Source organism: Ostrinia furnacalis, unplaced genomic scaffold, assembly GCF_004193835.3.
Source record: "Ostrinia furnacalis isolate ACB-3 unplaced genomic scaffold, ASM419383v2 OfSCF5087, whole genome shotgun sequence".
Lineage (NCBI taxonomy): Eukaryota > Metazoa > Arthropoda > Insecta > Lepidoptera > Crambidae > Ostrinia > Ostrinia furnacalis.
Genome location: NW_021135326.1, coordinates 1 through 144,179, shown reverse-complemented (window position 1 = coordinate 144,179; position 144,179 = coordinate 1). Strand labels below are relative to the sequence as shown.

The following is a 144,179-nucleotide window of genomic DNA, read 5'->3' as shown; positions in this document are numbered from 1 at the left end:
ACCTAGAGACGCTAGTTGACCGCCGGCGACCTTTGACCTCGTAGCGAACCCTTGACGGTGTAAAACTATTTCGTAAGGGATGAATGGATCCTTGGGGAAACGATTTAATACATGTTTATTAGGTTTGTATCCTTGAGGGCAAAGAGAAGAATCAAAATAAGTGTTAATGTAAATAATTTTTGGGTACATTTATAGGATGTAAAGAAGAAAGAAAGAAATATTATTATATTTTATTGAACACAGTAAGCACAAATATAAAAAGTAAAGAAATTATATTTATTACCGATAGTATGAACGAAAAGAACTTAAACAAAGCCAAGTGTAGGGCAATACCCACGTAGCGAGCGATCGAATTTATCTAATACCTAAATTCAAATTCAAATTCAATAATTTATTTGCCAGAATACATAATCACATCACATGCTCTTTTTACAAAGCAGATCTTACACAGAAAGAATATTTTGTCTAAATAGCTATTTTTTATTTCTCAATATCTATAAATCTCTACCTAGTCTAATAATGATATCTGCATTTACAAAACGGCTATATTTTCTCTAAGATATTGTTGCTATCTAAAAAATACTTTTAAAGCACAAGTTAAGAATCCAGTCAATATAAAATATCTCCTAATATCATTACAGAAGAAATGTAGAGACTCTGAAATTATAACTATGTTTATATGCCTCCTTTCAAACCAATGTATTTGTCTTAAATATTCTTATGAATAAAATAGCAATAAGGACATTATTAATACCTGCTTTTACCAGTGATGTTTTTGCAACACCCAACTTGCAAGTCATGAAATGGTAACAGTAACACCCGGATCACCCGGATGTCTTCTTAAATAGCGATCAAATATGAACCGGTTCGTCCCTTGTGACCCGGGGTGAGTAGACCCCGCGACCTTCACCCTAGACACGTCTAGACATGGTCCACCCTTATCAAGAAAGAAACTAAGAAAAGAAAAGTGGGTAAGGAAGGAATGTAGGTAGAGCAAGTTTTTTATGTGAGAAATTATTTTAAGAAAATAACTATTGGGGGATAGTTATTCAATTGTTTATTTAAATTTAATGTATCTAAACTCGTAACACAAGCATATTTAGCTTACCACGAGGGGTTTACGGTACTACTTTAGTAGTTTTTATTAACTTGATTGCTAATATTCATGTAATTGAAAAAAAAATTACCTTATTAGTTAATTATTGGGTCTTATTACAAAAAAGTTTTACCCGGAACGAATACTAGTTTAAAATGACATTTCCATACTAAATGTCAATTTAAATCAGAGTTCACCCAGTCTAACTTTTTGTAATAGGGGGGCTAGTAATTAAGTAGAAAAAATTGGGATATGGATGGAAATTTTATGTAGGGATAGGTTAACATAATTACATAAAAGTTTGTTCATTATCTTCTTACTAAAAATATACTAATTTCATTACTAACTAATTTACACACGTGTTTCATTTTATTTCCATATAAAACGTACTTGAAACATATAAAGTTTTATTACTACGGCTATTTTATTATTTAAAGCCCTAAAATAACACGTTAACATAAAGTTTCCAATGCAAACAATATCCCTCTACCGAGACAAACTAGGAAAACCTACTAAAACAACAATATACATTATCGGCCGCACTATCCCTAAGGGCCGCACCGCAATATGTTGCGAGGGGAGACTAGGGTTGGCACACGAGAAACAAGCAATATTTTATAGACAGATATTTTCAAAGTCAAAGATTAAGTCAACTTTAAGGCTGGGTTGCATCATCTTACTTTGACTGTAACAAACGTCAAAATTTGTGAAACTCCATACAAAAATCACCGGTTTTCGTTATAGTTACGATCAAAGTTTGGTGGTGCAACTCAGTAATTGTATTAGTCTATTAAATCATCAAATATTCAGAGAAAAAAAAAGAATGAAAGTTTTTTTTATAAAAAAATAAAATTTTACCCTTGGGAGCCTTTACATGTCTCGAAATCTTTTTGCCCTCCCAGTGCTTCGAGACCTACTATGGCAAGGACTAATAAGAAGAAGCTTTTTATTTCTTGAGCAAAAGATATTAAGTTTCTTGGGTCTCTTTGCCAAAGTGGTGTTAAAAAATCTATATTTAGAATGTGTACCTAAACCTAAGTGATTTGAAAAGGAAAGATACTGATAAAAGAATTATAATGAAAACTTGTTAGCTTTTACAATCATGAGTGCCTTAGGTGGGAAAAGAAGAACAATAGAGTCGTAGACCTTTAGGAATAACCCAAATCTTGGTCGTTCGTTCGTTTCAGCCAAATGACGTCCACTGTTGGACAAAGGCCTCTCCCAAGGTTTTCCACAGTGAACGGTCCTGCGCTGCCCGCATCCAGGCTCTTCCCGCGATCTTTACTAGATTGTAGGAGGCCTGCCCAGGCTACGTCTGCCAGCCCTTTAAGTAATTTCATAGTTAAATAAGTATAATTAATAATAATGCAATTTGTGACTGCCATGTTGACTTCAGCCATAGAATTGTAAAAGAAAATTTGCTGATTGTGCTCATTTTCTACTTAACTTAACTTGCACAGCCCTATGGTGTCAGATTTCAAGTGGTACGTTCCTTATATTGCGTCTGACATAGCTCAATCAAATGAACTGTTTGACGTGCTCTCTGAATAGAAAAACAATAGAACTATTAAGTAAGTAATACTTTACATAAAATAAAGGTTCAGTTACACTTTCTCATAAAATAATATGCTTATTAGCATGTAAACAATAAGCGTGCTCGAACAACTCAAAATGAGCATGCGTATTGACTAGCAATTCTTCGACACACATGCTGTTAAGTAGAAATGCTCAATAGTGGCAAGCTTTCATACTAGTAATGAGCATGTAATAATAATAGATTCAGTATGTAGGTAAAAAAAAATGTGTTTTGAAACTAAAAAGTGGGAGTAAACTAGTAAGTAAGTTGGTTTAGGAAATTCCTTAAACTATCCGTATGTCGTAAACTGGAATTTAAGCTAAGATGTAAAGCAAACCATATAAGTTTTTGATAATAGATAAGTAAGTTTGATCTTACACCCATGTGTATCCGTCTACCCCAAACATGTTCCCTTGATTTGCCGACCCCAAACATGTTGCAACACCCCATCCCCTTCAACCCTGTCCGTGCGGTGACCTGTCCGACACGTCGCAGCCTTGAACGACGTCTTAACTATGAATAGGCACGCACGAAGGAGAGGCACGCGTGCGAGCGAGACGCAGCGACAACATAAGAAACGCAAGGTCGTCCGACACTGGGTCAGTGCGTCTAGTCGGCGTCTAGTACTCACACTAGTAAGTTTGGTAGCGGCAGCAGAAAAAGGTGGTATACTTATTTTTTATGCGATAGTTTAGTCGTTGCATATTGATAAAACTTACTGATACTTACTTTGAATATGAATTTTATACACAGCAGAACGAACATAAGTTTCTTTGCTTTAATACACAAAATCCTCGATTAAATTAGACTTCGCAACATGGATAATCATAATCATAATCATAATATCTTTATTGCTGTTAATAGTGGTTACTATGATGGTCATCCAAACTGCACTTGGTAAGAAGACAAGGGTATCTTTAAAATACATTGTCTCATACCCATATACGCACCATTATAAGAAAAATACTGAGGAAACTATACGAAAGTAATCATCAATCAAGACAGTTACTTTACTTACTCCGAACTGCAAAAGATTTAAATCAAGTTAACCTTATTTACTCTACAGGGTGGAAACGATAAGTGATCTCACGCGATTATTTCTAAACTATACAAGATATCGAAAAACTGGTTACTGATCCTGAAAGTGCTTCACGAGCTCTTTCCAATGGTATAAGTAATAGGTTACAGAATTAACTAGATCTATCCGAAAATTCAATGTTTTTAGCCTCCATACTAAATGTATGCCAGCCACACAATATTAGAACTGTAATTTTTTTTTATTAAATAATAAACACTTAAATTGAACTTGTAAATTGTATTCTAATTTAAAATTGTTCATGGAAAATATTGGTTTTAGGCTTTACTTGCTAAAATATTATCAAGCCATGAGTGCCATGACGGTGGCAGTACTAAATGTATGGAAGCTGGAAACATTGAATTTTCGGATAGATCTAGTTTATTTTGTAACTTATTATTGGTACCGTTGGATAGAGCTCGTGAAGCACTTTCAGGATCAGTAACCAGTTTTTGGATATCTTTTATAGTCTTTAATATTATGTGGTTTTACTATATGTATGGAAGCTGGAAACATTGAATTTTCGGATATATCCAGTTTAGTTTGTAACCTATTATTGATACTTATTTATTTATTTTTATTTTATTTTATTCGGAAAACCAACAGCAATACAATACAAATAATAGGACCTTAAATTATGTATCTGCTTAGCCATTTATAGGTAATCGCAAATGGAAGTTAAGATGCAAATAGACCATAATATGCCATAGNCAATACAATACAAATAATGGGACCTTAAATTATGTATCTGCTTAGCCATTTATAGGTAATCGCAAATGGAAGTTAAGATGCAAATAGACCATATGCCGTAGCAGACATTAAAAGAATTTACAAGTGAAAACTTAACAGTAAACAATGCTTTTTAAGCGCCGCTGGAGTGGGAGTCGAAAAAGTTTGAATTGAATAATTTATTTATGGTAGTGGGTTTCGTTCGAAATAATTCTAGATCACTATAATTTTTTGATATATCGTTAAAACATTTACTCGCACGAATAAAAAAAGAGTTGAGGCGATAATTTGTGTTAACTTTGGGAATTGCTAGCGGCTGAGTACGTCTTACTGGTAGTTTTCTTGGAACCCAGATATCTATTTTTTGTAATAGATCTGGACAGTCGACATCGCCACTAACAATTTTCAGCAGATAAGAAATATCGGATACTTGCCGTCTTTTTTCTAAAGGTAGGAAATGATATCTTCTACATCTCGTTTCATAGCCATGATCAATAACTTTGCACTTAAATTGTAGATACCGCAAAAATCTTTTTTGTATGGATTCTATGCGGGAGATATAAACATTGTATTGATGCTGCGCACGAAGGCACAATAAATAACTTTTATTGGCTTGATGGATTTAAATTTATTTGTAGAGCGAATAACGAACCCAAGAGACCTTGACGCTTTTTTAATCGCATAATCGATATGTTTATCAAATATAAGCTTAGAGTCCTGGATTAGTCCAAGATTTTTATAAACGTGAANTGTCTAATAAAAAAAAAATATCGTTGGATAGAGCTCGTGAAGCGCTTTCAGGATCAGTAACCAGTTTTTCGATATCTTGTATAGTTTAGAAATAATCGCGTGAGATCACTTATCGTTTCCACCCTGTATACTGAAGGAGGTAACTTATTATCTTTTATCACTTTAATTACCCAAAGAGTCTCACTAAATCCGAAATCTATTTTAATTCAAAACAATCCTTTTCATCTGAAATTCAATTAATGTGCCAACTTTGAAGAGTGTAAAGAATACCAACGTAATAATAAAATTCTATAATCCCCTACATACGGGAAGAGTTCCATTTCATAAAATGATTGCTTTTCACGATATAATCGACGCGATTCAATTGAAATACGACAAATAATATTTTAAAGTGATGAAAACGCATTCCGACTATTAATTTTAGTAATAGCAGCAAATTGTTTTCGTAACATAATGTTTATTATTACAATACAACTGAAAATTAGCTAAAAATAATAACAGTTCCTATTTCGTACATTCCCCTGTTTTTTACTGTCTTCAAGTGTCAAAGCTCAGCACATCGTTAGGTGATTTAAGAGTTAAATACGTGCATGAAATAAACTAACTTGGCTAAAAAAAAATACTAAATACTTAGCGGATGCGACCAAGATAAATTAGAAGGTATACAAACATTAAAAATCCCTTCCTTCTTTTAATACTCCAGATTTTTATTTATAACATCTTTATGAACTTCTTATAACTACCGATCAGATTTTTTAATATCATTTTGTCATCCAAACTGACAAAAGACGGACCAAAATATAAAAACGTGTTAAAGACTCAATTTGAACATTAAACCTCTTTTCATTAAAAGTACACGCAGATGAACTCTATTTTAAAACATTTCCATACCATTTATATTTTCACCATAACTTTTTTCACTAAAGGGTTAAAAGTTAAATAAAATCTTAACTAATTCCTTCGCCTTTTCTGCAGTTAGTACACACAACTACAATGGCCACTAGTCGCGCGTGTGTGCATGTGTGCAGCGCGAGCGGGAAATTGATTTTTTCTTAGCCACTTTCCCCAGGCGAAGGCATACGTTCCATACGTCTTTGCTTGGTTGGACGGGCAGGATTTATGGGGTAGACGATGAATAGTTTGCAGTTTGTTTTTCTTGAATATTTTTTTTTATGAAATAAGGTCTTCTAGCTAGAAAGTAGTTACATTTTGAGCTTTTGTTCAGATATGTGCACACGTGTAAAAAAGTTCCAAACTAAGTAAAATCTAATGATATGACCTAAATAAGACAAGTATTTCTATTAGATATAATTTTATTTGCTCATGATATTATTTTCTTAAGTAATCTTATTATTGATTTGCACTTGAGTCTCCTAAGTTTGCTAAACAGCACAATTTAACATTTAACACTGAAAAGAAAACTCACATTCTGCTTATAAATAAAATGTAAAACCTATAGGTACAGTCACGGAATGAAAAGGTTCGTCAGTTTTCAAATTGATTCCTTCAATGAATCGCGAGCACATATTACCTTTTGAAACTATGTTACAGAATAATCTCGAGTTAGAGAAAATAATATTAACTGTTCGTCAGTAAAGTTCAAAATTATGCAGATCAAAGTTGTTTGACGATTTAACTTGTCAAGAAGATTATTAAGATTGATAAACTAAAACCTTGTTGTTGGTTCAACCTGCCATTATCTATTAAATAAATAAAAAACTACATTTTGTAAAATTGCACTGATGGGATAGGAAAATAAACAAGCAAAACCTTATTCGTTAGCAAACGTCATATTTATTTAAATGTTAGCAGCACTGTTTCTTGCACTGTTATGGCAGGTTTGACTCTTACAGTACCTAGTGCAAGCGAAAACCGACACTAAGGTGACGAACCTTTTCATTCCGCGACTGTACATCGTTAAGTTACAAAAAAATCTGTGTAAATCTTTCTATAAAATATAAACCTATTATATCACAAAGTATTCAATTTTGACAATTTCTTAATTAAGTAAATTAACAACACTGTTATTTTACTCATTATTTATTAACAAAAAATAATTTTCATTTGCATTTTAAATTACAACTTTACTTACCTACATAAACTTAGTAATCATCTTAAAACCACATTTAGCAGTATAAGCAAGATTACCTTTGCTATACTACTCTCATTAAAACTAATGCAGGGTAGATTCGATTTTTAAAAACGTTGTTTGACAGCGCCGTTGCTATCTTCAGTGTCATGGCGTCGCGCGTCGGGGACCGCTTTTCAACAGCGAAAGAATAAAATAACCTTTTTGACATCTATAGCAATTTAATAAATCCATAAGTGTAAAACTGTAGTTCTATGGGAAAAGTAACATTCTGTGTTGCCTAATTGTTACAAATGTGAAAAACTTTGTCTAAATTATGTGCGAGTAGGATCCAGGAAACTAGAAGGAGATGCTTGCAGGTACCTATTTAATACACTGACCTTCACTAATAATATTTTTTTTCGAGACCATTTAATCTCAATAATTTGAATATTACGGTAATGCCAACCCATTACAAAAAAATGATACTAACGTTGTAGATATAATTGTTTTGTTTTTTAGATAATAAGGCTGAGTTGCACCACCTAAGTTTAACGGTAACTATGACGATAACCGGTGCTTTTTGTATGGAGTTTGACAGATTTGTCAAAGCTAAAATAAGATGGTGCAACCCAGCCTTAGTGGTACTGAGGTGAGTCAATTTGTAACTCACGTCTACTTACCTAGTATTTGAGTTTCACGCTAATCTAAGCCATTTTCTGAGCTCAATGTGAAATTGATGAAACGTAAGAACAAATGTTGTATTTGAGTGTTATGTGCTAAGTATACATATCTATCATTTACCATGAAACTTTCCATGAAGTTTTAAGTTGAGCTGAATGAATGAATGCACTATGTTCCCGTTTTTGAAGTATAATCTAATGCTGCTCTGAATGGCAAACGAGGTGCGCCGACGCAGGCTAGCGATGAATGACCGCGACAAGGTCACGGCGTTTAGGGTTAGACGCGCACTCCTGGAAAAGAAATTACACCTGTAAATAAATAAAATAACAATTGGCAATTAAAAGCTAAATAAAACGCTGACAATGGTGGCTGAGTTTCTTCCGCCACTTCTCTAGGGTAATAAAGGCCTACATTTTTACTGATCAATTTAAGAGACCCCTATGGTCACACATGACAGGAATTTTGTTTTCATAGGGGTCACTTTTAAATTAGGGATTGATGGTGAAAACGGGCATAAGACTTTTATTGACATTAAACACGTCCCCAATTTTTTTTACCATCACTTCAAGACATATAAGCTGATTCTGAGAAGTGGCAGAAGAATCTCAATAATTAATTTACTTTACACTGGCTAATAATGTGCACATCGTACGAGGCCATAAAACAACGAAAAATAGCAACCCTTTCGTAATGGTCCTCTCGCCTCTCCCCCTGTTTCCCTCTTCCACAAGGCATTTGAAATTTGAAATCGTATGATAGAACTAGTTTTTGCCCGCGGCTTCACCGGCGTGAAATTTAGTGTCACAAATCGGCATAACTTATAGCCTAACTGTACCTATGTTAATCTGGGTTATAAACACTAATACAGTAAAGTTTCAACAAAATCCGTTCAGTAGCTTTTGCGTGAAAGAGTATCCAGACATCCATACAAACTTTCACCTTAATATTAGTAGGATTTGTTGGACCTAAACAAGTAATATTCAGTGGTTCCGACTTCTTTTACACTTTGCTACAAGCATAATAATATGCAGAAGTTAAATATAACATGAAAAATGTTACAAAGACTCTTCAAAACATTTTGAGTCAAATTAATAACCGAATTTATTCAAACTTCCCATTTTACTTAAATCATCAAAATTGTCATTGACGTAACACAAATAGAATTATGATATTTTGCTATTACCATATAATTCTGACTGACGTGGCTCTCCAGCAGGAATTAAAATCAAATAATGACCTTTCTGTGTAAATTATTTTCAATGTTACTAAAAATATGCGCTGTCCAGTAAATTTCAAGTGAAATGACATGGCAATATATTAATGATTTCACGTACTCATTACTGTGTCTGCTGTACTTACTTACCTACTTTGTACTTTGATCATCATCTCAGCTATAGGACGTCCACTGACCACTCCAGAACCTTGCTGCCCCATCGGCCGTCAGTTCTGCGTACCTACTATGTGCCCAGCCCATTGCCACTTCAGCTTGCTAATCCGTAGGGCTATGTCAGCGACTTTAGCTCGTTTACGGATCTCTTCATTTCTGATTTTGTACTATAGAACAATAATAATCGCGAAAATTACCTACCCCTAAACTAGCTAGCACGATAATTAATTAGACACATTTATGTAGCAAATAGAAACTATATTATGACCTTTGGATGGGTTTTAAGAACTAGATCCTAGCTACACAAGAATAGCAGCATAAAAGTAATATGGAGGATATTACTTTCGAGATACGAGATATTGCTTCCGTTGAGTTACTTTAAAAAGTGTCAGTTTACTAAGATTCACTCTTTCTCGTATTTTTCGAGAGGATTTGAAGTAATGTTGCACTAATTTGTTCCAATACCACTCATGCACTTTCAAAAACACTAAATGATTAATTATCAACCACATTATACAAAAATATTTGGCTAAACACAAACTTTACAAAATAAAACAAAACTGCGCCTCCATATCACAGCAAGAAGGCAAAAAGGTAGGATTTATTCTATTTACTAGAGACAAAAACTTTGGTGTAAAGTCCACGCGGATGTATACAGAAAACCGTGTTTTACAAAAAAACTAATACTCAGAACCGGTTTCTAAATTGAGATTTTAGGTTTGAGCGTGCTTCTAATCAAGTATGATTTTTTCATACAAAATTGAACCTTGAGTAGAAGATGAGCACGTTCAAGTTAGAGTAATGATTGCTATAGTAATTAGCCTATACATAGTTATTGGTATATTGGATTGTTAATAAGTGTTAGATTCGTAAGGACCTACATACATAACAATAAGTAAGAGACAAAAATATTTACTACATTGGACTGCGTACGTATTGCTCAGAAAAAATATTTGTCTCTTTTCCTCTCTTAATAACTTCCATTAAGCTTGTTTTTTTTTATTATAGGTATGTTGGTCAATAACTATGTATTGGCTAATTACTATAGCGAACACCCTAGTTAGAGTAGACCGTCGCGATAAACTTGTAATCGAATCACTAGACTAGCTGTGCCCGCGAATTCGTACGCGTGAAAATAGTTTGAATAATACTCCCCGTTTTTGCAACATTTTTCTTTACTGTTTCGTCCCTATTGGCTGTAGGGTGAGGTTAAATAGCTTTAAGACTTAAATGGGCTATCCAACACAAAAATATTTTTTTTTAAATCGGACCAGTAAGTTCCTGAGGATAGCGCGTTCAAGCAAACAAACACTTAAGCTTTATAATAATAGTCAAAATTATATCGATTTTTCGCGATAAGCCCATACATTTGTCGCCTTATCGATAAGATTTTATCACGGCACGCATCCTAACCCAGCAGGCGAATAAAATCTGTCTGCTCCGGTGTTCTGGAACGCTATTAACATTCAAATCACATCAATCACAAGGAGTGTGTGAGATGAGCGGTGGCCGACGTATGCGCATCGATTACGTTCTAGACTACTGACCTACGCGATGGACGGACGATTTCACTTATAAAAACAGTTTGTTCNTTACCATATAATTCTGACTGACGTGGCTCTCCAGCAGGAATCAAAATCAAATAATGACCTTTCTGTGTAAATTATTTTCAATGTTACTAAAAATATGCGCTGTCCAGTACACGTCAGGTGAAATGACATGGCAATGTATGATTTCACGTACTCATTACTGTGTCTGCTGTACTTACTTACCTACTTTGTACTTTCATCATCATCTCAGCTTTAGGTCCACTGACCAGTCCAGAACCTTGCTGCCCCATCGGCCGTCAGTTTTGCGTACTATGTGCCCAGCCCATTGCCACTTCAGCTTGCTAGTCCGTAGGGCTATGTCAGCGACTTTAGCTCGTTTACGGATCTCTTCATTTCTGATTTTGTACTATAGAACAATAATAATCGCGAAAATTACTTACCTCTAAACTAGCTAGCACGATAGTCAATAAGACACATTTATGTTGCAAATAGAAACTATATTAAGTATGACCTTTGGATGGGTTTTAAGAACTAGATCCTAGCTACACAAGAATAGCAGCAAAAAAGTAATATCCCCTGCTTCTGTTGAGTTAAGGTTCAGTTAAACGTTTATTTTAAAATAAGTATCAGTTTACTAAGTAGTAAGGCTGAGTTGCAGCACCTTATTTTAACCATGACTATAACGGTAACCGGTGCTTTTTGTATGGAGTTTAACACATTTTTGACGTTTGTCAAAGCTAATTTAAGATGATGCAACCCAGCCTAAGATATCACTCTCTCTCTCGTATTCTATATCTATATATATAAAAGAAAGTCGTGTCAGTTACTTCGCTTATAACTCAAGAACGGCTGAACCGATTTAGCTGAAAATTGTCAGGGAGGTAGTTTAGAGCCAGGAGAAGGACATAGGATACTTTTTATCCCGTTCGAAATTAAAAAAAAGTCTGCTTATTTATTGCTATTAAGGCGGAACAAAGTTCGCCGTGTCAGCTAGTTTTTAATGAAATTGAAGTGATGTTGCACTGTTTTGTTTCAATACCACTCATGCACGTTTACGAATACATAATGGTTAATTATTCACTATCATTATAAGTACAAAAATATTCGGCTAAACACAAACTTTACAAAATAAAACAAAACTGCGCTTCCATATCACAGCAAGAAGGCAAAAAGGTAGGATTTATTATATTTACTAGAGACAAAAACTTTGGTGTAAAGTCCACGCGGATGTATACAGATAACCGTGTTTTACAAAAAAACTAATTCTTAAAACCGGTTTATAAATTGAGACTTTTTAGCTTGAGCGTACTTCTAATCAAGTATGATTTTTTCATACAAAATTCAACCTTGAGTAGAGAAGAGCACGCTCAAGTTGGAAATGACAATTTAGAAACTAGCAAACTGTCGCGATAAACTGTATCGAATCACTAGCTGTGCCCGCGACTTCGTACGCGTGAAAATAATTTGAATAATACTCCCCGTTTTTGCAACATTATTCTTTACTAGCTTTCCGCCCGCGGCTTCGCCCACGTGGAATTTTGTCTGTCACAGAAAAACTTTATCGCGCGCGTCCCTGTTTCAAAAACCGGGATAAAAACTATCCTTTGTTCTTTCCCGGGACTCAAACTATCTCTATGCCAAATTTCATCAAAATCGGTTGCGAGGTTTAAGCGGGAAAGCGTAACACACAGACAGACAGACAGACAGACAGACAGAGTTACTTTCGCATTTATAATATTAGTTGGGATTGTTCCACCCCTATTGGCTGTAGGGTGATTTTAAATAGCTTTAAGCCTTCCTAGATAAATGAGCTATTAAACACAAAAATCTATTTTTTAAATCGGACCAGTAGTTCCTGAGATTAGCGCATTTAAGCAAACAAACACTTAAGCTTTATAATAATAGTCAAAATTATATCGATTTTTCGCGATAAGCCCATACATTTGTCGCCTCATCGATAAATCTGTCTGCTCCGGTGTTCTGGAACGCTATTAACATTCAAATCATATTAAAGGAGTGTGTGAGATGAGCGCTGGCGACGTATGTACGATTACGTTCTAGACTACTGACCTACGCGATGGACGGACGATTTCACTTATAAAAACAGTTTGTTCGAGATAATAGTAGCCTTTTAAAGGGTAATACAATATTGCAGATTTATGTAAAATGTGAAGCCAATTATGATAATACTAGTAGTTCCTGAGATTAGCGCGTTCAAGTAAACAAACAAACTCTTCAGCTTTATAATATTAGTATAGATTTATTTTAAAACTACCAAATTAACTTTTGTCTCCTCTATGTAGTTTACCTATGTAAGTTATGAAGGATAATAATCCATACCAAGATTTAGTTGTTGTAAAGTCTTGATTATGTTAATGAAAAGAGTGAGAGAGAGTAGGTATAAGTCTAATTACAATCTCAAGATCGATATCAAAACCTGCTAACCATTCGGTGAATACGTCACACAAAGCAATTTTGATAAATCCACCGAATATTTCAATTCTAACCTCGACCCTAACAACGATACAAACGATACAATCTATGTTTACGACTAATTTCGTTAGAGTAGGCCGGCCGATGCGTCCGATAGCGCCGTCCCAATCAGCAAACAATGGGAATTAAAAACCGAATAAATAAAAAAGAAAAACAACCGACGTTCGTAATTTAAAACGTAATGACGTTCCATTTCGCGCAGGACAGAGAGCTCGAAAATTAAACACGCTTTGCAGTGTGCCAGTTAAAATTATTTTTTCACTGCTTACCCGGCCCACTGTGTGTTCGCGGCGCAAAAAAACGAAAAAGGCACTAATACAAACACGCGAATCCATCATGTGAACAACAAAATTGCGCACACAGCGACGCGAGAGACGAGACACATTTAAAAAGTGGACGGAATACATGCGCAGAAAGAATGCAATGATGCACTTACACACTGGCCGGAACGCACACCAGAGAAAAAATTCGGTGTTTCTACAATCAAAAATTTTTCCTTGTGTTGGTAGCGTCATCCTCACGCATGTATGTTAACATGCTAGTTCTACAAGCAGGCCTCTCGCGCTCCATATTCAACTGTAACCGCGCACTTTTAGAGCAGGTTTTCGTGAAACGGCAGTTAATGATTGGGTTGCATTAACTGTGCATGTGTGCGTTTGCGATTCGTTCGTTTTGTTCCTTTTTTAAATTTCACCGTTTAGTTCAATCTATTTATTGGCGGTGGCCATGTGTGCGTGCGGTTACGTCAGGACACGGCGCGCGTGTGTGCCAGTATGAAAGTGCGTAGAAAAATGGCGGACAATAATTATGTATTATATTAACTATCAGCTATCTGTTTATGGATGTGTTGGTGTTAATTTTCCAGGCCGCCCCGGGGGGAGTTTTTCGGCTGGGCTCAGCTTTCTACCGCTTAAATTATTTTGGTCAAACGGACGCTCGCGTGATGCGCCATCGTAAAATCTGCAGCCGCCTTGAGTTTCACCTGCTAATATCTTGTCCTAATAATTTGACAACTGCGTTATGCGTTTTAAGTGCACTTTCATATTCGAGATAATAAATGCGTTTCGCCGCTTTTAGAATGCATAAATTTGGTTTTGTAACTCGTATACTTACATTGCTTTTTATTCAAAGTCTGATTACGATGATACTATAAAAGAGAATTCGTTTCTGAAAACTTTGTAGTGGGAACATAACGTAAAGATTACGGTAAAACTAAAAACTAAAACTTTAGTTTGAATGATTGAACTACGGGGATGGTCTCGTAGTCGTAGCTACGATTTCCTAGGCTAGACTACGGCGTAGCCTCTACGTTTTCTACGCCGTAGCCTTGGCTAGGAATATTGTAGTCGTAGACGGCAACGAAGTACCAACAAACTTGGCGATTTGAGGGCTTTTTTAAAGATAAATAGAGAGAGTATGTAATACTAATAGATAATTATGTATTAGAAATAAATAATTTGTATTTTTTATTTGCTGTCCATTTTTATGCCATTTTGACCTAATTAAAGTCTTCGCAGCACTTGCCATTATGTTTGTCTTACTGATAAAACCAAGATAAAGAAACATATTCTGGAATTCGCTGTCTGCTGCTGTCTTTCCTGAACACTAATAATCCGGGCCTTTTCAAGGCGAAAGTGAATAGGCACTTACAGAGCAGATATTTACTATCCTAGACTACATCCCACTTAACACCAGGTGCGATTGCGTTCAAATACCTGCCTTGTCATGCATAAAATACCTATAAAAACTTCCTTTATTGTTACTTATTTATTATGAATTTAACAACCAATTTTCACTTACTTTCATCTATATCCTTAGCTGTCTTTTGTTGCAAAAACACTTAAAAACAACTAAATAGGAGGTCTTCATTCAATTTCTACCAAGATTAGCCATTTATAAAGCGTAGGTACCTACTTACCCATAGAAATAAACCTGCATTTCGTAGTTAAAACAAAACTCAATCCAACAAACAGTTCAGCATTATTATTATAGTTATTTCAACACCGCATTACGCCTGTCTAATGTTGTAAACATGTCCGCGGCGAATTTAAAGCTCTAATGATATCTGGCGCATGTTGCGAAACACAGTTCTGCACTCGCCGTTATGAGCCTCTATTAGTCAACTAACTACATGAAAGTTCATTACAGGGTTTTAGCTGGCGGTAAAAAAAACCGGCTAAGTGCGAGTCGGACCCGCACACGAAGGGTTCTGTACGACAATTTTGTTTTTGTATGGGAGCCCCCGTTTAATATTGTTAATTGTGAAAAAGAAATTAAAACATCGGTATCGTTATAGCCAATAAGTTGCTGTCAGACTAACATTGACGTAAGTAATGTCAATGACTGTCTAGAAACGTCAGAATAGAGGGACGCGCGTGGACGTCTCCGCGCTATGCTACTACGTGGTGAATTGCATTTAAAATGAGCCAATATAATGTTAAAGTTAAGTATCCAGTGTTTTATTTTTTATTATTACAGAATAGATCAACCAGCCTTAACGATATTTACTTTATTCTATTTTTTTTTATTTATTTGTGGTTTTATTGGTAACAGAAATACATTATCCTTGAAAATTTCAACCGTCTAACTATCACAGTTCATGAGATACAGCTCAGTGACAGATAGACAGCAAGTTTTAGAGTTAATAGGGTTTTTACCATTTGGGTACGGAACCCTAAAAATTGTTCTCTAACTTGTGAATGCCTGACATTAGTTTGGTGTGACGGAATGGTGTTTTTTCGGGTGTCATTGAGTGGCATTTGAGCAGACGAGAATAATTTTGTAAAAGCTTTTTTAAAGCCTAATTGCAAAAATAAATGACGTAGGTATGACGTTTTTAGTTTGGTAAAACATGTGTGACATAAAGATACATAAGTAAGGTTTTTTCTATGGTGTTGCAACCTTGTCGACATTGTAATAGTTCAATAACTGCTTAAACAATAGTGTCAGTTAAAAAAAAAACTACTTAAAAATAAAAATACTAATTAGGAAATCTTAATAATAGGTACCTAAGGTTTTTATTTAGGTAACTCTAAAATAAATACAATAATAATATGTATTTTATTAATGTCCAAAACTGCAGATCTTTCATCTAAGCAGGTACACCCTGCAGGATTTGAATCTCCAGTTTGCTTTGCCATCTTGTAACTTAAGTAGATAAGTAGGTAACTAAATTTTAAGTTAACAAACTTTTTTAGCAAGTGCAAGTTAAAATTTAGCTGTCAAAAATTTAGTAGGTAACCTACTTAACTACTTAATACGTGCAAATCAGCCTGTATCCCAAGTGACCGCTATACAGAAACTAATTATGTCTAACTAAATTTCTATCAACATTAAACTAAAAACAAGAATTTCAATCAAAACTTGTCTTAATTTGATTATACTGTTTATGAATTTAATAAAAATTCAATTGACGACATTATCGTAGGTATCTCACGCTTATCATTCAGTTTTCTTGTTTTGCCTGACAGGTCAATTTCGTATTAAAAAGGAGTAGGTATTTAAATACAACATTATCTTCGCCGACTAAAGTGAAGCCACAAAAATGGCATTTAACCGGTTGTTCCAATACTTTTTCACGTAAAAATACTGATTATTACCACGTTTTATTCATTTCCATATATTTTATGCATATTATTTTGATAGCTCTATGTTTCGGAGCTTAAAAAACTTGTAATGTAAAGCAACCTAAAAATGTGCATCTCTTAATTTGGCGTACGAAATAAGCGATCAAGGAATCTCATTAAAATTCCATCTAAAACTACCTAAGAAAGCCCTCCTCAAAGTCTTGCAACGATAAGAGCGCCGCGTCCCGAAAGCGAGCCCTATCAACCCTACGCGGGGTCATCGGCCTAGGTCCCCGAAATTCGAAAGCACTAAAAAACTTTTTCAAAATGGCCGCCGAGAGACCAGTTACCATGTAACATTACTCTATGCCAGGGGTACAGAACATTGCCTTTTTATTTCGCAAGTTTGCCCCCGTTTTTTTGGCAAATGATGTTAGCAGGCTTCCTTCAGAGAGTGCGGCTTACGGTTTTAGACTCCGTAATTAGGGAAAAAACCGAAGTTTGTGGAAAATTCCAAATATTTCGATATGCCGAATATCTGAATGAATTTAATACCGATATTTAAGCAGTAATTAATTCTGTTTCTTAGAAAGGTTTCATATCTTAATTTATTTTTGGAGTAATAACGTCAGTAATATCTGTAATTAAACTCCAAATGATTGAAATATAAATCCGATTACATTAAAAGCAATCAAAACATGATTTGATACTTAATGACTATCCCAGTGTAATAGGCTCTATTTCCAAGAGGAGAACAATAAAACTATCTTTATTCCCATTAGAATATTAAACCATTTCAATTCACCGAAAATAATTATTTTTTTATCCACAAAGAGGAAGCTCTTGACGCATATCATTCCGCGTTTCAGAGGATACTCTATTCATAGGTCATTTTGAGCCATGTTAGTCTTCTACGGTAACTTATAATCTGACGCTTCATTGTTTTAACTGATTTCCGTTGGAAAAAAGAATTTAAAATTGTAAATATTTTTTTTTCCAATTTTAAATATTGAACCAGAGCAGCTGTCTAGCACTCCATTCCAAGGGCGCAGCACCCCTGGCAGTCTACTCCTTAGAACGCGGCGCGCACGCACACTAGCGCGTGCGCACGCTGCGTGTGTGCGCGCACATCGCTAGGCCGGTTTGCGCCGCGCGGCCGGATGCGTTTGAAACTAATTACAATTCGGTAGTTTTGGGGGTCTGGTGTTGGTACATCTTGCGATGTAACACTATAGTTCGTTTTTATGTGGATGATAATTTAACGCCCGTATTTACAAACATTACTATGAGGTCTCACAGTGCGCGTGGACGCACATGGTCTTCTTCTTCTTTCTTCTTTTCAGNTAAAATGATTATTAAGATAAGTAAGCTATTTTATTAAATCAATTCTCACAAGAACATTTTGTTTTAATCCCATTAGTATCAGTTTGCCCGCAAGCGTTGATGGTATATTTTGTAAGGTTTAGGTGGGATTGGTTTGGGTAAGGTTAGGTGTGATTGATAAGGGGTGCGATGGTGAGGGACCTCCCCGTGGTGCATCCCGGGCAACGTCCGCGTGTTTTGTCACGCGGGCGGCTGACTCCTCACCGGCGCGGCAGGTTGCGTCAACTCGGCGGGCCTGTCGGGCGTACCGCTCTCGTTGACTTCTCTGTTAAGCAGAGTAGCACCGAGATGCGGCCACAAACAGACCGTAACCCGCAGCTGCGGGCCGGGGGCCTTGTTCTGCCAGGGCCGCGAGGAGACAACCTCTCTAAAAACACACCGCGCGGCTGGATTTCGTCAACTCGGCGGGCCAGTCGGGCAACCGGTAACCCCAGTCGGGGCCGGGGGCTCCGGCCACTGAGGTTGGAGTCACGAGGTAGTNGTGGTCGCCACTCGAGAACTTTCCTGCCCCAACGGCCATCGTCTATACGAGCTATGTGCCCCGCCCACTGCCACTTGATTTTAGCAATTCTGCGAGCTATGTCGGTTACTTTGGTTCTCCTGCGGATCTCCTCATTTCTGATTCGATCACGCAGGGAAACTCCGAGCATAGCCCGCTCCATCGCCCTTTGGGTGACCTTGAGCCTTCTTATGAGGCCCATAGCAAGCACATGGTCACACACGAACTAATCACAGAGCTCTATTTAACGTTGTGCGTTCGATTTGCGAGTGTAAGAATCTATATTCAGAACTAGGTTGGAACTTACAAGTATGATGACTTCATGACTTCAACCCCTTCTCAGCAGCAGCTATGTTGTCCCGAAGTGGTGGTACGAGTATAGTAAGCTTTATTTGCGTGCCGTGAAAAGGTCTACTTAAGTATTACATAAGTATTAATAAAGAATTAGAATTTGACTTTGATAGGTATTCTATTGTCTTTTTCAATTTATACATTTATTGAGGTATTTTTAACCGACTTCAAAAAAGGAGGAGGTTCTCAATTCGACCCGTATGTTTTTTTTTTTTTTCTATGTTTGTTACGCGATAACTCCGCCAATTATGAACCGATTTGAACAAATTTTTTTTCGGCGTATAGGTATTACCTCAAGGGTGGTCTCATTTAAATTTAATAATAAAAAAAACAGCCCCCAAGGGTGGAAAATTGGGTATGAACTTTTTTATACGCAATATCTCCGCCGATTATAAACCAATTTGAACGATTATTTTTTTGTTGAATANCTACGAGCTATGTGACCCGCCCACTGCCACTTGATTTTAGCAATTCTGCGAGCTATGTCGGTTACTTTGGTTCTCCTGCGGATCTCCTCATTTCTGATTCGATCACGCAGGGAAACTCCGAGCATAGCCCGCTCCATCGCCCTTTGGGTGACCTTGAGCCTTCTTATGAGGCCCATAGCAAGCACATGGTCACACATGAACTAATCACAGAGCTCTATTCAACGTTGTGCGTTCGATTTGCTGCTTCACTTAAGCCAGCATCGTTTGTGAATAGGAGTGTAAGAATCTATATTCAGAACTAGATTGGCACTTACAAGTATGATGACTTCATGACTTCAACCACTTCTCAGCAGCAGCTATGTTGTCCCGAAGTGGTGGTACGAGTATCATCATCATCATCATCATCATCATCAACAGCCATTTACAGTCCACTGCTGGACTATGAGCCTCCTCCACTATAGTGGAGGGTTTTGCCATAATCTCCACGCTTGGCAGGCGGGTTGGAGATCGCAGTTTAAAAGATTGGTGTTTGCAAAGAGCGCTGCTGCCCATTCTCTGTTTGATGTGTAGTCCCTAAGTCGCCTCTTACGACACGCGGGAAGAGTAGGGGTTGGTGACAAATGTATTCTACTCTGCCGTCACCACACGGCAAGGTACGAGTATATCAAGCTTTATTTCAGTGCCGTGAAAAGGTCTACTAAAGTACTTATTAATAAAGAATTAGAATTTGACTTTGATAGGTATACTACTTATTGACTTTTTCAATTCCTACATTTATTGAGTCTTTTTCAAAATACTGCTTGTGACTTGAAGAAGACATCATATTGTTTTATATTTGATGAGTCACATGCGAATGATATTTGACACCCAGCTAAACTTTTCCACTTCATTATTTCTAGTAGAAATCCGATGTTTCTCCGTAATGACGATCTTCATTAAACTCATTAAAACTAATTTATTTCACTCCGAGCCGCCCACGACTGAGACCTGTAAAAACACATAATAAGTGCCTATACGAAACTGAAAGGATAATCTCTTCGTACAAATCCGTTTCAGTAAAGCTTTTACACTAAGGCTGAGTTACACCATCTTACTTTAACTTTGACAAATGTAAAAATCTGTCAAACTCCATACAAAAAACGCCGGTTATCGTTACAGTTACGGTCAAAGTTAGATGGCGCAACTTAGCCTAAATAACTAATACCAACAGCGAATGGTAATCTTTGTTTATTAACAGAAGGATTTCAGATAATTCTAGCGTAAACAGTATTTAGTAAAAAAAGCTAACTTTTACTTCCTGTAATAGTAGCGGTAGTAGGTAGTACAATTAGGAAAATTTATTTATACTTTTTTACTACGAATAGCGTGTTTATAACTAAGTTTCACGACACTGACGCCCGTATTCATAATAATTACTATGAGGTTACACAGTGCGCGTGAACGCACAGGGTGACATACGAGCCAATCATAGAGTTCTTTCTTCAACGCTGTGTGTTCGATTTTGTGCTTCACTTAACCAAGCATCGTTTGTGAATACTGGCGTGAGGCTCGGTTGGATCATCTTAACTTTAACAATCGTCAAAAGTCTGTCAAATACCATGTAAAAACACCGGTTATGGTTATAGTCACGGTAAAAATAAAATGGTGCAAGTCAACCTGAGATTGTTAAAATTGTAGGTAGGTATTATAAAAATAAATAATAAAAGCCTTTTAGTGCATGAATAGAAAGTGACAACATATGAATTAACTAAACGGTGCCGCGGTGTTTCAACTTTTAACACTGTTTTAAAATTTATAAAAACTATCAATAAACGGTGGCACGGCGTGAAGGTTCATAAAAACAAACTAGCTCTAACACAAGCGATTAAAACGGTGACAAATGGCGGTCTTGCACTGAGATTAATGTACGCATAAATAATCTCGCAAAAACCTAGTTAATTTGGACGTGAGTTACACGAGGACGTGTCGCTGACACGGTTATTATTTGATGAGATTTTTGTTACTGAAATATGTTTTGTTTTCATACAAAAAACAAACAAAGGATATGATCACAAAATAGTGAACTCGGTAAAGATCAAATTTCTTCCTTCTACTTACCATGTTATTAAAACATCGTATCTCACAATCACTTATTTTTAGTCCAATTAAAATTCATTTATTTTGCAAATAGGCTTATAAAAAGCGTTTTTACTATTATTAGCAAAACCACTGTGACATAGATTGTTAAAACTGCAAAAAGAATTGAAACACTTAAACTTACAGTCTAAATAAATATTTTTATAAGAAATATAAATGTGTATCAAGTGATACTTTATATTTAATTTATGATCTTTCTGTGACCTTGTTTCCATACACATTAAAGAACTTACTTACTACAATATTTTTAACTTGTTATACCATAGGTTGAAGTTTGTATGGTAAAATTATTTACAATTTCGCGTCGCGAAAGTACCACAAACACCCTATATCTTTTAATACAATTATAAAAACTGAAACATAAAGTAAATGCGAATAACATCCTCCCAAAAAGCAAAGAGTTTCCGCTCATATCCTGCAAAACAACCTGAATACATACAAATTACCCCACAGCATTAACATAGCTATGACATAGCTAATATAGATGTATAGGAATCGAATTAGCGACCCGGGGTACTTTCACGTATTTGTTCAGGCGGCCACTGACCCACCCCGGGGGGCCCCTTTCCCCCTTCCATCGAAAAAACCCTTTAGAGTGAAAAGTTAGAAAACCGCGCGAACCCTCTTTATGCGAGTATATCGCGCTCTATTTATCCACAGCATGGGCTATTGTTTTTAACCGGGATTAATTAAATTGAAATTCGAATTAAGTGTTCACATGCGTTATAAAATGTATATGACACTGTTGGGTATCCGATTTATCATGAGAATAGACAGTTACACTAGAGGCTGAGTTGCAACACCTTCTTCACTTTAACCGGAACTTTAACTTGACTGGTGTTTTTGTATGGATTTTGACAGACTTTCGACGTTTGTTTTATTAGTTAAAGTAAAAAGTAAAATGGATCAACTCAGGGTAAGTATTCATTGATTTTAAAAATAAATATTCATAAAATGTTTTAAAATAGCTTCCCGTGGGTGGTTTTCAACCTTAAGCGCTTTTAATTAGATAAACATTTCTTGAAAGCGTAATAATAATTTTAAACCCTCCGTTGAGCATGAATTGGCTCCCATACAAATTTTCATCCTTCATTTTATCCCCTGTAAGAATATTTTTGGGATAATAGTTTGCCCTTGCCCTTTGACGAGTTTCCAACTATCTCTACATTTATTAACCAAAGTTTAGTAGAGGACTGCTTTGGCTTGAAAATGTTCTGCATTCTTCTAATTCGACTTCATAAAAAGCTATGAGAGTCATTGAGACTTGACCTGGTCAAAATACAGTCTGATTCCCATCTTTTCAAGTTTTATTAATCAGGGGCAGAGTTTTAACTTCATGCACAATTACTTAGTGGTTAAAATGGCTTTCCAGTATTTTCTCAGTTGAACAAAGCAAAATACATAATAATATGTAATAGAAATTATGACCATGACCAATTCAAAGTCACAAGGTGCGCCAGAGTATTTCACTGAAACTATTTAGATGCTACGTATTACATAAGTAGCGCATTAAGTAGAATTACATAATCACAAAAAAAAACTCACAAATACCAATCGACATTGAAACCCTAGCACCAAACCCTCAGACAAAGCTTTTAAGAAACCTCAACCCACTCCCTTCAGCCATCATTCATCTCCGGCGACTTATAATTCACTTCCAGGCACTCGTATATAAAGGAATCCGGTACAAAAAACATTATTGGCGGCCCAACGACGCCTCGGGGTGACATCGATCGACCCACACTCGGGCAGCGTGTGATACAAGACGTTAGGATACAGCGAATCGAGTATCGATATACAGGGTGGAATTTTGTAATGCCACCTGGAGGTAAAGTACTACTCTTATTACTGTAGATAGAAAATTGTACTCAAAGAAAACATTCCATTATTTTTTAAATGAAAGAGAACTGCATTCAAAGATTATAGAATTTTTTTCGAAAATTCACCGCCTTACCATACAATTTTCTGTAAATAATTATAATAATTTAAGATTTCGTGGTTTTCTTTTGATTTGATTTATCAAGTTTGTCAGAGAGATTTCATCCTTATACTTTGGGAAATCTTTGAATGCAGTTCTCTTTCTTTCCAAAAATAAAGGAATGTTTTGTTTGAGTAAAATTTTCTATCTACAGTATTAAGAGTACTTTCCCTCCAGGTGGCATTACAAAATTCCACCCTGTATAATGGTTTGGGTTAGGCGTGTGCAATGTGTGCATGTCATAAGATCAGCTCCATTCAGGTGAAAAGTGCTCATTGATAACATTAGATTGTTGAAAGCTAGATGCAGTCCGCTACGCAACTGGCGATCTGATGATGAAGTCGAAGAAGATTTACCAAGGATCTTTGTTAGAGCCTGATCGTCATCATCATTTCAGCGCATTAAACATAAGCCTATTATTAAACTAAGTGGACCGACGATCTGGTGAAGGTCATGGGAGCCTGGATGCGGGCAGCGCAGGTCGGTCGTTATGAAAATCATTGGGGGAGGCCTATGTTTCGTTCGTTTCCGCCAAATGACGTCCACTGCTGGATAAAGGCCTCCCCCAAGGATTTTTTATCGACTGGTCCTGCGCTGCCCGCATCCAGACTCTTCCCAATTTCTTTCTATCTTTCTTTCTTTAATGCATTAAAATGATGATGACGATGATTCTCTAACAAGATCCTTGGTAAATCTTCTTCGACTTCATCACCAGATCACCACTAGATTACAATTTACACATAAGGGTGTCTATGGGCGACGGTAATCACTTACCATCAGGTGATCCGTCTGCTCGTTTGCCTCCTGTCACATAAAAAAGCGACCTAGCGCCTGAAATAAACGCCTTTTATTGAAATGGATATAGTAAGCTATTCTTCCCACCATAGACTGTTTTTCTATTCTTGAACGTTATGACATACTTAATAGAAGCGTTATACGTAATACCTATTCAACAAAATCGTCCAATCAACCACCCTATCATATTATACATCCAAACGGTCTTTTTAACCACTCTATTGATAAAAATTTAGCCTTTTTCGTTGCGTAGTTTATATGTTAGAGTACAGACAAACATAACATAAGATCGCTCAAGTTGATCCATAATTTCTAATAAATAAACCCTTAATAATTACATAGGACACAATTTAAGCTCCAGATTTGAACTCCTCGTGCTTAAGCTTTAAGAAATACGAGCTTTTCCTCATTTTCGTTTATGACGTATTTCCGCGTTTTAATCTGAGAGATTATGTAAAATTTTATAAATAAATAATACCCTAAACAAATTATACCGGAAGAACAAACGCCCACTTTAATCATTGTTTACATGCCATATCTTTACAAAAAAATAATAATATTCTGACAAATTACACTTAAGCCCGTATTCACAAACATTACTATGGGGTCTCACAGTGCGCGTGGACGCACAGGGTGACACACGAACCAATCACAGAACTCTATTCAATGCTGTGCGTTCGATTTTCTGATTCACTTAAGCAAGCATCGTTTGTGAATACGGGTGTCGGGTTGAGTTGCACCACCTAACTTTAACCGTAACTATAACGACAACCGGTGTTTTTTGTATGGAGTTTGACAGATAGTTGACGTTTGTTAAAGTTAAAGTAAGATGGTGCAACTCAGCCTTGTGTTAGACTTAAATTGGCGACGAAGACAATTAAAAAAGTTGTAAAAAAATTTAATATTCGTATAAGCAGTTTGTATTATTATGTCCGTAATAAACACTTTTAAATGATTATTATTTTTAGAAGAAGTACGACTCATATTGACAGCCAGAAGCAGCGGGTCACTGACCGATTATCACAAAGATTTAATTCACCTAACTCAAAACGGCAGTTCTTTAACACCACAAACCAATTGACATACTTTTGATGGGCTAACTAACCATGTATTTTGTATGCATAAGACGTCACTATTTCGACTCCAATTGACTATTTATTAATTACAAAGCCACCTAAAAATCCACATTTTCTGTGGATGCAAATCTAATAATCTTTTAGCCCTAGGATAAAGAGTTCTTTTACGAAGTTTTGCCTTTAAATTGAACTAGTATATGCCGTCAAATGTCCAATAACCAAAAAAACAATCCCATATGAAATCCCTCCAACCCCGCTCTCTCCCGCGCCCTGGAACAGCCCGTTATCTGGCTCGACCCTATCTAAAATCGTTTTGAAAATAAAACACGCATAGAAAGCTCCTGTAGGAATTAGCGGCCGATCCCAACTAATAAATTGGGGAATAATATTCGGCCTCCGGCCCTTTTTTCGGCCCTACGAATGGTTACGGCCGGCCAGTAGTGCCTGAACGCGTTTCTGATAATATAAATGGGTTAGAATTTGTTATGGTATTATCGGACTCGAAAATTTGGTTATCGTGTGTGTAAAAGTCATGTTACGGCTTTAATTAGGTTTTTAAATCATAATCGAGTGTATACGGACTAAGTTTCTTTTCCTCTGGTTAATTAGAGAAAGTCATAGTCGTAGTAAGGAAATAGTCTTAAAAAACCAAACCAAACAGTCTAAGCGCTAAGCTAACATTTCTTAGTCCGTGCCAATACACTTCGACTATTTTGTCGTTAAGAGAGATCATTAAATATACTAGAAAGAATAATTAAAGTGACTCCCAGATCTAAAAAAATCAATCGCTTTGGCAATAAAAGATAGATGATTCGTAACACGATGGACATCTGTCATTTCAGTCAGCTTTATTGGTTTGAAAATGTCCATGCTGTTATTTGAAATCCCTACGAGTATTTGCGTGAACTAACGCCTCTGGCTAAGATTCATTGCCAGTGTTAGAAAATGATGAAGACTTCATGGTCTGGAAAATACCTGTTGCCTCATGCACAGATGATATTATAGCTCTGCCAGATTATCGTTTAACCAGTGTTCAACGAAATGAACAGCTAAATGCATGGTTAATTCATAATTAAATTTATCATATCGCAAAATAGGCCTGTAATAATTTTAGTTATTAGCTATATTCTATCAACTGCTAATTAAATTAAATAATAAGGATTCCAGTACGAAGGTCATTGTAATTCCTGTTTATTTGGTCACCAAACTATCTACGCCTGGATTATCCGGCGCTGGTAATTAACACCAACAAGGATTAATTACAGCTTTCAGCGAGATGAGCTCAAATTAGCAGGCGAAAGTTGATATTACATTAACACGCATCGTTGAAGCACACAAACATGTCGGACAACAAAGCAATTGATTTTTCTTGAAGCATCAAGTCTTTAAGATAAGAGACGATAGATTTAACTGTAACGTCCAGAAAATTATTCTTCAAAAACAATCTTCTGCAATCTGCAACTGTTCGTGACTCGCACCGCACAACCATCAATTAAAAAAAATACTGTAAAATACATAAAGCTAACACGATTTAATAAAAAATGTTAGCAACAGATCGCGGAGTTCTACATGCACGTTTAACGTACTAACTCTGGTAAAAATCATCTTGTAGTAAAAACCTTTTCATGCTTGAATTACACTTTAGAGTCATAGCTAAACATTTTAATTATATTTGAAACCATTAAGCAATCAAAGGGACAACTTTGCTAAGACATAGTCGTGAAAAACTGAAAACTCAATTAGTTTCCAAGTAACTGTAAAATTAGACATAGTTTCTTTGACTTCGAAAATAGTTAATAAGCTGAGTTGTAAATGAATGACAATATTGGTTCTCTATTAAAATCTAAGAAAAAACATGTTTTTAATGCGAATAAATCTTTGATCTGTCTATTTGCGTTAAAAATCAACTTTGTTTAAACATCACTTTTTGACAGGTTTGTGGTATTGAATTGAGTCAAGTGAAAAAGGCTTCATATGAGGATCTGGGCAAGTAAGTAATATCAACACTTTTTTGTTAAGATTGTTAGAGCTGTCCCATACAATTCAAACAATACAAAGTACAATAAACTTTTGTATCAAAACCGCCATGACACACGAATAAAAGGGTCCTTTTCACACCACAAGTCAAGTGTTACAAACTTGAGTGTTTTAGTATTGTAGTATTAAGAAACAAAGCAAAGCAGTGTTAAAAGAAAGTGTTACAGAAGCCACACTTGTAACTTTCCTGGTTGCTGCCATCTTAGAAAAGTTGCTGTACATTCTAAAGATTTTGTAAGGGAAAATTTTGACAATGGGTGGAACTGTTATATGACGCGTTGCGTAATCTGTGTGCTAAGCGTTATGGTGGAGTACGATTTGAAGGGCTAGGAAAGAAACGATAATACGCCCACATTTTAGAGTTTTCCTTAAAGTTTGACCTAGATGACACAATGAAGTGAAATGAGAACAAAAACAGCTTTTGTTAGACATGCAGCTACTAATGCAACTTAATATTTAAGTTTTGTCTTCAAAAAGTCACACCCAACCTTAACGGTAAGCTGTTTTGTAGTAATTAGGCACTCTACAACATGTCCGCTGAGGTATCCTACAAAATTGGGAGGTTCATATTCTTGTAAGTGGATACCTGGCCATAAAGTNGGTTTTTTCAAAATACTGCCTGGGATTTGAGGAATAGAATCATTTTGCTTCATATTTGATGATTCACATGCAAATGATATTTGACACCCAGCTAAACTTTTCCACTTCATTATTTCTAGTAGAAATCCGATGTTTCTCCGTAATGACGATCTTCATTAAACTCATTAAAACTAATTTATTTCACTCCGAGCCGCCCACGACTGAAACCTGTAAAAACACATAATAAGTGCCTATACGAAGCTGAAAGGATAATCTCTTCGTACAAACCCGTTTCAGTAAAGCTTTACGCACAAGGCTGAGTTACACCATCTTACTTTAACTTTGACAAACGTCAAAAATCTGTCAAACTCCATACAAAAAACACCGGTTATCGTTACAGTTACGGTCAAAGTTAGGTGGCGCAACTCAACCTAAATAACTAATACCAACAGCGAACGGTAATCTTTGTTTAATAACAGAAGGATTTTAGATAATTATAGCGTAAACAGTATTATTTGTAGTGAAAAAAGCTAACTTTTTCTTCCTGCAATAGTAGCGGTAGTAGGTAGTACAATTAGGAATTTATTTATACTTATTTTACTACGAATAGCGTGATTGTAACTAAGTTTCACAACACTGACGCCCGTTTCACAAACATTACTATAAGATTACACAGTGCGCGTGAACGCACAGGGTGACATACGAACCAATCATAGAGTTTTATTCAACGCAGTGCGTTCGATTTTCTACTTCACATAAGCAAGCATCGTTTGTGAAGACGGGCGTCAGGCTTGGTTGGATCATCTTACTTTAACAAATGTCAAAAGTCTGTCAAATACCATATGAAGTTATGGTTATAGTCACGTTAAAATAAGGTGGTGCAACTCAACCTGAGATTGTTAGAATTGTATTAAATACACAGATAATAAAAGCCTTTTAGTGCAATGAAAAGAAAGAAACAAAACATGAATGATACTCGTAGCTAAACGGTGCCGCGGTGTCTTTCTTAACACTCTGTTTTAAAATAAAACCTGTCAATAAACGGTGGCATGGCGTGAAGGTTCATAAAAACAAACTAGCTCTAACACAAGCAATTAAAACGGACAAATGGCGGTCTTGCACTGAGATTAATGTACGCATAAATAATCTCGCAAAAACCTAGTTAATTTGGACGTGAGTTACACGAGGACGTGTCGCTGACACGGATTATTTGATGGGATTTTTGTTACTGAATTATGTTTTGTTTTTTACAAAAAACGGAAAAGGAAATGCTCACAAAACAGTGAACTCGGTAAAGATCAAATGTCTTTATTCTACCATGTAATTAAAACGTATCTCACAAACACTTATTTTAAGTCAAATTCATCAAGTAGGCTTTTAAAAAGCTCTTTTACTATTATTGGCAAAACCACTGTGCCCTAGATTATGATGACTGCAAAAATATATTTAAACAATATTGTTAACCTGTGATAACATTGGTTGAAGTTTTTAAATAAAAGTATTTATAAATTCGCGTTCTGAAAGTTACCGCAAACACCCTATATCTTCTAATACAATTATAAAAATCGTTGAAAGAGTTAATTAGCATGCATCACCTCTATTTTTTTTAGAATTTTATACCCCGTAGTTATAAAAATAGAGGGGGGGGGACATACTTTTTACGACTTTGAGAGCTGATATCTCAAAAACCGTTCACTTTAAGAAAAATGTTTTTTAGAAAACTTTATATCATTTTAAAAGACCTTTCCATTGATACCCCACACGGGTATGTACATCGAAAAAAAATTTTCATCCCTCAGTTACATGTATGGGGGGCCCCACCCCCAATTCTTTTTTTTACTATTTAGTGTCATAATTTTGTAGCGGTTCATACAACACATATTCCCATCAAATTTCATCACTGTAGTACTTATAGTTTCCGAGTAAATCGGCTGTGACAGACGGACAGACGGACAGACGGACAGACGGACAGACGGACAGACGGACAGACGGACATGACGAAACTATAAGGGTTCCGTTTTTGCCATTTTGGCTACGGAACCCTAAAAAACTGAAACATAAAGTAAATGCGAACAACATCCTCCCAAAAAGCAAAGAGTTTCCGCTCATATCCTGCAAAACAACCTGAATACATACAAATTACCCCACAGCATTAACATAGCTATGACATAGCTAATATAGATGTATAGGAATCGAATTAGCGACCCGGGGTACTTTCACGTATTTGTTCAGGCGACCACTGACCCACCCCGGGGGGCCCCTGTCCCCCTTCCATCGAAAAAACCCTTTAGAGTGAAAAGTTAGAAAACCGCGCGAACCCTCTTTATGCGAGTATATCGCGCTCTATTTATCCACAGAATGGGCTATTGTTTTTAACCGGGATTAATTAAATTGAAATTCGAATTACGTGTTCACATGCTGCGTTATTAGAAAGAAAGAAACATTTATTACGATGAACATCACTTAGTTAAGGACATAGAACGTATACAGAAAAAAAGACAGAAATAGCACATAAATATTAGAAGGAAATAAAAAGTGAACTGAGCAGTGCTATCCTGTCGCAACAGCGATGCCCATCGCAATGGGACTCCACTCAGCATATGCCGTGGCCCACGGTGTATTACATGACACTGTTGGGCATCCGATTTATGTAGGGAATCATGAGAATAGACAGTTACACTACTAAGACTGAGTTGCAACAACTTAACTTTAACCGTAACTATAACTTTGACCGGTGCTTTTGTATGTAGTTTGACGTTTGTTATAGTTAAAGTAAAAAGTAAGATGGTGTAACCCAAGGTAAATATTTATTGATTTTAAAAATTAATATTAACAAAATGTTTTAAAATAGCTTCCCGTGGGTGGTTTTCAACCTTAAGCGCTTTTAATTAGATAAACATTTCTTGAAAGCGTAATAATAATTTTAAACCCTCCGTTGAGCATGAATTGGCTCCCATACAGATTTTCATCCTTCATTTCATCCCCTGTAAGAATATTTTTGGGATAATAGTTTGCTCTTGCCCTTTGACGAGTTTCCAACTATCTCTACATTTATTCACCAAAGTTTAGTAGAGGACTGCTTTGGCTTGAAAATGTTTTGCATTCTTCTAATTCGACTTCTTAAAAAGCTATGAGAGTCATTGAGACTTGACCTGGTCAAAATACAGTCTGATTCCCATCTTTTCAAGTTTTATTAATCAGGGGCAGAGTTTTAACTTCATGCACAAAAAAGTACAATTAGTACCTAACTTAAATTTCAATAGCACAATTGGAAAAGTAGTTGTGGAAAACCTTGGGGGAGGCCTTTGTCCAGCAGTGGACGTCATTTGGCTGAAACGAACAATTACTTAGTGGTTAAAATGGCTTTCCAGCATTGGCTTGAAAATGTTTTGCATTCTTTCTAATTCGATCTCATAAAAAGCTGTGGGAGTCATCTAGTCTTAACCTGGTCAAAATACAGTCTCATTCCCATCTTTTCAAGTTTTATTAATAAGGGGCAGAGTTTTAACTTCACGCACAAAAAAGTACAATTAGTAGGTACCTAACTTAAATTTCAATAGCACAATTACTTAGTGGTTAAAATGGCTTTCCAGTATTTTCATAGTTGAACAAACCAAATATGTAATTTAAATTATGACCATGACCAATTCAAAGTCACAAGGTGCGCCAGAGTATTTCACTGAAACTATTTAGGTGCGACCTATTACTTACGTAGCGCATTAGAATTATATAATCATAAAAAACTCACAAATACCAATCGACATTGAAACCCTAGCACCAAACCCTCAGACAAAGCTTTTAAGAAACCTCAACCCACTCCCTTCAGCCATCATTCATCTCCGGCGACTTATAATTCACTTCCAGGCACTCGTATATAAAAGAATCCGGTACAAAAAACATTATTGGCGGCCCAACGACGCCTCGGGGTGACATCGATCGACCCACACTCGGGCAGCGTGTGATACAAGACGTTAGGATACAGCGAATCGAGTATCGATGTACAATCGATATACAGGGTGGAATTTTGTAATGCCACCAAAATCAAAATCAAAAGTATTTATTCAGTTTAGACCACAAGTGGCACTTATGAACGTCAAAATTATTATAGAAAATAATAAAAAAGAAAAGTTAGCCCTTATGGGGCACTTTACATGTCTCCTTATCTTTCATCATCACCTGGAGGTAAAGTACTCTTAATACTGTAGATAGAAAATTTTACTCAAAGAAAACATTCCATTATTTTTTAAATGAAAGAGAACTGCATTCAAATATTTTAGATTTTTTTTTCGAAAATTCACCGCCTTACCATACAATTTTCTGTAAATAATTATAATAATTTAAGATTTCGTGGTTTTCCTTTGATTTGATTTATCAAGTTTGTTAAAGAGATTTTTATCTTTATACTCAACCCTAACGATGCAATAAAAATACAGGATGTAATTTTTAACAGATTTTAGTTAGTTCGATTACCGGGTGTGGCAAGCAAAATTTGGGAAATCTTTGAATGCATTTCTCTTTCTTTTCAAAAATAAAGGATTGTTTTGTCTGAGTAAAATTTTCTATCTACAGTATTAAGAGTACTTTCCCTCCAGGTGGCATTACAAAATTCCATCCTGTATGATGGTTTGGGTTAGGCGTGTGCAATGTGTGCATGTCATAAGATCAGTTCCATTCAGGTCAAAACTGCTCATTGATAACATAATAGATTGTTGAAAGCTAGATGCAGACCGCTACGGAACTGGCGATCTGATGATGAAGTCAAAGAAGATTTACCAAGGATCTTGTTAGAGCCTGATCGTCAATCATCATTTCAGCGCATTAAACATAAGCCTATTATTAAACTAAGTGGACCGACGATCTGGTGAAGGTCATGGGAGCCTGGATGCGGGCAGCGCAGGTCGGTCGTTATGAAAATCATTGGGGGAGGCCTATGTTTCGTTCGTTTCAGCCAAATGACGTCCACTGCTGGATAAAGGCCTCCCCCAAGGATTTCCATAACGACCGGTCCTGTGCTGCCCGCATTTAGGCTCTTCCCGTGACCTTCACCAGATCGTCAGTCCACCTAGTTTAATAATAGGCCTATATTTATGCGCTGAAATGATGGATGACGATGAGGCTCTAACACAGTGGTTCTTAACCGGTGGTCCGCGGACCACTGGTGGTCCCTGGAGGCATTCCTAGTGGTCCACGAAGACATCGTAATAAACAAGTGACGTAACGTGATGAGTCGAGTCAACACAACGCAAACGGCGCACAGTGGGCGAGAAATCGACCTCCCCTTTCATAGGATTTTGAAAAAAAAAGTGGTCCCTGGCAAAACAGAAATTTGGCAAAATGGTCCCTCGGGACTTAAAGGTTAAGAACCACTGCTCTAAAAAGATCCTTGGTAAATCTTCTTCGACTTAATCATCAGATCACAAGCGACCTAGCGCCTGAAATAAACGTCTTTTTAAACATTGAATGGAAACAGTAAGCTATTCTTCCCACAATAGACTGTTTTGATTCTTACTAGCAGCGTTTTCGATGATAGCTTGGTTTTTTTAAACTTTCTCAACAATATCGTCTAATCAACAACGTTGTTGTAATATCGCAAACCTTCTTCTTATATCGCTATCTAATTACGTAATTTAAATATGTTAGTTTAAATTAGTTACATTAAAACATAGCTACTGCGTAGCTTAGTTAAGATCGCTTAAGTTGATTCACAATTTCTAATAAATAAACCCTTAATAATTACATAGGAAACAATTTAAGCTCCAGATTTGAACTCCTCGTGCTTAAGCTTTAAGAAATACGAGCTTTTCCTCATTTTCGTTTATGACGTATTTCCGCGTTTTAATCTGGCAGATTATGTAAAATTTTATAAATAAATAATACCCTAAACAAATTATACCGGAAGAACAAACGCCCACTTTAATCATTGTTTACATGCCATATCTTTACAAAAAACATTAATATTCTGACAAATTACACTTAAGCCCGTATTCACAAACATTACTATGGGGTCTCACAGTGCGCGTGGACGCACAAGGTGACACACGAACCAATCACAGAGCTCTATTCAACGCTGTGCATTCAATGTGCTGCTTCACTTAAGCAAGCATTGTTTGTGAATACGGGTGTCAGGCTGAGTTGCACCACCTAACTTTAACCGTAACTATAACGACAACCGGTGTTTTTTGTATGGAGTTTGACAGATATTTGAGGTTTGTTAAAGTTAAAGTAAGATGGTGCAACTCAGCCTTATGTTCGACTTAAATTGGCGACGAAGACAATTAAAAAAGTTGTAAAATTTTTAATATTCGTATAAGCAGTTTGTATTATTATGTCCGTAGTAAACACTTTTAAATGATTATTATTTTTAGAAGAAGTACGACTCAGGATCAACAGCTGTACTTATTCTTATATTGACAGCCAGAAGCAGCGGGTCACTGACCGATTATCACAAAGATTTAATTCACCTCTCTCAAAACGACAGTTCTTTGACACCATAAACCAATTGACATACTTTTGATGGGTTAAATAACCATGTATTTTGTATGCATGTGACGTCACTATTTCTCCAGTCCAATTGACTGTCTATCAATTTTATTTCAAAGCCACTGTAAACCTACATTTTCTGTGGATTCAATCTGATAACTTTTTGGCACTAAAAAAAGTGTTCTTTTAGAGAAATTATGCCTTTGAATTGAACTAGTATATGCCGTCAACTGTCCAATAACCAAAAAAACAATCCCATATGAAATCCCTCCAACCCCGCTCTCTCCCGCACCCTGGAACAGCCCGTTATCTGGCTCGACCCTATCTAAAATCGTTTTGAAAATAAAACACGCATAGAAAGCTCCTGTAGGAATTAGCGGCCGATCCCAACTAATAAATTGGGGAATAATATTCGGCCTCCGGCCCTTTTTTCGGCCCTACGAATGGTTACGGCCGGCCAGTAGTGCCTGAACGCGTTTCTGATAATATAAATGGGTTAGAATTTGTTATGGTATTATCGGAGTCGAAATTTTGGTAATCGTGTGTGTAAAAGTAATGTTACGGCTTTAATTAGGTTTTTAAATCATAATTGAGTGTATACGGACTAAGTTTCTTTGCCTCTGGAAAATTAGAGACGGCTGTCGTCATAGTGGAAACTTAATGATGATGATAACAAAGCCTGCGATATACGTTACAAAAACATTTATAAGTCCATATTAATACACTTCATTAATTGAATTATGTAGATAAAAAACAATTCAATTTGCACTAGAAGTAGGGATTGAAGGGTCTCACTGATCTCAAAATTCTATCAAAAGCAAAGTTCATTCGAATATTATCACTATGGACATTTAATAAGTCAATTTCGATCGGCTTTATTTGTTTGAAAATAACAATGTTCTTATTTGAAATCCCTATCTGCTTGAACTAAAGTGACTGGCTACGACCACATAGCCAGTCTTAGAATTGATTAATGACTTCATGGTGAGAGGAATATACCTGTTGCCCCATATACAGATGATGTTATGGCTCTGCCAGATTATCGTTTAACCAGTGTTCAACGATATGAACAGCTAAATGCATGGTTAATTCATAATTTAATTTATCATATTATTATTGCAAAATAGACCTGTAATAATTTTAGTTATTAGCTATATTCTATCAACTGCTAATTAAATTAAATAATAAGGATTCCAGTACGAAGGTCATTGTAATTCCTGTTTATTTGGTCACCAAACTATCTGCGCCTGGATTATCCGGCGCTGGTAATTAACACCAACAAGGATTAATTACAGCTTTCAGCGAGATGAGCTCAAATTAGCAGGCGAAAGTTGATATTACATTAGCACGTATCGTTGAAGCACACAAACATGTCGGACAACACAGCAATTGTAATTTTCTTGAAGTAATCTTTGAGGTAAGAGATGATAGATTTGATTGTTAACGTCCATAAAATTATTCTTAAAACAAACTTCTGCAATCTGCAACTGTTCGTGACTCGTACAACTTTCAATAAAAAAATGACTGTACCTAAAATACAAAAAGATAACACAATTTAATAAAAAATGTTAGCAACAGATCGCGAAGTTCGACATACACGTTTAACGTACTAAATCTGATAAATATAATCTTGCAGTGTAAACCTTTTCATGCTTGAATTACATTCTAGAGTCATAGCTAAAGCCAGGGTCTGGACCAAGTGTTGCCCAGAATCAACCCATAGTGCATTTTGTTCCTCAGGCCTATACTAATGTGTAAACCGAAACGCGAAATCTATCGCTGGAGTTAAGAGAAAAAAAGAGTTTTGTTTTGAATTATTTACATACAAAATATCATCGATGTATACGTACTACGCATCAGATTTCGCGATTGTGGCATTAAATAACACTCGCTATGTTGAACTTAACCATATTGCATCCGTACACGTTACTTTAGTGCGATTTAGACATTCTTTATAAACGATCTAGCGCTGTTTTATAATTGTTTGGTAAGTTGACAGAAATTCATTATTTCCAAAATGAAGCTAGAAGTTTTAGTTCTCTTTCCTTGCAAAAAGTCAATTTGTTTGTGTATTACAATCGATTATTAAAGTTATTGTAAGCTAAAACTTCTTGCTCCATTTTGGAAATAATTAATTTCTGTCAACTAACCAAACTATTGCAACAGCGCTGGATCGCTTATAAAGAATGTCGAAGTCGTACTAAAGTAAGGTGTACGGATGCAGTATGGTTAAGTTCAACATAGCGAGTGTGATTTAATGCCAAAATCGCGAAATCTTATGCGTAGTATGTATACATCGATGATATTTTGTATGTAAGTAATTCAAAACAAAACTCTTTTTTTCTCTTAACTCCAGGGATAAATTCCAGTGCGCTCCGGTTTACAAATTAGTATTGGCCTGAGTAACAAAATGCACTATGGTTTGATTCTGGGCAGCACTTGGTCCAACTTCCATACATGGATTGGCACTGTCCTTTGAAACCATTAAGCAATCAAAGGAAGACATAGTCCTAAACTCAATTAGTTTCCAAGTAACTGTAAATTAGACGTTTAGTTTCTTTGACTTCGAATTAAAGATGAAGAATGAATTGAGACCTTGAATTGATTCAAGTTTGTGGTCAAGTGAAAAAGGCTTCATGCGAGGATCTGGGCAAGTATGTACTATCAACACCTTTTTGTTAAGATTGTTAGAGCTGTCCCATACAATTCAAACAATACAAAGTACAAGAAACTTTGTATTAAAAACCGCCATGACACACGAATAAAAGGGTTCTTTTCACACCACAAGTCAAGTGTTACAAACTTGAGTGTTTTAGTATTGTAGTATTAAGAAACAAAGCAAAGCAGTGTTAAAAGAAAGTGTTACAGAAGCCACACTTGTAACTTTCCTGGTTGCTGCCATCTTAGAAAAGTTGCTGTACATTCTAAAGATTTTGTAAGGGAAAATTTTGACAATGGGCGGAACTGTTATATGACGCGTTGCGTAATCTGTGTGCTAAGCGTTATGGTGGAGTACGATTTGAAGGGCTAGATTTAAAGGACTAGGAAAGAAACGATAATACGCCCACATTTTAGAGTTTTCCTTAAAGTTTGACCTAGATGACACAATGAAGTAAAATGAGAATAAAAACAGCTTTTGTTAGACATGCAGCTACTAATGCAACTTAATATTTGAGTTTGTCTTCAAAAAGTCACACCTAACCTTAACGGAAAGCTGTTTTTGTAGTAATTAGGCACTCTACAACATGTCCGCTGAGGTATCCTACAAAATTGGGAGGTTCATATTCTTGTAAGTGGATACCTGGCCATAAAGTCCTGCCCTATGACACGGCGTGTTCCCTCATTAACGACACCGAGCGCCATAAAAATCATAACAGTTCCATCCGAAACAACGCCACGCATCCGCCAGCCTGCGCAAAAGGGTATCCTAATGATTCGGATTTCGCAAACCGTTTTAATGCGTACCTTTGGACATATTTAAAATACAAACTTTGCCCCCACCCCACCCACATTTCGGTAGTTAGAGGAGGCAAAAAGGAGAAAAAAGACCCTCCGCGGAGGGGGGTGAAAAATGCGTAGTTTTAGCTAATCTGCATGGGGGCCTGTTTAAACAGGCCTTTTTAACACTGTACAAAAATGAGGCGGGGTGGGGTGTGTGTGCTATGAGTATTTATGTGAGGGAGTTAATATGGGTTGCCATGGCGACGGACCGATTACTGCACCGCGTCTGCCCGATTTTTCGTTGCTTTTCGTTGTAATCAAATGAGGTGCGTATGTGGGGGCCTTCTGCCCCCCCGGGGGGACACGCGTGTACTCAATTATCCGCAGTGAATCAATAGCAGGATGAGGGTAGTTGTGATGTTTGTGACGTGATGCCGTCTTTTTGTAGGTTTTAATTTTTCTCTCTCTCGCTCTCTGTCTCGCTTCCGTTTGCAATATTGCGCGGTGACCTACTTCCGGATGAGTTTTCCGGATAAAGACGATTATGAATGTTAATATTCGGTTGTACAATGATTGGTGTACGTATAAATTCCAAATGAATAATTCCGTTTCTTGATGAACCTTATTTAAGTTTAATCAAACCTATTCATTCATTTCGTGTCATAATTTGTGAGACTAATTACCAAATTAATCCTGTAGAATTTGTGTACTCATATCAGGTAATTTACAATTAAATGATTAGTTACAATACGACAAAGTTACATTTACACTACCTAATCAAAGTATGGAAATAAACATTTAAGTTAAAAGTGATGATTTGTGTGTTGACTGTACCTATTATGTCTGAATTTCAACCCACGGTTAGTTAACATGCGTTAAAGATAACTTACCACAGTTAATCTAAACCACATCTACATTTAAACTGAATACCTAACCTACCCATATTTTTATACAGGGTGGAATTTTGTAATGCCACCTGGAGGGAAAGTACTCTTAATACTGTAGATAGAAAATTTTACTGAAAGAAAACATTCCTTTATTTTTGAAAAGAAAGAGAACTGCATTCGAAGATTTCCGAAAAAAATTTAAAAATTCACTACCATACCATACAATTTTCTGTAACATAATTAAAATAATTTAAGATTTCATGGTTTTTCCTTTCATTTGATTTATCAAGTTTGTTAGAGAGATTTCATCCCTATGCTTAACCCTAACGATCGATGTAATAAAAATACAGGGTGTAATTTTTAACAGATTATAGTTGGTTCGATTCCCGGGTGTGGCAAGCATATTTTTGGAAATCTTTAAATGCAGTTCTATTTCATTTAAAAAATAAAGGAATGTTTTCTTTGAGAATTTTTTTCTATCTACAATATTATACAAAATTCCACCCTGTATTTCCCAAATCCTGCCATCTGTCTCTATATCACGAAACTTAATCTATTAGGAATATTCCCATGGAAAACTGATTTCCGTACTAGAGCGGTTCGTCCTGGTTGGGGTACAACCAGGACGAACCGCCCTAGTACGGAAATCAGTTTGCAGCACCACCCTACAGATGGCGTTGTTACAAATGCTGCCCTCTAGCGGAATTTTCTTGCAATACATTTTAGATGGTTCGTTTGTGACGTAGAAACACAATGTTCACAGGGCTGAGTGCGAGCTTTTTTCTAACTCGCTTAGTGAGCGCGTCAAAAAATGACATTAAATGTATGACGGATTGTACAGCGCCCCTAGCGGGAAACTTTCAAAAACTAAAATTTTCATACATTTTCTAAATGCGCTCACTGATGTAAACTCACACTCAGCCCACTGGTACATGGACAAAATATTATGTCAGCAAAAAAAAATATTAGAAGAAAAAATTTTTTTCTCTCCTTTTGTTTATCTTTGTATGAAATGACTAGTTTTCACGCGTTCAAGGGGTTTTGTTGAAAAAATAACCAATTTCGCAATGAATTTAAACGGGAATTGTATTGTTTTTTTTATTGTATTGTATTGTTTGTTTAACATTGTATTGTATTGTTTAACACAAATATTCATGATTTTTATGATATCTCCTGCACTTGTGTAAAATCATGCATTTTGATTCATAATGTTGTAATTAGATTTTACGACTTTGATGAGAAATGAAACTTATTCATACTGGAATAATAATATGTCAAGGGTTCATAATTAAAGAAAAAACACAGATAAATTTTGCAAATTACTTAAAATTTATTTATAAAAGTAACCGTATTAATAAAATATTAAATCATTAATGCGAAACATAAAATCGATAAACAATTACTACTAACTATTCATTATTATTTTATAATAGTAACTATTTATGTTCTTCCTCCCTTCTCGACCCACCTTAAATAATAAAAAAGACGTAAATACAATTTTCAATATTTTTACAAAAGACAACTTTGAAAATAAGTTAACCTAAAACGTCTTACTTATGCTAGTTAATGCTGTAATAGATTTCATCAGAACTATCAAAAAATCATAAAAGATCCAAAAATTTCAAAAAAAGACTCAAGTAAAAATAAGGTAGCTTAATTATAAAAATACTGACGGTTCAATAATTTTTTTAGAGATAAAATACATCAACTTTAAATAATACGAAGTCTATCGCCAAACAATAAAGTTCCGATTCGCTTGGCACGCAAATTTTTCGTTTGTTACACACGGACGGCACTAATGCTAAAGCACAACAAATTGTGTTTTTATTATATATTTTTTAAATAGAATCTTTTTTTTTCATAACTTTAATTAAAATAAAGTCGCGAAAACGTATAAAAAAACGCAATAATGTTTTTAACAGAGTAAGATTTCATTGACCCAGTTAAAAAGAAATTTATCTTAAAACCACAAATACTTTTAATTTGAAAAAAAAAAAAAAGAGTTGTTACCTTCTTAATTATTCTAGTCAACGCTTTGTGGTCTTGACTTGAAAGCCATAGCAACATTGTATTTTGTATAGACTCCTTAACTTTCAAGCAAATAATATAAAGCATTCTTTAAACGTGGAAAACCAGTAAAATCAGGCAATGCCTTTACTTTTTTTATTGAAACGGACATAAATTGAAAACATGTTTTACAAAACGCTTGTTAACAAAAATTCTTGCAGTATTTTTAAATTTTTCAGTTACAAAATAATTTTATTTTGACGATACATGACTGAAAACCCCGTGACCACCATCATTCCACCGAGCAACGCCGCGGGCAGTTACTATCTCTAAATATGATATCAATTCCGTTTTCTATGTTAATAACTTGACTCTGAATCAACTATCTTATGCTATAAGCGAAAATTGGTGTGTTTGTTGCTTCACTACACACTTGACAATTATACTGGAAAATGTACCATATGTATAATTTGGTCTGCAAGAGCACCACTAATTTAACAGAGGATAATGGAGAATTTAACCTAGGTTCCTTACAGTCCCTTAGCATTATCTATAATAATAATAATAAATAATCAATAAATAATCTTTATTCACAAATATCATTTCCTGTGATGTAATAAACCACAGCTTCTGCACTAGGCTCGCAGGCCTGTGTCGCAGTAGTTCTGATACCTATATTTTTTTAGGTTTTGTGGGTGCATCTTATGTTTCGTTGCTTCATTTTATTTCATGATATCAAAGCATGCCAAATACCCTGTCTTTTGCATAAAAATTACGTGATAATCCAAATAAAATATTAGTGGCTGATATTTACAGACTCTGGCCTACCGTGTCATAGCTGTCATGACCGTAGCTTTCTCGGAATGGCTACTAGATCTTGAGATTTTGATATAATAAGTCACCAAATATATCTTCTTTCTCTGTAGGTATAATTGTCAAGCTGTGTTTAGGCGATTATCACACTGCACCGCGCTCCGCCGCGGTCCGCGTGGCCACATATGTATAACGAATCCCGCGCGCAAACGCGTTGTCAGTGTGTTGTGCTGCGCGTGTTTTCTATACAAACTGAGGTACTTGCATATAATTATTAAATCTGTCGTCTCGCGTACCGCGGCGGAGCGCGGTGCAGTGTGATAATCGCCTTAGTGATTGTNACAATCTTGTACACCCTGTACTTAGTAAGTGTTACTTAACTATACAGGGTGTAAATATTTAGAATAAATAATAATAAACACTGGTACAGTACTGAAATAATAAACGATTTACTATCTAAATTACACAATAATTACTCTTTAATAATTGTAGCATCCTTTTACTAAAATTAATAAGATATTTTATAGATAGCTAGCTAAAGTAACAAAATATAATTCCGTATATTTTTGATTAAATAAATTATTTCATAAGACCATAAAGTTTTCGTTCGTAATATCATAACCGTCAGTTTGAAGACCCTAATCTATAAGTACGTTAAAGATACCACTACTGAGCGACAAACAATGATGACACGATCAACGATGAACTTGGACCACACAGCCTGTAATTTTTGAAAGATTTGGGATTCGAAGTTTTTGTACTTTAAAGCCTAATAACGTCCACTGCTAGACTAAAGCTACCTCCAAGGATTTCCATAACGACCAGTCCTGCGCTGCTTATACAGGGTGGAATTTTGTAATGCCACCTAGAGGGAAAGTACTCTTAATATTGTAGATAGAAAATTTTACTCAAAGAAAACATTCCTTTATTTTTGAAAACAAAGAGAACTCCATTCAAAGATTGTTGAAAATTTTTCGAAAATTCACTACCATACCATACAATTTTTTGTAAATAATTAAAATAATTTAAGATTTCATGGTTTCATTTCCGGGTGTGGCATGCACATTTTTGGAAATCTTTGAATGCAATTCTATTTCTTTTCAAAAATAAAGGAATGTTTTCTTTGAGTAAAATTTTCTATCTACATTATTAAGAGTACTTTACCTCCAGGTGGCATTACAAAATTCCACCCTGTATACTACGTACTTCAAGCGACCACCATCAGTAAATCAAGGGGCAGTGGGTCGGGNGGGCGGGGCACATAGCTCTTAGAGCTGATAGCCGCTGGGACAGAAAAGTTCTCGAGTGGTGACCACGGGCTGGAAGACGTAGTGTGGGCAGACCCCCACTAGGAGGACCGACTTGTAGTTTAATTATCAAAAATGTACACTTTGATCTGAGGCTGTGTGGTCCACGTCTATAGACTACTAGAAACCTGAACAACAGCAACGTGAAACTTCAACGCAATGGAGACAACGGAACAGCCCTGATAGAAGCTTACATTTAATTAACTAGCTCTAGGAAACTTTACAAAATTACCTCTAGCACTGAACCTAGCTAGGTATCCAATGTGAGACAGCTAAACAATTTCCACAACCTTCACGAAAAACATGGTTTAATAAATTCATTCAAGATATAACAAATACACCATCAATACAAAAGTTTGCACAACTATGAACAAGTCTGATTAATGTGATATTTTTTCACTCACATTGGAACCTGATCTCACCATTCCATCAAAAATACCCATGTCCACATCACATTTCATCTTATCTATGTACATTTGATACTCGATAACATCGACCTGTCTAAAAATTAACTAGTCGAGTCTGATTTCCCAGACTCGTTCTCTTCGGTGATCGTAATCATTGGGGGTGCTTCGAAAGAACTTTCTCTAGGAGACGTTTCGTTCATCAGCTTCTCAAACTTAGGGGAACCAGAAGGTAGAATAGCATCTTTCACCGTTTCATATACATCTGTCCTGATTAATGGGAGCGATGCTCTTTTTCCTTTACTCATCTCTCTGGGAAAATCATCTTCTTTTATCGTCTCCATACCACTATTTTTCTCAATGACAGGGTCAGGAATGTTATCTTCTTCTAACCGTACTGGTAAACTATCAGCTCGATTCAAAACCTTTTTGGGGCTGTCAATCTTTCCTGATATTAAAACAGCCACCCCATTTTCCAGTTTCTTCTCTTTCTGATCGTGTAAATGTTGGAGGCTGTATTCCCTGGCTTGTACGTCTGACAGCAGAGGACCGTCTGTGGAGCCTTCGAGGCAGTAGCCAGGACCTTGCAGCGCATCGTTGCCAATGATAGAATCTTGCTTGAATATCGCAGCAGTCACAACTGGTTTGTCAGGGTCAGTTGGGGTTTTGCTAATCAACGGTTCCTGGGAGTTGTCGCAAACTATCCCACCATCGACAGCGTCTTCCTTGGTATCGTAGCCAGCGTACACAGGATACCCGAAAGGTCCTTGTTCATATCCCATTTGGCTGCCATAAGAGTAACTTACGTTATGGGACCCAATGGAGGACATGCTGAGGTCTGATATGGAGAGACCTGTGCTGGACAGCGCTAATGCTTTGGGGTTTTCAAATTTCCCGCTGCTTCTTTCGCTGTCTTCTTCTAAGTTTTTCTTATCTAGTTCCTCGGGAACTCTGTGGATGAGTGCTTGGTTGGTTGAGATTTGAGGATCATGAGGCGGCGAATTCTGAAGATTCTTGTTGGTGGGGCGGTAGGCTGTGGACTGCTGGACCTCCACGACGAAAATGCCGTCGTTGTCCGGCGAATACTTCATCTTCGTTTCACGTCCATTTTTCGCTATGTCCTGAAATTACGAGAAAATTGAAGTTAAAATCAACACATATTTGAAAATTCGAAGTGGCAACAAAAACAAGCGTTAAATGAGCAGTTTGAAAGGTTATAATAGGTCCACCTAGAAAATGGCTGAATTTAATTTAGTTTGCGACTGTTAATTTTTGCTAACTTGCATTTGTTTACAACTAAGTCTAACATTAGTATAAAATTGCAAAGCAAAAACATGACAACATTTAGCAAAATATTGAGTAACTCTTTTAAGTGAAAAGGGAGACAAACTCAAATAAATACTAAATAACAATATCCATCAATACCCAACGTCTTTTGTTACATTAAACGTTTCCAATTCGGGCAATAAAACACCCTTCGAAGTTTATTGGTTCAAATTTAATTCTGAATCAAAGAAACTCCGCGAAAAACGGATCAATCATGGAGGGATGGAGGCTGGAGCCTCTCAATTAGGTAAATATTTGTAGGAGGCCGACAATTAGGCTTTGATGTGTATTTGAATGGAATATTTTTAAAATATTTTACCGAAAGAGAGGCGGGGTAAAGATAGCAGTCAGCTGACATCATTATATTTTTATACGTTTTCTTCACTGTTAAGTGTTATTTTACACATTTTCGCGGATTTCAGTCAATCACTGAGAGTTATTACAATCAAAAACTATTTCTTACTAAAAGCATTTTGAATTTTCATACCTCTCGTGAAAAATAATGTATTCCCAATGCAAACTTTGATCTTTGCCTAGATCTTCAAGTTTTTTTCAATTTAGCTTATATCTTTTTCTTTGTAACAAAGTAAACTAATAAATTAGTTAAAAAACCGTTTCAGGCATGAACAAACAAACATACAGAGTTACTATAATAGTAATTTAAGAATTTTAATATTTCTCGTTCAATCTACATAGTTTTACCATTTTATCTGTCAGTAACATTTATCAATATTAGAGCCAAAAAAGTACACTTAAGCTGAGTTGCACCAACTTACTTTAACCATAATTATAACAATAATCGGAGTTTTTTGTATAGAATTTGACAGATTTTTGATGTTTGTTAAAGTTAAAATAAGATGGTGCACCCAGCCTAAGTTTATCAAAAAAACCGATACCCACATTCCTCTCCTCGGTTTCGACGATGAGGTGGTTGTTCTTGAGGGTCATGGTGAAGATGGAGCCGTTGGCCGGTGGAGCCTCCCCGTCGCCCTGGCTCTCCTCGGTAGGGGATTTCAGCTGGAAAGAGAGAAAATGCTATTAATATTGATAATTATGTAATGCAGGAAAACTTTTCACAAGATGTAGTCCCATTTGGGATATTATATCATCACATGGCTTTGGGGGAGACCGAACAGAGTTGTCACAAAGCCGATTTCTCGGCGCCTAAGCACTTAGCGAGTTGACAATTTCACAACAACTGTGGAATTTTAAAGGATCAACGAGATCACGAGGTTCCTAGCTCGATAAACAGTCTTAGGCTGGGTTGCACCATCTTACTTTAACTTTGACAAACGTCAAAATTCTGTCAAACTCCATACTAAAAACGCCGGTTATCGTCATAGTTACGGTCAAAGTTATGTGGTCAAACTCGGCCTTAGGTGCAGAGAAATTGACTTTGTTACAACCCACCTCTGTTACAACTCTCCTCGGTCTCCCCTACTGTATTCGAAGTAGAGAATAGCAGTTCAATGAGTCAAAAGTCAATGATTAGACAATAATCTGGCCAGCGTAGGGAGTAATCTTGAACAGTGGAGAGACTAAATGACAATTACATCAATAAACTATTTAATTAAGTATGTAGTTAAGATCCAATCCACCCATTACCGACTTAAGACCCGGTCTCCTGCCAAACGTGCAGGTGCTCTTACCAAAATTTAATAATCTATACGTTACTTAGTAAACGCATCAGCGCGCTTAGCGACTGGGGTTAAAGCCCTAACATTGCCAAACTACTTATGGCTTTTTAAACCAATTAATATTTATCTTGCCTTTAGCAAGACACATGAAAAAGATACTCATTTTCAACTATAAAAATTGCTAAGAATTGTTATTCTTGTAAAGTTACTCTCTCACACCTCCATTACCCACGACAAATAAAAAAAACAAATCAGAAAAAAAGTCCCCACAAAAATGTACTACAATCCACGTTTTCATCCAAAACTATAAAACTTTAGTCACCCGGTCATATCTCTATTTACTTCGCGCTCAAATTCAAGGATAAGTGACTGACTACATAGTGGCACATGGCTCTACATGGCCGTGACAAAGGCTCTATTTACCGAGTTTGGGCTAATGACTGGCGCATTGACGAATCGTTCACCCTCGCCCACGTGAGAAGGCGCACGTGAGAGGAGGTAGCGACAAGGACATTGAATACCCTACTACCCTAGATCAAAGTGTTTCTTAAAAAACCTGACCATACCACAGTCATATTATATGGTGGCCATACACGTTAGGGTTTGCATGATGGTTTTGACCGTCTTAACCGACATGCAAACCCTAGCGTGTATGTTATAAAACTGTACAGTTATTGGTGCGTGTACATGCAACCTAACGAATATCAAAAAAGATATTTTTGCCGCTCGGTTATGTTTGCGCACATGCATAACCGAGCGTGTGTGTGCCCGCTCATGCTTGCATGCACAGTTTTATCTCAGTCTCCTATAGTCTGTGGCAGTGAATGGTGGTGAATATTGAAGACACTCATGTGTTCTCCCTATTGCAAGAAATCTTAATGTTACTGCTAAATAAATAAATTTAGATTGTAGGTACATGCAAACCCTAACGTGTATGTGCTAACGATAACTCGGTTATACCTGTCGGTTAAGCATGTACGGTCGTAACCATCATGCAAACCCTAACGTGTATGGCCACCATTATGCCACCAAAAGTCTCTTAATCGAATTGCTGCTTTTTTATTAAGCGAGTATGTAAAGCCTTTTTTATATTAAGCCTTAAAATTGTGCTTGAATTCCTAAGAGGTTCGTGGACAAAAAAGGATAAGGAACGCTGCCCTAGATGCAATTATACGTATAAAAATCTCGGTTAAAAAGTGTCCCAAAAGTAGCACGCCCATACACGATAATGATAATGGACAACGATAGGTTTTCTGGGGCCGGCACATCCATCTTTTCCTCATCGTCTGGCACTTTTATCCAGGAACATACTTCATCCAATGGATAGAATTTTCGTGGATGATAAGGAATGTGGAAAGGTAGAAGTACAAAAGAAGAATCAATGGTTAGAAATGAACTATGGTATCATCTTCTGCGCGGAGACCACGCAAAATATGATAAGATCATAGGTACTTCAACTATTTTACTATGAGTAGGTCGGTCTTTAAGGTAAAAAGGCTACAACTTCAGTACCTTATACTCTCCATTTCTCATTGGACTATCACTTATTTTAACTTACTATCTGATGTGATGACTATACTTTTGACTTTGCAATGCCCTAGCAAGGCTCATGTTTATCTCTAAGTTAATGTACTACATGATGCAATGAAATTAATTAGGTATGATGCCCTCATTTTTACACGCTTGGTGCACAGACAAATACTTACGGCTTAATAAAATAAACTTATTTTCTTTATCTCAGTCGCACCAAACATTTCATAACCTAAAAAACCGTAATTTTATTCTAGCACCTCCAACTTTACTTACCCGCTCTTCGCTCTCTCTTTAAAATACCCGCGAAAATCCTAACCACATAACCGAGATCCCTAAACTTTCATCTAAACCCGTCCCCGTAACCGATATGTGGACCAACCGCGAGAGTCGGGGGTCAACTTACGCTGGTCACAGCATGCGTATGACCATAGGAATTCTTTCTTAATATACCTTTTTGATTATGACAGCAACTGTGTAACTTTTTGGGAGTTTCAACTGTATTTTTAGGGTGGTAGAGCTGGATTTTGGTTGTCGAAGATTAGTTTTTGTGTAGGTTGGAAAAACGATCAAAAAACGTTAGGTATTTCGACTTTTTGACAGCTAATGAAGCGTGTCCAGGTGTGAACAACCAGCCTTCTTGGGAATAATAATTAAGGTTGTTGCGGTTTATTTTTGGTAACGATTGATGATACAGTTTTAAGGTTTCTATTGATACCTCCCTTTGTGTGACAAGAAAACCAGGTTAAATTTTCTATAGGGACATATTTAGTTTAAAAAATACTCCGTTTTTTAATACCACGCAAAATAAGCAATCACAGAAACTATTACGATTTGAAAGAGTACAATTCAGAGGGTTCATTGCTAGGAAGCAATTTTTTTTCTTTCAGAACTTTGAAATAACTTTTCAGCTATAAAGAATCATCTACGATAATAAAGTAAATATTGATAACTGAACTTACCATATCAAATCATTGAATTTACTTAAAATACACCATAAAAAGTAATAAAGTTTATTGTAAATTAATTACCTACTCATCTTCTTACGTACAACGTCAAACTACTCTTTCGTTCTTTCTGTCATGAAAAACTTAAGCGGCGTTTTTGTCTGTCATAAATGTGCTATAGAAAATCCGGTCTCTAAATCTAGCCTACGTAAAGACTAACAACATTTTAAACCCCTAATGCCTAACAGAAAATAAGTGTCGGACCTCATTCTAAAATCGAAAACCTAGATTCAAAAATTTTACTAAATTCACCCTATGTACTGGCATTTTCAAACCAAAAAAAGAACAAAAGTTATTTTCGGCCAACTGCTAACTCCCAAACTCACCCTAGGTACTGGCACTTCAAACCAAAAAAAGAACAAAAAATATTTTCGGCCAAGTGCTAACACCCAAAATTCACCCTAGGTACTGGCACTTCAAACCAAAAAAAGAATAAAAATTATTTTCGGCCAAATGCTAACTCCCAAAGCCAGGCTAGGCGGCGGGGTCGTCGGCCGGTCGTCGCCCGCTTTCGGCGCGAGCGCAGCCTCCTGCACTGCTGCACTTTTTAGATGCACCTACTCTTGTTATATGACTATCTAACAGTGGCACAGGGAGTGGTGTGGAGTGGCGCGTGGTGTTTTTTTAGGACAATAATGACGCTTTTCATAAAATATTTCTTGAAGGGGACTAAATTGTGTACTATTTTGTACTTAGTACTTATGATTTCTGTCTTTTATGTTACAAAACGTAGCAATTTTTATACATTTTAACTGTTATTACAATGTCACCCAGGCGCATGTGACCACCCGAAATTGTCTAAAAAAATTTTCATGAATACATATATTTAGGTCACTTGCGCCTGGATGACATTATGTGGACAAGAATATATTGTAGAGCAAACATTTTAAATGTTTCTTTTGTTTGTTTTAGGTACGAATAAACATAGTTATCTTAATAGATCCGGGCCCATTGAAACTAAAAAGTAAGATAGTTTTTTTTCTCGAATACATTTACCACGTAATTTATTTACCTGTTTATCGTACGTTACTCTGCTGTTACCGGTACATAAAGTGGGCTGCTCACAGTAAACTCAAGTACCTAAAGTAGTAGTTAAATATAAACACAACAAAAAACGATTCACAGTGCCATAATTATTTCAGCCTGATAATTTTCATTCCAATAATCCTCTTTAGAAAGAAGACTAATGACTAAATTCCAAAAATTAAAAATTGCAATGCTACTCCACCCCTTTTCTGTGCGCACACGCATTCATCGGCGCAGTGCGTTGCACTATAGCGAGCCAGTTTGACTAGATTTTTGGCAACCCGCCCCTCCGCGCCCCTCGCCCCTCGCGAGGCTTTGATGACTTAGCGGGCGGGCGACGCCATGATCTTGCTATGTCATTGATGATGACACTGAATTTTGGCAGGGGATTTAACCCTTTGGACAATATTCCTTGATTTACTCATAGAAATACGTTTTAAATGTTTTTTAGCTCATCAATAATCCCTAAAATAACTCATGAAGAATGAATTTTTTAAAGCTATTTCATTTTCATTTCTTTGCTTAGATTTGAATTTGATTTGAACTCAATAATAAATCGTTCATTTGACTTTGAAATTATAGAACCTACAAAACGAAACGCAAGAAAATTAAGATTAGGAAATAACTGTGAGAAAATGCTGAAAAGAAGAAAATTGTCATCTCTTATAAAATACCTAAACCTTACTCTTTTGGCTGTTTACGAAAAATATTACAGTAAGGAATGTTTGATAATATCTAAGTCGTTTATGTGACGCTACCAACTGCTCCTGTTTGTGAATCTCAGGGCCAAAAAAATGAGAAACGTAACATAAAAATTCCTACGAATTTTACCGTTTTTTTTTTTTTTCAAAATATGTTACTAAATCGCCATAACTCATCCGGATATTTCTTAAAATGGCACTTTTTTAGTCTTGATATCATCAGATAATGTCATTGAAAAATATCAGAATAAAAAAGAATATGTCAACATGCGACTAAATATCGCAAAATTTCAATAAATCGTAAAATATAGGTATACGGTCTGAATCTTCCCAGCTGAATTTTAACGACTGAAGCGACAGTAGATATTATGTGAAGGCTAGTCAACTTCATATCAGCTGTATATTTTTGTAACAAATTCACGCATATTACAACTTTTAGTTCTTTGTGAGCTATCAACAAGTATAGTTCTAAACTGACGTAAAATTGACATTTTGAAAAAGAAAATTGACAGCGCTCGTTCTGTGCTGCGGCAAAGCGAGCAAAGTTAGCTTGGATGCGATGGAAAAACAAGTTCTTTGATAGAGGTCCAACGTTTTTAAAAGCAAAGCACGTTGCGATACTGAAAAGAATTTTAGTTCCGTGAAAATCAATAACTTCAAAAACAATGATCAAGATATTGTATGAATTTTTGACTTACATTTTGAAAAGTAACTAAAAATGTTTTTGTCAATAGATAAAAAAGTCAAAAAGCTCTAACTCTAAACTAGAGCAAAAGTTTTCAATCAGTGATGAATGATGATTATGTATTGACATTATCCTGCTTTNCGCTTTTCGTAAAAGTTTTCTTGAAGGGGACTAATACTATTTGGTACTTAGTACTTATGACTTCTGTATTTTACATCTTACAAACACAGCAGTTTTTATCCATTTACAACTGTTATACAATGTCGCCCAGGCACAAATGAACACCCGAATTATTCTAAATCTAAATATTTTTTCATGAATACATATTTAGGTCACTTGCGCCTGGACGACATTATGTGAACAAGAATATTATGTTGTAGAGCAGACATTTTAAATGTTTCTTTTGTTTGTTTCAGGTACGAATAAACATAGTTAAATCTTAATGGATCCGGGCCCATTGAAAGTAAAAAGTAAGATTTTTAGTTTTTTTTTTGTCGAATACATTTACCACGTTATTTATTTACCTATTTATCGTACGTTACTCTGCTGTTACCGGTACATAAAGTGGGCTGCTCACAGTAAACTCAAGTACCTAAAGTAGTAGTTAAATATAAACACAACAAAAAACGATTCACAGTGCCATAATTATTTCAGCCTGATAATTTTCATTCCAATAATCCTCTTTATAAAAAGAAGATTAATGACTAAATTCCAAAAATTAAAAATTGCAATGCTACTCCACCCCTTTTCTGTGCGCACACGCATTCATCGGCGCAGTGCGTTGCACTATAGCGAGCCAGTTTGACTAGATTTTTGGCAACCCGCCCCTCCGCGCCCCTCGCCCCACGCGAGGCTTTGATGACTTAGCGGGCGGGCGACGCCATGATCTTGCTATGTCATTGATGATGACACTCAATTTTGGCAGGGGATTTAACCCTTTGAACAATATTCCTTGATTAACTCATAGAAATACGCTTAAATATTTTTTAGCTCTTCAAATAAATCTCTAACATAGCTCGTAAAGAAAGCACTTTTAAAAGCTATTTCATTTTCATTTCTTTGCTTAGATTTGAATTTGATTTGAACTCAATAATAAATCGTTCATTTGACTTTGAAATTATAGAACCTACAAAACGAAACGTAGAAGAAAATTAAGATAGGAAATAATTGTGAGAAAATGCTGAAAAGAAGAAAATTGACATCTTCATTAAATAAAAAATTGTACTTGTGACTGTTTACGAAAAATATTACTTACAGTAAGGAATGTTTGATAATATCTAAGTCGTTTACGTGACGCTACCAACTGCTCCTGTTTGTGAATCTCAGGGTAAAAAAAATGATAAACGTAACGTAAAAATTCCTACGAATTTTAACCGTTTTCGTTTTCTTTTTCAAAGTGTTACTAAATAGACATACCTCATCCGGATATTTCTTAAAATGGCACATTTTTAGTCTTGATATCTATACAAATATTATAAAGCTGAAGAGTTTGTTTGTTTGTTTACTTGAACACGCTAATCTCAGGAACTACCGGTCCGATTTGAAAAATTCTTTCAGTGTTAGATAGCCCATTTATAAACCATCACGCTACGAGTAATAGGTGCAGTGCAAAAATGAAAAATGTTGCGAAAATGGGTTTTCACGTGTACGAAGTCGCGGGCATAGCAGCTAGTCATCAGATAATGTCATTGAAAAATATCGGACTATAATAAGTCAACATGCGACTAAATATCGGTGAATTTTAACGACTGAAGCGACAGTAGATATTATGTGAAGGCTAGTCAACCTCTCATCAGCTGTATATGTTTATAACAAATTCGCCCACTTTGACGTGCTGTTCTTTGTACTTGTAAGAGCTAGCAACAAGTGATGGGCCGACACAGAGAACGTACCGCGTTCTAAACTAACGAAAAATTGACATTTTGAAAAAGAAAAATTGACTGCGCTCTCTCTGAGTTGCGGCAAAGCGAGCAAAGTTAGCTTGGATGCGGTGGAAAAACAAGTTCTTTGATAGAGGTCCAACGTTTTTAAAGGCAAAGGTTTTTGCGACACTAAAAAGAATTTTAGTTCCGTGAAAATCAAAACTTCAAAATCAACGATCAAGATGTATTGTATGAATTTGTTGACTTACATTTTGAAAAGTAACTAAAAATGTTTTTGTCAATAGTTAAAAAAAAGTTAAAAGCTAGAGCAAAAGTTTTCAATCAGTGAAGATTATACTGTAGTCCTTAATTCTGATAAAAATAAATAGTTTAAAAGCTCACACGTTCGTGAAATTTAATTTTATTTTAAATCTCCATGCGTTTGGTGCAGGATTTAATTAAACAGGATTTTGTTGCACTCCAATTGAGAATTGAACCCCAAAAATACCTGCATTGTTCATTCAACGAAACAATCACTCTTTAAATGACTTTCTGAATACTACGCCTCACGAAACCCCGAGCATTCGAACCATCAATAATTATTGCCAAACTGACGGCTGACATTGATCATGTTTTGGATGGAATCTGACAGATATCGGATCCAGAGTATGGATTAATCAACTGAGAAAAAGAATTCAATCAAGTTATTTAACTAAAGAGATTTAAAGATGTTGTTTTGATTGCTTCACTAGTAATACCACTTCAACTCCCACACGTGTTTTCATGTTAGTAAATTAATATATAAATGTATTAAAATAATACTAAAAAAATATACGGTCAATTTGATTTTCGGAAATACTTCATTCACAAGTGCTCACACAGTTCCTCGTAGCTTCAGTATGTATAGTGAAAACTATCTTTTAACTAAAAATATGTACTGACAACAGTAGGTACATTTTTATTATGAATATTGTTGTGGGGTGTTTTACCTACTTTAAATTACAACAAAAAAAACAATCATATTAATAAATATCATGGCAACTATAACCACAATAACGCGACGTAGCAAAACTCTCTACCACAGAGTTCGCATTTCTGGAGTCCAAGGAAAATGTTTTCAGCGCGAACTTCAAGAGTGGTTCGAGAAATCGGTGAATTATGGAGCTCGCCCCGATCGGACCGTGCCCGTGGGGTTATGTGGGTACCGTCAGCATACAAAGTGTAAGAAAAACAAAATAAAGAAAATGTTTATTAATTGAAATATAAAATAAAATAAAAATAGTAGGACACGGGTCTACATACATACATACATACGGTGAGTACATAATGTAACTCACAAACAAACGTCGCGTTAAGACCCGTGTCTTACTATTTTAGTTGTAATGGAACGCGAGAGTTTAAAATCTTATAAAAATTTACTAAATAACATAAAAGTGAATATCACTGAAAAAGCCCATACTCAGCATGTATCGAGGTGCCAAACACCCCGACTCCTGTCTTCCATAGGTGTACGTGTAATACAGTATGAACTTCCTACTATCCTACAAATATTATAAATGCGAAAGTTTGTGTGGATGTCTGGATGTCTGGATGTTTGTTACTCTTTCACGCAAAAACTACTGAACGGATTTTGTTGAAACTTTACAGTATTATTGTTTATAACCCAGATTAACATATAGGCTATAATTTATGACGATATGTGACAAATAAATTTCAATAAATAAATAAGACGTGTCTAAAAAGCGCCATCTATCGTCATTGGTTAAAATCTACATCACTGGATAAACTACTGTTTTTGACGTTCGTAAATATTCATGCGGGGGAAGTCGTGAAACGCTATCTATCAACATGATATCTATTATTTATTTATTTATTATTCATTACTGAGCAATTACATATTTGATCCAAATAGCGACAACAGATATTACGAAATAAGGGAGTAAAACGAGGTCCACGCTAGTAAAGTATTGAAACTAAAAAAATGTTTTTGTCAAAAAATTTTCCTGCTCATTTAATTTTGTGTAGCAGGAAAGTTTGGGTCATTATTTTCCACCATTAGTCCTCTAACAGAGTAACTTAATTTTGTGAAAATTGTGAAAACTGCACCAACATTTGTCACATCCAACCCAACATGACAAACGTTTGCAAAGAGCAGCGCTAATTCCCATATTATTCGCCACCTACACTGAAACCGCAGTCTAAATGCGTTGCATAATCCGGATTTAGCTGGCCAAATATAACCAGGTGTAAATCCGAGTGCGTTTGATGTTGGAGAGTGTTACCCGTGGAATGTACCGGGAAATGTGGTTTAGGGAGAATAAGTACGGTTGTAGTTCCTTTGGGAACTTACGATTTGAATTTTTTTTTCATTCATCTTGCTATTCTGGAGATGAGAGAGAAAATGATGTGGGTAAAATCTAGTAAACAACAAGAACTAGTCAAAATGATAGTAGTAAGTTTATCAAATTAATGACGATCTATACGATAATGGCGGCGCGATCAAAGGCCAATGACAGGTCGCGTGAACTGTCATTGAGTTGACTGAGTTTCTTGCGCTGCTTCTTGTCAGCACTGGCCCATTTATTGTCCCGAAGCAGTGGTAGGGTTAATACTGGGACGTGTAAAAGTGCTTTTTAAAAGCCTACTTGCATAAATAAATGAGTTTTATGAGTGAGTGTGATCTGCACGCGTTTGGTGTGATTGAAACTATTTTAATTTAAAAAATGTAATAGTGAGTGACGGATGTGTGTGTATCATGATCGGCTAATTTATAAGAGACTAGCTTTTCACCCCCGCGGCTTCGCGCGCGTGGACTACATTATCTACATATTATACGATTTTTTCCAAAATAAAATTTAGCCTATGTTACTCGTGGATAATGTAGCTTTCGAATGGTGAAAGAATTTTTTAAAACGCTCCCGTAGTTTTTGAGCCTATTCATTACAACCAAACAAACAAACAAAGTTTTCCTCTTTATAATATTAGTGTAGACAAATTGTGCCAAAAGATTTTCTACAGGACAGGCCTTGCCTAGTGTAGAAATCCATAATTCTATTAGAATGGGAAACATTGTAATACAAATGTAGCATTGAATGATAAGTTATGCTACTTGTAAGTTTTGCAGTTTAAGCTAATTTTGTTTTATTAAATTTTATTATTATTATTCTTTAGCATGTATAGCTATCAAGTTTGATTTTATAACTTCTTTGTCATTCTCATCACATACGAGTATAAATGAAACAATAAGATTACAAACGAACTATTAATAATTATGAACAGAAGGAAACTACGAGTATATCAATATCAATCCAAACTGACAAAAGATAAGTGGAAATTGACAAATGAATCGTCCTCCTTCTGCATCCTTCTGACTCCATTTGGATGAGATTGTGACCAAAATACGAAATAAAACTTTCCCGATCATCGTTATCCCCTCCAAGTGATATGTTCCTACATAGGGATGTAATAATTACTCCCTTTTTCCGGATTTCCCGCCCCCGCCAATTAATTCCCGGCAAAGTATCAGACATCAATCAAGCGTGGTGTCCCGTGACGCAGCCGCGGCAACATTTGTTATGTCCGTGTACCCTCATTTTTTGCGGGAACGCTTATCTGACCAACATGGCGCTTATGGCGAATAAATATAGAGATACCGTTCGATCCATGTTTTTGTTTACACTAACGGTAGATTTTTTTGTGTATGTTTATACCGGGTGAATGATACAGCCAATATAAAAGAAGTGACTGTTACAGCATTATTAAATTTTCATTGTAGGGACAAGAAGGAGAGAACTAAGCAATTTTAACACAAAATTATATGTGAAGGAAAAGTTACCCTAAAAGTATCATTCACTGGGACGTCCACCCACAAGGTGGACCGACGACATCATAAAGGTAGCAGGAAAGCGCTGGACGCAGACGCTACTAACCGGGTAACATGGAAAGCATTGGGGGAGGCCTATGTTCAGCAGTGGACGTCCTATGGCTGAGATGATGATGATGATAAATCATTCAGTTTTCCTTGTGTCTATCAAGTACCACTGGATGTAAGGGAGAGTCAGCTAATTTGGACCAGTTTTTTTCAATCCCATTTTACACATAGTTTTCTTTTGTTTTTGCTAATGTCCATGGTATATAATAAAAGATACATTATTCAACTTACTATTTCATAAGTATTAATTAACATGATTGTTGTATATTTAACACAAATCAACAAAGTACGAGTTCAGAGCTTCGGTCCAATTTAGCCAACCGGTTCGATAATTTGTACCACAGGGTTACTAAATTGGATTTCAATAAATTTCAAGCCTATAAAAAAACTATGGCAAAATATTATACGATACATTCTTAACAAATTAGGAAACGAAAAGGAACAGTAGTTAATAACAAAGACAANTAAAGTTACTTCTTTAGCATGTATAGCTATCAAGTTTGTATCATATTCTGTCTTGTGCTGATTTTTGGTTTGATTTTATAACTTCTTTGTCATCTTCATCACATACGAGTATAAATGAAACAGTAATATTACGAACGAACTATTAATAATTATGAACAGAAGGAAACTACGAGTATATCAATCCAGTCAAACAACAACAAAAGATTAAGAGACAAATAAATAGTCGTTTTCCTTCTGCATCCTTTTCAGACCATTTGGATGAGATTGTGACCAAAATACGAAATAAAACTTTCCCGATCATCGTTATCCCCTCCAAGTGATATGTTCCTACATAGGGATGTAATCATTACTCCCTTTTCCCGGATTTCCCGCCCCCGCCAATTAATTCCCGGCAAAGTATCAGACATCAATCAAGCGTGGTGTCCCGTGACGCGGCCGCGGCAACATTTGTTATGTCCGTGTACCCTCATTTTTTGCGGGAACGCTTATCTGACCAACATGGCGCTTATGGCGAATAAATATAGAGATACTGTTCGATCCATTTTTTTTGTTTACACTAACGGTAGAGTTTTTTGTGTATGTTTATACCGGGTGAATGATACAGCCAATATAAAAGATGTGACTGATACAGCATCGTTAAATTTTCACTGTAGAGATGAGAAGGAGAGAACTAAGCAATTTTAACACAACATTATATGTGAAGGAAAAGTTACCCTAAAAGTATCATTCACTGGGACGTCCACCCACAAGGTGGACCGACATCATAAAGGTAGCAGGAAAGCGCTGGACGCAGGCCGCTACCAACCGGGTAACATGGAAAGCATTGGGGGAGGCCTATGTTCAGCAGTGGACGTCCTATGGCTGAGATGATGATGATGATAAATCATTCAGTTTTCCTTGTGTCTATCAAGTACCACTGGATGTATAAAGTTGTAACAAGTTACTTACATAAGTAAGTAATCTGTTGTTGAAATTAGTATCCAACTCGCTCTTGTCTAGTTTTAAATGAAAATAAAATCTTCCTGAACTTTTAGCACTGGAAATACTTTAAGATTACTAAATGCACTATTTATTTTTATACTAGCTTTTGCCCGCGGCTTCACCCGCGTGAAATTTAGTTTGTCACAGATCGTCACAAATTATAGCATATATGTTATTCTGGGTTATAAACAACTAGCTTTTGCCCGCGGCTTCACCCGCGTGAAATTTAGTTTGTCACAGATCGTGATAAATTATAGCCTATATGTTATTCTGGATTATAAACAATAATACTGTAAAGTTTCATCAACATCCGTCCAGTAGTTTTTGCGTGAAAGAGTAACAAACATCCAGACATCCAGACATCCACACAAACTTTCGCATTTATAATATTATTAGTAGGACTAGTAGGATAATACTGTAAAGTTTCATCAAAATCCGTCCAGTAGTTTTTGCGTGAAAGAGTAACAAACATCCAGACATCCAGACATCCACACAAACTTTCGAATTTATAATATTATTAGTAGGACTAGTAGGATAATATGTAAAGTTTCATCAAAGTCCGTTCAGTAGGTTTTTGCGTGAAAGAATATCAAACATCCAGACATCCAGACATCCAAACTTTCGCATTTATAATATTAGTAGGATGTATTTTGCTTATCATTTATGCTGTCCGTACATTCCGTGAGATTATCGTATAGATCGTCGTGCCCCGCCCGGCCAGTAAGGCATGAAGTTAAGGCGCATATCAGTATTCGGCGCTCAAGTGCTGCCACTACAAATATCCAGCTCTTGCAAGAGCGCATAGCATTTTGTAATATTGTGAAAATACCACTAAGAGACCAAAAATCAATTTTATTCATATTATTAACATTTTTGGTTAAAAGTAAGTTATAGATTTTAAAATGTTATCGTTAAACCATTTTTTGAGTTTACACAAAAACCTTAAAAACTCTATGATGAAACCAAAAAAATAAACGTTTGGTTAATCTTGATTCTGAAAAACAAACTTATTAGGAAAATCTTATATTTTAGCCTACGCGCCTTAAGGCGATTAGAGTCCTCAATGACCTTGGGCGTTTGACCTTCACGCCGCGCGAAACACCCGCGCACCCCGCACGAAAACTCCGATTTGACACCGATCAAAATTACACGAGCATAAGTAGATACAGAATAGAAGCTCTTTTTTCATGACATTACTGCCTATTATTTTAAACTTGAATTGATGAACCTTGATGTCGGTGTCATTTAACTCAGGCGTAAAGTTATTTAATAAAAATAACACAATCCATGAACATTTTTTACGGGATATTTTTTTTTAACTTTTTCGTAAATTTTCTAATGTTTTTGTCGGTTCAGCCGTTCTCAAACTTTCGCATTTATAATATTAGTTGGATAATAGTGTCAACCACTCAACTAAATACTACTTCCTTCTCGTGTATTTGTTTGCAAACTATTACTATAATAACGTACTAAATATAATATAAATAAGTATACGTGGATATCTGTTATTGTCTTTCTTGCATAGTATTAAGAGTAACATTTTTCTATCATAACGAAATAAACGCAACACATGACAAGACAACCCTAGCGTCCCTAGCGCGACGGCCGAGCGTGCGAGCGAGAGAGGTATGCAAAGCGAGGTACATACATGAGTTTACCTTCTGTTATATTTTGTGTTTTAGTTGTGTATCGCTGAGTGTTGCAGTTACAGACATTCAATAAATACTTTACGAAATATGAGGGTGGTACAATTTACCCGGCGGTACAATATACCGAACTCTCCCCTATAAAGTTGTAACAAGTTACTTACATAAGTAAGTAATCTGTCGTTGAAATTAGTATCCAACTCGCCCTTGTCTAGTTTTAAATGAATTTAAAATCTTCCTGAACTTTTAGCACTAGAAATACTTTAAGATTACTAAATGCATTATTTATTTTTGTATGTATTTTGCATATCATTTATGCTGCCCGTACATTCCGTAAGATTATCGTATAGATCGTCGTGCCCCGCCCGGCCAGTAAGGCATGAAGTTAAGGCGCATATCGGCGCTCAAGTGCTGCCACTACAAAGATCCAGCTCTTACAAGAGAGCATAGCATTTTGTAATATTGTGAAAATACTCGCAAGAGACAAAAAATCAGATTTTAATTTATTTATGTTGTTAAACTTTTTGGATAAGTAATAGATTTAAAAAAAAAACTTTTTGGGAGTTCAAAAAACCTTACAAAAACTAATCTATAAGATGAAACATAAAAATGTATGTTATCAAAGGTTAATCTTGATTCTGAAAAACAAACGTACGCTAGGAAAATCTTATATTTTAGCCTACGCGCCTTAACACGGCTCTTGGCGGAAGCACTCCCGCGCATCGATTCCCGCCAATTCTACACGCGAACCGGCGGGTCTACTCCAAAACGCTGTCGACGTAGTTTTAAGTCTATCTGTCACCGTCGCTTATGCTGGCATCTCGCTTCGCGTGAGAGGGATGGAAACATTCGAAACTTTGACTAACGTTTTTCGGGATAACCCCGCGTTAACGGCCATAAGACGCGTAATCACTTCCTTTAGTAATTATTCCCTTTTTAAGACGCAGTCAGCTCGTTTGTGTCTTTACAGAATTACGATTAAGTAACTCACTGTACTCAACCAGTAATAAAAGTAGCGGTTTAGTTTAATTTGCGAAAACGAACCTTATTTATTTGTAATCAGAGTTCGTAATAATAAGAATCTTTAACGCCTCTTTGAAATTAATTTTGAGTGAATTTTCTTTACTTGATTGGCGATTTTGTGCGATTTAGTCCCCGTATTATTTTTAATGCTATTTATGGTACTGAGATTCAGCTTTCAACAATGGCATCTCAACACTTTAATATTCTCCCAAAGCAAGGCACATACAATTAGATATTTTTACTTTAAATACTGGGCTGTTAAAACAGTTCTACAAGAATACATATTTCAAAACTGTATAAGAACAGGCTCAACTTAGTTATACTCGTATTGAGTATAACTAATTGTCTAAATAATAGTGACCACATCATAATTCGACTAGAGATCGTAATCACCTCGCTATGCCCTGAAGGTTGGTACCTTTGTATGTCTTTATTAACTCAAATAAAAACAAAATTTATGGAATGTGAGTAACGTCATGCTGTCTAAGAAGTTGTACTAAGTGCACCATAACACATAAACTTTCCAAATATAATTTCTTATATCAAAGTTACGCGATCCTTCCAGAAATTCAATATTTTTGCAAAATTAGGTTTAGGGTCTCATCCGCCATACAAACTTCATGCTCAACAGCTAAATGTGTTTTTTATGAGCGATACTATCATGGTGTCCGTCGTAAACTGTCGGCCCTCGTAAACCAAAGAAACCCGTTTAGACGACAGTAAAACTACTTTTGAGGGTATGCAGAGACGTGATGGATGCAGTTAGATGCAATTTTGTTGAGTCGTGGTCAGTTTGATGCCAATGACACAAGAAAAGACGAAAAAGGTCTTCCATAATCTTTAAGCTCTACGAGAAGACGAGCATTTGGCAAGCACTGACAAGCGTTGCTACAAATATATTCGCCACCACTGTCTTGTAGATACATAATTTCTTCAAAAACAACTATTTTCATCTTTTTGTTTAGGTTTTGATTGCAATAGATTAATGACAGCTGGAATGGTGAGTTTCTAGTAGGCTAGTAAGTACCTTGCCATAATAAAAAAAAATGTCTTAATAATAGAATATTATAATCTGTGATATTACCTATTTAAATATTTAAAAGCCCATGATGTCACTAGGTGGACCGACGATCTGGTAAAGGTCGCGGGAAGAGCCTGAATGCGGGCAGCGCAGGACTGTTCATTATGGAAAACCTTGGGGGAGGCCTTTGCCCAGCAGTCTACATTTGGCTGAAACGAAACGATGTCACTTGCTTGCAATACTCCAATTTGACACAATTAAAAAGGGGCACGATTTTCCGGGTTAGAATGAAGTACCTATTCTTTTAAACATTTCCTTGAAGGTATTGTTAAATGGTGTCACCCACCCATTGTTACAAAAATACAGCAAACCTACCTCCCGATAACAGTAAACTCATTCCGCGAAGTTCCTTTGTGTGAAATATAAATATTATCATCTGGGTGATCCCTGTACGTGTACACGTAAGCTCTTTATTACGAATCATGAATGATGAATGGCTATATCAGGAACGAGAATGAACGCCCCTGAGCGAGAAAAAGTTGGTTTAAGTAAGAAACAATGATCATTTTGATATGATTGGTCAATACAATATTCAATGTGACTTATGCGTTATACAGAACATGATGCTAATATTAAGTTTGTCAAAGGAGATTAAAAATCATATATGGTAGCGTCGTGTATTCATTAGTGACCGATAGTTGGGTCGGACTGTTGATCAGTATGGACATGTATGAAATTGCGCACATTACACCGATTTCGTATCGGCCGATTCTTCATACAAATTAGAATCGGGTTCAACTATTGGCCAAGTAAAAGTCGGTGGTCTGCCCTGCGTTTATGACAGCTAGTTAACTTACGAGTATATCTGTGAGGCTAAAATTACCAATTTTCCAATGGACTTAGATTATTTTATCTAAGAGAGTGAAAGAAGATATCAAACTACTCCCGCTACCAGGGTTACGTGTACGAGTCACGAGTAAGAAACATGTCTTACTCGAGTAATCGTTCTGCATCCATGTTAAAACAATAAGATTACCTTTGTTATCAACAGCTTCCTGACCGACCTTGCGAGGTAGAATCTCACAATCTCTTATGCACGCAATGTGCACAAATATGCCAAAAAACGATATTAAATATCTAGAACAGCACGTACAAATTTTCGTTTAAAAAGTGTCCCTTTACATGTCTCAAGATTTATTTACCAACCATAGTCCAATCATTTGGTACAAAAAAATGGCATAACCTGGAAAGTTTTCCGGGAGTAATGAAAATTGGTATTTATATAGATTTCGATATGCTCTTTACGAATTTCAACTTTGCGACCTCGTATGTTTGCCGCTCGCGCCGCCATATTGGAAAAATGCTGCCTAGTAGCAGTTTTTTTTAAACGTTTCCTTTCGGATTAATTTTATGATAAAACATGCTTAGAGAAACTAAAACTAGAGAAAATTTCCATGAAATCTATATGAATACCAATTTTCATTACTCCCTGAAAACATTCCAGGTAAAACTACCAAATGACTGGACTACCAGCGCTTCAAAACAAACGATTGGCAAATGCTGAGAAGAAGCGCTGCAACAAACTCAATTACTGTCTGCCAGCTGTGCTGCCAGTTTCCGCCGTTTCAGTTTTCAAAAATTACTTTTAAAACCTTAAAACGCAGGAATACGGCTTTACTTTATAAGCATACTTACGTAGTTATACTTTTAAGAATGTTAACAGGCATCAAACTTATAATTTCTAATACATTTTAATTATGAGACATTGATTTATTAATTGCCGGAATTACGACACTGTCCTTTATAGAGTGGTTCAATTATTATTTTTAACCAGCGGTCACCCGCGACTTCGTACGCGTGGATCCCGTTTTACTCCCTTAGGGGTAGAGTTTCGTAAAATACTTTCTTAGCGAATGCCTACGTCATAACATCTACCTGCATGTCAAATTTCAGCCCGATCCGTCCAGTGGTTTGGGCTGTGCGTTGATAAATCACTATGTCAGTCAGTCAGTCACTCAGTCACCTTTGAGTTATATGTGTAATTTACATTTAGATTAGATTTAGATTTTCGCAATTCAATTCTGCAATCTATGCATTGTATTTTCTTGCTATATTTTGAGGGCTACCTATCTAGAATATTTAACATCGTTGGTGCCAAACGTCAGTTGCGCGCGCGCCTTCTCGGAAGCGATCACACACGAGTTAGCGGCTAATGTGGGACAGCCTTGTGGGGAGAGAGCTATACTGAATGCGTTCACTCATCGATAAGTAGGCCGAGTGACTAATGTGGCTCATTAGAACTGATTTTACATGTAAACTGTGGAAATTTAGACGTTATTTTTTAACTTTATTGCACATAAAAAGTACAAAAGACAAACGTGCTGTGTGGTTATTATATTTCATGGACTTATGATGTTATATTTAACAGTCATTTGTTTATTTTAATGAACTCTCTCGTAAAGAATGAGGCTAGGTTGCATCTTTTTACTTTAACTATTGCATAAGTCAAAGTTACGGTGAAAATTAGACCTAACCTAACCTAACTTCATAAATGTTAATCATAAGAGTATAATATATATGTTGTTGGTATGCCATATAAATAAATAAATAAATAACTTTGACCGTAACTATGACGATAACCGTTGCTTTTTGTATGAATTTCACAGATTTTTGACGTTTGTCAAAGTTAAAGTAAGATGGTGCAACCCACCCTTAGTGCCTAAAATGATCTACGTTCTCATAAAATTGCGATTTCTTGCTGAAAATTTACATTCCGTTTAACACAGCGGTGCTCTGTAGCTATCAACTATCGTAGCATAGTTGCTACAACAATAGGAGTTCGTAGACACTCGACTCGTAGTCGTAGGCGTAGCTACGACGCTCTAGCTTGAACTAGCTACGGCGTAGACGCGAACGGCTCGAATAATCTTACTAATATTATAAATGCGAAAGTTTGGATGTCTAGATGTCTGGATGGATGTTTGTTACTCTTTCACGGAAAAACTACTGAACGGACTTTACAGTATTAATGTTTATAACCCAGAATAACATATAGGCTATAATTTATGACGATCTGTGCCAATTAAATTTCACGCGGGTGAAGCCGCGGGAAAAAGCTAATCAACGATAAAATTAACTTCAATCTCTACGAGTGTATTCATTAATTTCTTCGACAATCTTATTATTATAAGCTATAAATAAAAGCTACGATAGCCGAACGATGAAGCGGTCAGACTAGCCGAGGAACGCAGATTCGATCCCACCGCCGCTCGACTATTGTGTTTAACACACTCGTAATACAAGCATATTTAGCTTACGAGGAGTTAACTGGATTATTAGTACCTAATTTATATTTACAAATTGCTAATACTATTAAAAAAATTAACGTATATTCTCTCACAATGGAAATTAACACAACAATATTGCACTTCTACAATAAGTAATATTATGTCTATGTGTAAACGACTTTAGTTACATATAAACATATTTCCCGTTAGTTGGTTAGTGTGAAAGGGCCGTTACGATCAAGGAAAGCTGCTAAGAAATGTTACACAATGCGGTAATGAACGGGAACCGCAAAGCTCTTAGAAATAAATCTCTCTTGCCCGAAAAATTGCGCAAGCACTGCAAACTTCGTTAAAATATTTTTATAAATTTTCCTTGTTAAATTATGTCAGCAACACTTTTGATGTGGTAGGTCCATACTATTGATGAAAAGTTTGAAGCAAATCTAAAGCGAAAGGTCACCGACTGACTGACTCACTCACTCATCATGAAATCTCAGAAACTAAATGTGCTAGGAGTCTAAAATTTTGCATAGGGGTTCCTTTTAGAACGTAAGTGCTCACTAAGACGAGATTTTGTAAAATTCTACCCCTAAGGGGGTAAAACGGGGTCCACGCGTACGAAGTCACGGGCGGCCGCTAGTGAAACAATAAAACTAGGTAGATAACACCTGTACTTATTAACAAACGATGCTTGCTTAAGTGAAGCAGCAAATCGAACGCACATTATTGAATAGAGCTCTGTGATTGGTTCGTGTGTCATCCTGTGCGTCCACGCTAGTTTCTGTGATCTGCGGTCCACGCGCTCTGTGAGACCTCATAGTAATGTTTGTGAATATGGGTGTAAGTGTATGATGAAATGCATTAATGACAAAAAGTTTATATCGCGTATTAATTAATAGGCTGGTAGGATATAAAGATTATGAGACATGTAGAGGCTCCTCAAGAGCAAAATATTTGACGATTTGTAAGTAATATTTATTAGTCTATCTATACAAATCAAGAAATTTTGACTTTGAATAGGTAGTTTTTTGCACAAAATGCTTGTTTCCCATGTGTGTATAATGTTTGCGTGCACTTTTTTCTTTTTTTGCTGACTCGATCATTATTAACCTACGAATTCGTACGACTTTCTCCAGTTTGTCTGAGTCCGCCAAAGGGCCACAAATGAGCCTTAATGCCATCATCATTTGTATCAAGAGGGGCATGAAGCTGGGTATAAGTTATCTACAGTCAGCCGTGGAAAAATGTGCCTCTTTGATCGTTTCCCTCGATAGAGTGAGATCGGTAGTTATTATTTTACGAAAACTACTTTTTTTTCTTTTTTTTATGCAAGACATAAACTTATCAGTTCGCGCCACTGTAGAGTAAGGTCACTGTCACTTGCTAGTGGCGCCAATGGTGACCGCTGAAGCGGTATGAGGACTATCACATTTTCACTCACTAGGATATGGTGCGGGCGCTACTATTAGAAAAGGGTCATGTCAATCGTCAGTGGTGCCAACTGTTAAGTATAAAAACTATTGCCCTCATTGGTTTTTTACAGGTACCTACATTTCACAGATCGATGTAAAAATAGTTCCCATTAATCAATGTAACCAAAAACGCATTAAAATTAGACAAACACATCAAACTTTTATCACCCTTTTTTTGCGTCGAAGGCTAAAACGGTACCATAATGGCGCATCCCCACATGCCGCCGGCTTATGCCGCCGGGTTTGCCGCCGGCTTTCAGTCTGCCTTGCCAGTAAAAGATGCACGACCTGGCCACGGCCGCCGGCCGTGCCGCCCGGCATGTGTAGATGCGCCAAAACGGATTCTCTCGCGCCTGACTGTACTTGTACGCCAAAAGACCGCCTTTATGCGGACTAATCGGCGGCCATAGATCACCGGCGCTCAATGAACGCACGCGCAGCTCTGCGCAGGATTCGCGTTAACGTGGATGCTTTCATTGCCATTCCTTTAGGTAATTTTCCGTCGAGAATGTAACTGATTATGGCGGTCGCTAAGAATTCTGTAAAAAGTGAAGGCTGCTTATGGTGGTCATTAGGTGTTCTGTAAAAAGGTGATGTAATCATATTGGTTAAGATGGCGTGTGGTTCCGGCAGATTACAATAAGATTTATTTTATTTTTTATTTTTCTTTATTCAGAAAACCACAGCTCTTTATAATAATAATACAAACAGGTATTTTTGTTCTGGAATTCTTAATTGAAGCGATTAAGGGACAAGTATGAAAACATCAGGCCTTTCCAATAACGTCTGGTCGTCGTGGGGAGTAAAAGCCAAAATCTTCATTTGCCTCTAGTAAATTAGAGAGACGACCCTCTCATGCAGTGGAGACTAAATAACCTGTAATGATTTTTTGCTATTGTTCTTTTCTAAAGATAACTAGGTAACTCTAAAATGTAGCTCTTTATAAGTGTGAGTGACAAGTTGAACTTTATCTAGCTAGTTCTTATCGAACCTACAACCCCAGTGCAAATCTAACGAGTGCATCAGTGCTCCCGCAAATAACGTCCAGTTGCGCACGTTTAATTAGAAAACCCACGAGTAATTAACACAACAAATGCATTGTGACGACAGCACGGGACTATTCCCACCTCTCGTTCCCACCGCTGCAACTCTGTGTAGCCAGGATCTACAGCTTGACCGCCAATAAAAACCCAACCAGTGAAGGTCAGGTTGTCCCGGGGGAAAGTTAAACTGTCATTGGACCCGCAACGAAATTAATCAGAAGAACATAGGAGTTCAAAATTAAGATTCGACTTCCGTCCAGTGCAAAGCGTGACGATAGCACGTCAAGCTATACCCGAGACGTCGATAGCACATCTTGTGCAGTTGCAATAGGAGTTATTTCTGTACTAAATATTTAAACTGATATGCTGTCAGATAGCTAACTCAGCTAGACACATAGTAATTCATGTAACACTGGATTTGGGGTAGAATTAACAAACATCTATATATATAAAAATGAAACCCGTTTCGCGTTGTCACGGCATCACGTGTGAACGGCTGAACCGATTTCGATAATTCTTTTTTTTTAATGTTTGTGGAAGTCCAAGGATGGTTCTTACGGAAAAAAATATTAAGAAAATCTCTACGCTAAGGCGGTACGAAGTTCGCCGGGTCAGCTAGTTGCTGATAAAAATATGATTTATATTATACAGTATCAACCCTGAGATTTTCACTGGAAAAGCTTTTAAAGCCGTAAAAAGAATATTGTTTTATTTAAAAATCATTGAAAACAAAGCTGTAAGTTGCTATAAAACTAATAAAATCATCAGTTACAGGTGCAGAGAAGAAATAGTCTTTAGTCTTGCTGCATGCTGCTTAATGAATTTTAATTTGCACATAGAACTCTCTCATAGACTGCCATAACTTTAGGCCATTTGCATCCAACAACTGCCCGCATCTTTAACTCCAATAAAAGTAAATTAATTTTCATTAAATTGTCTTAAAAAAGCACTTTTACACTATTTCTCAAATAAACGTATCAACCGTATTACCTAACAGTTTACAGTTCCCATCTTCAAATATTCGGCCCTAAAATCGGTCGAGTGAGGCGCGGCGTTCCAAGAATGCCTTTCTCTCATTAGTGCGCGCGAGTGTATTCAGCCACAGAGGTAGTATTTATTGGCTCTACACAGGGCTAGCACAAGCTGTCCAATGAAATAATTCTTCTTCTTCCTCGGTCCCTCACTGATAGGATCGCGACCACAGATAGTGTTCCTCCACAGACTGCGGTCATAAGCTGTGTGGACCGCACGATGCAAACTCCCGCCCACCGTCTTCCTCACCGCGTCCGACCGAAATTATTAACGAAAACAAATAATGGCTACTGCTGAGGTGAGGTTTTCAATTTTTTCGTTAGCGAAGGTGACATAGTTCTTCTGATCATAGAAGAAATCTCATGCGTTTACATGAATTTGCTAGAGATTTTTTTCTATCATAGATTTGTTGACATTGTAAATCGTAAATGTCTATTAGACTAAAAGTGATTTTTTATTAGTTCTTTTAATCCTCTATTTTACATAGTTTTTTTACGAAAATGTCTACGTATACTTGCTATTCTAATGTCAGAGATCGCGCCTTCCCCTCACGAGGTTCAACTCCTCTCCGATTAGGGCTCCAAGCTTGCAGAATGAAGCTGAGCAGAAATAACTCCCTTACATTCTAGTATTATAAATAGCTTAAGAGTTACATTCAACGGCACATCAGTATCTTTTTTTTTTTGTTAAAACGCGTCTTCTTCATAAGATGCCGCAGTTTTTATCAAGTGCCGACCCCCATAACTTGACGGTGACAACCCTACCCGGCTAAGGGTGTCGAGCACATGCGGCATGAAACATAATACGAGGGCCCTATTGTGACCACGAGTCCTCGACTGACCTAGTTGTAGGGCGCAAATAAACAACATTTATAACGGGTAGAAACAATACAGGTAGGTACTGCTATTTTACCTTGGTAGTTAGATTTGGATTTTTTTCTTGGGGATTCTGGATTTTATTCTAGTTATTGTGAAAATTTGGCTGAATTATTTTGAAACTAGCGACCTGCACAGGTACAATGTATTATACTTACTTAAAAACCTTTCTTTTGAATCACTCTATCTAATAAAAAAAACCGCATCAAAATCCGTTGCGTAGTTTTAAAGATATAAGCATAGGGTCAGACAGCGCAAAGCGACATTGTTTTATACTATGTAATGGTAGTACTTATTTACTTTGGTTAAAACATGGCTGTCTAGAATCAATCGAACTATAAGATTATGGTAGCCCAGATAGTGAAGTCCTTTGAGCTCTCAAAATTGTCCTTAGACTATTCACTGTAAGCTTTTTTTACTAATACTTACATTTAAAATACGAGTACGTAAAGATAAATAGTTTATTCAGTAGGTACATAGGCCCTTTCCAGGGCACATAAACACGTCCCAAATATAGCATACATAAGTACCCAACAATCGTTTTCGTAAAGTCTAACAAATATGTAGGCAAAGTGATATTCGATTTCATTACGATGCCTGTCAAATATTTTAATGAAAAACACGAAAAATATGAATTTCCTGGAGCTCAATATTAAATCCAATCGTTTGTGTTAATTTTCCGGGACAGTAGAGAAGTAAATAACAGTCGTATATAGTATTTGAAACGGTACAGTCAACCTTAGAAATATTTAAACGCAATGGTTCACGATTGGATTTTGCATAAAAAATTGTTTATCCACAACGAGGAAGCTCTTGGCCTGTATCTCACCTCATGGTAAATGATGATCAGGCCGAAGGTGGAAGCGAACTTCTCCCAGAATCCTCAACCACGGAGGAACTGGCTATCCTACCTCTAACTGCCGGAATACAACAATCCTGTTAACATTGTTGCTATGGTGACATACTGCGATAAGATGGTGTTAGCCAGGCGGACTTGGAACAAGCCCTGAACAGAACATTCTGCCCCCACTGGAAATCGAACCCGGGACCTCTGCGTCTGAAGCAGCTGAAGGAAGGAGATGAGGACCCTTTATCCTTTTAACTCTATCTAATGCTTAAATCTCCCTCAAAACTCACGATCTCAAAAGTCATGGGTCAGGAACGGAATGTCAGAACGGAATGTCAGAACGGAATGTCAGAACGGAATGTCAGAACGGAATGTCAGAACGGTCAGAACGAATTATGAAAGTCACTTTAATGCATCATGCAGTCACAAGCCAGATACGAAAAATATAAGATTGTGCTACACATTACCCTTCTAATTGCAGTCGAGTTACACAATTTCTGCGGTTGACATTTCTCGACAGAACATACCCTATATTAGATGGAAAAAATCAGTGAAGCGAAAAACATGGCTGACGATTTTATGCAAATATATTCCATTACAGGATATTTTTCTTGCGAAAGAAATTTCCACTCGGATGTCGAAGAAACCAGATTTGATACTTGAAATACATGATAGAAAATACTTTAACAACTTCTGGAATGATTGGAAAATGTTTCAAGAACTGTCCAAGTAATAAATATGTAGATATAATGCAACTTCCAGCGACAAAATGGTCCAACAAATGCATTGTCATGTAGGGGTAGAAATAAGGGTACTTTTATGACTTACAACTTTTTTGATGAGCAACATTGGCATGATGTAGTAAGTATGTAGCAAGACCAATATTTTGCTTCTTTATTACAACTGGAGTAGACTTTTCTTTACTTGTGAAGAGAAGAACCTCTACCGGACGTTTTGAATCGATACTTATTAGTTTAGAGCCCAAGGCTTTATTTATCCTGTTTTCCTATAAAGTTCATTTCCTGTAAAGTTTAATAGCTAACTCTATGTGTGTATATGTAGAATGCTGTTTGTTTTCCTAACAATAAAATAAATAAATAAACGAGTGAGTACTAGTATTTAGTAAAGATGCTTGTATTTGCCAGTTAGGGATTTTCTTTTAAAAAACTATCTACCGATTGTTTTTTTTTACATCACAAACTATACCTACCACAATCGCGGTCTCAATTACAATTACAATAAATTGGCGCCTGCTTTCAAATATTTTCATTGATGATTTCGTCAAAATTGACTGTTCGCCAATATTGCCGGCATTATCGAAACAAAAGCTCTCAAAGAACTTATTACGCAAAGTATTTCAGGCTTAGAAAGCCCCTAATAATGAAATTTACGTCTTTGGCTGCCTTTTACTTTTTATCGTTTAATAATAATTTGAAATCCTGGAATTTTTATTACATTTCAATACTGCGCAAACGATTTTGACAGACTAGCTGAAATGGCGAACTTCGTGCCGCCTATATTTATCAGATTTTTTTTTGGATTCTAATATTGAAAGATTTTTCAAATCGGTCCAATAGTTTCGAAGTATATTTCAATACAAACATTTAAATATGGGTAGACAAAACACGTCATTATTTAACTCACGACAACTTTTTGGCATCAATCGCAATGTAATAAATAACAGCCTCTAGGTACCAACTTCGTACAAACTTATGGCTTTCTAATACTTAAATTGTTTGTGTTGGTAATACTTTTAGAGTGAAACTAAACTTTTACTCTTTCATTTCTCAAGGATACTTCGAAGTAACGGCGGTTAGCTCAGCAACTAGAGTTCGTTAGTACGCTCACTCAGGGCTAATTAGTGAACTGTGTGCCTACCATGAGTTTACGTTAGGTGTGCTCGCTAGCGACTGCGTAAAAAATGACATTTAAATGTATGACATATTGTGCAGCGCCCCTAACGGCTACTTTCAAGAAATAAAGTCTTCATATAATTTTTTAACGTATTCGCTAGCGAGCTCACCTAACGTTAACTCATGGTAGGCACACTGAAGTTTCAGTTGGCGGATGGGAGAAAATCTGTTTGCTATTTGGTTTAGTTTGTTAGTACAAATGGTTGGGCGATATGCTAGCATTTGTACAGACAGGACATCCAACTGAATATGATGCTGCAGTGCCTAAAATCTTCAATAATTGTCGTACATTCTTAAATAATTGTAAAGACGCCATTTACAATGATTCCGAAAACAACTTTCATATAAGAAAACGTTTAATTAGGTTTCAAAAAATAATTCAAATGATATTGATCAAAAGTTGAATGGACAAAATAGTGACGTCATCGGCACGTGATGCCTTATAAATGATACTGCGTTTAAGCGTTCATAAAAATGTACGTAAATTGATTGGTGGTGACAAATACCCTTTTTACACATTGGAAAACTGATGCTTTACAATACCTCTGGTGATGACAGTTCTTGAAAAGCATCTATATTTTGTAAAAGCCAAATTTCAATGGAGAAAGCTAGTTCTCCAAAGAAACCCTCGCGAGAATTTAATTACATTTTTTTGTTGTATTTCGTTAATGTCAACCAATTGAACATTAACTATAAAAGTAAGTAAATCATTAAAATTCATTCGCGGCCGCGACACGTCGAGACCGTATTAAGGCGTGTTCACACCTGCTAATTGCGACAGATGCGCGGCTGCTCATCATAAAACACTCGATTGACTTGTCAGCCGTGAATATTCAGCGCTGGACAGGTGGAAGCTACAGTAACAGTGTCTATGATTGAATTAGTTAAACTTCAGGTTTCTGTTGCCATATTTGTAGGTATAAGCTGTGCCAGAAACTTCGTACGCGTGAAAATAGTTTGAATAATATTTCCCGTTTAAAAAGAAACCACTTTATTCCAGCCAAACTCGAGTATATTTCCACTTACACACTTACACTTCAATTACTCAATATTCAACTCACAATAATTATTATAACAGCTATCGGACATAGATTCGTCAAGTGGTCTGAGTTCTATCGAAGCTAACAGAGTAATGATTCTGAGTGAGCTCTAGGCCTACAACAAGCCTCTCTATCCCCTCCACATTACCACTTCCTTGCCAAACAAGATTGAAGTTTTTAACAGTGTTGCCACTTGTTAACTTTAAATATACTAAAATCGTAACATTTTTTTAAATTCACTAAAATAATAACAATATTTTCTAAAAATCATGACACGTTTGTAGAATAGCTCAAATACTACAAGTATTTGTCATACAAATAATTTTATTCAAGCCTGCGATATCCTAACCTAACTGCGAAACAAACCATTTTACACTAGGTAAGTGTTTCCACGTAGAGTCGACACTAAAACCTCTGAGAGAGAGTCAAATTTTCGATTCTCTAACCACAACCAGGCTTGAAACATACACAAGGCATACTTGTAACCTAGCTCCTTTGGTTAAGTACCTTTGTCAGACAGTTAAATATTTTCCTCAATAACACATTCCCTACTGTTAAAATAATTGTGAAAAATCTAAACGTTAAAATATCGGTATCAATAAAGTCAATGAGCTGCTGTCAGCGTGACATTGACGTAAGCAATGTCAATGTCACCCTAGAAACTTCAAATTAGAGACACGCGCGTGGACGTCTCCGCGCACTTTTATGCTAAGCGATTAATTGTATTTAAAATGAACAAGTTAAGTATCCAGTGTATTATTTATGAGAATAGACCCCGGCCTTTAAGGCTACAAATAATTCCAAACATTGTCTCTACAGACTTTATGAGTCAATCACAAAAAAGATCATTGCCATTGTTTCACACCATACATTTTGCAACCCGAATAAAATTTACCACATCGTTTACAGTTGCACAACTTAATTCTCTTGCAAAATCAACCTTAAGTCTTTACCTTAAGAGTGAGTGGTAATTTTGTTGGTGTTTACAGCAGTGTGAGAAACCACAGCATCTTTTGTACCGGTCGTTTGCAGTACTAACGGTACTTCAGGTTTGGAAAGCTATGCAGAACGAGGTCCGTCTTTGTTACGATTGGTTACGATGCAGTGAACTGCGATCGTAGTCATCGAGGAAACATCCTAATACAAGGCACTTGAAAATTTTAGGACTAGCTTGTCGTCAAATTAGCTCCACATTATTTCATTATTTACTCAAAACATAATACGAGGTAAGTATATTGTACAAACGATGAATAAATATGGTTTTCTTAGTTGTTTTATTAACGTTTTATTATAATTAGAGTTTTTATTTACTTGAAACCTTCGTTCGTTTCAGCCGAATGACGTCCACTGCTAGACCAAGGCCTCCCCCAAGGATTTACCTTAAGACGATTTAAATGATAGATAATTATTGTGATTTTTTTTTGTTTATGGTAATTATAATGGAAAGGTTACTTAATAAGCAAAACAAATTCTAAAAACATCATAATCAAACAATTCAAAATTATACATACTAATTAAATCAGAACATTCACTTTCGAGTCGTTAAATTAATTATTAAATTACGAGTACTTCCTTACAATGTGATTACAATAATAGACATAACAAGACCTAAGTAAAGTCCTAAAGTTTACACAGGCGTACTAAGTGTTGGATAAATTGTAAGGTCCAGCCTTTGAGAACATTCACAGAATAAATATTTTAATTACGAATAATTTAGGATAAGCCTAATTACACAATGAATAACCGATTAAAGAGACAACAAACACATGCGTGAGAATATAGGTACAAACGCCTACCACCGTGTGTATTATGTGGGATTGGATAAAATATTGGAATAATTACATAAGTTACGAATATTTATATCCACTCTTATCGTCGTAGCATAAGGTCTATTATGAATGAACGATAGTACCTACCTACTTTAAGGGAAAATGACTAATTTGACGCCAGTTTAATAAAAAAATCTATACTTATTAACCTGATTTTGCAAGCTTAAATGTTTATTCCATGCACCATGAAGCCCTCGGTTTCTAATGCCCGTATTCACAAACATTACTAAGAGGTCTCACAGTGCGCGTGGACACACGAACCAATCACAGACTTCTATTCAACGCTGTGCGTTCGATTTGCTGCTTCACTTAAGCAAGCATCGTTCGTGAATACGGGCGTAAAAATTCAAGGACTTTCTCTAGCCAAAACCTCATCGTATTTTACGTAAACGATTCACTCTGCATCGTGTATTTAAGTACTTAACGTGTTACCTAATTATTTAAAGGCATTAAGTTAAGGTCACCGTAGCACTGACTCAATAGCTTAGGGGGTAATTTGTCTTATAGTGTGTAGTGTAAACGAATCCATTAATAGTTATTAAATTGACATTTAATTATAAAACTTTAATGATATTCATCACATGAAAAATATTATTTTAATTTAATTGACATGATTTTAATTATTCTTCTCTATAAGTACGGGCTGGAAGAGGTAGGTATAATGACGTAGGTCTTGTACACAATCGTTTTTCCGTCGTGAAAATCTACGGTTCATTCGCCGTATGTAGGTTGCCAGTGTAGTATGGGATCAATGTGTGAGCTTGTTGACATAAATGCATGTACGGCTAAAAAGCTTACCGTGTACAAAAGGTCAAAAGGTCTTAAAATGTACTAATAGAATTCTAGGGTAATTTCATAAGAATTCAGATTCAGAACAGATGTTGAAACAATTCGTTTATTTAAATAAACAATAAACAGTAAGTATCCTCAATTTAAATTACCCGAATAAAAACGTTTATTAAACGATTTTATCACCACATTTTTGGCGAATGGTGATTCTTAATCTCATTTATTCCGTACAAGGCAAAGCCAGCTATATTATGATCTAATATCTAATAAATCTATACTTATAATAAATCTGTAGAGAGGTCAATTCTGTACATGAAATATATTTTCAAAATAACTATCAGGGGGTGATTAGTGATCGATACTGATGCCAAAAATGCAATCAGTAAATTTTTTGTCTGTCTGTCTGTCTGTCTGTCTGTCTGTCNTAATGTTGTGTGACTTGGCCGTTGAACAATCTTTATTAAGATAATCATACATTATAAATACGCAGCTTTAATGAACCTACAATTGACTGGTTATTGTTGAATCAACGTTTTCCAAGTAGCAATTTTCCGTTTCAAATTCAAATTTTTCATTTTTTCAATTTTCAATTGTAGCGGTTCAGGCGACTGATTGGTGCAATGGTGTCATGGAGCACCTGGTTTTGTCACCCTTCAACGGCCTAGTCACACAACATTAACTATAATAATAAAGAAATCGCAGTAAGGAACCATAGACTTGGCACGACTTTGTCTAGATTTCATTACTTTTTAGAGATAAACAAGCAGCTCCATCGAGACTTGGCTAGTTTTTTACAGAATGTTTTTGGTGGGATAAAGCTTTTCTGTGACAGACAGAATTCCACGCGGGCGAAGCCGCGGGCGGAAAGCTAGTGAAATAATAAACGAAATCAAATAAGTTACTGCTGAGGTGATATCAGTTTTCTATTTTTTCAGTAGTGAAGGTTACATAGTTCTTCTGGTCATAGAAGAAATCTTATGCGTTTACATGAATTTGCTAGAGATTTTTTTCTATCATAGATTTATTGACATTGTAAATCGTAAATGTCTATTAGACTAAAAGTGATTTTTTATTAGTTCTTTTAATCCTCTATTTTACATAGTTTTTTTACGAAAATGTCTACGTATCCTTGCTATTCTAATGTCAGAGATCGCGCCTTCCCCTCACGAGGTTCAACTCCTCTCTGATTAGGGCTCCAAGCTTGCAGAATGAAGCTGAACAGAAATAACTCCCATACATTCTTGTATTATAAATAGTTTGAGAGTTACATTCAACGGCACATCAGTATTTTTTTTTGTTAAAACGCGTCTTCTTCATAAGATAAGCCACAGTGTTTATCAAGTGCCGACCCCCATAACTTGACTGTGACAACCCTACCCGGCTAAGGGTGTCGAGCGCATGCGGCATGAAACATAATACGAGGGCCCTATTGTGACCACGAGTCCACGACTGACCTAGTTGTAGGGCGCAAATAAACAACATTTATAACGGGGGTGGAAACAATACAGGTAGGTACTGCTATTTTACCTTGGTAGTTAGATTTGGATTTTTTTCTTGGAGATTCAAGGTTTTATTCTAGTTATGGTGAAAATTTTGCTGAATTATTTTGAAACTAGCGACCTGCACAGGTACAATGTATTATACTTACTTAAAAACCTTCTTCTTGAATCACACTATCTAATAAAAAAACGCTTCAAAATCCGTTGCGTAGTTTGAAAGATATAGGGTCAGACAGCGGAGAGCGACTTTGTTTTATACTATGTAATAATAGTACTATTAAATTTAGTTTGGTTAAAACATGGCTGTTTGGAAACAATCAAACTATTTATATGATCATAGTAACCTAGTTAGTGAAGTCAATATAGTTAATAGTTCAAGGACAATTTTGAGAACCCAAAGTCTCAAAATTGTCCTTGAACTATTAACTTTATTCACTGTAAGCCTATTTTGTACTAATACTTACTTTATAAAATACGAGTACATAGAGATAAAGATAAATAGTTTATTCAGTACTTAGGCCCTTTCCAGGGCACTTATACACGTCCCAAATATAGCATACATAAGTACCCAACAATCGTTTTCGTAAAGTCTAACAAATATGTAGGCAAAGTGATATTCGATTTCATTACGATGCCTGTCAAATATTTTGATGAAAAACACGAAAAATATGAATTTCCTGGAGCTCAATATTAAATCCAATCGTTTGTGTTAATTTTCCGGGACAGTAGAGAAGTAAATAACAGTCGTATATAGTATTTGAAACGGTACAGTCAACCTTAGAAATATTTAAACGCAAGGGTTCACGATTAGATTTTGCATAATTTTTTTTTTATCCACAAAGAAGAAGCTCTTGGCCTGTATCTCAATTCTCACCTGATGGTGGAAGCGAGCTTCTCCCGGAATCCTCAACCACGGAGGAACTGGCTATCCTACCTCTAACTGCCGGAACACAACAATGCTGTTAACATTGTTGTTATGGCGACAGACAGACAGACTGCACAAATCTAGCACCGGCCATAATATTGTAATAGATGAGGACCCTTTATCCTTTTAACTCTATCTAATGCTTAATTCTCCTAACACTCACGATCTCGAAACGGTCAGAACGGTCAGAACGAATTATGAGTCATTTTAATGCCTTATGCAGTCACATGCCATAAGATAGGAAATAAAAGATGATTCGCAACACATTACTCTTCTAACTGCAGTCGAGTTACGCAATTTCTGCGGTTGACATTTCTCGACAGAACATACCCTATATTAGATGGAAGAAATCAGTGAAGCGAAAAACATGGCTTGACGATTTTATGCGAATATATTCCATTACAGGATATTTTTCTTGCGAAAGTTTCCACTCGGATGTCGAAGAAACCAGATTTGATACTTGAAATACATAATAGGAAATACTTTAACAACTTCTGGAATGATTGGGAAAAGTTTCAAGAACTGTCCAAGTTATAAATGTAGATATAATGCAACTTCCAGCGACAAAATGGTCCAACAAATGCATTGTCATGTAGGGGTAGAATAAGGGTGCTTTTGACTTACAACTTTTTTTATGAGCAACATTGGCATGATGTAAGTATGTAGCAAGACCAGTATTCAGTGTATTCTTTATAACAACTGGGGTAGACTTTTCTTTACTTGTGAAGAGAAGAACCTCTACCGGACGTTTTAAATCGATACTTATTAGTTTGGAGCCCAAGGCTTTTTTATTTATCCTGTTTTCCTATAAAGTTAATTTCTTGTGAAGTCTAATTGGTAACTCTATGTGTGTTATAGAATGCCGTTTGTTTTCCTAACAATAAAATAATAAATAAACAAACAACTACTAGTATTTCGTAAAGATGGTCGTATTTGCCAATTAAGGATTTTCTTTTTAAAAACTATCTATCGATTGTTCCTTTTATATCACAAACTATCTACCACAATCGCGGTCTCAATTACAATTTTACTCAAAATCATCAGCAAATTGGCGCCTGCTTTCAAATATTTTCATTTATGACTTCGTCAAAATTGACTGTCGCCAATATTGCCGGCCTTATCGAAACAAAAGCTCTCAAAGAACTTATTACGCAAAGTATTTCAGGCTTAGAAAGCCCCTAATATTGAAATTTACGTCTTTGGCCACCTCCATTCTCCTTACTTTTTATCGTTTAATAATGATAAAAAATGCTGGTCTTTTATTACATTTCAATACTGTGCAAACGATTTTGACAGACTAGCTGAACTGGCGAACTTCGTACCGCCTATATTTATCAGAATTTTTTTTTGATTCTAATACTGAAAGATTTTTCAAATCGGTCGAACAGTTTCGTTGTCTGTTTCAATACAAACATTTAAATATGGGTAGACAAAACACGTCATTATTTAACTCACGACAAAATTTTGGCATCAATCGCAATTTAATAAATAACAGCCTCTAGGTACCAACTTCGTACAAACTTAAGGCTATACAATGAATAAACTTAGGCTGAATTGCACCACCTAATTTTGACCGTAACTTTAACGATAGTCGGTGTTTTTTATGTGGAGTTTGACAGATTTTTGACGTTTGTTAAAGTTAAAGTAAATATGGTGCAACCCAGCCTAGACTTTCTAATCCTTGTTTGTGTAAGTAATACTTTTAGAGTTAAACTAAACTTTTACTCTTTCATTTCTCAAGGATACTTCGAAGTAACGGCGGTTAGCTCAGCAACTAGAGTTCGTTAGTACGCTCACTTAGGGCTAATTAGTGAACTGAAGTTTCAGTTGGCGGATGGGAGAAAATCCGTCTGCTATTTGTTTTAGTCTGTTGTACAAATGGTTGGGTGATACGCTAGCTTTTGTACAGACAGCATAACAGACAATACACGTTGAAATAGCACCTTTTACATTAAAAGCGATATTGTTTAACTTGTGATGTCATCCGTATAAATTCGAATTATTTATTAATAGGTACCCAATTGGCGAGGAAAGTTCTCGAGTGGCGACCACGGGCTGGAAGACGTAGCGTGGGCAGGCCTACTACTAGGTGGACCGACGATCTGGTAAAGGTCGCGGGAAGAGCCTGGATGCGGGCAGCGCAGGACCGTTCATTATGGAAAACCTTGGGGGAGGATTTTGTCCAGCAGTGGACGTTATTTGGCTGAAACGACGACCCAATTGGATATTTGACTCTATTCACAATAATTCTGAAGGTCACTGGTTGGGTTTTTATTGGTGGTCAAGTCAAGCTGTAATTCCGGACTACATGGCAGTTGCAGCGGCGGGAACGAGAGGTGGGAATAGTCCCGGAAAGGACAATTTTTAATAAGAACAATATGTTCATTAAATAATCACAATTTCGTTTCTCGAAGAAATTATAAAGTCAATTGAGTTTTAAAAATGTTGACATCATCTGATTGTATTGCGATATAAAATAAACCGAATTGAAGAATCGCGTTTTACAGCCCATGAAAAGTACAGATACCTACTCTATTGGAAATATAATTCTTTACAATATACATATTATACCTTTGGGAATACCAATTCTCGAGTGTATTTAAGTACCCATGTTTTGTAAAATTCAAACTTCAATGGAGAAAGCTAGTTCTCCAAAGAAACTCCACGCGAGAATTTAATTACAATTTTTGGTTGTATCTTGTTAATGTCAACCAATTGGACATTAACTATAAAAGTAAGTAAATCATTAAAATTCATTCGCGGCCGCGACACGTCGAGACCGTATTAAGGCGTGTTCACACCTGCTAATAGCGACAGATGCGCGGCTGCTCATCATAAAACACTCGATTGACTTGTCAGCCGTGAATATTCAGCGCTGGACAGGTGGGAGCAACAGTAACTGTGTCTATGATTGAATTAGTTAAACTTCAGGTTTCTATTGCCATATTTGTAGGTATAAGCTGTGCCAGAAACTTCGTACGCATGAAAACAGTTTGAATAATATTTCCCGTTTGTAGAATAGCTCAAATACTACAAGTATTTGTCATACAAATATTTTATTCAAGCCTGCGATATCCTAACGTAACTGCGAATCAAACCATTTTACACTAGGTAAGTGTTTCCACGTAGAGTCGACACTAAAACCTCTGAGAGAGAGTCAAATTTTCGATTCTCTAACCACAACCAGGCTTGAAATATACACAAGGCATACTTGTAACCTAGCTCCTTTGGTTAAGTACCTTTGTCAGACAGTTAAGTATTTTCCTCAATAACAACAAAATAGGGAACTACTGTTAATTGTGAAAAAATTTAACGTTAAAATATCGGTATCGTTATAGTCAATGAGCTGCTGTCTAGAAACTTCAAATTAGAGACACGCGCGTGGACGTCTCCGCGCGCTTTTATGCTAAACGATTAATTGTATTTAAAATGAGCAAGTTAAGTATCCAGTGTTTTATTTATGAGAATAGACCCCGGCCTTTAAGGCTACAAATAATTCCAAACATTGTCTCTACAGACTTTATGAGTCAATCACAAAAAAAGCATTACCATTGTCTCACACCATACATTTTGCAACCCGAATAAAATTTACCACATCGCTTACAGTTGCACAACTTAATTCTTTTGTAAAACCAACCTTAAGTCTTTACCTTAAGAGTGAGTGGTAATTTTGTTGGTGTTTACAGTAGTGTGAGAAACCACAGCATCTTTTGTACCGGTCGTTTGCAGTACTAACGGTACTTCAGGTTTGGAAAGCTATGCAGAACGAGGTCCGTCTTTGTTACGATTGGTTACGATGCAGTGAACTGCGATCGTAGTCATCTACAAAACATCCTATGTACCTAATACAAGGCAGTAACAAACTTTGCACTAGCTTGTCGTCAAATTAGCTCCACATTATTTCATTATTTACTCAAAACATAATACGAGGTAAGTATATTGTACAAACGATGAATAAATATGGTTTTCTTCTTTGTTTTATTAACGTTTTATCATAATTAGAGTTTTTATTTACTTTGAACCTTCATTCGTTTCAGCCGAATGTTATTACCGTGACAAAGACCTCCCCCAAGGATTTACCTTAAGACGATTTAAATGATAGATAATTAATTATTGTGTTTTTTTGTTTATGGTAATTATAATGGAAAGTTTACTTAATAAGCATAACTAATTCTAAAAACAACATATGCAAACAATTAAAAACCATACTTATTACTCAAATCAGAAAATTAACTTTCGAGTCGTTAAATTAATTATTAAATTACGAGTACTTCCTTACAATGTGATTACAATAATAGAAATAACCAGACATAAGTAAAGTTCTAAAGTTTACACAGGCGTACTAAGTGTTCGATAAATTGTAAGGTCCAGCCTTTGAGAACATTCACAGAATAAATATTTTTATTACGAATAATTTAGGATAAGCCTAATTACACAATGAATAACCGATTAAAGAGACAACAAATACATGCGTGAGAAAATAGGTACAAACGCCTACCACCGTGTGTATTATGTAGGATTGGATAAAATATTGGAATAATTACATAAGTTACGAATATTTATATCCAATCTTTCCGTCGTAGGATAAGGTATATTATGAATGAACGATAGTCTACCTACTTTAACGGAAAATATAATTATTGATTTTACGCCAGTTTAATAAAAAAATCTATAGGTACTTATTTACCTGATTTTGCAAGCTTAAATGTTTATTCCATGCACCATGAAGCCCTCGGTTTCTAATGCCAGTATTCACAAACATTAGTAAGAGGTCTCACAGTGCGCGTGGACACACGAACCAATCACAGACTTCTATTCAACGCTGTGCGTTCGATTTGCTGCTTCACTTAAGCAAGCATCGTTCGTGAATACGGGCTTAAAAATTCAAGGACTTTCTCTAGCCAAAACCTCATCGTATTTTACGTAAACGATTCACTCTGCATCGTGTATTTAAGTACTTAACGTGTTACCTAATTATTTAAAGGCATTAAGTTAAGGTCACCGTAGCACTGACTCAATAGCTTAGGGGGTAATTTGTCTTATAGTGTGTAGTGTAAACGAATTCATCAATAGTTATTAAATTGACATTTAATTATGAAAAACTTTAATGATATTCATCACATGAAAAATATTATTTTAATTTAATTGACATGATTTTAATTAATCTTCTCTATAAGGGGCTGGAAGAGATATATGGCTTAGGCCTCTTGTACACAATCGTTTTTTCGTTAATTCACCGTAGGTATGTAGGTTGCCAGTGTAGTATGAATCAATGTGTGAGCTTGTTGACATAAATGGTCGCAAATGCCACGGCGTCGTACGGCTAAAAAGTTTACCGTGTACAAAAGGTCTTAAAGTAAATGTGCTAATAATGAGTTCTAGGGTAATTTCATAAGAATTCGGCTTAATCATCCCTTTTGGCCACGTGGGATGCTGGCCAAGGCTTTCTCTCTGTAGTAAAATATCTAAGACTGTGACCCATCCATCATGGCTACCTACTCAACTACACCCACTCACAGAAACTAGTACGTTTCATTGACAAATACAGGTGTTACAGTGGCAGAAACGAGGGCTGTAATTATTTGTCACTTTAAGAACAGATGTTGAAACAATTCGTTTATTTAAATATACAATAAACACTATCCTCTTAAACCCGAATAAAAACGATTATTAAACGATTTTGTCACCACATTTTTGGCGAATGGTGATTCTTAATCTCATTTATTCCGGACAAGGCAAAGCCAGCTATATTATGATAAACGATTATAAACCCTGCCGAAATGCAGAAATTGAAAATGTATTGAATAAATTGACACTGCATAATAATGTGTTGTCGGTAATACGCATGAATAGTCATGACGTGGTCAGATATTGTTTGACGCAACGACTTTTGCAATATTCCCGAAGTGTTGACCATAGATAATTCGAATATATTAAGCAGCAGTCGTGTTGGCTTTGGCGTTAACGATTAGCATGCATGTTGACAGGACCAATCGAATGGCATGCTTTAGCGATCTGACGAAACGATTTTTCGTGTAGAAAAACATGGAAACGTCTGTTTGCAGCCTGTTCTTTATCTGTTCAAAGAAAAATAAGAAAAATATCTTTTTTGAATTAATGTTTCATTTTACTTTAGAACTGATTGTAAACTAGCTTTCCGCCCGCGGCTACGCCCGCGTGGAATTTTGTCTGTCACAGAAAAACTTTATCGCGCGCGTCCCTGTTTCAAACCCCGGGATAAAAACTATCCTATGTCCTTTCCCGGGACATAAACTATCTATATGTTTNCTATGCCAAATTTCATCATCAAAATCGGTTCAGTGGTTTAGGCGTGAAAGCAAGACAGACAGACAGACAGAGTTACTTTCGCATTTATAATATTAAGTAGTATAGCTATAGATCCTACATTCCTACAAAGACTCAGTAATTTGCTAACCGATTTCAGTTGGTTACAGGATGCCTTTATCGCAAACATTTTATTTCTCACCTAAACAATTAACGAGTTGTCATATCGTCTACATGAAAACTGAGGAGTTTTTTATACAAAATAATTCACTAGGTAAGTTTAGAATATTTTTTGCAACAAAAGGTACTTAGTGTTTTTCTACTGGGTTTCATCTATTTTTGTACAGAATTCTAAAACATTTTTCAGCAGTTCAAGCGTGAAATCGTAACAAACAAAGTTTGTTTAGCATTTATGATATTAGTTTGCATATTTTGATAATTTTGCATAGTTTTCGAAACTCAAGAAACTTTTGCTAAACGGAATATCATTGAACGAGCAACCAAACACCTTCAAGACCGAAGAATCTCATCTTAAAACTTTTCCGTTAGTTGGTTACATTGTTATCATTATTCTTAACACCGATAAAACGTTGTAAACTGATATTCTCTTAATTAAAACTTAGAACAAGCTGTTTTAACAAGATTTTGCTAGCTTAACTGATACTTTTCTTTGGACAATTTATCAAGGTTTTTACAAGATTCATATTATTACCTACAAGATTATACTTGCATATTCTTAGCTCTTAATGTGTCCTCTACTATGAGTCTTTACTTTGTGTCTCATACAGACCTGTGTTTAGCGGGTACTACTATTATTTATTCTGTGGTAGCGTCAAACGATCAGTAAAATACCATACTAAAGATCAGCTGAAATACTTGTTTATTACCATTTTATAAGGACAATTATTTTACCTCTCTTTGATGTTTTGCTGTGCCCTTGCAGGGCGTCACATGTGTAAACCTACTTCTATTTTGTAACAACATATAAATTGCAATGTGAAATGCAATAAACGTTTTGAACGTTGAACGTTTTGAATACACAAAATTACTCTATCTATTGTTCTAAACCTAAATAATTTATTTATCTTTTTATTGCAATAGTAAAGCTTAAAAAGCTCTGATTTGTAGATGCATTATTTAATAAAAAGCCACATAATTTATTTCCAATTAGCATCATTATCTTGCTGATCGAGTATATTTCATTGTGCCCGCTGCAGAAGGCGCAATCTGTGAGAATGACATAATGATTGCAAATTAAATTAATTAACAAAGCGATAATTAACCCGGAACAATGTCATTTTGCGACTTGCTGAATAGCGAAAGAGGGAGATGTTTTTTGACAAGTTTCTCCGGCGCAACGGAGTTTTTAATTGTTCGATGATTATTCAACATGATTTATTTAATAGATATATGTATAAATCAACATAAGGAATGCGTACAATTTAATAAGGCGTTCGCAAAAGTCGTCACTTCGTCAGTAAAATTTCAGTAACCCCCACTGCGTATGAATGAACTAAAAATGCTTAGGTGAAGCAGCAAATCGAATGCACAGCGTTGAATAGAGATCTGTGATTGGTTCGCGCGTCACCCTATACGTCCACGCACACTGTGAGACCTCATAGTAATGTTTGTGAAATACGGGCGTTAGAAAGGTGTTACATGTGAGGTACAGTCGCCAGCACATCAAGCGATGTACCATTTTATTTCACAATAACACATTACTAACAACTACTGAATCATCATCATCATTTCAGCCATAGGACGTCCACTGCTGAACATAGGCCAATGATTTCCAGGTTAGTGGCGGCCACATAANGCGCAATCCGTGAGAATGACATAATGATTGCAAATTAAATTAATTAACAAAGCGATAATTAACCCGGAACAATGTCATTTTGCGACTTGCTGAATAGCGAAAGAGGGTGATGTTTTTTGAAAAATTTCTCCGGCGCAAAGGAGTTTTTAATTATTCGATGATTATTCAACATGATTTATTTAATATATTTATGTCGAAATCGTGATCGAATGAGAAATGAGGAGATCCTTAGGAGAACCAGAGCGACTGACATAGCCCGCAGAATCGCTAAAATCAAGTGGTAGTGGCACATAGCTCGTAGAGCTGATGGCCGCTGGGGCAGGAAAATTCTTAAGTGGCGACCACGAGCCGGAATACGTAGCGTGGGCAGGCCTCCAACTAAGTGGACCGACGATCTGGTGCAGGTCGCGGGAGGTGCCTGGATGCGAGCGGCGCAGGACCAGTCTTTGTGGAAATCCTTGGGGGAGGCCTTTGTCCAGCAGTGGACGTCTTTCGGCTGAAACGAACGAACAATGTAGAAATCAACTTAAGGAATGCTTACAATAAGGCGAAATTCTTTGTCTAATCTATTAAAGTCATCAGTAAAATTTGCTTATGAAATGAATTAAAAACGCTTAGAAAGATATCACATGTGAGGTACAGTCGCCAGCACATCAAGCGATATACCATTTTATTTCACAATAACACATTACTAACAACTACTGAATTATCATCATCATTTCAGCCATAGGACGTCCACTGCTGAACATGGGCCAATGATTTCCACTCAGGTTAGTGGCGGCCACATAATGCCACAAAATATAGCTCGTTGTACCATGGTTTGAACATAAGAGATATTTATTTAAGCAAAAGAATGTTTCATCGCTCAACCGTAGTTTCGCCAAGCGCGTAAATCCTTCGTTTCCTGTGAAAGTGCCGGCATTCAGGAATATGAGAAATACACTTTTTCTCACCTGCCCTTACTGTGTAGGCGTTAGAATAAACATCCTTTGTTGTCGCACAAAAGTCTGCCTTGAATAGGTTACTGTTGGAAAGGACTTTTCTGCTGAAATAAGCTTTTTTTATCGTTAGTAATTTTTAAATTTTTAGTTTTTAAGTAATTTTAAGTTAATGTTATAAAATTTATTATCTTAATGTTTATTAAATAAATAGATTTTAGAAAGAAAAACTTTATTGACATCAATATCAAATAAGTAATAATTCTGGGTGAAAAGAACTAAAATAAGTTCTGGAATAAAATACCCAAAAATATAGATCTAATAAAATCTCTTTTCGAAGTTCAAATTCAAATTATTTAGTAGAATGTAGGCCCTTTTCAAGACACTAGGTATGCTTACATAACTTCACTTTGAAAGATTATCCCCTGTTTCATGTACGAGTATTGGTTAAATAATGCGATTTTAGAATGAGAATTCTTTAAGCAACGCGGTTATTCCCAAACATGCTATTTTCCTAAATTTTCCACCCACACTTAAATCCTCGACACACTATCTCCACAACTCTACCAACGGCTTTACAAAACCCTAAACTAAAACATCAAAAGTACACTTACCAAATACCAAATGTTGCTTGCGGTTGAACTTTGCGGGCCACAAAATGTGGTGGTAGTCGAACATTTTGGTCATATAACTATAACTATTGACGATATAAGCACCCTAAGTGTGCTGCAGTAGAACCGGCTTCGCATCCCTGTGTGCCGCACACATGGGCAAGGCATAGTGGTGTGTGGAACCACTCTTGCGCATCGCACACATGCGCGATAAGGGCAAAGGGAAATTTTGGCAATAATTTGTGGACTGCACGCAGCACGATCGGTGAGAGTGCGGTGTTTTGAAAGTTATGTTAACATATTGTGCTGAAATTACAGGGCGCTATCATTGATTTAAATAATAACACTTGGAACGTACAATTAATAACTTCCATAATTATGGTAGAAGAACCAGTGGGTATGAATATGAAGTCACGATGAAAAGAAAATTATTTGATCGATTTCGGATAGGCAACTTACACATCACATCACCGTATATTTCTTTTGGTTTTTTTGACAATAACGTATTGACTGAGAAACATGGTGGAAGGAAACATATTAAGAACTCTACTGAAGTAAGGCATGATGATTTAACGATGACTTTATCTTTACCTTGGTTTCTAAGATTCTAATGCCCGTTTTCACCATCAATCCCTAATTTTCAAGTTATGAATTTTTCCCTATGGTGACTTAAGCATTTTTTTTTCATAGGGGTCACTTAAAAATTAGTGATTGAAGGTGAAAACGGGCATAAGACTAACACAACAGCTGCTGCAACTTTGGCATTTGCTTCATTTTTCTCTCCCTAACCCACCGTACGTGCATTACCGCATAATTGTGTCCTCACTTGTGCGCGTGAGTGCGCATGTGTGCAGGCGATTATTCGTGAGTACTAGAGGATAGGAAGAGTATGTAGGTATTATAGATTTGGGCGAAGCCGGTTGGGAGCGGCCCGGACCAGTTTCCGAATGTAATTTCAAGTCGCTATTTGGTCGGGTGCTACACAAATGCTGGGTGAATTTGAGAGATTTAGAGAAAGTTCGCTGTATGAACTTAGCGTTGAAGTGCTGAGTTTCTTCGGCCATTTCTTCTCAGTCAGCACCAGCCGACATGTTTTCCCAAAGTGATGGTAGAGCAAGCTACGAGTATATTTGGGGCGCTAGGTGAATATNGTGAATTTGGGATAGATTTAGAGAAAGTTCCCTTTTTTAACTTTGAAATATTCAGTTTCTTCCGCTACTTCGTCTCAGCATCAGCCGATATGTCCCAAAGTGGTGGTGGGGAAAGCTATATGATGCCCTGAAAGGGCCTTCAACAACATTGGAATTTGAATAAAGCATTCATAAGAAGCAACTTGATTAATAAATAATTTTAAAGAGCATTGATCAAGCATCTTGATTCTTGATAATATTCAGTCGATTCCAAATTACTGAGGCTCATGCGATCGCCGTAGTAGACTGTCCGTCTCCATATTTTGCGCGATTCAGTAGAACCTTTCTAGAGGTTGTTTGATGACGTCATATTACGAAACGTCATACATAAAAAGTTAGAACTTAGATAGTACCATTTAGAAATAGTGTGCATTTTGTAAATATGACCTACTAGTAGTGTCCGACCGAAGCTTCGGCTTCGGCTTCGGCTTCGGCCACCTTCGGCCAAAAAGTCCACCTTCGGCAAAACATTCGGCTTCGGCCCAAAGCCCGGCCGAAGCCGAAGGTTTCGCCGAAGGTCCGAGCGACTGCCGAGATTAAACGAACTGTTACGAATGTCATGAGGCGGCGGGGAGTCACTGTCAAAATATCACATTGCATGCATCAAAACAAGTTCGTACGTGTTTTTAAACGAGTGTTTTGTTTTGAATTTGTGCTTATCTTTTAAATTGTGATAGATTAGTGTTGATTTACAAGTGAACAAGTGAAAAGGACAATCCTCACGTATTTGTTTAGTATTTAGTAAGAAATCAATAGGTACCTATTTTGTATACGGTAGTTATTATGAGTTAATATAAATTTTCTATTAGTAACGACTTAATGATATACATATTTTATTTAGTAAATGAATGAATTAGGATCGTTCATGTTTTTCTCATTAATGTTTTGAGTTTTTATTTTAGAACTTAATATCATTTCTAGTGTATATTAGGTTTATTACACTTAAAAACTTAGGTACTTACACACGCGATATCCTCCGTGTTTAGCGCTTTGGAGGAGCTGATATTTAACATAGGTTTGGATTTGTATGTTATACTCTCATAGGTAATTATTATAATTTCTATTGGATATAGTTTGTTAGGAAATGTTTATTTTGTTGTTAGAATCATTTCCTAGTTCCAAATTAATAAATTGGATTTCCAATTTAAAATTAGCTGTATAAAGACTAGCCCCCTTACTAATAAAACTTACACGCTCGTTGATCAGTGTTTTAAAGTGACGTTTAGTATGGAAATGTCATTTTAAAACAGTGTTCAACAACTGTGTAACTTTTTATTAGTAAGGGGGTAGGTATTTACTGTTTGGTATTTAATTTTAATATTAATTGTAGCTTGTAGACAATATTGAACAAAATAATTGACTGAGTGCTGAGAGAATATAAACCTTCGGCTTCGGCTTCGGCTTCGGCCGAAGGTCGTGGCGATAGCCGATTAATCGGCTTCGGCTTCGGCTTCGGCCAAAAATACACCTTCGGTCGGACACTACCTACTAGCTTTCCGTCCGCGGCTTCGCCCGCGTGGAATTTTGTCTGTCACAGAAAAACTTTATCGCGCGCGTCCCTATTTCAAAAACCGGGATAAAAACTATCCTATGTTCTTTCCCGGGACTCAAACTATCTCTATGCCAAATTTCATCAAAATCGGTTGCGAGGTTTAAGCGGGAAAGCGTAACAGACAGACAGACAGACAGACAGACAGACAGACAGACAGACAGAGTTACTTTCGCATTTATAATATTAGTTGGGATTATTTTCTTTTTAAATTTCTTTGTATGAGTTCGCAAACGCAATCGGCGATATCAGTTCGCCAGTATCTATATTTGTGACAGCAAATAATTGGGACATTTTCATCTCACTTGTCCCAATTTGTTAAGAAACAAAATACAGTGCAGTAAAATTACAATGAGTTTTATTAAAAAGGTCTCATCGCGACATTCTTATGGAGTAATTTTGTATATTACATAAATGCCTCTATTGTAATTGTAATGAAACGCTAAAGTTAAAAACCTGTAGTATACAATGTAAGCTCAATTTTAAACATGGCAGTTACTCCATAAAATAAAAGTCAAGATTACATTTTTTCGGAGTAGGAGCGTTAATTACCCTGATGAAATTAATTAAGCATCCAAGATGGACACTGATTTAGTTAGCCACGGCTAATATTACACAATGGCTCATTTAATGAACAGATTACATAAATGATAAGGTACTGAAAACTCGCTGAAAAAGATTTTGACTTTGAAGTGTATTTAAGGAATCTGAAGTTAGGGTAGTTACAAAAAGACTGAATTGCATTAGTACTTTTGGTATTCAATTCTTGGCTAATTGATGCTTTATTTAATAATAAAATTCTCGGACTTATAGGCGCGACATTTTCGTCTATAGATAGATGACGAAATTTCACTTCGAATGTACCTTTTGAAAAGAAAGAAAATGGTAGTAAAGTTTAATTTAGGCTCTACTCTTACTTACTCTCTAACCCTTGACAAAAGTAGGTATAGAACTATCTAAAATAACTAGGTACTTATAACTGAATAATTACACAAATAGAAAAATACTACTCGTATACAATTACGTTTCTAACGACCTTTCTATAAAATACCTAAGCTTGAGATTTCGTGAGCATTAACCTTAACTCACGCCGTGAGATCATTATGTGTGCAATCAATGAGGTCACGATCCTTAGGACGAGGGAGGGACTACATAAGCCGAACATATACACTATACATAGTATAGCAATACATATTAGCAGAGTAGCCGCCAAACTGCCAAAATCGGCGCAGGCGCATAGGTCAAGCGCATCCGGCCGTCTCGCTCGCACTTATACGTTAGAAAGAGACAGCCCCGCCCTAGAGGCTTGCACCAAAAATGCAGCGCGACCGCACTCCGTCGATATTGAACTTTTTGCTTGCAGTAACCTAGTTCTGCCTTGTGGTTTCGTTTGCCGTTTGCCGAAATTGGTTAAGGACTTACTCTGAGCAAGCCAAGCTGCTTAATTCTCTGAATTATTTTGAGTCGAGCTGTAATTAGACTGAATTAAATGATTTTGAATTGAACAAAAACATGAAACTTATGCACGATGTTGATAATAATGTTTTGAACGTTAACGGTCCTTTTGACGATTAAATTACAGTTAAACTGTAGTTAAGTTCCGACAAGCACAAGTTGAAGTTTAGATCTTACAGCCACACTATGTAACGCATAGTTGTTTCAGTACAATACCTGAAGACAATATAGCGCTAATTTTCGGTAATAATACAGACCATATTTATCGGTTCACTAAGTTTCCGAATTGATCAAATAATACATAGAAGTAATAACATTGTAGAGTCACACAAAACAGTAGTAGTATGCGACTTTATCGAATCCAAATGTTGCTTTGAAAATCTTCCTTTTCATAACATAGAAAAGTTTCCAACCTAAGTAACCTAACTATCACCATCATTATAGAAAAAAGATGTAGGCATAAACTTAAACCTTAAAGACGCAAACAGAAATGCAGCTGTTTCTAACCCTACCTTCTCTACCTAAACACAACGTCTATAAGTAATTTGTTAATATATTATACCTTCATACAATGCTAATGATTCTCGAATAAACCTTCAAAAAAGGACCATAACACCTTCCAGCAGAGTTCAAAGACACGTCCCTACATTTTTGATGCTTGGATCTCACGAAGCATGAATTCGTGGCATTAAATCATACGCACAAGCCCGTCCGTAGACATGCAAATGCGCGTCTTAGGTGTCATATTTGAATAAGTAAGCAGATGGAAACATACGACCTGAAAATTGAGACGAACACGCCGCGGCACGCAAAAAAGATGGGCGGTTTTACATGGCCTTCTGTAATATGCTAAAATACCTACTGCGTGTGTTTTAAATAAATTAATAAAGGGGTAATAAAACTACCCTAGATTCAAGAAATTATGCGTCGTCCTCTGGTCTTTCAAATCTTTTTTGCTTGGACTCTACATGAAGTTTATATTATATTTACAAATGGCGGAGATACCTTATCTCTAATTAGAAGGAAAACAAATTCTCTACTAATTCAACATCTTTTTCAATCAAATCTCATTCCCATTGCAACAAACCAATCCAATTTGACTGGTTGTACCAGTATACATATTTGAAACGTAATCGTTTTGAAAGCCAGGAAGAAAATCAGTTTTACAGTTCATAAGTAAACAGACTTCAAATACATAGGAAAAGCTAATATTGTTAATTATCTACTCGTATGTACAGTGACGTATCTAGGTCATGTTTACATAAAAAATAAGCATAAAGTAAGGACGTGTCTGCACGGAATTAACTTTCGTATTATTTTCTCCCTTTATTTAGTGCCTTGCACGTCGCACCAGACTTTGGGGGATACATTTTTAACTAGACAGCTCGCCCAGTTGCATGTGTATCGAAAAATATTATTATGGTTTGAAATTATGGAATAAAGTTCAGCCATATCTAAAATGCTTCATGTTCTTCACAAAAAGATCTTAAATTATAGAGTAGCTACATATAACTACTCGTAATAACACGTATGAGTCTTGTAACTTAATAGTTTGACTGGGATATTTCTTACTCACATGGAACATAGACCTTCGAAGAATATCGACATAACTTATCAGTATTATAAGTATAGCTCTGTTTTAATATATTGGAGAAACCGAAACCTAATCAAACATTGGAAAACTTTTGAAAATCAAACCTCGAGCAAAGTTCGCGACATGAAACATATTGCATGACACAATCTGACAGGCGTTGGCGGTTGTAATCATATTTCCCGCGCGTGTCTTTACTATTAATTACATAATATCAGCCTTATAATCAACTCGATGGAGGCAAACGCCTATTCATTACCCCCGAATTCGTAAGGCACGTATGTAGCTTCCGAGATAACAAGCAATTTGCACACTTAACTTCTGGCGGGAATATTGTTGTAGATTTAGCCTCAGTTATATTAAGCTAGACTAAGCATTTACGAACTCCGAGGTACGTGGTTTAATTGGATAATTTATAGAGAACTAGATTGCATAATATTGCTCATCTTTTTCACTACTTAATCTAGTTATTTCAAAATGGCGTAACTACTCCTAATTAATTCGCTTAGCTTTGCTTGAAAATTAGTTTGACCTAAGCAACTAAATTAATGCAAAAGTTCATGACCTATCAAGATGTCAAATAGAAGACGAAGAAAACATTTTAGAAACAAGATTTCTTTCTAGACTTAAATAGTAGTTTTAGATGATCACATCAAACGTAAGTAAATCTAATCGCAGACGACAACTAAGATAATTATGTTCCTTAATAAAATAAAGCTAACAGTTTTCATTTATACAGCAGCCCGACAAAACAGTAATCTAAATCGAATTCTTTCGAATTTCAACAACAAACAATCGATGGAACAGCGATGGCCCCCGGGGGGCACTGCGCTCGTAACTCTTCGCTCCACTGTTTCAGCTCCGCAACTCCTAATGAAAATTGTTGGACGTGTGTACAACTATTTTACTTTGAGAAAACAAATGATTATATAAGCGCGAACGCCTGTGGAATAGTTAGAGCAACATGTATTATGTCGTGGAGTTTACTCGTTTTAAATTTTCTTTATGGCAAATGAAAAACTCTCATCGTCTCGAAATAATCATCTCATGCACTATTAAAGTTTCATCGCAAGGAAAATGTTAGTTCATAGGGCCTTTTATTTAATGTCAAAATAATTATGTAAACGTTTTCGCAGACACTTTAAATAACCTTAAAAAAACTTAATAATGGTAAACTATAATTAATTTAAACAGGTTTTTAACGCGGTAATGGATCACTGAGAGATCGTGTATAGGTTCATACAGCATCTAAAATCTAAAAATTTATTTTTATCGCACAAACCTTTGCTCCTTTCAGAATTCGAACCCGCGACTAATTCGAAATACGTAGCACAATGGTTCAAAAGTATATAACAACAATAGCAGACGTTACGAACATTACACCCCGGGCGGCAGTTAACTTTCTGGGTCCGAAACGGCCTCAATATACAGCCATCCACTCATATGCCTAGCAGAGGGTCAACATTACCTATCTATACTTCTATACCAATATTATAAAGCTGAAGAGTTTGTTTGTTTGAACGCGCTAATCTCAGGAACTACAGGCCACCATTATCTTGCTTCAATATAAGACAATATCATCATCATCATCATTTCAGTCATAGGACGTCCACTGCTGAACATAGGCCTCCCCCAATGACTTCCACATCGCACGGTTGGTAGCGGCCTACATCATAAGGCAATATAGTGCACTATATTGAACACTGCTTATATCGGTTATTGAATAGCTAGAATGACAAGTAGAATAGAAAACATTTGAGTAAGCCTGCTGGTCCGAAATAATTATAAATGTTGTGTTGGATAATCCATTTATAGAGGAAGACTAAAAGCTACATACATTACACTTCACTACACAACACATCACGCTACGACCAATAGGCGTAGAGCATCAATGAAATATGTTAAAAAAAGGGGAATAATGATTCAAACTATCAGTAATTACATCCTATTTAACGTTTGGAATAGCAATAAAGCATTTGAATTTGAAACTATTTTGACGCGCACGAAGTCGCGGGCACAGCTCTACTAGCTGCTATACTTGCTTAGAACTTTATATGGATAGTCAGCTTTCGCAGACAGCGCCGTAAAGCTGTCTATAAAGAGTTGCGAGCTTTCGTCCCCTGGGCCCCATGATCGTTGTATCGATTGCTTTCGACGCTACAACAGTAAAACAAGGAGTAGTACGAACTGAGTACTTTATCTTTGCTACGGCGAACCATTAGGGCTGTTACAAAGCCAATGTAGAGTCATAACCTTGCTATTAAGAGCAAGCTTGGCAACTAAAATGCAAACATTTTACATGAGCAGGTGCTATATTTTCGCTACAGAAAAACATCAGGACTGTTTTCAACTTAACATCAGGAGCCAGCTTGGCAAAGATATTTTATTCCTCTATCTTATCTGACACTTAAAATTTATCGCTGAACAATTCGAGTTATTTTAAACTAAGGCCCCGAACAGACGGTGAAACGCAACAGCAACGAAACTGCAACTGCTAGTTACTTTTGAGTTGCATCTAAGTTTCTGCCATAGCGTCCCTTGAGAGACCACACATGACGCAACCAGTTTGAAACTTTCAGTTTCAGTTTCATTCATCAGAATCATCAGAAAGTTGCAGTTTCGTTGCAGTTGCGTTTCGCCGTCTGTTCTGGCCCTAAGTGACCCCGCGCATAAGCAGCCTGGCTGCAGCCAGTCGAACATTTGACGATGTATGGGAACCCGCGCACTAAGCAGCCAAGAGTGTTCATCATCATCATCCATATGTCGGATTTCCTACCACAGCCAGGTGGCCTAATGCACGGGAGGCTTGACTCTACTTTTTCTAGGAAAGTACTCTTTAAAACATGATTTTACCACACTTAAAAGAAAAGGTTATGACATTAACTTGCGTTTATGTAAGAGTACCACCATCTTACCTAAGTCTGTCGCTATAACAACAATGTTAACAGCATTGTTGTGTTAGAGGTAAGATAGCCAGTTCATCCGTGGTTGAGGATTCCCGGTGAAGCTCGCTTCCACCTTCGGCCTGATCGTCACTTAGCATCAGGTGAGATACAGGCCAAGAGCTTCCTCGTTGTGGATGAAAAAAAATACATATTAAGATGTTAACAAAGGTGTGCTACTATTCATATTTTACTATGTCTCTACCCTCGGGCTCATGAGTAACCCGTTGTTTATTACATGTATTTGTATTCCAAGAAATATATTACGCTCCCTTTGATAAATATTATTTCGTGTGAGATGAGATCAAAAGAAATGATCTAGTAAAATCTCTTATGAAGATAATATGTTTGTTTCGTGCGAATAAATTTACGGGAATTATAGTTATCTGTTTCTATCATAAAGAGATAAATTATTTGTGTAAATAAAATACCTATCTGCAATTATCTGAAAGCTAGCACTAAAAAAAATTCGTTAATTTATCCTATGTAGGTATGTATATTAATTATATTTCTTTGATTCCAAGACTCTACATCTATGAGTACGTATCTACTTAATACCACTTGATAACTAACTCTGCCTACCTACTTGAATTTATACATATACACTTTCTCATCTCTCCCAACATTTCTGTATTCATAACATTTTATTTCGGCCATAGTTGTCATAGTATATAGACCTAAATAACGTAAGTATATAAAGGTCATTATTATTTAGATCGCCGCAACCCTCTCCCAGGACAAAATACTTCCTCACAAAGGCCTTTTTATGCAGATATTATAAGGCTTCATATAAGTATGAACGCTGATATAATAACAGTAAAAGCTCTTCCCAAGATTTTGCAAGAAAAGTTCCTAAACACAGTTAAGAGTTTCGCGAAATAGCTACAAAGTTAATTTAAAAATAAGAAGATGAAACGTGGCAAAATAAGCAGATGACTTTTGGGATGAAATTGTAAGTTAAACAGGGGCATGAACTTGATGGAAATACTATGACAGGCCTTTTGAAAAGCTTTTTCGAATTTCATTTTAGTCCATTTGATATTTTGAGTTATCTTTTAATGCTTACTTCCTAACTTAATAATTGAGTTTGAGCAACCAAATTTTTTTTGATTATATGAATATCTAAGTAAGTGTGCCCTTTCAGCTTATAGTCCCTAAGATCTTTATGAGAAAATTATACGAAAAATTGAGCAGATGCGGTTTTTTTCTGATACCGAAAATGTATGTAAATTGTTTTAGAAAAACTTCAATCGTTTCCTTTTTGATTAAATGACAGGACGTATCTTCATGTATCGTGTGAGTTGTAACATATGGTCACAACACAGCCCTGATATCAGACTTTATGAGACACTATTGGCATCTGATATAGCATAAACTGCCTTAAGAGGTTAATTTAACAACAGCTTGTAATTTCCTAACCAATCATTAAACCACCAATAAACCAATATTTTAAGCTATGTGCGTCCCTATTGGACATCGAATCTAAAATTCAACCTAACTCTAACCATTAGACTACTTAGATGAAGCACCAAACCTATGAAACTTTTGATTTCGAGTGCATTTCAAAGTTGCAATAACCAGAAACGTGCTGATAAATTTAAAATAAATGGTGTTACGAGCTTCATTTATCATTTAAAGGACATCATCCATTTTGGTCCAAAATCAAAAGTGCCGGCCAAAAAATAAAAGTGCTGTATTCTGATCGAATACGTCCGCCTTAGCATTTATTACTATGGCACCAAAGCCGTAGCACCACTGTGCATCGTAGTATTTGAGCTCTAAAAATATACGAAACGACTGACTTTGATCTCAAATACTACGATGCACAGTGGTGCTACAGCTTTGNGAATAAATGAAAGGGAATTATAGTTATCTGTTTGTATCATAAAGAAATAAATTATTTGTGTAAATAAAATACCTATCTGCAATTATCTGAAAGCTAGCACTAAAAACAAATTCGTTAATTTATCCTATGTAGGTATGTATATTAATTATATTTCTTTGAATCCAAGACTCTACATCTATGAGTACGTATCTACTTAATACCACTTGATAACTAACTCTGCCTACCTACTTGAATTTATACGAGTACATATACACTTTCTCATCTCTCCCAACATTTCTGTGTGCTTACCATGAGTTTACGTTAGGTGTGCTCGCTAGCGACTGCGTAAAAAAATGACATTTAAATGTATGACATATTGTGCAGCGCCCCTAGCGGCTACTTTCAAGAAATAAAATCTTCATTCAATTTTTTGACGTATTCGCTAGCGAGCTCACCTAATGTAAACCCATGGTAAGCACACTGTATTCATAACATTTTATTCCGGTCATAGTTGTCATAGTATATAGACCTAGATAACGTAAGTATACAAAGATCATTATTATTTAGATCGCCGCAACCCTCTCCCAGGACAAAATACTTCCTCACAAAGGCCTTTTTATGCAGATATTATAAGGCTTCATATAAATATGAACGCTGAAATAATAACAGTAAAAGCTCGTCCCAAGATTTTGCAAGAAAAGTTCCTAAACACAGTTAAGAGTTTCGCAAAATAGCTACAAAGCTAATTTAAAAATAAGAAGATGAAACGTGGCAAAATAAGCCGATGACTTTTGGGATGAAATTGTAAGTTAAACAGGGGCATGAACTTTATGGAAATACTATGACAGGCCATTGAAAAGCTTTTTCGAATTTCATTTTAGTCCATTTGATATTTCGAGTTATCTTTTTAATGCTTAGTTCCTAACTTAATAATTGAGTTTGAGCGACCAAATTTTTTTGGTTATATGAATATCTAAGTAAGTTGTGCCCTTTCAGCTTATAGCCCCTAAGATCTTTATGAGAAAATTATACGAAATATTGAGCAGATGCGCCTTTTTTCTGATACCGAAAATGTATGTAAATTGATTTTAAAAAAACTTTACTCGCTTCCTTTTTGATTAAATGGCAGGACGTATATTCTTGTATCGTGTGAGTTGTAACAAATGGACAAAATACAGCCCTGATATCAGACTTTATGAGACACTATTGGCATCTGATATAGCATAAACTGGCTTTAGGAAAGCCTCGTAGGCTTTCCTAAACTTAAAATAACATTTACTTTGTTGGTTAATTTAACAACAGCTTGGAATTTCCTAACCAATCATTAAACCAACCAATATTTTAAGCTAAGTGTGTCCCTATTGGACATCGAATCTCAAATTTAGCCTAACTCTAACCACAGATGAAGCACCAGACCTATGAAACTTTTGATTTCGAGTGCATGTCAAAGTTGCAATAACCAGAAACGTGCTGATAAAATTAAAATAAATGGTGTTACGAGCTTCATTTATCATTTAAATTTGATGCTGTAATGAATTGATTGTAGTTAAATCGACGTGTATCACCACTGACATTTATTTTATATTGCAATTGTTAAAACCGAAATATTGCTTTTGTGTTGCTAATACCAATTATGTTATAATTACCTTATGCAATTTTGGCATTAAACTCCAATTTGCCATAAAAACTTGACTTGTAATGAATACTTATCTATAGTATAAATATTAATTGATGCTGAGCGCGACGCTTGAAAACGGCTGGACCGATTTTACAATACGAAAATTGAAAACCTGTTGGTCTGTTAACACAATAGGTATTTCTCCACAAACATAGGTACATATTTCAATATAGATATGTAGTAAACTACTTAACACAGGCAATAAAAGTTCCTGCACAAAATTATTGTATTGTATTAATTGAACCTACGATGATAGTGAAAGGACTGTTTCCACCTGTAAAGTTAAACTGTCATTGGACCCGCAACGAAATTAATCAGAAAAACATAGGAGGAGTTCGAAGTTAAGGTTGGATCTCCCTCCAGTGCAAAACGGATAGTAGTGTGCCTACACATACCAAGAAGAGGCATAGTAAGTATTACCTTTTTACGAAGAAGTATTTAATTGCCGACACTAATCTAACAGCATCAGGCTGTCAACACGAAGTAGTTCGATCACCGGCGAACGTGGTGAACCCACTCTACACGCGTATATTTAACTCAGCTGGAGGGGTTAACCGTTGTTTTTCTTTAATATAATGAAGTTACACTGACCTGGTTGGCATCCTGCTTCTCGCTGCTGTCGGAGACCGAGGAGCTAGGCGGCTTCTTGCAGAACGAGGGGCAGTACCGGCGACATAGGCACCTGGGGGACAAACAATCACTATATTAGATAAAGGTCATTGGTTGGGGAAGACTTGAGATAAAACCTTAAAAGTTCCATCTGTAAAAATCTATTCTACTTTTACTTTTACTCTACTAAACCGATTCGTTCGTTATGCAGACTGCATCTGTTTTCCCGCTCTACATTTTCTAAGCTAAGACTTTAAGTTATTAGGCTTTTCATGAGCAAGCTTTCTTCATATAAAGATCACTATAGTTTAAGATAGATTTAGGTCAATCGCAGAATCCAATTAAAAAAGACTCAAGATTTAGTTTCGCGTCAAAAGATAGCCTATCATTCTCTCCCAGGTCCTATCTCCGAAAACTTTAACTTTAGGCATGAAGGAAATGTTACTTAAGACAACAATAAGATAACAATAATATTTTCTTTTTCAGTAAGTTTCTAACTATGGCATGTACATTGTACAGCTGCAGATGCTTTCTATTCAATAGTTAACCGGTAGATAGAATGGGTCTGAAGATAAATAGTTTCCACAAGTCTTCAGCATCACCTCTAGACCCGCCTACGGAACATGTTGTGAATACCGCGTACCATTAATTATTGTCATCCCTCTCATTTCCATACTGTGTGGAGCATTACAAGTTAAATATTTAAATGCTTGCATAATGTACCGTCAGGTGTCAGCGAGCGCAAGTGGTGTCATTATACGTATTTTAGTTCAGACTTCAATCGAATTTGAATATTTTCAAAACAACATGTGTTCGTATTTTAAGATAAAACCGCACCAAGGTACTTTCTTAAAATCTTTAGACTTCCTAAGATTATTCATGAAGTACTTAACGAGAAATGTCTTTCATAATAGTGACTGTAGAATGTTAGTGGGTATTACAGGTAAGAAAATACCTATTTTGGGTAGCAATAATTCCAAAACAACACTTATTAATAAACACTTCTATGGCTGTGAAATCAAAATTTTCAGAACTTTGAAATAAACAAATTATCTAATAGTCAATCAAGTTCCAGAACTAGTGACGTCATAAAGTCGTGTCTTAACATCACAAAACGTTAATATAAATAGTAAATAGTACTCGTACTAGTAAAATTAGCTTAATTCAAACACCTGCATTTGTATTTGAAATTCAAATCCAGTCGTAATGCAAATTAGACCTAATTTCTAATTAATTAGGGTCAATTATCGGGCTTGTTTCGCAGCAATACAGAGGCGAACTTTAAACTTGAACGAGTGGATTGAATAAAGTCGTTGGCCCCCGGCCAGTTGGCCGGTCCGGCAGACAGGGGCGGACTCAGATTATTGAGACTACAAACGAAATAATGACGTAATTAAACCAATAGTAGTTACAGTCGCTAGCACTACTTCAATAGTGTGATACTATACATAGTTTTATGGGTGTTGGTGTACATTTTGATAAGGTCTAATGGTCTAGTTCATGTAGTCAACTGCAAATCATCATATTTTGCATAGAGTATCAACATATTGGCTGTTACTTTATATTACTTAGGTACAGACGTCAGCACGCAGAATCTCACCTAAGTATTACAACGGCATCAATGTTCAGCTTGATGTGCCATCGTCTGTACATTAAATATTAAGCCTGAACATTATGATATCCCTATGAAATCAGTGTTATCCCTACTAATATTATAAATACGAAAGTACTCTGTCTGTCACGCTTTCACGCCTAAACCACTGAACCGATTTTGATGAAATTTCGTATAGAGATAGTTTGAGGTCCCGAGAAAGGACATTGGATAGTTTTTATCCCTAAATTCACTGTTCTGTGACAGACAAACAGGGGGCTTACTGTGAGACTAGTGTCAAAAAAGTCTATGAAGATTTTAGTTCTTGAAAGTATACGCCAGGGACGCTGTATAATCCGTCATACATTTAATGTCATTTTTTACGCACTGGAAATCGAATAATTTTGATATAAAGTCACACTATAACGCCTGCTTAAGTGAAGCAGCAAATCGAACGCACTGATTGGTTTGTGTATCACCCTGTGCCTCCACGCGCACTGTGAGACCTCATACAAATGTTTGTGGATACGGGCGAAAGCCCCCAGAATCCAACCCTGTTTGGAATAAGTGATTCTATTTCGCGCAACTTTCCGCCGAGTGTATTGTAAACTACTTAAGGCCNAATAAGTGATTCTATTTCGCGCAACTTTCCGCCGAGTGTATTGTAAACTACTTAATTTGCCTTCGCCATTTTTTACTCGGGAAATGGAGTGCATGAAGTTACGAACTCAATTATACAAAGCTTAGCTTAAGCTCTGTAGGTTTCATGAGATTTGAATGGGAGAGAAATGTTCTTTAGTATTCTTGAATTATAAAATGAGATAATCATAATCTTAATATCTTTATTGCTTCATTTAATTTACTTAATGAACAACTAATTAGGTGGTTTATTTAATATACATATTCTCGTATCGTGACAAGATTAAATCTTGAAATTAAGACAGAAATGATAATTAATGCTTTATTTCAGTCACTTTTAAAGATATAAATCAGGGATCTCCAAACTACGGCCCGTGGGCCATATCCGGCCCGGCACTGCCATCAATCTGGCCCGCGACAGCTTAAGACTAAGCCTATGTTTGCATAGGGGGGCAAACAAATTAAAATTGACCCTTGCAACATACCGAAAAAAATATTATGACCCCAAGGATTCAAAGTTTGGAGACCCCTGATCTAAATGATTGAATTCAATAAAAACACTATGCTATGCCTGATAAAGATTGATTTTTTTATTAACACTGAGACCTACCTTGACTAACATAAAACATAGCTTAATTTGCTGTCACAATTCTGTAAAATATCTGGAATTCGAAAGAATCTGTTCAACTGGGCTCTGTGCCATCCCAATCTAGAAAAACAGTAGTTTTAAGTCGTATTGTATTACGTAGTAACTATGCCAACTCGCTCGACCGGGCCTAACGCGAAAATTATAGAGATAACCAGAAGTCTGCTGTAAAATCGACGGCAACTAGCGGAAGAAACTGCCCGTTAAATTCATTAAATCCAGGAGTTCTTACAAAATATCGTCTATAATAAGAAGGTACATCTAGTCAAATATTAACCCCGGTTATTCTGAATCATTTATTATAAATGGTTATTGTGGAAATCATTAGGGGAGGCATGTTCAGCAGTGGACGTCCTATGGCTGAAATGAAGATGATGATGATGATTCTGAATTGAAATATTTGAACGTACTCGTTTTCAACATAAGTCTATTTTAGAGCTTAAAAGTTCATACTTAAGTAGAAGATGAGCACCCTGAGTCCCTGAGCTCAAGAATATCAATTCAAAAACCGGGGGTAAGCATAAATTATGTTGTTGTCATAGGTATTATTGTACTACAAATAGTAACTATAGTCTGATGTCCTAGCGCTTGTACCTAATGGTCTTCAAGAAATTGGGACTTCTTCACCTATTCTCAGGCCAGAGTGAAGTAAACAGCGCTTGAAAGCAAGTGCCAAAATAACCAATCCTAAGCAAATAAAGCTGTGTTGCCAGGTGCTTCGGAACTGCTTGCAAATAAACCTTACATTTTGTTTGGTTACATAGCACATAATGTTGTTTTACAGTGTGGAGTCCTGCATTTTCATTCAACGTTGCAAACAGACAGATAGAACATAATAGAATAAGACTTTATTGAAACAGTAAGCACATTAAACAAAAACAATTTTAAAACAACACAACAAGACTAAAAACCATTACTTAGCCACTGCGCCGAGAGGCTCAGCATTTTTATCTTGACATGCTCGTAAGCACTACTACAATATTAAGATTTTCAGCTATAGTCCATTCACAAAAGATAATCCTTCTTCCCCTCGTGCGTCAGACATTTGAGTGGGTGTTATTCCTTTCAGTTCCAGTTGTTTATACAAACAATGGCACATCAAAACACTGTATTTTTATGTAATTGAAATAGTTTTTTATTTTTCAACAAAAATGTTAGTCTAGTATGAGTATAGTCTAGTATGATAGTGAACTGGAGATGTCCTCTTGCTATTGACCAACGTCTTTCACCCTCTGCACCCCATGATAGGCTAAGTTAAGTTTTCCATTCAGAATCATCTATACTTTTAAAGAAGTCTTAAGGCCCAGAACAGACGGTGAAACGCAACTGCGACGAAACTGCAACTTTCTGATTATTCTGATGAATGAAACTAAAACTGAAAGTTTCAAACTGGTCGCGTCATGTGTGGTCTCTCAACGGACGCTATGGCAGAAACTTAGATGCAACTCAAAAGTAACTAGCAGTTGCAGTTTCGTTGCAGTTGCGTTTCACCGTCTGTTCTGGGCCTTAGGTTTCACTGACTTAAAGAGCGAATAACCAATTATGTCCCCCACTCAGTCCCCTTATTACAAGAAGTCCAACTCTAGTTGAACTCTAGTTTTGACATTTAGTATGGAAATGTCATTTTAAACCAGGGTTTAACTTTTTTGTAATGAGGCCCAATGATTTTACCATTCACCTCCAAGCCATCAACTCATCCCACCATATAAGCTTTTCGCCACGCCATATTATATCGACTCTAGCTACATCAAAAAGTATTTTCAATTAAATATTTCCGTAACTCCTACCAGGAAACCCAAACCGGGTGGCATTGTTATTAGCACATGTTTATAGGCCCCATTGTGCAGAATTATTACGGCGCACCATACGGTGCCTCACATCCGACCTATTCTGACCTATTCCGATACAGTATTATGCTAAAATAGGGCAAGGGTCACCTATTTGTAGTGAGTAAGGCTGCGTTTCCAACAAAGTCAGTAAGGCAATACTAATTTTCTAAATAAGTTGTAATAAAGAACTACTGAAACTTATTAAATAGTTTTAATATAAAAATTGAAAAGTTACTATTCAATTTATAATTAATCAGCGTTAGTGGAAAAATATGAGAGGTTTTTAATTTGGAAACGATACATTAGCTCCACTGTTTTTGAATCGTTCCATCTTTTTACCCGACTACGGCAAAGCAAAAGGAAGGTTATGATTTTGACAGGCTATGTATGTATGTATGTATGTTCATATGTTCCCTCGTAACTTCTAAACTACTTATCAGAATTCGACAAATGACATATCATTAGAAGCGTCTTAATTGTCCGCTGGTTATAGGCTATATGGGGTTTCACAAAATCTAATGTGACGCCCTCTATCGGACAGAACATACAGAGTAAAAAAATAAAGTTAAGATAAATATGCCGTGTTTGGTATCATTTGAAAGCGCTTTACTTGTACATTTTGAATATATATATATATTACTAGCATTTGCTTGTGACTTTACCTGTATTTTACCTTTGGACTGATTGCATATAATTCACATCTTTTCGTTCATAGTTTCTTTACTACTTAGTCAATTTAACTTTTTTTAATATTATGCGCCACAAATACACTTTAACACCAAAATAGTACAAATAATAAAAAGTAAAAAAACTAAATCCCAACTACGACAAAAAACGACGCTGGAAAAGTATAAAACAAGATTTTCAGAATACTGAACTGAACAAAGTTGCTAATGTAGTTGCATAGTAATTTTCATGTTTTATAATGAGTGTTTGTAATTCTTAGTTATATTCTGTGTAGTTACTGTTCTTATATTGAACAATTATCACTACTCAGATCATCATAATTTATTGAAAAATCGTACGACTCTAGCTATCTCAAAACCCCAAAATTCACTCAGCTATAACCACCATACATCCTTATCTTATATCGCACGACACAGTTCTCAAACGCTAACCATACACTAACGGCCGCCCGCCCAAACAGCGCCGCCCAATATCAAACACCGTCAAAGAAGCCGCCGCCGCTAGTAGTTTGCAGTCAAACAAGGTTCGAGCACACTCAGGAATATAGGCACTTGCAGTTTAGAACTAAGACAGCAATTTGGAGCTCTAAGGCCCATGATATAATGCGAAATTAGGAATCTACTAACGTGGTCTAAAATGGAAATTCTTTAAAATACTTTTGCACTCCGCCATTCTTCTTCTTGTTGTATCGACAAAAAACCTACACAGTGTCAGCCCAAACTCTTTCTTTTTCTAACAGGTTTAACGGCTTCAGAGTATCCTTACGGATGAAGACATTTCAACATAGAAGAAGCCCAAAACTCTGCTACAAGAGTGGCGTTGTCAGTAGCATTCATTAAATCTTCCTGCGTGCAGTGGTTTGGGTACACTACATCATGTGCTTCATACACTTGCACTCCAAGTTTGAACCATCTGAGAATCCCCACCATTTAATCTCAAAGTAAGCAAAGCTTGCACTATGGGGGACAAAGTGTAAATATCATATTTAAAGATTCTTCAATAACAGTAATCTATCTATCTATCTATATAAATAAAAATGAATTGATGTTCGTTAGTCTGATTAAAACTCGAGAACGGCTGGGCCGATTGAGCTGATTTTGGTGTTAAAATGTTTTTCGTAGTCCAGGGTAGGTCTAAACGGTGAGCAAATAAGGAAAGATTTGCTTATTTATTGCCTCTAAGGCGGAACAGAGCTCGCCGGGTCAGCTAGTCTACGATAAAAAAAGAATATCGCCAAAAGAAGTTCGTATCCACTTGGATAAATTGTAAGCGATATTAAGTTACCGAAATATCTTTACGTCGTTAGCTAACTACCAAATTACTCGCTCGTTTCGACACCGGTGCTGATGGCAGCCTGTCAACGTCTCCTGACGTCATCTAGCTAACTGATGTAAGAGTAGCCTGAGGGTAAACTTTCGCTACTGCACGATGTTTGTTGAACTTTAGATACAAGTTAAGGTCAGGCTGGCAGAAACTTGATGAATTGAAATTTTAATCTTCTAAATATACATTTATAAAAGGAGAAACTGACTGACTGACTGACATATCAACGCACAGCCTAAACGGCTAAACGTAGGCACTTGAAATTTGGAAGGGACGTAGCTTAGGTACCGTAGAGGTGCACTAAGAAAGGAATTCCCGAAATTCCCACGGGAACGGGAATTAGCGGGAAAATCCTTTTGTATGAAAAATCTAAACCGCTTAAGTTAGACACTTGAAATTTGGCATGCAGTTACCTTAGTAAACTTAAAGCTTAGTTACAACAGGTGTTGCAAATTTCCCACGGGAACGGGAGTTAGCGGGAAAAAACATTTGTATGAAAAAATCTATATACCGCGTAAGAAAGATGAAGGGGTAAAACGGGATCCACGCGTACGAAGTCGCGGGCGGCCGCTAGTCATTAAATAAATTCACTAGCAGTCGCCTGCGACTTGCGCGTCACCTTTTTATCCCCTTAGGGGTTGAATTTTGCAAAATCCCGTCTTAGTGAGCACCTACGTTCCCCCATGCAAAATTTGAGACTCCTAGCACTTGTAGTTTCTGAGATTTCGTGATGAGTGAGTGAGTCAGTGACCTTTCGCTTTTATATACTCTTAGATAGATAGATTTGTTTTTGTTTTCCATAAATACTCGTACAATCGTTAGCGCTAAGCACATGAGTGTCAGTCTGCCTTCGTCTGTTACAACATAATCCCATAAATAATGTATTTTCGTTAAAGGTAATTCTCATTCTCATCCTCATCTTTCATATTCTTAGCATGGTTATGACAACAATTTAATCACTACGTAATTTGTCGGCAGAACACACTTTGAATAAAATTCTGTTCATTGGTATTGGAATTCTGGAATTCAATTCATGGAGCACAAAATGAAGTCGATTTCTTACATAACAAATCCAATATCCGCCAGAGTCACCTCGCTCGTGTGAGAACGTTAAAGAATCTTGGATTAACACCACATCTCACCTCAACACCTTATGAACCCTATATCTATTCAGATAAAGTGAAAATTAGATTGCAGATCCCATAACGCCTTACAGTAAAGTTCGACATATTTCATAGATCCGCGTATTGCTAAAGACATTTTGTGAGGCGCTTTCAAATTGATTCTGTGACAAATCTCAGCGTTTGAATACTGGACGGGTTTTGACAACATTTGTATGAGATCGGACGAAAAATGAAACGGAGCGCTATTTATCTTTGTTATTTCTGTTTAACGAAACACGCGGGTTGGATTATGCGATTTGAAATGGGATTGCGCGACTGTTATTTTATGGAATAAAAATACGAACGGGAAACGGCAGTATTTCCTGGCTATAATAATACTAGTACATTGATTTGAAATCATAGCTGCATTTTCGAACACAAAATTAGTTCTTCCTATGACATTGTTCATTGTTTTTTCTCTCGCTCTCATCAAATCATTTCAGTTCGCCTAGTATCAAGACCGTTTGAGGTTATTATATCATGTGAACTGACCTTATGAGAAGCGTGGCGAAGAGCACGGCCAGCAGCGGCAGCAGCGTCCCGAAGCAGGCCAGGAACAGAGTCTGCACGTCCGTGAACCCTGAGAACACAGACAAGACTGCGCCAGGTTACATGCCAACACACACCAGCATATGACGCCTTGGAATGAATATACATCAAGTATCAAACTAAATAAATTAATACATAAAGTCATCAAAAGAACCATCCCGGATTCTAACCCCGCCGCCGCTCGACTATTGTGGTGAGCCCACTCGTGACACAAGCATAATTATTTAGCTTAGTACGAGGGGCTAACAGGAATCTTTAAAAAAAACCCCATCTGGCCAATATAAAACAAATAAAATACTCCATTTGTCTCTAGTAGGTCATTAGAAAGAGTCGTGCTCCTGCATCTGAACATTGTAATAATAATGTAGTTGTGATTGATGCTATTTTGCAAAATTGTCCACTTTACAAGGAAAATTGGAACTAAACTTATACGTGTATAAGTATTTGTCCCAAAACTGCACCTGTTATAGTTGTTGCAATTCACGAAGGCGAGTGAGCTTAGCCTTCGTGAGTTGCAAGAACTATACAACTAAATAAGGTAGGTACTGAAGTGCTTGAGTAAGTAGTGTGCCGCCATCTACATATAAATGCTTTACCGATTATTCAAAAGATCGTGAACAAAAACAATTATCTACTTAGTTAATTATTGTATCCTCAACTTATACGGTCTCAAGGTCTTTCGAGCGTTCATAAACTTAATCAATTTCCATAACAGATACCCTCAATCAACGGAGGAAGAAAGCCCTTGTAGTGGGGCGTTCGAGCGGACTTAATCGGGTGATGGGACCCTAACATAATATCCAGTATCTAAACAATAGCTTTGCCAAGTATTCGTATATATTTAACAGCCTGAAACAACCATTTTTGACGAATGAATTATTTGAATAGGCTGTCCTAATCCCACACAATTCGCACCATGTTGGGCGCCAATTTTGAAATTTTCTATTATCCATGCATATTGTGTGAATACACAATTTTGGTTGGAGATTCTAAACACGTGTTTGATACTTTCAATTCACATGCTGTTAGAAATTTTTTAACTTGCACCACGTTGGGCGCCACGTTATTGAATTCTATTGACGTTATCACACCTTAAAAAGCAAAGCTGCTTTATTTCAATGCATTTTGAATAAAAAAAAAGCTTAAGGCTATTTTATTACAATATTATTCAAAAACTACTATCGGCCTGCGTGCGCGATGGCGATGGCGATCAATGCATTTAAAGCTGATTGCTATAGCCATCGTGCTCGCCGGCTGCACGCGTTAGTTTGGCCGAACCTTAAGCGTTAGATAACGGGTTTGAAGTAATAAATAGGTTTAACCCTTATAACTCAAAGGTTGTAACCTAATTTACCCTCTTTGTAGGCGAGACGGCAGCTCACTTACGATTGCTAAGTTGGTAAACTTTGACATTTCGAATTTACTAAAACTAGCAGCTTGACTTATTGTATTAGTTTAATGTTTTTAAAGCTGTAAAATATACCTCTTTTGTAGCGGTTGATGAAATGGAACCCATACAATCTCAAATACAAGAATATTTTTTTGTTTAAAAAAATATCACATTATGAAATTTTGTTTCAGATATTATCCGGTACCGGCTAGTGGTAAGTTACTATCTTATATTTTTGTTTAGTATAATATAACTAAGAAATACAATAGAAGTAGGTATTGTGTGGTGTTTTAGCTTAGGTATTGTAATTTATTTGCCATAATCTTCTAGTGCTGTTTTGTATTTTACTTTATTCTAAACTCGCTTCTTGTATAACTTTCAAAAACAAGCTCCATACTCCTATTTCACTTGTTTAAAAATGCGAGCTGGAATTTATAAGATATTTTCAAAACAATATTCGCTAGAAGATACTGAATTTTAAGACGAACAGACGGCTGCATGAGACTCGCTTACTATAAAATTCCTTTTGCAGAAACCGATCTTTTTATTCTAGAAAAACCCCGAGGGTAGTTGTAGGGTTGCCACAACTAGCATTAATAAAACAACTCGAAAATATAAAGAGATACGTGTAAGTTTCTCTCTGGAAGAATAAATTGTATTTCTTTGGACAAAGGCAAAGTCACTTTAATTAAATATTACCACTTATCATAGAGACATTTTTAAAATATCGCTGGCTGACACTACAAAAAGAAAATATCCAACACAGCAGACATAAATTGTTTTAAAAATCGTTCAAAAACACTTACTTTAAATAGACTAAACTAACGAAATTCTACAAAATCACTAGATATCACTTGATATTACATTTCTGTCGGTGGCTTTGTGGTATTATAAAATATTCATCTCAAATGGCGTTCTTTTTAAAAAGTGAAAAATTTTTCAAAGAGGTGAAACAGTGCCACAGATTAACCTCCACATAAACACACTTAATAAAATCCTGTCTCTCTATTTCTCTTTCTATTAGTATTAACAAGTATGGCCATCCCTGGGCATCTTGTGAGTAGACCAGTCGTAATCGCGGGGCCCCGCAGTGCCCTAGGTCCGGTACTACATCCAAGTGCAAGACTCTATGATAACTCGAAAAACTCTTGTCTATGGTCAACGTTTGTATTCCTATAAATACCTCAATATAATCTATCTACAGGGTGTTAGGTAAATGGGTATATGAGCCGACACTAGCCCATGTTAACATGGTCATATAAATGGTATGGTGAAGTCAGAAATTTGATATCATCATTTTAATTTTTTTAATTTTCATACAAAATTAATTTTATAAAATCCGATTTGTATGAAAATTAAAATAATTAAAATGCAGATATCAATTTTCTGNACTACACTATACTAGGAGTAGCCTGAGGTACTTTTGCTACTGCACGATATTTGTTGGACTTTAGATACAAGTTAAGGTCACGCTGGCAGAAACTTGATGAATTCAAATTATAATCATTAAATAAATTCACTAGCGGTCGCCCGCGACTTGCGCATCACCTTTTTATCCCCTTATGGGTTGAATTTTGCAAAATCCTGTCTTAGTGAGCACCTACGTTCTAAAAGGAACCACCATGCAAAATTTGAGACTTCTAGCACTTGTAGTTTCTGAGATTTCGTGATGAGTGAGTGAGTCAGTGACCTTTCGCTTTTATACACTCGTAGATAGATAGATTTGTTTTTGTATTCCATAAATACTCGTACAATCGTTAGCGCTAAGCACACGAGTGTTATGAGTGTCAGTCTGCCTTCGCCTGTTTCAACATAATCCCATAAATAATGTATTTTCGTTAAAGGAATTATCCTCATCTTTCATATTCTAAGCATGGTTATGACAACAATTTAATCACTACATAATTTATCGGCAGAACACACTTTGAATAAAATGCTGTTCATTGGTATTGGAATTCTGGAATTCAATTCATGGAGCACAAAATGAAGTCGATTTCTTACATAACAAATCCAATATCCGCCAGAGTCACCTCGCTCGTGTGAGAACGTTAAAGAATCTTGGATTAACACCACATCTCACCTCAACACCTTATGAACCCTATATCTATTCAGATAAAGTGAAAATTAGATCGCAGATCCCATAATGCCTTACAGTAAAGTTCGACTTATTTCACAGATCCGCGTATTGCTAAAGACATTTTGTAAGGCGCTTTCAAATTGATTCTGTGACAAATCTCAGGACGTTTGAATACTGGACGGGTTTTGACAACATTTGTATGAGATTGGACGAAAAATGAAACGGAGCGCTATTTATCTTTGTTATTTCTGTTTAACGAAACACGCGGGTTAGATTATGCGATTTGAAATGGGATTGCGCGACTGTTATTTTATGGAATAAAAATACGAACGGGAAACGGCAGTATTTCCTAGCTTTAAACCAGTACATTGATTTTAAATCATAGCTGCATTTTCGAACACAAAATTAGTTCTTCCTATGACATTGTACATTGTTTTTTTCTCGCTCTCATCAAATGGTTATTCTTTGTGATAAAACGAGACAACATGATCGGAAATGGGTAGCTGGAACTGTGGCCGATAATACGTACAGAATTACTATTATTATCTTGTAAGTTTTTATATCCCCCAGGAATGTATAAAAAATAATTTTAGTTCGCCTAGTATCAAGACCGTTTGAGGTTATTATATCATGTGAACTGACCTGATGAGAAGCGTGGCGAAGAGCACGGCCAGCAGCGGCAGCAGCGTCCCGAAGCAGGCCAGGAACAGAGTCTGCACGTCCGTGAACCCTGAGAACACGGACAAGACTGCGCCAGGTTACATGCCAACACACACCAGCATATGACGCCTTACAATGTACAATAAATAGGACCTGTAGTAATTAATACATAATCATGGACATCATAAGGAAACCAGCACCCATAATCTAAAGCAGGGGTCTCCAAACTACGGCCTGCGGGCCATATCCAGCCCGCCACTACCATCGATCCGGCCTGCTACAGCTTAAGACGAAGCCTATGTTTGCATAGGTGGACAGAAAAATTAAAATTGTTATGGCCCTTGCAACGTACCGAAAAAAATATTATGGCCCTAAGGCTTCAAAGTTTGCAGACCCCTGATCTAGAGAATATCCAACCCCAATTCCAACTCATCTGGCCAGCGCATGGGAATTTGGTCTACCAAATTCTCTATTGGCTGGTACTAATCATCTATGGTATAGTCTGGTAATAAAAAGGGTTGAACTTCTGTAGTCGACACTAAATGAGCTGATGATGATGATGTTATATCAAGCTAAACACTGTGGCATTGTATCTAGCTAAGATATTTAATAGTTATACATGTATCTAGGTAGTCTTGTACTGTCCAATGTACAAACTTTATGCACTTTTGTTACCAATCGCACATGGTTTGGCAAATATGGTTATGACTTGTTGTTACACTATCTATACATAATTTACTGATCATTCAAAAGATCGTGAACAAAAACAATTATCTACTTAGTAATTATTGTATCCTAAACTTATATTATACGGTCTCAAGGTCCTTCGAGCGTTCATAAACTTAATCAATTTCCATAACAGATACCCTCAATCAACGGAGGAAGAAAGCCCTTGTAGTGGGGCGTTCAAGCGGACTTAATCGGGTGATGGGACCCTAACATAATATCCAGTATCTAAACAATAGCTTTGCCAAGTATTCGTATATATTTAACAGCCTGAAACAACCATTTTTGACGAATGAATAATTTGAATAGGCTGTCCTAATCCCCCACAATTTGCACCATGTTGGGCGCCAATTATGAAATTTTCTAATATTATCTATGCATATTGTGTGAATACACATTTTTGGCTGGAGATTCTAAACACGTGTTTAATACTTTCTATTCACATTGCTATTAGAATTTTTTTATCTTGCACCACGTTGGGCGCCACATTATTGATGTCTATTGACATCATCAAACCTTAAAAGCAAAGTTGCTTTATTTCAATGTAATTTGACAAAAAAAAGGTTTAAGGCTATTTTATTACAATATTATTCAAAAACTACTATCAGCCTGCGTGCGCGATGGCGATGGCGATCAATGCATTTAAAGCTGATTGCTATAGCCATCGTGCTCGCCGGCTGCACGCGTGGTTTGGTTGAACCTTAAGCGTTAGATAACGGGTTTGAAGTAATAAATAGGTTTAACCCTTATAACTCAAAGGTTGTTACCTAATTTACCCTCTTTGTAGGCGAGACGGCAGCTCACTTACGATTGCTAAGTTGGTAAACTTTGACATTTCGAGTTTACTAAAACTAGCAGCTTGACTTATTGTATTAATTAATGTTTTTTAAAGCTGTAAAAATATACCTCTTTTGTAGCGGTTTATGAAATGGAACCCATACAATCTCAAATACAAGAATATTGTTTGTTTAAAAAAATATCACATTATGAAATTTTGTTTCAGATATCATCCGGTACCGGCTAGTGGTAAGTTACTATCTAAAAAAATATTTTTGTTTAGTATAATATATTAACAAGAAATACAATAGAAGTAGGTATTGTCTGGTGTCTTAGCTTAGATATTGTAATTAATTTGCCATAATCTTCTAGTGCTGTTTTGTATTTTACTTTATTCTTAACTCGCTTCTTGTATAACTTTCAAAAACAAGCTCTATACTCCTATTTCATTTGTTTAAAAATGTGAGCTGGAATTTATAACATATTTTCAAAACAATATTCTCTAGAAGATACTGAATTTTAAGACGAACAGACGGCTGCATGAGACTCGCTTACTATAAAATTCCTTTCGCAGAAACCGATCTTTTTATTCTAGAAAAGCCCCGAGGGTAGTTGTAGGGTTGCCACAACTAGCATTGATAAAACAACCCGAAAATATTCACCATCAGAATCCTACGTTATTTTTGATGAACATAGCGGTACGAAACCCGCCGGGTTAGTTAGTAAATCTTCTATATATATAAAAGAAAGTCGTGTTAGTTACTTCGCTTATAACTCAAGAACGGCTGAACCGATTTAGCTGAAAATTGTCCGGGAGGTAGTTTAGAGCCAGGAGAAGGACATAGGATACTTTTTATCCCGTTCTAAATTTAAAAAAAGTCTGCTTATTTATTGCCATTAAGGCGGAACAAAGTTCGCCGGGTCAGCTAGTATGTAATACAAGTGGTGTTACACTAATTGCGTCCTTTGAGACTCGAATTTAGAACTCTATGGCTGAGTTGCACCACCTAACTTTGACTGTAAATTTAACGATAACCGGTGTTTTTGTATGGATTTTGACAGATTTTTGACGTTTGTCAAAGTTAAAGTAAGATGGTGCATCCCAGCCTATGACTACAGACTCTCAGACAGACCTATTTTATTCACTTTATCTCGTTTACAGTTTAAATTGGATATGGCCCTCCCAAATGAAATTCAATATGAATGAAAGGAAAGGCTCTCCTGATTAACGTATGCGAGGTCAAAATAAATTCCTTTATCAGCCAAAATTATAATTCTCAGTAGGAGTGAGGCGCGGGCAAAGCAAACATAATTATCCTGAATGAGTTAGGCCAACAAACAGCGTTTGATAAATATTTAATGGCGATGTTGATCACATAAGCCGGCCAATTAGAACAATTGGTTTGGCGCATTTTATGAACGAAAGGTTATAAAATATCGATGTTCTAGTAAACAAAATAATTGATTGACAAAAAGTATTTTTAAAAGATATGTAACACCCAACTGGGATAGTGAACCGCCTCAGTGAATTCAACCTTAATTAACTTGAAATAAAATAGTTACAGTAATCTCTAGGACCATAGAAAAAGTTGTAATTATTGTTAGTGTAACAGCCTGCCTCTAGGCCGTACCATGTAGGCAGTGTTCACATAATGTTCTTCAATATACGTATAGTTATACTTATACTAATATTAAAAATGCGAAAGTAACTCTGTCTGTCTGTCTGTCTTGCTTTCACGCCTAGACCAATGAACCGATTTTGATTAAATTTGGCATAGAGATAGTTTGAGTCCCGGGAAAGGATAGTTTTTATCCCGGTATTTGAAACAAGGACGTGCGCGAGAAAGTTTTTCTGTGACAGACAAAATTCCACGCGGGCTAAGCCGCAGCCGGAAAGCTAGTAATAAATAAGAAATCATACCTTTTAAGAAATACAAAATCTTAAGTACTACCTCCTTGTTCCATAAGGAAATTACTATTTAGCATAAAAAAATTATTATTGACCTAAGATTATTTTGTAAGTGTAAATATTACCTGAGTATATCATACTCGTATGTATTGAAAATGAAGAAAACAAGTTTTCATTTCCAAGCAGCATTTTGCCTAGTTTACAATAAAGTTTCTCCAAATAAATTGAACCCTAAAAAGGCGTCACCGACAACTCAAGTCCCGGCACGAATGTCCCGTCTCTCAGAAAGGTAATCTCAAACCACCTTACTAAGCAGTGTGCTTACCATGAGTTTACGTTCGGTGTGCTCGCTAGCGAATGTATCAAAGAAATGTATGAAGATTTTAGTTCTTGAGAGTAGCCGCTAGAGGCGCTGTACAATCTGTTGGACATTTACGCGTGATTTTCGCGCAGACGAAATCCGCCGAGCGGGACCTAATTAAAACCACGCCCGCTGCGGGCGAAAACCGCTTCGTGAGTTGTGCATTAGTTTTTACATTAGTATCTGCATTCTACAGAAGCTGTGGGCCCGCAACCGCCGCCGGCGCGGGTGAAAATCGCGCCATGAGTTCTTAGCCTTAGGCTGAGTTACACCATTATACTTTAATCATAACTATAACAATAACCGATGTTTTTGTATGCAGTTTGACAGATTTCTGTCGTTTGTTAACATTAAAGTAAGATACATGGTAAGCACACTGATCCGGCCAAGCCGCTATCTTCTTTTGATTTGGACCCCTACCATGGAACTCGTGGAGGTTGAATACGAATGGCGACCCTAGCGCATAAATTCCAGAGTAGGACCCGCTAATTTGTCAAAAAAAGCCTTTTTGAGAACAAAGTATGACGTGTTAAGGAGGGCTTATATAGGGATGTAATATTTTTAAATTGATATTTTAGTAAAATATCGAAAAAATAACGGAATCAAGTCAAGTAAGCATCTTTTTACCCGACTGCGCCAGAGGAGGGATATTTATGTTTTATTCACATATGTATTTCAGGTCGAAAAAGAATCAAAGATCACATGTTAGAATTTTCTGTGTCAAAAACTTGATTATGATGGTTTTTTAACGAATACACTAAGCATATGAACTACGACTAAGAACTAAATAAAACACACCAGTAATCCTATACAGTCTGATTAACGTATTATTTTTATAGGATTTTGTGTATAAATGTGTATAAATATGTAGTAAAGAGTGTTAACTACGTGGTTATGTTTACCCTATTACTACTATATACGTGTCATGCGGGATTTCTTCAATATCGACATTATAGATTCCCCGATACATCGCACATCCCTAGTCGTGTCGTTGTGATTTGGGTACAGACCCACGACATATAGCGGGTATTGCGGAATTAATCGAGTTTGTCGCAAATGTTTGCGGTGGGCATTGGAGACAATCCGTGTTGGGGAAGGATGTTTTGTTTGATGTATAAGAAGATACGACGACCACCTTAATCAATTGATAGCTTAGAAAGGTAAGCCACATAATTATATGCTTTATTCTAAGTATCTTAGACTGAACAGAGCGGCGCTTCTCATTTTTCCAAGCAAGTTATTCGTACAGTTTTGACTAGTTCACTTCGCGCATACCGGTTGTGACAGTCCTGTAGTTCAATCCTAGAATGTGACATTTGGTGGACTACATAATAGCTCACAAGGACCTTGACACCATATTTGATATGCCTAATAATCGAGCTCTGAGAAACAATTAATATGTAAAATTTCTACCTATTATTTTGCAAAACTATCTGTCCAACGTAACCTTTAGCACCGTCAGTCTGCCAAAGCCACGATGACCCAAACTTCATGTTTATCCATGGTTCTTAGCTATGTTGGGAGCATGCGCTGACAAACGTTCAGCCTTTATAAAATAACGTAGGTCTGGCGTTCACTAGCTCTTAGTCTATAACTAAAAATATTTATTATATCACCTATGACACATGTACTCAAAATAAGCTAAGGTTGATTAGTACCATGTTCATACTCACTTGTATCAGGGGCGAGGTCGTTGTCCACCTCGTGTCCCGTAATGTTGGCTAAATACGAGCTCTTGTTCTCCCCTCCCATCGGCCTGCCCACCTCCACCAGCTCGACATAGTCCACCTTCCTCAACACATCACTGCTGTTCCTTTCATCCTTCACATGAGCAGTCCGATTCACGTCACTCTCGTTAATCTTCGCAGCGATTAGGAACTCGAAACGAGGCAGATCCTCAACAAACTCCGACTCCGGCCTGAACATCAGATCGGTAATTGAATCTTCGCGATTAGTCTCGGAATTTATCATCTCGTGCAGACTCGGGTTTGATATGTTTCGACGCTTCTCTACTGCTGCGGAATCTTTTTCTACGGCTGCTTTGTATTTCATTTCTGACATGGTTTCATCTCTATCTTGCTCCCCGTTGACAAGGGTTTCCATGTTATCAGCTGCTTCCTTATTAGCTGCGTGCTCAGCTTCTGCGTTCTCATCATCTGTTGCTACTACTAACGTATCTGAATCTGGATCAACGGGGATGTTAAAGGTGTTATTATTGTTGGAGAATTTTATGATGATGTCTGTGTTGTTTCCATCAGGGTAGGGCCGCGCCTGCACTATGTCTGCGGCCAGGAGTGAGTTCAGTAGGAAGAACATCAGCTTCAACTTCACGTTAGTCATTGTTCCTTTGTCTAAGCCTTCATGTTAGGTTCAGTTCATTGTGAGTGGGTCGCGACATTCCATTGAGCTCCGCCGCCCGCCCTGAGAACAAAGGTAGCTTTTAATTAATCAAGTTTTAATCGCGCTTTTGAAATAAAGTCAAGATACTCAACAATAGAGATGATAGCACCAGTTACAATTAAATTGAAAAGTTAGATTGGAAGAAAACATTTAATTTCACTCGTATGTNTTATATTAACTATCTGTGGTTTAAGTAAGTAAGTAATTTAAATTAATTACATTTTAAGTTAATTAACTTTAATTAGTCGTCAAATGTGGCTCAACTTTATAGGGTGTCAAAATGTATTCTCATAATAATATTATGTAAGTAAGTTATTTGTAATGTTCTAGTTTTCATCTTTTGGACTTTGCGTCTCGGTAAGCCGAACGGTAGATTTACTTTAAGGATATTCCAGGGAAACCTATAATTAGCCATACTTATTGTTAAGTTACTTTAAGATTTATTCATTGTAACGCCGTTGGTTCCTAAATAAAATAAAAATAAAAAATAAAATAAAAATAAAAATGTAATTAATAAACTCAACTTTGTTATTTTTTTAATTTTTGCTTCTAATATTTGCACGTATAAAATTTTGAACAAATTTTTATTATTTTGGCAAAGACTGAGGAAACCTATTAGATAGAAAGACATAATTAAGCCTTTCACCAGTATCGCAAAAACAACTGGAATTAAGGATAAATTAGGCCACTCATTATTTCTTTGGCTAATATGTTAAAAAAGGGGACAAATAAAGTTTGTTTTATCGCAAAAAACGATAAAGTATTTCTGTAACAGACCAAAATGAACAAGATGAAGGTGCAGACATCATACAAGTACGAGTAGACGAGTGCCTTTAAGTAAATGGAAGGATCTTCAAAGATAACCCTGAATAAAAGGGTTATTATAATAATGCTCATATAAATCATCTATGAACGGTATGAAATTATGATGTAAGTAGATCATCTATCCTGAATAACTCGAATAAATTTCACCTAAGCAGCTTTTAAANCATGTTAACATGGTCATATAAATGGTATGGTGAAGTCAGAAATTTGATATCATCATTTTAATTTTTTTAATTTTCATACAAAATTAATTTTATAAAATCCGATTTGTATGAAAATTAAAATAATTAAAATGCAGATATCAATTTTCTGACTTCACCATACCATTTATATGACCATGTTAACATGGGCTAGTGTCGGCTCATATACCCATTTACCTAACACCCTGTATACTAATATTATAAATGCTATAGTAACTCTGTCTGTCTGTCTTGCTTTCACGCCTAAACCACTGAACCGATTTTGATGAAATTTGGCATAGAGATAGTTTGAGTCCCGGGAAAGGACATAGGATAGTTTTTATACCGGTTTTTGAAACAGGGACGCGCGCGATAGTTTTTCTGTGACAAACAAAATTCCACGCGGGCGAAGCCGCGGGCGGAAAGCTGGTATTAAATAAAGAGCATAGATTTGCTTGTTTGTTTCTATTGAATAGGCTAAAGCCATCCTAGACTGCATCTCACTTAACATCAGGTGCGATTGTGGTCAAATGCCTGCCTTTTTCTGCATAAAAAAATACTGGACCGATTTGAAAAATTATTTCACTTTCAGAATCCTACGTTATTTCTGATGAACATAGGGTACAAAGCTCGCCGGGTTAGCTAGTAAATATGTAATACACAAGTGATGTTACACTAATTGCGTCCTTTGAGACTCGAATTTAGAACTAACTCTATGGCTGAGTTGCACCACCTAACTTTGACTGTAAATTTAACGATAACCGGTGTTTTTGTATGGATTTTGACAGATTTTTGACGTTTGTCAAAGTTAAAGTAAGATGGTGCAACCCAGCCTATGACTACAGACTCTCAGACAGACCTATTTTATTCACTTTATCTCATTTACTGTGTAAATTGGATATGGCCCTCCCAAATGAAATTCAAAATGAATGAAAGGGAAGGCTTTCCTCATTAACGTATGCGAGGTCAAAATAAATTCCTTTATCAGCCAAAATTATAATTCTCAGTAGGAGTGAGGCGCTGGCAAAGCAAACATAATTATCCTGAATGAGTTAGGCCAACAAACAGCGTTTGATAAATATTTAATGGCGATCTTGATCACATAAGCCGGCCAATTAGAACAATTGGTTTGGCGCATTTTATGAACGAAAGGTTATAAAACAGCTATGTTCAAGAAACCAAAATGACTAAAAGTATTTTTAAAAGATATGTAAACCCAACTGGAATAGTAAACCGCCTCAGTAAATTCAACCTTCTTAACTTTCGCATTTATAATATTATATTATAATAATATTTATAAATGCGAAAGTAACTCTGTCTGTCTGTCTGTCTGTCTGTCTCTCTTTCACGCCTAAACCACTGAACCGATTTTGATGAAATTTGGCATAGATATAGTTTGAGTCCCGGGAAAGGATATAGGATAGTTTTTATCCCGGTTTTTGAAACAGGGACGCCGCGGTAACGTTTTTCTGTGACAGACAAAATTCCACGCGGGCGAAGCGGCGGGTGGAAAGCTAGTACTTGAAATAAAAAAGTTACACTAATTAATGTTAGCGTAATAGCCTGCCTCTAGGCCGTACGATTGCTCTTCAATGTAATAAATAACAAATTATACCTTTTAAGAAGTACAAAATGTAAGTCTATTCTTCCTTCCCATATTCCGAATTAATGACTATTTAACATAAAAAAATAATTATTGATCTAAGACTATATTATTATTTTCCCGAGATAATCATGATCTTTATTTATCAAAGAGTAAATTTATTACCTAAGTATCAAAGAAAATAATATGTTTTCTTTTCCAAGCAGCATTTTGCCTAGTTTACAAGGAAGTCTATCCAAATAAATTGAACCCTAAAAAGGCGTTACTAAAACAATTCGAGTCCCAGCACGAACGTCCCGTATCTCGGAAAGGTAATCTCAAACCACCTTACTAAGCAGTGTGCTTACCATGAGTTTACGTTAGGTGTGTGTGTAGTGAGTGTCAAAGAAATGTATGAAGATTTTAGTTCTTGAGAGTAGCCGCTAGAGGCGCTGTACAATCTGTTGGACATTTACGCGCGGTTTTCGCGCGGGCGAAAACCGCCGAGCGGGACCTGATTAAAACCGCGCCCGCTGCGGGCGAAAACCGCTTCGTGAGTTGTGCATTAGTTTTTACATAAGTATCTGCATTCTACAGAAGCTGTGGGCCTGCAACCGCCGCCGGCGCGGGTGAAAATCGCGCCATGAGTTCTTAGCCTTAGGCTGAGTTACACCATTTTACTTTAATCGTAACTATGTATAACAATAACCGGTGTTTTTGTATGCAATTTGACAGATTTCTGACGTTTGTTAAAGTTAAAGTAAGATAGCTCGCTAGTTATCCTACTAAATTAACGTAAACTCATGGTAAGCACACTGATCCGGCCAAGCCGCTATCATCTCTTGATTTGGACCCCTACCATGAAACTCATGGAGGTTGAATACGAATGGCGACCCTAGCGCATAAATTCCAGAGTAGGACCCGCTAATTTGTCAAAAAAAGCCTTTTTCAGAACAAAGTATGACGTGTTAAGGAGGGCTTATGTAGGGATGTAGTATGTTTATATTGATATTTTAGTAAAATATCGAAAAAATAATAGAATCAAGTCAAGTAAGCGTTTTACCCGACTGCGCCAGAGGAGGGATATTAATGCTTTATTCGGGTCGAAAAAGAATTAAAAATCACAAGTTCGAATTTTCTGAGTCAAAGTCTTGAGTATGTATGGTTTTTTAACGAATATATTATGCACATGAAATAAGAACTAAATATAAAACATAATCCTATACAGTCTGATTAACGTATCATTTTTATAGGATTTCGTGGGCATGAGTAACAATTTATAAATAGTAAAGAGTTTTAACCACGTGGTTATGTTTTACCCTATAACTACTATTTACGTGTTATGCAGTATTTCTTCGATATCGACACCATAGATTCCCCGATACATCGTACATCCCTAGTCGTATCGTTGTGATTTGGGTACAGACCCACGACATATAGCGGGTAATGCGGAATTAATCGAGTTTGTCGCAAATGTTTGCGGTGGGCATTGGAGACAATTCGTGTTGGGGAAGGATGTTTTGTTGTATGAGTTATAAAGCAGACACAACCACCTTAATCAATTGATAGCTTAGAACGGTAAGCCACATAATTATATGCTTTACTAGCTTTCCGCCCGCGGCTTCGCCCGCGTGGAATTTTGTCTGTCACAGAAAAACTTTATCGCGCGCGTCCCTGTTTCAAAAACCGGGATAAAAACTATCCTATGTTCTTTCCCGGGACTCAAACTATCTCTATGCCAAATTTCATCAAAATCGGTTGCGAGGTTTAAGCGGGAAAGCGTAACAGACAGACAGACAGACAGAGTTACTTTCGCATTTATAATATTAGTTGGGATTCTAAGTAGACTGAACAGAGCGGCGCTTCTCATTTTTCGAAGCAAGTGACTAGTTCACTTCGCGCTTGCTGGTTGGGACAGTACTGTAGTTCAATCCAAAACTGTGACCTTTGGAGACCGTATAATAGCTCACAGAGGACCTTGACACCATAATTGATATGCCTAATAATATCAAGCTTTACGAAACAATCAATCAGATATGAAGAACTTCTTCCACCTATTTTGCAAGACTATCTGTTCAACGTAACTAAAATATTCATTATCATCTATGACACATGTACTCGAAATAAGCTAAGGTTGATTAGTACCATGTTCATACTCACTTGTATCAGGAGCCAGGTCGTTGTCCACCTCGTGTCCAGTGATGTTGGCCAAATACGCGCTCTTGTTCTCCCCTCCCATCGGCCTGCCCACCTCCACCAGCTCGACATAGTCCACCTTCCTCAACACATCACTGCTGTTCCTCTCATCCTTCACATGAGCGGTCCGGTTCACGTCACTCTCGTTAATCTTCGCAGCGATTAAGAACTCGAAACGAGGCAGATCCTCAACAAACTCCGACTCTGGCCTGAACATCAGATCGGTAATTGAATCTTCGCGATTAGTCTCGGAATTTATCATCTCGTGCAGACTCGGGTTTGATATGTTTCGACGCTTCTCTACTGCTGCGGAATCTTTTTCTACGGCTGCTTTGTATTTCATTTCTGACATGGTTTCATCTCTATCTTGCTCCCCGTTGACAAGGGTTTCCATGTTATCAGCTGCTTCCTTATTAGCTGCGTGCTCAGCTTCTGCGTTCTCATCATCTGTTGCTACTACTAATGTGTCTGAATCTGGATCTACAGGGATGTTAAAGGTGTTATTGTTGTTGGAGAATTTTATGATGATGTCTGTGTTGTTTCCATCAGGGTAGGGCCGCGCCTGCACTATGTCTGCGGCCAGGAGTGAGTTCAGTAGGAAGAACATCAGCTTCAACTTCACGTTAGTCATTGTTCCTTTGTCTAAGCCTTCATGTTAGGTTCAGTTCATTGTGAGTGAGTCGCGACATTCCATTGAGCTCCGCCGCCCGCCCTGAGAACAAAAGTAGCTTTTAATTAATCAAGTTTTAATCGCGCTTTTGAAATAAAGTCAAGATACTCAACAATAGAGATGATAGCACCAGTTACAATGAAATTAAAAAGTTGGATTGGAAGAAAATATTTAATTTCACTCGTATGTAATTAATAAAGTCAACTTTGTTTCTTTGATATATTTGACTCTTACATGCATATTGCTCGCCTAAACTGCTGAACAAATTTTGATGATTCTGGCATAAACTTTGATGAGGCCTAGTAAAGGGACACAATTAAGGCTTTCGCTTCTACTCATTATTTTTTTAGCTATTATGCAATTAGTACTTTAAAAACGTGACAAATAAAGTGTGTTTTATCACAAGAAACGATAAAGTATTTCTGTAACAGACCAAAATGAATAAGATGAAGGTGCAGGCATCATACAAGTACGAGTAGACGAGTACCTTTAAGTAAATGGAGGGATCTTCAAAGATAACCCTGAATAAAAGGGTTATTATAATAATGCTCATATAAATCATCTATGAACGGTATGAAATTATTATATAAGTAGATCATCTATCCTGAATAACTCCAATAAATTCACCTAAGGAGCTTTCACANCTTTTAAAGCGTCGTTACTTTGTTTTGCAAATGGCCGCCATCTACTGAAGGCTAATCTCACATTTACCAGTTTAACCTTCAACTACTTGGGGATTCCCATTTAGATAACTGAAGCATTTAATTTAGTTTAGGCGAAAGGGGCAAAGGGGTTAGGTAGTGCTTTTTAGGCAGGAAATAATTACTGGGACATATTCATCTTTTTTGCGCGCTCTGAGTTTAATTTGGTTGGAAACTAGTTTCTTATTGTTATTACCTATGTACTTAATTTATAAAGGTTAAGTTATATCTAAACACTTTTTTTCCTTTGTTTACGGGGAAATTCTTATTTGACAACAGTGACAAAGTATTTATTAAATAAATACGTTAAAATTCATTTTTATTAACAGTACAAAAGGCTGATTTATTTTTAGTTTTATTACTAGCCAATTGCGAAAGAACAAAAAATAAAATCATCTCTTATGACAAAAGAACAACTAACTGCACAGTAGCAAAACAACAAACACAAATACAACTACTAAGAGGTGATCCGTCTGCTCGTTTGCCTCCTGTCACATAAAAAAAATTGTTTAGTGGGATTCCAACAGCCACATCTGACAGTAGATTGCAAACCAGTCAACCAACCAGGGAAAAAAGAAAAGGATTTGTTGCTGAAATGTTAGAGCCGTTGAATTCGTAACAATGATTCAACATGATTTGTCGCCTGCTAATTATATTACCAACCACGATAAAAAACTCATAAAAAACTAAAATATTTAAAAGAATTCTGATCTGAAGTGGTAAAGGATGTATTCGACGCTTTATCACTCAGGTAGAGTAATGGTTCAATCAACATACTTTTGTCGCCTACTGAGTATATTACCAACCGATATAAAAAAGAAGCTTTAAATATCTAAAAGAGTTGCTAGAATTCTGGCATGTTGCTGAAATGGTAGAGCTGCTGTATTCGGCGCTTTATCACTCAATCTTTACAACGGCCAAACAACCAGGGCAAAAAAATAAGGCCTTAAATATTTAAAAGTGTTGCCAGAATTCTGACATTTTGCTAAAATGGTAGAGGATGTATTCTACGTTTTATCACTCTACACAAAGACAACATGATTTGTCGCTGCTCAGTATTTATGGGCTCCCCGAAGAGGTTGTAAGGCCGGGTGCATATAATGGCGGCATATTTCACCAGGAATCTGGAAACCAGGCAATAAAGATGTGTGGCTTTTATCGCTTAAAACAAATTGGCACTGAGTGCAGAACAATGTGTAACCTCCGCCTTAATTAACTTCGTTTAAATGGTTTTATACGGACGATGGTGTATCTAGCTAACTGATCTTCTTACTCGACTTGGCCAGAAGAAGGGTTATGTTTTTTTACTTACGGGACTATTCCCACCTCTCGTTCCCACCACTGCAACTCCTGTGTAGCCAGGATCTACAGCTTGACCGCCATAAACACCCAACCAATGAAGGTCAAGTTTGTCCCGGGGGAATGTTAACGCAACGAAATTAATCAGAAGAACATAGAAGGAGTTCGAAATTAAGGTTCGACTTCCTCCATTGCAAAGCGGATGACAGGTGACAAACAAAGGTAATAAAACCTTTAGGAAAAGATTATGCACCACGGACAATAAATATCAATCTTATGAGCAAATATAGCAACTACCTGCCAATAATATTTTTCACAAAATCGCTTAAAGCACGGAATTTTTTCCTAAAAATTTTGCTACAAAAATGGATTGACTAATGCTGTAAACATTATAATACTACGTGTACGTGTCGACATCTCGTAGAACTAATAAGCCCCAACCTTTTTTGTCAGAAACAATGTTACTTTCATTTATAATTATACTTTCACACATCGTATCATCAAGATATTAACGAAAAGATCTGCAATTCGGCAATATAATTGAAGATATTTTTTATTACATTTTCTACCACCGAAATCTTTTCACTGTACAAAATATTCAAATTAAACATTCATCAGTCATCTCAAGAAGGCAAAGTACCCTGAAAGTCAGCAAAACGTACACAATTAACATTTTCAATAACAGCTTAACCCCAAACCGCTACGCAATCACTTCTCAAAGAACACATCTTAACCCGTTCGCCGCGATGTCAGATATTGATACGCCCTAACGACCCGTAAGCGATTCTTAACGTCCGATCGCTTATATCGCTCGAATGCGGGACAGAGATGGAAGATTAGACACATCTCCACGTTGGAGAGGCGCGGAGTGATGCCAACGGGTTATCAAGCCTTAATATCACTTTTTGACAAACGACTGAAGATTTGAAAGGTAGGCATGGTCGATATGTGTGGTAATTTAGTTGAAAACTTCGTGTTTGAGGCTGAGTTGCACCACTTTAATCGTAACTAGAATCATAACTGGTGTTTTTGTACGGAGTTTGACAGACTTTTGACGTTTGTTTTAGTTAAAGTAAGATGGTGTAACCCAACTCTAAAGTTGTATAGACAAAACGTGAGTCGACCGTCAAACGACTGTCGCTTGGGCTTCAGAATCTCAAATCAAAATCATAATATTTATTTTGCGAACATCTCGAAATTGTTACACCTAATAGAGGACTTAGCGGTTTAAGAACTTTATTTCTCATAGACTTGTCTTCATAAAATCTACAAAAAATCAATACGACTAGACACCCACGTGCACGTGCACAGTCGTGGACAATTTAAGGACGTCACACATTTATCAATCTGAAAATGGATCGTAACCGTATCAACTCGAGGCGGTCGTATTCTTTGTATGAAACTCCATACTGCAACGCGTACTTATCCGCACTAAGTATAACGTAAACGCCTCGCCTCGCGATTGACAGCGTGCGAAAGGCAATGCCAGCTCGCGAAAGGCGATACGGTGTTGATCGCTTTCCGAATTGATAAGTCTGCTATGAGCTTTATACTCGACATTGGCAAAAATAATATTGATAAAAGATTTACCTGAGGGCACGTCAGCCGTCAGCACCAATTGAGCCACGTAGACGCCTCTGGCTAATAAAGTTTGACATCGCCTCCGTTGTTAAAACCTTACACGATAAAAAAGGAAAAGCAGCTGTTTCTAAAAGATTACATTTTAGGCAAAGACAATATTCCCCTCTGCGACTTGAGAAAATACTTGAATGAAACCAAAAGATTGTTCGATATTTTAAGGATCTAGCTCTAAAATAAAGCGCTCATCCACTCACATTTTGAAAAGAATATCGAAGACAGCACAAAATCTGAAGACCAACTACTCGTAAAGAGAATCGAAAAACATTTTCAGTTTCCACTTTAACAGCGGACTTTACGGAGAACATCGCGTAAAGTTAATTTTGTCGGGAGAGATCCGGCAATAACCGGGAAATGTGAGCTTTATCCAAAGTTTTTTTAATTTCAATGGTTTTCTTAAGCAACGTAAAATTTTGTGATCAAGTGGGTATTTTCTTATTGTTTGTATTTTCTATAAAGAACATAAGCATTGTCGTAGTTTTATAATATTTTTATTCAACAAACTGCGAGCACGTTTATAAAGTACGATAAAACTAAAATCATAAAAATGTCAAAGACAAAAAAAGCAGTTTAAATGCATCTTCATGAAACTTCACAAATGTTAGGCAGCAATAGAATAGGATCAAAATAGTGCATAATAATATTCTAAACTATGTCCGGTATTCACAAATGAACGAGTACGAAGTCGCTGGCGACCGCTATCAACGCACAGCCCAAATCACTGGACGGATCGGGCTGAAATTTGGCATGCAGGTAGATGTTATGACGTAGGCAGCCGCTAAGAAAGGATTTTTCGAAACTCCACCCCTAAGGGGGTAAAACGGGATCCACGCGTACGAAGTCGCGGGCGGCCGCTAGTAAATGAATAAACGAGTGCCTCTAGTTACTCTAACGTCGATTATTAACTCGAATTATTTCAGCTTTTCATTTACACGGTAGAAAATTACCATCCATAGCATCTCACGCTACGCTTCCCTATGCCTTTAACTTTAATAAATAAACAATGTTCTCTCTAAAGAACAAATTGAACTTTGATCATCAGTGTTACGGTGCCTCTAAAGTGTTCCCCCACCAATTTGCACTCCAGGGAAATCTATCCTCTCCTCGTGTTTTGAAGGATGCGCCAATTGCCGCCATTGTGTACTAAATATAGAACGGCGAGTCAGGACAAGGTCAGCATTGCAGATTAATCAATTAGACGAAAGGGAAGGTCTGATATGCACGATGTAGTCGCTTTGAGTGTGTCGGGTTATGTACGAATATGATTTCTGATTTGATGAGGTTATCTGACAAAAACTTTACGCCAAAGCAAAGGTACAAAACAAGGGAAATCTGAATTCAACGATTGTGTCAGTTAATCCACATTATTTTGAGTTGGCCTGCCACTGATTGTGATGTGCACTTCCAAAAAAATTCATACGTCATCCCCTTCAGTTCTTACCGCTACTTACAGTAAGCAACCTAATAGGTAGTACAGTGAGTAGAGTCATTAAACTCTCCAAGTGTTCAGATAACAAACTGCATAGTTATAAATATTTTTTTTTGTTTCAAGTTATTTATAATTTAGTGCTAACTGTGACCTGTAACAATGGTGTTTCCAATTTAAATAGGTATGTTATTATTGTTTACTATGACTTTACTACGACTTGGGCTGGATTTTAATTTGTATGAAGAATCGGCCGATACCAAATCTATTTTTTTTTATGCAAGGTAAGGCAGGTATTTGACCGCAATCGCACCTGGTGTGTGAATTTTCATATTTTTCATAAATCTCCATACTAATTAAGAGCCCGACTAAACTATCGGCCAACTAAAAGTCGGTGGTCTGCGCCTAGGTTTAATATTCAGCCGAACCACATACGATTACATTTCATTTTTCTTTTCTCCCAAGTAGGTATTCGAAGGAAGGATGAAACTTTAACAATCATGTATTCTATAAATTCTACGTGTAAAAAACCGGCCAAGTGCGAGTCGGACTCGTGCACCGAGGGTTCCGTACCATTGACATTGAAAAACTACTTACTAGATCTCGTTCAAAACAATTTTCGTTGGTAGTTATGTTTTTTTAGATTTTTCATTTTCTTATTTTAGAAGTTAGAGGGGGGGACCAACTTTTTTCCACTTTGGAAGCGTCTGTCACGCAAACTATTCGGTTTAGAAAAAAAATGTTTTAGAAACCTCGATATCATTTTTGAAGACCTATCTATAGATACCCCTACGTATGTGTTTGATAAAAAAAAATCTAAGTATGGGGAGCCCCCAATATTTATTTTTTTATTTTTGCATCAAAATCTACCAAGTTTCAATAGTATAGCTCTTATAGTTTCGGAAAAAAAATGGCTGTGACATACGAACGGACACACGGACAGACAGACAGACATGACGAATCTATAAGGGTTCCGTTTTTTGCCATTTGGCTACGGAACCCTAAAAACTACATACATAGTTTCCCCAAGGCTTAACGGTAATTCCATATTCCGGCGGTTAGCTCTACATCGGCGAGCGACCCCGGGGGCTCCGGAACAAAACACGTAAGTGCAGAACGTTTGTTTTGCGTTCGGCTGGGGGGCAAAATAAACAAGTAGAGTTTATCAAATAAAACAAAAAAGCAAGAATTGAATCACTTTGTTCGCGTGATCGCTTTGCTAATGGAAATCCAATCCAACGGTAAACGGGACTATTCCCACCTCTCGTTCCCACCACTGCAACTCCTGTGTAGCCAGGATCTACGGCTTGACAGCCATAAAAACCCAACCAATGAAGGGAAAGTTAAACTGTCATTGGACCCGCAACGAAATTAATCAGAAGAACATAGGAGGAGAACAATCCAACGGTAGTGGAAATATTTTTTTTATGTATTTATGTAGTGCTCAATTTATATTAAACAGAAATTAATTTCTGCGTTAAGTAATACGTATTGGAGAGTTTTTTTTATTTTGTAAATCGAAATAAAACTTTATGAACTAAATCTGCCGCCCCTCAAAATTTGCTGCCCTAGGCTTTAGCCTACTTCACGTCAATCCGCCACTGTCAAGCTCCGATCATAACTAAGTAAATATTCAATGTTACAGATGACAGCATATCAAGCAACTTATGTGCTGTGAACTGCAATAATATCACTTAAGTGCTGTGTTTGAGTATAATACTACCACAATTTTGTCATCTAACTTAATAATTGAAGGGGTGAGTGGACAAAGGTCTTACTAACAAAATGAGTTATGAGTGTTTGAAAATGTAAATCTGCTCTTACCACATTTGAATCCTGAAATGTATGAATGCTTGTCAGATAACACATTTGTTAAGGTTGGCACGTAACAAAATTGCCTGTTTTGAGCTCATTAGTCGATTTTATCATCACTTAAAACCTTTGTTCATGCAAAAAAGTCGATTCTTCAGTTTTGTCAGATAACACCTTTGTCCACTCACCCCTTCAATTGCTTATAGATTTTGAACTGAATTTTACTAGAATTGTTCGACTATTTCCATTGTTAAAGTTGAACCCTGTATTATACCAAAATGTTAGATAAATTCGAGCACTTTTTGCCCGGTCATCGCCCCGAGCGCGCGAAAACCGGTTATGTAGTTATCCCCTCTGAATAAAACATACGCTCTGTACCAAAGGTATTTAATTTAATATGCCATTTTTGCTTGTATAGTTCTATTTTCAAAATATTGTGATGCAATATTTTAGTTTTTTTTTCTACTTAGCGGAGACAAACAGATTATTATGGCTACCTCCGCAAGGAGAGTAAATTATCTTGCGAAAACTTCAATGATCTCAATAAAAATAAACATAATAATATGACTCTGGATCTGGAGTCAAAAAAACTTGAGTGATGAATAAAATTGTGCCTATTGCATTTCTTAGGCTGGGTTGCATCAGCTTATTTAACTTTGAAAAACGTCAAAAATCTGTCAAACTCCATACAAAAAGCACCAGTTATCGTTATTATTATGGTTAAAGTTCGGTGGTGCAACTCAGCTTTAATGTTATGCAAGGTAATAAATCAATCAAATGAACAAGTAAAAAACCTTGTGTCTTGGTTACAGTCTGTCTAGAAATCCTATCTACGTCTTATCATCTAGATTCTAGACTAGACTCTAAAGCACTTAGACTTCTGGAATGTTCCCAAGAGGTGAGTGATAGCCACTTGATACAAGTGCCCAGTTATCTATTTGATTGCATGCAGGAGATCGCTCCTGTCTGCTCACTATAGTAAATACTGATTGTAATAAACTTACGCCTCAATTTTGCAATCACACAGTCTGTATTTGCGTAACTATGATTACATAGATTACATACATAGTTGAGTGGTATGGTACCTCATGGTGTGAACGCGATACATGAAACATCGTAGAGCAACCAATGCCTATAGATATAAATAGTAACTTAAGTTAGCTACCTATCTATTTCGAGTATATAGGGTGTTAGGTAAATGGGTATATGACCATGTTAACATGGGCTAGTGTCGGCTCATATACCCATTTACCTAACACCCTGTATAAACACACATGTATTTGATTCGTACGCAAGTATATTAAGAATTAAATGGCAGAGCAAAATAAGAATGCTAAGGCCGTAAGCTATAGTGGAACAGCTTGTTATAATTGATTTACCTTGTAGCAAAAATCAAGTGTTTAATTTTTCAAGACGCTTGTAAAAATTACTATTCCTTTTTACTATTTTTCTCGTATAGCTGTGTCCTTCTAGCTAGATATGGCAGGGAATGTGTATTGGTATTGAGATAAGAGTTTCCATTCGAATTGACGTGAATTACATTACGCAGCGCTGGAGAAATTTATTGCAGTCTATGTACTAGTAAATACATTGTACAATGCTTTAATTCAAATAAACTTTTCAAACATTTCGCAAGAAATTTTATTAATATTTAGTAAATTTTTGAAACAATGCTTAGAATGGCGACCATAGATTGGAAGATAGATTGGAAAACTCCTTCCTCGGCAGACTCGGTGGACCGACGATCTGGTGAAGGACCTGGATGCGGGAAGCGAGTACCTTTTGTTCAGCAGTGGATGTCGTTTGGCTGAAATGAACGAACAAAAGAGCCACGTAAAATACTAATTTATGACAACGTAACATATAATTGATTATGCCAATTTATTGCGATGTCGATTGTACTACTATTAGAATCCCTTAGGGGGATACAAAGCGTACGTATTCACCGTTATAACACTATCAAGCTGCCCGAGGCGCCCCTGGGAACCGTGGGCTGGGAAACTATGTACCTATTTGTAGACGAGTATATGTATGTATAAGTAACAAACATGATGTAAGAGAGGTTTGGTAAAAACTAAAATAGTTATTTCCAAAGCTTCTAACTAATTTATTAGACAGATATTTTTGCTTTTTTGATTAATAAAATAAATATCTACGACTCCATTAGTCGATACCGAACTGGGTAGTTGTGTCGCAAAGCCCACTAAGGTGATCTACCAAAACCGTGCCATGCTCACGTTCTCTCATTATTACGTAGTGGTTCACAGAATCAGCTGCATCAACCATCATCAGGAATCATCAGCGCGCCAAAATGAACCGAGTTGAAGTGGTTGCCAATCCATGGTTGGAATCGGTCGGACGGAGGCCTCATCCATCACATAACAAACTGACCTGTACTCGTTTCTTTTGACGTAGTTTTTGGTCCTAATTTGCAACAAAAACTTGTCTGATTATATTGTTGACTATACATCGAAGAGAATAATACACAAATTAATAGCACCTACAAGATCGGGAGTGTTTTATTTACTATGAAACAATATGCCCAATCCCAAATACCTAACTATAGATAAATATGTATTATATCTCCTATTCTTTTGTCTTCGAGATGATTAACTATTACATAAGTTACAATAAAGGTAGAGCCATAAATTACTCGGTAACGAATGAAAGGGAAGATTATTCGGGGGAAAAAGTAATTTACAAGTCATTAGGCTGGCAAAACATAAGTATTTCAGTCTGAATAAAGATATTATCTTGATGAATCTTTGTATCCTAATCCCTAAGATATCTAATACCAAAATGATTGATCACTAGCAGGGATGTTATGGATATCCGTAACCATAACCGAAACTATCGGATATCCGAAATAAAAAAAATATCCGTTACCGAAACCGATTCAAAAGTTTCGGATAAAGGCAGAGTCTAAATCTTAATATTTTTTAAATATTTGTTACTTGTCTGGCATTCTCTGGCACCATCTAATATCCTCACCTGTTTTACCTTTATCATAGGTGTCGTCATAGTACATAAAGTGGCTATGTGGGTCGCGCAGAATCTTGCTATTTGAATTTTACCTTTTTAAAATTCTAATAGTAACCGAAATTATCCGAAAAACTTTCGGATAGTCAGAAATGATTTCACATCCGTAACCGTAACCGAAACCGAAACTTCATATCCATAACATCCCTGATCACTAGCTTATTTTTTTATATAATTTTGATATACATTATTTATTTTTGCCTTAGGATCTGTTTTTGCCTGTCTGAGTATATTTTTAGAGGGTTATAGATACCTATTGTTCCACAATTTTCCTCTTTACTTACGAATATCTTGGTTCCCGCCTTTGCTGGCAAAACTAATTTGGAATCCATTTTCTCAAGCAGCCTTTGCATAAATTATTCACCTAGTTTTACCAAAAGACGTAAACAACTCAATATTATAAAACAAAGTCCTGTGACGCGTCTGTTTGTCAGTCTGTCCGCGATGAACATTTTTACTGGACGGGTTTTCATGTGGTTTTTAGTTTTGTCCAATAGATAAAGTAATTCACGAGGAGAGTTTAAAAGCATATAATTTGTCAAAGAAAAAACATAGCTTAGTTTTTATCCCGGTTTTTAAACGGGGAACGCGTGCTTAAAAATTATTTCTGTGACAAACTAAACTAGAGACAACAACAACAAGTACTATCATGTCATCTCGTTCTATCGCAAAGAATCACCATTTGTTTAGAGCGAGAGCAAAAACGTAAATGGATAGTTACCAGTGTGGCCGTGTGTACAAAAGCTAGTATATAAATAAATTAAACAATTCTAACGAGAATCCTCTCCCGAGAAGCCTTCGGAAAATTATTGGACTCAGTTCACAGTGGCTGGCGAATTACAAATTCCAAACAGTGGCTCATTTGACGGCGATTTCCCCAGAGCAGCAGGTTACTGCTCCGAGGCTCAAATTGACTTGACGTAGCGTAGAGCGAGGCCACAAGTTGACTAGAAATAGAAAAGAATGGAAAAAGTTTATTTAGTTTAAGTATTCTTAAAAATTGTATTTAATGTTAATTCATTTAATCTATTTAACGTGTGAGCTTTTTTCGCCTGAAACACAGGTTTTTAACCTAGCTCAGGCTACAAAACACTATGAACTATATGTAAACTCTAGCATAATAAGTTCTTATAATGCTCTTATTTTAATGAATAAAATTATTTATTTATTTATTTGCAAAAAAAAAACAACAGACACAATCTTAAATGTAGCGGGACAGGGTGCATTGTAGCTGAACAAGCCATTGCTTGGAAATACTTGGAATGCATCAGGACATAAAATAAGGTAATTTTTATGAAATAGACAAAGAATATAAAAAGAGATAGAGAACTCAATTCTTTTTTTATTTCGGTTGCCTACTGATTTTCTTTACAACAGCAACACCCAATTTTGCAGGCTACGTACAAGCGGCAACTAAAAGTGTATTGTTACACCATCGAACTTTGACTTTAACCAACGTCAAAAGTCTATCAAACTCCATATAAAAACACCGGTTAGGGTTATAGTTACGGTTAAAGTAAGGAGGTGCGATTCAGCCTTAAACATCAGTTTGAGGTCAACAATCGAGTTCGTACACCATTAACCCATATCATATCCTTCATTTCTTTCATAACCATTGTGAAAGCTTTTATTATTGTATCATTTCGTTTGTTTACCGAGCATGCCTCAGTAATAATTATTTACTTTGTAGTTGGAGTGGCAAGCCCTCAAAGGCGGGGGCTGGGCGGTAAACAAGCGTAAGTATCAGATCTCTTTTTATCCCGTTTACCTTGAAGCCGAACTTATTGATAGGTAGGGTTACCGACGGATATTCTTTTTAGCCACTTAAGATGTTTTACGTGACGACTGTGAATGGATTTTTTGTGGTGAAATTCGAATAATTTATTGAATTCAGATTATTTTTTCAAAGAATCATAGAACATTTTGTTTAGATAAGCTAACGGGTTCTTTTCTAATTAATGATAATGATATCATATAACGTTTGAAATTAAATCAAAAGTTGACTTATAATAGGCATGTAGGTTTATAGGACTTTTACTTTCAAAGTCCGATCATACTACGAGTTATAAAAACTCATGAAACTCAACTTATTTTTGCAAGTATGTTTTTAAAAGGCACTTTTACACGTCCCAGTATTAACCCTACCACTGTTTCGGGACAATAAATGGCCCAGTGCTGAGAAGAAGCAGCGTAAGAAACTCAGTCACTATTTTGGATTTCTTAATCGAAACATACATTATGCGTATAGCCACAGATAAATACTCATGCTCAATAAAATGTAATGCTGAATTATGCAACCTTGAACAACCTTCATGTCAAAAACTCTACGTATTCTTCTGATGATAAAATTCCCAAAAAACACTTCATGCACTTAGAATATTACTCACTGGTAAAAAATATTTCCCCAAATCAATGTACTTTTTCCCGCCCGGAGCTGCCAACCCTGTGCAGGGTAAGCCGGGGCGCAAAAAGGATTCCCCGGTTCTGCCGGGGGAGATTAGCCCAGCCCTGAAGAGGAAAACAAAATACGCTTCGCAAATACAAAATATAATGGCGTTCCCCAATGGATTTTCGAGAGTTAACTTTGAATATCATTCGAACTAATTTTCTAACAATATTTTTAAGGTAAAAAAAGAAAAAACTTTTTTAAAGATAAAATAAGACATGAATATAGATCTTTAGATGGGTGTACTATACGTATAGTAAGAAGACTCGAACGAATATTTATTTACATATTAGGTACCTACATCAGTTTTTTTAACTCAAAAAATATTGGAATTATTAGAAATCTAACTTATAGAGCCTTAACCACATTTATGTTTATACAGGTTTCTGTATTTTTTCTCAATTTTTTTCAAAAATAAATTATAGACTTACTGCGCTTTAGACTGTGCTGGCAGACTAAAACTCAACGCGACCAAAATCCAAATTCCAAAGGCGAGATCTTTATGTAATTAAGTAGGTATTAATCCTCAATTTTATTAAGGTCACTTCCTTGGAATCTGAAGTAATTAATAACGAGCAAATAATCCAATATTTTCTATTAGATTATTACGCGTCCACTTCTGACAGGCCGTTTGATCCGCACTGATCCGGTTTTCCTCCCGCCTTATGAATATTGAATCGTACCGGTGGAAATACGTTTCAATGGAGATCGCTGGTGCCAATATTATCTGTAATTCATTTATGATTTTCTTTGACGTCATACATTTATGATATTGGTTATAGAAATGTATAGACACCTGTTCTTAAGGATTTGACATACTGGACGCGGTTTGCGGCAGGTCAAAATGAATGCAGCCCACATAATATAGCTTCATTTTATTTAAGGTCGGGAAAAGCTTTGCTTCACTGGTGATGGCCTATGGGTTATGTGGGACTCTGCCCGCCTGCTCACTAAATGCACGGCCTACCCACTAAAACTAGATGGTGTCCACCGGAGCCTAATGAAACGGAGCCACGAGTTATTATCCCTATTAGGGATGTTTCCTGGGTAAAAAAGCAAGAGTTTTAATTAGTCCGTCAGTTAGCTTAACAAAAACTACTCGACACGTATTTTTCACTTTTTAAAACTAATGAAAATGTAAAGAGATAAAGCGTGCCAAAGTTCTAAAGAAAAGGCTCGTGACGTCAGTGAGTGCGTAAAAGTGCAGCACTTTATGACGTCGCGCGGAACTTCAATGCACTATAACTTTGTAATTATTTGTTTGATTGACAATTAAAAATATATGCGTCCAAAATGTTTTATATTAAAATTGACGGACGCTAAAATCTCTTCAGCGAGCCTCTCCGGCTTTGAGGGGTTTCTCTACACCAATATTGTTTTCATAGAGGTTTTCACAAGGTCAAGCTGTAGATCCTGGCTACACAGGAGTTACAGTGGTGTGAACGAGAGGTGGGAATAGTCCCGTAGAGGTTTTCTCCTCGTGATCCTGGTGCTGCAAGATCTCTGGTCCGCCATAGTGAGTTCCAGCCTGTTCTATGACGCTGCTCAGTCAGCTCTGCTGGAGCCCATAATTATGAGCCCCATTTTATTTGATAGCAATTTTGTTAATGTAAAATGTACTTATTGCAGAACTGTTTATAATTTACTGGTAAGAAAAAACAAACAGGCCTATATTTCACTATCCTTTGAAATAAAAGAGATAACGCCGTCTCAAGATCTTTGTCAGCAAGATAGTTTACAAGTTCTGAAGTTTGGCAAAAAGGCAATCTTTAAGGCGGCCAACTTAAATCCGGGTTTAAGTAGTTAAGTCGTGCTAGCTAAGTTTTTACGAGCTTGTTTTGCTGCGAACATTTTAGATTTCATGCCAATTCTTAAAATCTCCGCCAATTTTAAGGATAAGTATCTACGATAAAAATAACCGTTTTTTCAATCAAAAGTATTTAAGGTATTAAAAGAAAAAGCAGTAACACGTAAGTACATACGTTCTTCTGTCTTGATTTTCCAATCCTCCTATTTTCTTCTAAATAAATTCACTGTACATCTAATGACAAACATAATACTTAAGTTGATAGAAATGTCCCTTACTCGATAAACGTGGACCAACGAATACGTTTTATCAATCACTGTTATGTATTAAAGTGACCTAATAAAGGTAGCAGGAAGGCGCTGGATACAGGCCGCTACCAACCGGTCAGTACGGGAATCATTGATGTTCAGCAGTGCTATCCTGAAATGATGGCGATGATGAATCACTATAATATGAGTGTCATTTTGTCAACTACAACCATCATGGGCCTCACTGCATATGAATAGTAATCACAACCATAGTAAATACAACTTTGAAGCTGTTGGCAGCTAATGATGTTGCAATTTTATATCAATGGGCTGGTATGATCTTTCTTTCCTCATGAAACTTGTAATATTAGGTTACCTATACTAAATTGACATACAGTTAGCAGTGCTCACGTTTCGCGGTTTCGTAGTTGCCAATCAAAATTGAATGAGTTAGCAGACCCATCGGGATTGTCTGACTAATCTATGTCACTATCTGCAATTAGCTCAGTTAGCTCGCGATTCGTGATGGCGTATATTAGCAATCAGTTCTAACCTAACTAGTTGTAGAACTAGTAATAATTATGTCAGCATTTAAGGTTAGTACTTGACGGATTTATGAGCAAATGTATGACTTACTGAAGGCACAAGACACTGCCAAGAGTGTAGCGACGAAGTTATAAATTGCTGTATTTGATTGAAAAAGAGGGTGACAAAGGTGACTTTCTTCCGCCACTTCTTCTCAGTACCAGCCCATATGGTGTCCCGAAGTGATGGTAGGGCAAGCTATACATATTTGGGACGTGTATAAGCGCACTGGAAAAGGCCTATGAACTGAAAAAATGATTTGATTTGATTTAATTTATTACCACAGTATTACTAACCTAAGACAGATATTATAAAGTCGTAAACAAGCGATTTGAAATGATAATGATATTATTTAAGTGGCTTCTCTGTTTCAATGGAGTCTGGTGCGACCGGCTTCGATCTATTGTGATTTTTGTATATTGTTAGTATATTTTTGTACCTGGAATTACGCAAATAAAGAAATTTGATTTGATTTGATTTGTTGAAACCATACATAGTATACTATAAGAGATGTACTATCTTTCAAATTATAACGCTTTACACAGCATTGTGTTTGAGACTACTAAAAAACAGAAAAGAACAAATTATAGGAAATAATGAACACATTTATTACTTTAGTAGTAAATTAAAGAACATTTTTTTTATCTACAGGCAATTATTATATTTATGTAACATTGTTGAAAAGGGGCCATTTTGTAGAACGCAACGTTTCCACATTAAAAGAAGTGAAATATGAACCGATTACGTTTCAGGATGGCGTATTTCAAGTTCATGGCCCCCGTTACTCATTGTCTACGGCCATAATAATATAACCCCACGTTTCGGCAGCCAGCGCGCTCGATTAGCGGTGCCAAAGCTGGGCGTTAGGGACCCTACACATGCAGACTTGGCGAGAGACCGGGACTGAAAAGTAGTACTAATTGAGTACTAAATACAAAAATAACGAAATTTACAGTCAGCAGCACTTCATGCTAAACACAAAATAGGTATACATTAAGTATTTAAATGAAAATAATTACATTTTCTACTTCTAAAAAAATCAAGCAACTGATTCTCAGTATTTTTAATACTTAGGTGTTATTAACTTTCCTCCTTTTTCGATACAGCTTAGAATCCCGAATCAGTAAAAAAACATAATTTAAAATACAAAGATTGGAACGGCCATCGTTTAAGCAAACAGTATCTTCAGGAAGCGATCTTTTCCAAACAATCCAGGAATTATCAAAATATTTTATGAGTCAATTTTAACAATTCGTAATCTCATAATTTCATGATAGTTTCAAAGTTTCAACCAGTCTCTTGGAGTCTTCGGTGAGTATTCCAGACTCGGCGGGTGTAACCGCCCTGCTAGTTATTTACGACGCCGAGTGTGCTTTATGTAGGCAGTAATGTGTACTCTGTAGCCGCTCGTTGGCCCACATTCGTTTAATGACTATTTTAAAGAGAATTGGAGCCGAAAGGATTTAGCGGGTGTAGAGAGAAATCCATACTAATAATTATAATGGGAAAGTAGCTTTGTTTGTTACCTTTTCATGCCACTAAAACTTTGTCGAACCACTGAGTCGATGTAGATAAAATTTGGTACAGAGAAAACCCTGGATGCGGGCAGAGCAGGACCGGGTCTGTCTTTGTCCAGTGGACGTCATTTGGCTGAAACGAACGAATGATAGAGAAAAATAAAGAAAGAAAAAAAAGAAAGAAAAGAAAAGTATTTATTCGATGCTAGTACAAAATAAAATAACAAATAGATACCTATACTAACAAAACCAAACAGTAAAGTACATGCACCAAAATGGCATCTGCTCAGTATAAGCCGTGACGGCAGAGAGAACGTCACGACCACTGGTATTCTGCGGATGCCAGTTGAGCAAAAGGGCGCAGCCCGCCCAAGAACAATCGGTTTACAAATAAGTGATTTTAAAAATTAATACAGCTTTGACAGGTAGTAATTTAATAAAACAGCTTATGCGAAATTTTGATTATTAAATAGTAGCTTAGTTAGACAAATATTATGTAACAAAGAGTAGGTACAGCCATGAACAAAATAACTTAAGTAAAGAAATTATGTAGTTCCTTCGAATATTTCTTTTAAAATTATGACATGATGGAGAATCCATTGAGTTTTTAATTGAAAGGTAGGTACTATTTTATAAATAAATTCCACATTATTATGTATGCTTTTGCAAGTTTAGAAGATACTTTTTATAATTTAATTTAAAAGAATTCAATGTATTACAACTTTTGAAAGGCGGTGGTATGTTATTCCAGCATTTCGTGGCAGAGTAACGGAAACTACCACGAAATGCTGCGGTACTGTGACTTGGACATCCAAGACGTGAGGCAAGCCTAACACTCCTATGGGAAAATAAAAGCTTTTCATATAGATATGGTGGACTTTTAGTACGCACAACCCCAAATAGTAAACACGCGTAATGGAATGCGGTTTTTAAAAGGGCGCCCGGGACAATGTCTTCTGTGATACCTAGACCAAAATTCACGAGAGTGAATTTGTTGGTTCGTTCAGAAACGCGTTTTCCTGAAAATGTTTGTTATTCATAAGTACTTTTTTGAGTTATGTAAAATCAATTTTTTAAGTTGTTGTTCGACCATTTGCTAGTTAAATGAAAAATACCTAATTTTTTTATTCCGATTTGATAACATCAAAGCCATTGCAGGAAAAATTTATCAACAACGAAATTCAAATAAATACCCCCAGAGCGAAAAGGGGGTGGGCAGTGGGGATATCATAAACCGAATCAACACAAATGGAGCCGCGGGCCAAGCCTAATTTAAATACAGCATGCAAATTCGTCCACTATCCGAAAATTTGTTTTTGAAACAAATTTTAGTCTAAAGCTTATCCTATAGCTATAAAAACACATCTCGCAAAAGCATATGAAATATTTTAACGCGCTAAATCGACTGCACGTTCAGGGCTGTCGAACGCCGAAAATGCGCGCGGATTTTTCAGTAGCAATATTTTCGAGAATTTTAGATCGAAATGTGTTCGACAAAGATGCAAATATCAAAGTGTATTTTTGATGGCATTTGAATATTTCTGACTCTTGGAAATAGCTTTGTATTTTCGTCCAATGTATCGGGAATGTTTTTCGCATATCTGAATGGCAGGTATGTGTCTAATCTGACGTCTACCGGACTGCATTGCTAAGTGGTCAAAATTTTGAATCCCAGTGGGGCCAAGTGTTACTGTCATAAGTAGGTATGAGTAAATAAGTGTAGTATTATATTTGTTTCTACATACGAGTATGTTCGATATTGTGGCTCCATTCTCTGTGAATCTTTGTCTGTCTTATCTTAACTTTCGTTAATGTCGTTACGTAAGGTTTTTTCCTAAAATTCGTTTCAGGCGAAAGCCATAAAACATTTTCCATAGACATATTCCCGTTCAACTAGCAATATTTCACACGCTTCCTTGTTGCGAGCGTCCCGTGGGATAGCTGACAATGGCCGGGAGACCGCGAGTCCTTTGAGAACCGCCATTTGCATATTCAGCTTACATAGTCCATTTTGGCGGTCATTTAA

The 144,179-nt window shown here is 36.4% G+C and overlaps 2 protein-coding genes across 2 annotated transcripts; both read right to left on the bottom strand.

The window, feature by feature from the left end:
• Positions 1-43,155: 43,155 nt before the first annotated feature.
• LOC114360580 (uncharacterized) lies at positions 43,156-101,525 on the bottom strand. The gene is made up of 3 exons (XM_028315317.1): positions 101,439-101,525; positions 45,802-45,918; positions 43,156-44,696 (listed from the first exon to the last, which is right to left on the bottom strand). Exons 2-3 carry the CDS (start codon positions 45,847-45,849, stop codon positions 43,680-43,682), a joined length of 1,065 nt encoding a protein of 354 aa, XP_028171118.1. The 5' UTR covers positions 45,850-45,918; positions 101,439-101,525; the 3' UTR covers positions 43,156-43,679.
• LOC114360581 (uncharacterized) lies at positions 96,428-125,612 on the bottom strand. The gene is made up of 6 exons (XM_028315319.1): positions 124,930-125,612; positions 113,993-114,098; positions 110,677-110,732; positions 109,827-109,932; positions 101,439-101,529; positions 96,428-96,559 (listed from the first exon to the last, which is right to left on the bottom strand). Exons 1-6 carry the CDS (start codon positions 125,594-125,596, stop codon positions 96,428-96,430), a joined length of 1,158 nt encoding a protein of 385 aa, XP_028171120.1. The 5' UTR covers positions 125,597-125,612.
• Positions 125,613-144,179: the final 18,567 nt, after the last annotated feature.

Excerpts from the sequence above, each read along its gene's own strand:
- LOC114360581 (XM_028315319.1), bottom strand. The coding sequence starts at position 125,596 with ATGACTAACGTGAAGTTGAAGCTGATGTTCTTCCTACTGAACTCACTC. Across the intron at positions 110,733-113,992 it reads TTCGCCACGCTTCTCATCAG|GCTGTTAAATATATACGAAT; the intron begins GTCAGTTCACAT and ends TGGTTGTTTCAG. Across the intron at positions 109,933-110,676 it reads GTTTAGATACTGGATATTAT|TCTTGTCTGTGTTCTCAGGG; the intron begins GTTAGGGTCCCA and ends AACCTGGCGCAG.
- LOC114360580 (XM_028315317.1), bottom strand. The coding sequence starts at position 45,849 with ATGACCCTCAAGAACAACCACCTCATCGTCGAAACCGAGGAGAGGAAT. Across the intron at positions 44,697-45,801 it reads TCGAAACCGAGGAGAGGAAT|GACATAGCGAAAAATGGACG; the intron begins GTGGGTATCGGT and ends TCGTAATTTCAG.